This window comes from Podarcis gaigeae, assembly GCF_964106915.1.
Source record: "Podarcis gaigeae genome assembly, chromosome: 18".
In the NCBI taxonomy this organism is placed as follows: domain Eukaryota; kingdom Metazoa; phylum Chordata; class Lepidosauria; order Squamata; family Lacertidae; genus Podarcis; species Podarcis gaigeae.
The window spans coordinates 1874271-2016801 of NC_139696.1; the positions used below are offsets into that span (position 1 = coordinate 1874271).

General features: G+C 48.7%; 3 protein-coding genes across 6 annotated transcripts in view; 1 reads left to right on the forward strand and 2 right to left on the reverse strand.

The window, feature by feature from the left end:
* Positions 1-1956: 1956 nt before the first annotated feature.
* Positions 1957-62335, forward strand: ONECUT3 (one cut homeobox 3). Its single transcript, XM_083720560.1, has 2 exons — positions 1957-3103; positions 60880-62335. The coding sequence occupies exons 1-2, from the start codon at positions 2020-2022 to the stop codon at positions 61170-61172; spliced, it is 1377 nt and encodes a 458-aa protein (XP_083576686.1). The 5' UTR covers positions 1957-2019; the 3' UTR covers positions 61173-62335.
* A 15586-nt stretch (positions 62336-77921) lies between these two features.
* On the reverse strand, positions 77922-134941 carry ATP8B3 (ATPase phospholipid transporting 8B3). 4 transcript variants are annotated; one of them, XM_083720207.1, is made up of 28 exons: positions 134854-134941; positions 121739-121780; positions 120900-120991; positions 117641-117754; positions 116354-116452; positions 114929-114990; positions 114574-114646; positions 113832-113902; positions 113183-113265; positions 111440-111598; positions 107653-107741; positions 106810-107003; positions 105499-105707; positions 104986-105017; positions 103454-103610; positions 100321-100509; positions 99265-99377; positions 96910-97074; positions 94164-94275; positions 92690-92765; positions 91278-91419; positions 88743-89013; positions 87084-87307; positions 85870-85953; positions 84923-85162; positions 83384-83522; positions 81389-81519; positions 77922-80071 (listed from the first exon to the last, which is right to left on the reverse strand). In XM_083720207.1, the coding sequence occupies exons 1-28, from the start codon at positions 134909-134911 to the stop codon at positions 79814-79816; spliced, it is 3678 nt and encodes a 1225-aa protein (XP_083576333.1). In that variant the 5' UTR covers positions 134912-134941; the 3' UTR covers positions 77922-79813. The 4 variants fall into 4 exon arrangements, with proteins under 4 accessions (XP_083576333.1, XP_083576334.1, XP_083576332.1 ...); XM_083720208.1 differs by lacking the exon at positions 134854-134941 and adding an exon at positions 130718-130943; XM_083720206.1 differs by lacking the exon at positions 134854-134941 and adding an exon at positions 125948-126101.
* A 2526-nt stretch (positions 134942-137467) lies between these two features.
* LOC310835472 (uncharacterized protein) overlaps positions 137468-142531 on the reverse strand; it is a gene marked incomplete at both ends in the record, with an annotated part of 7775 nt that continues 2711 nt past the window's right edge. Inside the window, 3 exons of the mRNA XM_083720100.1 lie at positions 137468-137845; positions 139969-140144; positions 142000-142187. Of these exons, the coding sequence (XP_083576226.1) occupies positions 137468-137845; positions 139969-140144; positions 142000-142187 (742 nt within the window). The remainder of the gene's footprint in view (positions 137846-139968; positions 140145-141999; positions 142188-142531) is intronic.

Sequence of the window (142531 nt, forward strand, 5' to 3'; positions counted from 1 at the left end):
GCAGTAGGGGGGTGGGCAAGGCTGGCCTCCGTTGTGGACCCCCCCCCCCGCCACACGCGCGCCCGCGCACACACACGCCAGAGCGCGCTCAGAGCCTTTCCCCTGCGAGGATAGATAGACCAATAGAGCAGAAAACCCCGTGATAGATGGAGGCAGAGATTAGGCGCGATGGAGTGTCGTGATGTATGGCTCGCTGATACAGTCGGGGGCGGAGGCGGACGGGGCGCTTGCTCAAGAGCTCAGCTAACCGGTTCCAAAAGACATAGCCTCAGTACTCCTTCCTTCCTTCTTTCCTTCTTTCCTTCTTTCCTTCTTTCCTTCTTTCCTTCCTTCCTTCCTTCCTCCTTCGTTCCTTCCTGTTTCTTTCCTCCCTCTTTCCACTGCTCCCCTCTTTCTTTCTTTCTTTCTTTCTTTCTTTCTTTCTTTTCTTTCTTTCTTTCTTTTTCTTTCCTTCCTTCCTTCCTTCATCTCATTGCTTCTTATTTCATTCATTTTCTTTTTTCCCCTGCTCCTTCCTTCCTTCCTTCCATTTCCTTCCTTCCCTTTCCTCCAACCCTTCCCTGCTCTTTCCTTCCTTCCTTCCTTCCTTCCTTCCTTCCTTCCTTCCCCCTCTCTCTTTCCTTCCTTTGTTCCTTTTCCACCCCGTCCCTCAATCTCACCCTTCCTTCCTTCCTTCCTTCCTTCCTTCCTTCCTTCCTTCCTTCCTTTCTTTCCTCCAACCCTTTCCTTCCTTCCTGCTTCTCATTGCTTCCTGTTTCATTCATTCCTTTCCTTTCCTCGAACCCTTCCCTGCTCCTTCCTTCCTTCCCTCACTCTCCCTCCCTCCCTCCCTCCTTGCTTTTCCACCCCTCCCTCAATCTCACCCCTAACTCTTCCTTCCTTCCTTCCTTCCTTCCTTCCTTCCTTCCTTCCTTCCTTCCTTCCTTTTTCCTTCCTTTCCTCCAACCCTTTCCTTCCTTCCTTCTTCTCGTTGCTTCCTGTTGCATTCAATTCTTTCCTTTCCTCCAACCCTTCCTTCCTTCCTTCCTTCCTTCCTTCCTTCCTTCCTTCCTTCCTTCCTTCCTTCCTTCCTTCCTTCCTTCCTCCACCCCTCCTCCCTCCCCCTCTCTCAATCTCACCCCTATCCCTCCCTCCCTCCTTCCTTCTCGCCTTCCCCTTCCCCACAGATTCACACTCTCCCCCTCGCCGCCCGCCCTGCAACCCAGCTGAAACTCTCGCTCACCCTCCAGCCGCAATTGATTTTATATCGCTATTCTCCCTTACTCCCCGCTGCTGCTGCCTCTCCCCTCCCCGCCCCCCGCTTTCCCTTCTCCCCCCCCCCCCGCCGCCCACCTCTCAGCACTCCCCTTTCCCTGTCGTGTGTGAGAGAGAGAAAGGAAGGGGGGAGAGGGGGAGAGAAAGGGGGGGCCCACATCCTTGTCGCTGGTCGATGCCTTCTACAGAGAGGCAGAAATCACATTCATAATAGGCACCAGAGAAGCCACAGTGAGGCTGGGAGGTGGGCGCTCGTTAAGAGCACGCTGGGCAGGTTGTGTGTGTGTGTGTGTGCTTGGGGGTGGTGTCGGTGGACGGGGGGGGGGGCGGACAGACCGTAGCTGGGCGCCGTGACGTCAAGGCGAGAGGGAGGCTGAGCCGAGGAGCAGAGCCGCGCGATTCGCAGCCACAGCGGACACGAGAGGAGGAGAAAAGCCAGCGAGCGAGAGAGACCAGCCACAGCCGAGAGCCGAGAGGAAAGGAGCGCCCATCCCCGCAGCTTTGGGCAGGAGGGGGGGTGGGGACCCGCCGCCGCCGCCGCCGCGGCCCCTGAGCACCATCCGCTCCTCCGCCTGCGCGCGCGCCCAGAAGAGATCCGGATGGAGATCTCCTGAGATGGATCGGGATTAAGGCGGCGGGGGACACAGGAGGAGGGAGGAGGAGGAGGAGGAGGAGGGAGGAGGAGGCGGAGATCCAGGAGGAGGAGGGGGAGGGGGAGGAGGAGGAGGAGGAGGGATCGCCTGGCCGGGGGAGAGCGAGCGAGCGATGGAGTTGAGCCTCGACGGGCTCGGCAGCCTCCACCAGGCCGGGGAGCTCTTGAGCCCCGCCGGGGCGCACGCCAGGCAGCCTCCGCCTCCTCCGCCGCCGCCTCCCCCTCCGCCTCCTCCCCCGTCGGCGCACCGCAACCTCGTCTCCTCGCACGGCCGGCCGGCCATGGTCTCCAGCATGGCGTCCATCCTCGACGGGGCGGGAGACTACCGGCCGGAGCACACCTTAAGCGGCCCTCTCCACCCCGCCATGAGCATGGCTTGCGAGTCGCCCTCGGGGATGAGCACCTACACGACTCTGACGCCTCTGCAACACCTGCCGCCCATCTCCACCGTCTCCGAGAAGTTCCACCACCACCACCACCCTCATCACCACCCGCACCACCACCCCCACCACCCGCCGCACCACCAGCGGCTCTCCGGGAGCGTCAGCGGCAGCTTCACCCTCATGCGCGAGGAGCGCAGCTTGGCCGCCTCCATGGGGAACTTGTACGGCCACTACCCGAAGGACATGCCGTCTATGGGGCAGGCCCTGTCGCCCCTCTCCAACGGCTTGAGCCTACACAACGGGCAGCAGTCGCTGGCCCCCTACGGGCCCGGCGCCCACCTGGCCGGAGACAAGTTACTTTCGCCCAACGGCTTCGACCCTCACATGCTCTCCAGGAGCGAGGAACACCTGGCGCGGGGTCTGGGGGCTCCGGGCTCCGGCATGATGCCCTCCCTCAACGGCATGCACCCCCACGGTGGCCACCCCCACGGGCAAGCCAACGGCGCCCTGCTGGGCGAGCGGGAGAGGCAAGGCTCGTCCGCTTCGGGCTCGCAAGGCGGCGGCTCCGGGCAGGTGGAGGAAATCAACACCAAGGAAGTGGCGCAGCGGATCACGGCCGAGCTGAAGCGCTACAGCATCCCGCAGGCCATCTTCGCCCAGCGGATCCTGTGTCGCTCTCAGGGCACCCTCTCCGACCTCTTGAGGAACCCCAAGCCGTGGAGTAAGCTGAAGTCCGGGCGGGAGACCTTCCGACGGATGTGGAAATGGTTGCAAGAACCCGAGTTCCAGAGGATGTCTGCCTTGAGGCTGGCGGGTAGGTGGCTTCGCGTTAGGGACTAAAAACTTGGGGGGCTGCCTGGTGGGGTCCGGAGAGGGGTGCGGGGCGGGAGCCAAACAGCTGTAAATTGCACAGGCGCGCACACATGCACACACATACTTGGCAGCCTGGACTCTCCACTTTGACGCGCGCCTCTCTGGGAGAGGGAACACGGTCGTCTGAACGCCCGCGGGGAATGTCAAAGGCGGGTGGGGGTGAGAGAGAAAGAATGGAAAGGGGGGTGTCTATGGGAAGAAGCGGAGAAATCATTGGGGAGCGGGAGGGGTGTGCTTGTGAAAGGAATGAGACAGGAACTCCCGCCCCTACAAGAAAAGTGTGATTTACAGGTGTGTGGGTCAGGATGCGTGTACGCTGCTTCGCGGCCCCGAGCCTCAGGGAAAGTGGCTGGCGTGTGTGAGGATCAGCTCCGGCGGAGATGACACCCCCTCCTCATCCCCTCTTGACGGCATAACTTTTTTTATCGCCTCAATTTGCTAGGGTATTGGGAGGGAAGGTCTGTTCACACGTTCCATCCCTTCCCGTTGCCGCGTGTCGAGAAAGGGAGCGGCGGCGTTCCAGGGAAAAGGTGGGGGGAGATCCGCAAGGCCAACACGCACGGTCGATGTTTATTCACTCTTGCGCTCCCCGCCCCCGGTTTTCTGCACAATATACATTGGGGCCTATTCGTCTCTCCTTTCTGTCTATGAATCTTCCTGATCGCTGGCTGCAGGGAGTATCTGGGGACAATTGCAGCGCCCTAGGGTCTCTGCCTACTCAGGAGTAAGCCCGCTTGGGTTGAATGGGCCTTACTCCCGGGGCAAGAGAGCGAGGGAGCTTCTTTTGTTCACCCCTGCTCAGAACAGACCCGCTGAATTTAAAAGGGCACGGCCAACTTGGGCGCGCTCATTTAAACGTCCCTTCTCTGATTCAGCTACAACCCTGAATATTTAATCCCAGAATTGGTGGTGAATATAATGCCTGGTGTGAGCCACGTGTTTAACACAAAGGCACAGCGTTCCGACGTGCGCAAGAGCAGAATCCGGGTGCTAGCTAAGGCAAGAGCGAAGCATTATCCGTTTTCTAATTCGGTTAGACACACACACACAGAGGGAGACACGCGTCGGCCCATCCATTTATCCAAACGTTTTAGGACACTGGGCCGCCTCTGTCCTACCTCATGGGGTTGTCGTTGAGGATTAAATGCGGCGGGAGAGAGAACCACGTAGGCCACTTTGAGAGCAAAATCCTGCTCAGAAGGATACTCATTGAAACGAACCAAGGCCTAAACTAGGCACGTCTATCCGTGTCCATTAGTCTACACTGAGCAGTGCGTAACTGTTGAAGGCAAAACCCATTGAAACGCATGGGGTCCACTGGTCTCAGTGAGTCTCTGAGCAGGAACGAGCGCTTTATGGCGCACCAGACACGCGCGCGATCCGCTGTGCGACGAGGAGCTCATCCTGCGATGCCCACAGACGGATGGGGGAATAGGCAGTTTCAGAATCCAGAAGGTTCAAGGAGGAAAAAGAGAGAGGGCGGGGGCGAGAGAGGACGCGCGGGTCTCTGACTGCAAGGAACTTGCAAAGTCTAAAATCCGCAGTTGCCTCAGGGATCGAATACAGTTAAATGCGCTTATTTGCACTGTGATTCGCTATATATGTATATGAATGGGGCAAATAATAATAATAATAATAATAATAATAATAATAATACATATGAAGGCAGCCCCGTATATCGGAAAGCTTTTAATGCTTGATATTTTACTATATTTTTATAGATGCTGTAAGCCGCCTAGAGTGGCTGGGTATAATAATCCTGTAATAATAATAATAATAATAATAATAATAATAATAATACCCATCTGACTAATTGCCCCAGACACTCTGGTCTGCTTCCAATAGAATAGTAAAAAACCATAATTAATATTAATAATGGTCAAATGAATGAACATGCTTAACCTACAGAGAAGGAATTCTCCCCCGCCTTACTCATTCTCTCATTCTCTCCTTCCCCTTATCCATCTGAACGTTTATTCTATCTGTCCATCCCTCGCCGGCCGAAAGGTCGCTTTGAAACAGATGGATTCTTTAACTGGCCCTATTAATTAATAAATGAATCCCGAAACGGAATCCCCCTTGCTCACCCTGTCTGGTGGCACACTTGTCAATCTGCGCGCGCGCGCAGACAGATTATACGCGGTTTTGACAACTTGGCATCTGCGTCTCGTTCACAGCCGATTTTCGCTGATCAGTGGGTGTAAAGGAAAACGTGGGCGCGTGTGGTGTCTTTAAAATGCCGTTTCGTTTTAAACGATTTTAATATTATATATATATATATATATATATATATATATATATATATACACACACACACACTTCCACAGGGTCTACTCTGAGCAGGGCACACTAGATATTATTATTTGCATTCCTTACGGCTCCTTCACCATTATATATAGTAAGGAACACATATAATAATATCTGGTGTTGCGCCCTGCTCAGAGTAGACCCTAAGAGACACGAATAACGAATGTCAACTCCAACTAAATTACACTAAAAGTAGGAACTCTTGAAATCGATAGGCCTAAAATCTTTTCGCCCGTGCATTTCAGTCTAAGCCAACCCATAAGGCATTTTTTCTTGATGGGAGTTTGCAGAAATCGTGAAACTTACTGGAAGAAATAAGAAACCAAGAAGAGAGACTTTTCAATATCAGAATGGGGGGAAATTTACTAGCTAGCTGAAGATGCATTGTAGACAACTTAGAACATTAGAAGGATCGACATAAACATGTCCAGTAATAAATAATGAAAAGGGAATAGGAAGGGGAAATTAGGAAACCGGCTTGAACTGGATTAAATAATAATAATAATAATAATAATAATAATAATAATAATAATATATTTGTATGCCACCCATCTGATATAAACCAAGTAACCGCAAAAAGGAGGGGAGCAAAGTCGAGGGAAATGCAGATTGATTATGTAAAGATTTGGGGGGTGTTTTAAAAAATGAGAAAATGAAAAATTAAATTTAAAAAAAAGACAATTTTGACACCCCTTCCCTTTGATAACTGCGGCCTGGGGCAGAGCAAACCCATTGAAACGGAGGGAGAAGAGGAAGTCAGTTAAATCAATGGGTCTACCGGCTACTCTGAGCAGAATTCTGCCAAATCATTTGAGCCAATAGTAGCCGCTCCTCCTTTGAGGGTCTCTGGAGCTGCAAGGATAATAATGTGGCTTTCTAATGAAAAGCGAGGGTTTTAAAAATAAATGCATGGACTGATTAAATGCTGAACACTTTGCGGATTCTGGAATCATCATTTTTTAAAACAAACAAGGAACCAAACATTGAGGAATAGGTGGATAGCTTCGAAGATGGAGATGGCGGAATCTGGATCTTAAGATCTGTGGTTAGAGGGGCGAGCCGAATAGGTGCCCTAAGGAACACTTAGCAATAGGCGTGGAAGGGCGAGGGAGAATTTAAGGGCCTTGAAAAGTTGAGGGATACCCCTGCCTAGAGGGCTACCTCTGTACCCCACCCCCGTGTGGAATTTCCACCCGTGACTTCAGAGGAAATAAATGGCTGGTTTGGGCGCACAGTCAGCCCCCAAAACCGATTATTTCCTCCAGTTTCCTGTTTCAAACGCTGGTCAGTGCATTCTTCCGACCAGGGAAGGTCTAGGGGGACAGCCAGAGTTTGATTGATTGATTGATTGATTGATTGATTGATGGTACTCCTCAAAACCTACCATGGCATCGCCAGTGAACACTGTCCGTGTGCGCCAGTTTGGACACGGTGGCCCCTTCCACTGACAGGCCTGAAGAAGACAATAAGGGTTCTGCCGGATCAGGCCAATGGCGAGCCCAGATTGTTGTTGAGTCGTTTCGTCGTGTCCGCCTCTTGGTGACCCCCTGGACCAGAGCACGCCAGGCCCTCCTGTCTTCCACTGCCTCCCGCAGTTTGGTCAGACTCATGCTGGTAGCTTCAAGAACACTGTCCCACCTTCTCGTCTCTGTCGTCCCCTTCTCCTTGCGCCCTCCATCTTTCCCAACATCAGGGTCTTTTCCAGGGAGTCTTCTCTTCTCCTGAGGTGGCCAAAGTCTTGGAGCCTCAGCTTCAGGATCTGTCCTTCCAGTGAGCACTCAGGGCTGATTTCCTTCCGAATGGAGAGGTTTGATCTTCTTGCAGTCCATGGGACTCTCAAGAGTCTCCTCCAGCACCAGAATTCAAAAGCATAAATTCTTCGGTGATCAGCCTTCTTTATGGTCCAGTTCTCACTTCCATACATCACTACTGGGAAAACCAGAGCTTTAACTATACGGACCATTGTTGGCAAGGTGATGTCTTTGCTTTCTAAACGCTGCTGCTTCCTTAACCCCTCGAGTCTGCCTAGCCCCCTTTTTCCAGTGCTCCGCAGAATCTTGTGGCCGCGAGTCCCGCGGGCTCAGCCTCTTCCCCGGGTGAAGGGCGCTCTCCTCGGGCCTGAGCCGGAGGGAGATGTCGGTCGCAAGGGGAGCATTCAAAGCACTTGGGACCCGACCACCCGCCCTCCCTGCCCGCCCCCTTTCTCTTACCCATATTTCTGCTGCTTTTAATCCTCCTTTTCCCAGTCCATATTTCATTATTTCCTTCCATCCAACCCTCGATTTCTCTTCTCCTCCCTCCCTACTTTCTCAGTCTCTCCTTCCTCGACCTCCCTCCAGCCGTCTCTTCCTAAACTCATATGCATCTAAGATGGAGCCATTTTTATTATCCCCCCCCCCTTCCCAAGGCTTGGATGTTGCTGAATAGGTCAAAATCAGCTGATCTCAGTGACCTCTCCCACCCCCCCATCGCGCTCGACCCCCTCCTTTCCTCCCCCCCTCTCCCTCGCAGGCGGATCGATAGTATAGCTCCTTCATTTTTACAAATGGCGGCGAGGATCAATTATCTATAACCGAGGCAACGCGGCTGAGATAGGGGGAGACCCTAGTAAACAGACCCTTTTGTGGGCGAAGGGTTCTGTTTCCTGTCCCATCCGGCTTAATTCGGATTCGGAGAGGGCTCTGTGTGAATGGAATCGCGCGCAAAAACGCACACACACAAACAAACAACACAACCCTTCAAGGCTTTCTGATGAGGACTGTACGAAAATATTGTCAGCCAGACCTTACTAACGCGCTGCTTTCGGGAAAGCTCGGCACACCGGAGCGACTCCGTTTACACGGAGCTTGATCCTACTAGGCGCAATCCGGTGTTTGTTTTAATTTAAAATAGCGTGGGTAGAAGGGAGATTACTTCATTTGCTACCTGTTATTTACCCAGACCGAAGTCCAACCTCCCCCCCCGCTCCGCCCGTTGCCAATCTGGAAAGCACACGAAACGAATAGCCCCCAGTCTCTCTTTTTTATTATCCTTGGAATCTAGTGTTCAAAGATAGACTGCCGTGGACGGGGGAGGTTCAATCTTTTTCGCCTTTGCTTACTCCTCCGTGACTTTGCTTTCTCTCTTTTTTCCAATTTTTAAAATTATTTTTCACAAAATTATAAACGAACAAAACACACACACAAAGAAACATATATCATAACCTTATTAAAATTACACTTATTAACATTGTTAAGTGACTTCCTCGCTTCCCCTTGGTTGAATTTCCATAATTTCCTTATAACGGCTTTCCGAATCCTAATTCTTATATACTTAACTTAGTCCATTAACATATATCTTTTCAATTTAAAATTGTACATATTAAACATCACTTAACGTATATAAATCCCTAAGCCAATCTGTTGCCTGCAAGCTATTTCCAATTAGTTCAACTTAACAAATTTAGCTAAATAATCGTTGAATTTTGTCCATTCTTCCTGATACTCCTCCTCCTTCTGGTCGCGGACTCTTCCGGTCAGGTCGGCCAGCTCCGAAAATTCCATCATCTTCATCTGCCATTCTTCCACCGTTGGTAATTCTTGGGTTTTCCACTTTTTAGCTAATAAAATTCGAGCAGCAGTTGTGGCATACAAAAATAATTTAACATCTTTTCTTGGGCAATTCCAAACCTGTTATTCCAAGAAGAAAGGCCTCTGGTTTCTTTATAAATGTATATTTCAACATTTTTTTCAGTTCATTATAAATCTTTTCCCAGAAGTCTTTCACCTTGGGGCAGGTCCAGTGACTTTGCTTTCCCTCTCTCCCAGTTGTCCAACATCACATGGCAGTGAGTTCCGCAGATAATGAGTGTGTGTGTTGCGGTTTAATGAGTCGAGGAGTGTTTAATGAGTGTTGCGGTTTAATGAGCCTGGTTCCCTGTAGCTTTGCTTCTCGCACAGAGGGAACCGCCAGAAGGCCCTCGGCGCTGGACCTCAGTGTCCGGGCAGAACGATGGGGGTGGAGACGCTCCTTCAGATATACTGGGCCGAGGCCGCTTAGGGCTTTAAAGGTCAACACCAACACTTTGAATTGTGCTCAGAAACGTACTGGGAGCCAATGTAGGTCTTTCAGGACCGGTGTTATGTGGTCTCGGCGGCCACTCCCAGTCCCCAGTCTGGCTGCTGCATTCTGGATTAGTTGTAGTTTCCGGATCACCTTCAAAGGTAGCCCCACGTAGAGTGCATTGCAGCAGTCCAAGCGGGAGATAACTAGAGCATGCACCACTCTGGCGAGACAATCCGCGGGCAGGTAGGGTCTCATCCTGTGTACCAGGTGGAGTTGGTAGACAGCTGCCCTGGATACAGAACTGACCTGCGCCTCCATGGACAGCTGTGAGTCCAGAATGACTCCCAGGCTGCGCACCTGGTCCTTCAGGGGCACAGTGACCCTATTCAGGACCAGGGAGTCCTCCACACCAGCCTGCCCCCTGTCCCCCCAAAACAGTACTTCTGTCTTGTCAGAATTCAACCTCAGTCCAAAGACTGTGCCACTCCAGAAGTTGCGGAGGTGCTACAACTCCAACTTCTGGTCTCACTCACTGAGTCTGTTGGGAGTTGGATAATGCGTCATCTCCTGTCAGCGATTATCACAGAATCACAGGGTGGCAAGAGTTGGAAGGCACTGCACCCTCTGAAGGGCATCTAGTCTGACCCCCTTGCAAATGCAGGAATATTTCGCCCAATCGGGACTCGAACCCAGAGCCCTGAAATGACGAGGGGGATTGGAGAATGCTGATGGGTTCTCCTGTCACCTAGACATTAATTTCCTGACAGGATTTGAGATATAAGCAGTGGATTAGTGAAAGAATTAAACGACACTGGAGTTAAGATAGCGAAAACGTATTTTTATTATTATGATGTATTTTGTGGTTTTATATATCTTGGTTTTATTCTGTGACCGCCCTGAGACCCCACCAGGTGTTTAATATATATATTTTTAAGATTATGATTTAGTTGGGAACACAATCATAATAATGCATTTAGCATATATACTTTTTAAGAGTATGATTTAGTTGGGAACACAATCATAATAATGCATTTAGCATATTGCCTTTGAGCTGACAATGTTGTTGGGTTTTTTTTTAAGCCATAGGATATTGAAATATAAACCAGAACGCCATTAAAACAACAAGAGGTAGTTGTTAAAACGTTATAAACTCAGGAAGATAAAAACAGATCATAACCTCAGCAAAAATGCCACCTATGTAAAAAATTCAGCAGAGCTAAAATCTATAGAGACTACTGCTAATGCATTGCAATGCTAATGTAGTCAGTTGCTTTTTCCAAAAGGTTTGTGTTCATGGGAGAGGGTTCAAGTATGATTCAGCTCAAGCAAACCACTTTGGAATCCCATAGAGTTTAAAGGAAGTCTTCTGGGATATAATGGGCCTGTTCCCAGGTAAGCAAGCATGTAGGACAAAGAGTTATTATGGGCCAGTAACTCTCGCATGGCGCTGTGGGTTAAACCACAGAGCCTAGGACTTGCTGATCAGAAGGTCGGTGGTTCGAATCCCCGCAATGACGGGGTGAGCTCCCGTTGCTTGGTCCCTTCTCCTGCCAACCTAGCAGTTCGAAAGCACATCAAAGTGCAAGTAGATAAATAGGTACCGCTCCGACGGGAAGGTAAACGGCGTTTCCGTGCGCTGCTCTGATTCGCCAGAAGCGGCTTAGTCCTGCTGGCCACATGACCCGGAAGCTGTACGCCGGCTCCCTCGGCCAATAAAGTGAGATGAGCGCCGCAACCCCAGAGTCGGCCACGACTGGACCTAATGGTCAGGGGTCCCTTTACCTTTGTTGTTGTTGTTTAGTCGTTTAGTCGTGTCCGACTCTTCGTGACCCCATGGACCAGAGAACGCCAGGCACCTCTGTCCTCCACTGCCTCCCGCAGTTTGGTCAAACTCATGCTGGTAACCTCGAAAACACTCTCCAACCATCTCGTCCTCTGTCGTCCCCTTCTCCTTGCGCCCTCCATCTTTCCCAACATTAGGGTCTTTCCCAGGGAGTCTTCTCTTCTCCTGAGGTGGACAAAGTCTTGGAGCCTCAACTTCAGGATCTGTCCTTCCAGTGAGCACTCAGGGCTGATTTCCTTCAGAATGGAGAGGTTGGATCTTCTTGCAGTCCATGGGACTCTCCAGAGTCTCCTCCAGCACCAGAATTCAAAAGCATCAATTCTTCGGCGATCAGCCTTCTTTATGGTCCAGCTCTCACTTCCATACATCACTACTGGGAAAACCATAGCTTTAACTATACGAACCTTTGTTGGCAAGGAGACATCACCCTTTACCTTTACCTCCACTCAAAGTGGACCCATTGAAATGAGTGGACCAGGTACCTAACTTGACTAAAGACCCATTGGAATGAATTGGCAGCACTAATTGAGCTCCATTGATTTCAAAGGAGGGAAACAGGAAGCAGCCTGGGAGTCATTTTGGACTCACAGCTGTCCAGGGAGGCGCAGGTCAATTCTGTGTCCAGGGCAGCTCCATCTGGGATGCAGGATGAGACCCTCCCTACCTGCAGACTGTCTCTCCAGAGTGGCGCATGCTCTGGTTATCTCCTGCTTGGACTACTGCCATGCGCTCTCCATGGGGCTGCCTTTGAAGGTGACCAGGAAACTACAACTAATCCAGAATGCGGCAGCCAGACTGGGGACTGGGAGTGAAGACCACATAACCCCGGTCTTGAAGGACCTACATTGGCTCCCAGGACGTTTCTGAGCACAATTCAAAGGGTTGGTACTGACCTTGAAAGCCCTAAACGGCCTCAGCCCAGTATCCCTGAAGGAGCGTCTCCACCCTCATCATCCAGCCTGGACACCGGGGTCCATCTCCCAAGGGCCTTCTGCCAGTTCCCTCCCTGTGAGAAGTGAGGTTACAGGGAACCAGGAAGAGGGCCTTCTCAGTGGTGGCGCCCGCCCTGTGGAACGCCCTCCGCTCAGATGTCAAGGAAATAAACAACTATCTGACTTTTAGAAGATATCTGAAGGCAGTGGGACGGGGGAAAGCAAATATTTATTAAACACGAACAAGAATAAAGAATTGGACTCGCCTTTTACATCTGAGTTTGGGCTTAATTGGGGGCTCTAGTAATTTAATTCAGAAGGGGCCAGGGAGCCTTTGTGTGTTGTTGTTGTTTTATCCTTGCAGATGTACTGAACCATAGTTCCAGAACTGCTTTCTGCCAATCCCTGTATATCCCGCAAGACTTATGTCAAAATATTTGCGTGTGTTGTGTGTTTATGTGAACTTGGCAGGTTCCCCTCACTCTCCCATTGTGTTCAGATGGGGTGGAACCTAATATGTATTAGATGATTATTATGATGAGGGATGCAGGTGGCACTGTGGGTTAAACCACAGAGCCTAGGGCTTGCTGATCATAAGGTCGGCGGTTCGAATCCCCGCGACGGGGTGAGCTCCCGTTGCTCTGTCCCAGCTCCTGCCAACCTAGCAGTTCGAAAGCATGTCAAAGTGCAAGTAGATAAATAGGTACTGCTCTGGTGGGAAGGTAAACAGCGTTTCCGTGCGCTGCTCTGGTTCGCCAGAAGTGGCTTAGTCCTGCTGGCCACATGACCCAGAAGCTGTACGCTGGCTCCCTCGGCCAATAAAGCGAGATGAGCGCCACAACCCCAGAGTCGGCCACGACTGGACCTAATGGTCAGGGGTCCCTTTACCTTTACCTAGGAGGTGGCGATATATATTTACACATCTTCAAGAAGTATCACAAGGAAAAGGGGGTTAAATAATAAATCTCTGACCGCTAGAAGCTTGCAATTTAATTTATGTGATGGTACTGCACTGTTTCCCAAACCTGGGTCTCTGGCTGTTTTTAGACTACAATTCCCATCATCCCTGACTGCTGGTCTTGCTATCTGGGGATGATGGGAGTTGTAGTCCCAGAAAAAAAACAGCCAGGGACGCAAGTTTGGGAATCACTGCTCCACTGGTTAAAAGGTGTTTGAAATGCCACAGGTAGGATGCAATATTTATAGAGGCCTTCTTCCTCTTTCTGTTTCTAGAATCCACTGGTTCCCCTTTCAAAGAATAGTAAGTTGGAAGTACCGTATTTTTCGCTCTATAAGACGCACCAGACCACAAGACGCACCTAGTTTTTGGAGGAGGAAAACAAGAAAAAAAATATTCTGAATCTCAGAAGCCAGAACAGCAAGAGGGATCTCTGTGCAGTGAAAGCAGCGATCCCTCTTGCTGTTCTGGCTTCTGGGATAGCTGCGCAGCCTGCATTGGCTCCGTAAGACGCACACACATTTCCCCTTACTTTTTGGGAGGGAAAAAGTGAGTCTTATAGAGCAAAAAATACGGTATGTGGACGGGTTGGGAGATAGAGGTGTCTTTTGAGGATAACAGTTGCCTCATTCAGATGGCAGCCCTGTGGACAGGATCATTAGAAAGCCTTGTTATCAGAGGAAGGTCATGTGGCTAGTCTTCAAGCGTGTTGGGTGCAAAACTGCAGGCTTCCTTCGTATGGGCAGGATAAAAGTAGAGAGCAAGGACTCCTTCTGAGACACAAGAGGTATCCTCACTTGTGGATCCTCTTCATCCTCTCAGGATGAAGCCATCCTGCTGCCGTTCTCCATGAATCTGAACGATCCAGTCACACAGGTTCCCTCGTTCCAGAAAATATTCAGCTTGAGGGATGCATTTATTGCGATTTTAATATTCGGTTGGGGGCCACCCTGAGCAGGGTATAAATATTATTATTATTATTGTTGTTGTTGATGATGATGATTAATATTATTATTGGCTGGGACACGGATGGCGCTGTGGGTTAAACCACAGAGCCTAGGGCTTGCCGATCAGAGGGTCGGCGGTTCGAATCCCCGCAATGACGGGGTGAGCTCCCGTTGCTCGGTCCCTGCTTCTGCCAACCTGGCAGTTCGAAAGCACGTCAAAGTGCAAGTAGATAAATACGTACCACTCCGGCGGGAAGGTAAACGGCGTTTCCGTGCGCTGCTCTGGTTCACCAGAAGCGGCTTAGTCATGCTGGCCATATGACCCGGAAGCTGTACGCCGGCTCCCTTGGCCAGTAAAGCGAGATGAGCACCGCAACCCCAGAGTCGGCCACGACTGGACCTAATGGCCAGGGGTCCCTTTACCTTTACCTAATATTATTATTGCAAGAGGAAGCGGCTTACATCAGAGAAGGGGTGTTATTAGACAATTTTAGAGGGTCAGGTGGATATCAGCACCATGTTCGCAGACAGTTTTCTTCCAAATAACAATTGCTGAGAACAGCGATGAAGAAATCTGATTGCTAGACGTGAGGAAAACAGGCTTTTCATCTGGTCCAGCAAAGTTGCAGGTCCTTAAAGAATTTCAGAGGAGTTCTTCTCCCAGCAAAACGTCACACCTACGGAAACCTGAATCTTGACGCATGTGTGTATGTCCCTTTCTAGGACTTTGGAGACCAACCTTTTGAGATGCGTTGCTTTCTGACAGGAGAACTGTGATTTGTGTGGTTTCGGTCAGAAGGTGGATTGCAGACAGGAACATTTAATGGCAATGCCATTATTCCAATCTCTTATTTGCACCAAGCGTATCTCCTTACACCTAGTGCGGAGACCCCTAGACGCACTGGAGCCCACAGTCTCTCCAGCCAATGTGTCTACAAGATGGTTATGTCTGTGTAGATTTTCAAAGTAGGACATATACAGGCCCAATCCAGACCGTCCAAGTGTCCCCATTTCCCGGGAACTGTCCCAAATTTACAGAAGACATCCTGGCATCTCATTCCCGGGATGTCCCACTTTCCCTTAGGACGTCCCTATTTTCAACGGAGACATGTTGGAGGGTATAGAGTTATGCAACCCTGGAGCCAAGGAGATAAGTAATTAGACCATGGGTAGGGAAACTAAGGCCCGGGGGCCGGATCCGACCCAATCGCCTTCTCAATCCGGCCCGTGGACAGTTCAGGAATCAGCGTGTTTTTACACGAGTAGAAAGTGTGCTTTTATTTAAAATGCATCTCTGGGTTATTTGTGGGGCCTGCCTGGTGTTTGTAAATGAGTAGAATGTGTCCTTTTATTTATTTGTGGGGCATAGGAATTTGTTCCTTTTTTTTCTTCCAAAATATAGTCGTCGTCCCCACAAGGTCTGAGGGACAGTGGGCTGGACCCCTGCTGAAAAAGTTTGCTGACCCCTGATTACTAGACCTTTAGAAGACATCTGAACGCAGCCCTGGATAGGGAAGTTTTTTTTATGTTTTGTTACGTTTTTATATATGTTGGAAGCTGCCCAGAGTGGCTGGGGCAACCCTGTCAGATGGGCCGGGTATTATTATTATTATTATTATTATTATTATTATTATTATTATTATTATTATTATTAGTAAAAATAAAATAAAATAAAATAAAATAAAATAAAATAAAATAAAATAAAATAAAATAATAAAATAAAATAAAATAAAATAAAAACAGTTCTGGAATAGGATGTCCCTATTTTCGTCGGAGAAATGTCGGAGGCTGTGTTCTGATCTTTCAGATTTTACTTGTGCAGCAGGGATGAAGGAAACCAGTGACGCCCCCCCACCCACCCAGCCGAAACCCCCAACCCTGTCATCCTGAACCTTCAGCGTGGGGCCGTTGGGAATCCTGAGAAATCCCAAAGGCCATCTGGGTCCTCCATAGGTGTAAAGCCTAAGATGATATTGAGGTGCCACCAGTCTGGAGTTCTAATGGGGAAAGGAGACCCAGGCAGAACAGGGAGTCATTCAGAGATGTTCAGGAGTTGGGCAACCTCTCTTTGAGGGCTGCGGTGCAACATGGAGGCGGGGCTGAGGGATCGGGTCCCCACCCCTCCCGGGGCAAAGGCACGTGGCGCTGCTTCTGGTTCAACCTCCAGGGGAGAAGCTTGGAGAACAGGGACTCTTGCAGGGGTCCTTCATCGCAGGAGACTCAGAAGGACCAAGTCTGAGCTCCAAGGGAGGCAGCGGAGACAGTTTCCGTCGGAACCCCCCCCGCCCCTCTCCCCGCAAACCGGTTCCAAACCGGTTTCTGTCGCCCTCAGCGCTTGGAGCCGAAGAACACACACTCTCCTTTTAAAAAAATAAAAAAATAAAATAAAGTCCAAAGGGATTTGCCAAAAGCCATTTACACCTCGTGACTAATGAGCGCGTTGGGCAGAGTCCACTTCCCACCGTGTGCCAATGGCAGCGGTCCAACGAGGTGGCTCTTCCAATCCACGAGGCTGCTTGCCTGGCATGGATCTCCAGAGGCGCCTCTCTCAGCAGCCCTGGCGGGGTTCAGAAGGACATGTTTCGCACGTGGCGGCTTACACGTATCGCCCTTGCGCGAAAGTCATCTCCCGTCAAGGGGTGGGTGGGGAGGTTATCCTCAGCGAGCCAGCCGTCCTCACTGATAATTCCACATAATTTTAAAGATTTACAAAACAATGGAAAGTGTGTGTGTGTGTGTGTGTTAGAGAGAGAGAGAGAGAGAGAGAGAGGGAGGGAGGGAGCGAGCGAGCGAGCGAGCGCTGGGAAACCCAGCCAGTTGGGCGGGGTATAAATTATTATTATTATTATTATTATTATTATTATTATTATTATTATTATTAAAAACAGATCCAGTTGGTTTCAAGTTGTCTGCCACGGATCCGAGCAGGAGAGAAACAGAAATTATTCTTTTGAATACTCTCTCACAAACACCGTATGCCGATATTTATATGCATTTTAAATATGGACAAACCAGGCATCAACCAGAAAAAAGGGGTATTTTTAAACTGCCATCTACTGGGGGCGGGGCGTGGATTTAGCCAAACCCTTCAGAATTGTGAAACGAATTAGGAATTAAAGGCTTAATTTTGGCTAAATTAATAAAGGTTTAACGTTACCTCGCGTACCCACCCTATTCACCATAATGCAGGATCTGTTTTATTAACGTCGTTTATAAAATTGTAATGCACATTTCGCTGCACACTAGGATAGTCACAAATATATTTTATTTATGATTATTCCCAACCCCCTAAAAAAATGTTTAGGGGTACTCTCATTTTGGCTCAAGAAAATCACCATTTTATAGTTCAATTCGGGGGAAACCAATACAATAAATGGACAAAAGTACAGTGATTCACAACATGTTTAGGAGCACGCGTACCCCTGCGTATCCCCCAGAAAAAAACAAGGGTAATAGGGGGGCGGAGCCACACTCGTTGTAGACGAGGGTCTACTTGTCAGAGACTGGCCAGATGAGGAGTGGTTGAGACCTTCACCCCAGGACGCTTCAGGGCAGGAGAGAGATGGAGATAGGATGGACCTAGGATGCTGGTGGTTTGAGACAAGGAGACCCCAGAAGAGGAAGCAAAAAGCTGGAAAATAATGGAAGAAAGAAGCTAACAGATGCCTTGTTTCTGACCAGAGAGAGGAGACAGAGTGATAGAAACAGGAGGTCCCATGTAGCTTGAAACCCGTCCTGCTCCTCCATTGAGGCGCTGCCTTCTTGTCTCAGAGCAGAAAGCCAGAGGCAGGAATATTCATTCCCTTGGCAGCAGGAGGGGTCTTGCATGTGGGAAGTCATTGACACGGGAGAGGGGTGCCCACCCCGGGGCAACAGCTCACGCTTCAAGGAACACAGCCTCCGTGTATTCTGTTTGATCTTCTTCTTCTTCTTCTTCTTCTTCTTCTTCTTCTTCTTCTTCGATCCCTCGTAGCCGAGTAAGATTGTCTCCCATAAACACGGTTTTAACAGGGAGTCCGTAAGTGACTGTGGAGGCCAATTCTGGATCCACACGTCTTTCCACAATGGGGACATAGGTTTCCACGCAGGAGTTGATCATGGCAAGGGTTTGCCAAGCCTGCCTTCCTCTTGGCACGTTTCTCCCTCGCGTCCTGAGTTCGAGTGTCTCCAAAGCCCAGGACACCTTTGGTCAAGGCTGTTCTCCACTTGGAGTGCTCGCAGGCCAGTGTTTCCCAGTTGTTGGTGTTTATACTACATTTTTAAAGATTTGACGAGAGAGTCTTTGAACCTCTTTTGTTGACCACCAGCATTACGCTTTCCATTTTAAAGTTTGGAATAGAGCAGTTGTTTTGGAAGGCGATATTCAGGCATCCGCACAACATGACCAGTCCAACGAAGTTGAAGAATCATCATTTAGACACGGGCGATCTTTGCTTCTTCCAGTACACTGGCATTTGTCCGCCTGTCTTCCCAAGTGATGTGTTTGATGCCTTTAAAAGGACTGAACAGCCGCTCTCTCTGCGCGTCTGGGTTTACGCAGCAGTTAGCTCCGTGAGCTGTGTGCCGGCTCCCTCTATTATTATGGCTGGATACAACTTTTAAAATTATACAACTTTTAAAATTACTGTTCCGTATACCAGGATGTATCCAGCATTTGTCCCAGCGTAACCCAATGAAAGTAAACCCATTAATTTCAGCGGACCTACCCTGAGCTGTTTTTGGTAGGGTACAACCTATGCTATTAACAAATAGTTGCATTGCTATCCAATTAATTTGCAAATAGTTATTTTTGTGTGCATGTGATATATTGTGTGTGTTTTACATATTTGACACCCCCCCAATTATTTTTATTAGTTTTCCAAATTATTACAAATCATACCGAATCACTTTAATTCAATACGATTTCTTAAAATCGGGTTTCCTGTTGCAAACATATTTGACCTGCGTTATGTGTCTCTGTGTGTGACACCTCTACACATAATGCACGTTTGTACAAACAATACGAGTGTATTTTCCCCTCAAAGGTTATATTCCATACGATATGGAATAAGCGGATTGATTAAGCTTCTATCTTGGCTGCTTTTGGATCAGCGTCACAAGCCTGTTCTGAGTAGTCCTATTTGAATCGGGCAATAGCAGGGGAGCGAAAGGAGTCAACGAGAGAGATGGAGGAAGGGAGGAAGAAGAAGGAAGAGAGACAATGGATGGATGGAAGGAAGGAAGGAAGGAAGGAGAGAGAGAGAGAGAGAGAGAGAGAGAGAGAGAGAGAGAGAGAGCTGAATCTATGGGCCCCAGTCCATCCATGATTTAGAAGCGATCCATATTGGTCTGAAGGGGGAATGGTTGACTTCAACAATGGTAGGATACTGTCCGCGTGCCTCTGCAGGCGGGCGTCGTGGGGGAAGGCCGTGGGGGGGGCGAAGGTCGCGTGGGGTGTGTGCCTGCAAGACGCAGAAAGCCCTTTTTTATTTTATAGAGCGTATAGATGCGAGTATATGTTTGTCACTCTCTGCGCGCAAGGGCGAAGATGGGAAAGGAATGTAGCAGGCTTGCTGTGGAATGAGGGAGGGGAAGGAAGGAAAGAGAAAGCGGGAGGAAAGAGAGAGAGAGAGAGAGAGAGAGAGAGAGAGAAATAGGAAGGAAGGAAGGAAGGAGAGAGAGAGAGAGAGAGAGAGAGAGAGAGAAAGAAAGCGGAAGCAAAGAAAGAAAGCGGAAGCAAAGAAAGAAAGAAAACAGGAGGGAGAAAAGGAGCGAGAGAAAGAGAGAGAAAGGAAGGAAGAAGGGGAAATTAAAAAGAATAAAGGAAAAGCGGAAGAAAACTCTAAAAAGCGTGACAGGAGGAGGGGAGGGAAGGAGAGGGAAGGAAGCGTGAAGTAGCAAGAAAAAAGGAAGAGAAAGAAACAGAAGCGAGGGAAAGAGAGAATGAGGGACGAAAGGGAAACGAAAAAGAATAAAAGGGCAAGAGAACGAAGAGGGAGGAGAAAACGAAAAAGGAAGGAAGGGAGAAAGAGAAAGGAAGGAAGAAAAGGGGAACAGAAAGAGAGAGAAGGGGAAATAAAAAGAAGGGGAGGTTTATAATCAGGGGACGCGTGTGTGTGTGTGTGTCTTCACGCGGGTCCTTGGTTTCACGCGGAGCCCTGTTCTCTTCTCGCCCTCCGCCCGGGCCTTGGTCTCCGCGGGGTCCCGAGCCTCTCCGCCGTAGCCGGGCTCCTTCTCCGCCCCGGGGGACGCGCGGAGGCAGAATCGGCGCTGTGCGCCCCTCCCGGATCCTGGCCTTTCTCTCCCCCCTTCCCGCCGCCTCCCTCTTTCCCAAAGTGTCTGAGCGGATTATTTATGGGGGGCCAAGCGGTATTCATACGTATTTAGAGTAATTCCGCCAGTGTTTAATTAGGAAGGGCGAGTGGCGTCCTTTAGTTCCAGTCAATGCCCTATTGAAAAGCCGTTAATAGCGATGCAAATTGTGCCTCTGTCTTTACAAGGCTCTGGTAAATAAAGATTTAAACACTGGTCACAATTGGCTCCTTAAGTACCCCTGTTGTTCGCACTAATTGAGCCGTCGGTGTTTTATTTCCCCATCCCAACAAATAAATAATAATTTAAAAGGAGGAGGAGATAGAGCGGCGGACGACGCCAAGTCCTACTCCGAGGAGGAGGAAAGGCCCGTGGAGGTCAATGCTGGTGATCTCCCCGCTTGGACTACTGCAATGCGCTCTCCCTGGGGCTCCCTTTGAAAGTGACTCGGAAGCTACCACTAATCCAGATTGTGGGGACTGGGGCCATATATAAAACCGGTCCTGAAAGACCTTCACTGGCTCCCAGGACGTTTCCGAGCACAATTCAAAGTGTTGGTGCTGACCTTGAAAGTCCTAAACGGCCCAGTATCCCTGAAGGAGCGTCTCCACCCTGGACACTGAGGTCCATCTCCAAGGGCCTTCTGGTGGTTCCTACCCTGCGAGAAGTGAGATTACAGGGAACCAGGCAGAGGGCCTTCTCGGTGGTGGCACCCGCCCTGTAGAACACCCTCCCATCAGATGTCAAGCAGAGAAGGAACTACCTGACTTTTAGAAGACATCTGAAGGCAGCCCTGTTTAGGGAAGTTTTTAATGTCTGATGTTTTATTGTGTTTTTAATATCCATATGGTACGCAGGATGAGACCTTCCCTGCCCGTGGACTGTCTGGCCAGAGTGGTGCATGCTCTGGTTATCTCCCTCATGGACTACTGCAATGCGCTCTCCGTGAGGCTCCCTTGGAAGGTGACCCGGAAACTGCAACTAATCCAGAATGCGGCAGCTAGACTGGGGACAGGGGGCGGCCGTGGACACCACATAACACGGGTTCTGAAAGACCTACATTGCCTCCTGGGACGTTTCCGAGCACAATTCAAAGTGTTGGTGCTGACCTTTCAAGCCCTAAACGGCCCAGTATCCCTGAAGGAGCATCTCCACGCCCATCATTCTGCCCGGACACCGAGGTCCAGCTCCGAGGGCCTTCTGGCAGTTCTCTCATTGCGAGAAGTGAGGTTACAGGGAACCAGGCAGAGGGCCTTCTCGGTGGTGGCGCCCGCCCTGTGGAACGCCCTCCCATCAGATGTCAAGGAAATAAACAACTGTCTGATTTTAGAAGACATCTGAAGGCAGCCCTGTTTAGGGAAGTTATTAATGACTGACGTTTTATTCTGTCTTTATATGTACTGGAAGTCGCCCAGATGGGAAAGTCAGAGAGCCACCTTGGAGAGCTTGCCAGCAAGCCAGCAGTCCTACTGGTTGGAGCCAACTCTAGAGTAATCCCGTTGAAAAATCGACAGGCCTAAATCAGGCTCGCCCCATTTCATGTCAACCAGTCTACTCCGTGTAGGGCTTAAGGTTGGGCTCCTCGCTGCTGCGCCTTGAAGGAAGAACCTTTGGTTTTCCGATTCTTGAGCTGAATATTTTATCATTCCTTAAAGTGGAAAAGCAAAACAGACTAAGCGCGTGTCGGGAATGACTCCTGCCTGGGTGGGACCACGTCGCTGCCCTCATGAAGCCCTCCTGCTCCGTCCCAGCTGAGGGTGTGTGTGTGATAAATGCGCTCTGCACAGGCTCATGGGCACCGCTGCCCAGTAGGCGCCAGGAAATGCTCTCCGGTTTTTAAAGAGCCGGATGTCTAAGCAGAAATAGACAGGAAAAGGACGGTGGCGGTCGACCCCTCCTCACAATAACTATGGTTGTGCCCGGTGTTAGTCATGCTCAGAGAAATGTAATAATATTTAAAGCATACACACACGCCTCTCCCAGAATCCTGGGAACTGTAGCGGACTCTTCAGAGTGCTACAATTCCCAGCACCATTCACAAACTGCAGTTTCCAGGATTTAAATATATGGTGTGTGCACAGCCTAATTTAGGTCCCTTGCTCTGAGATTAATAATAATAATAATAATAATAATAATAATAATAATAATAATAATAATAATAAATAGCTTCAGTGTCCCCAGTGCTCTACAGAGCGCAGTGTTCTCGCAAGTAAGCACGGCGTGCAATGCTTCTTAATCCCATAAAAGTCTGTTAAGCGTTGGGGTCTTTCAGTGGGGAAACGAAGGACCCGATCCAAGCAAAATAAAGCCCTTTCGAAACCCAATGGCCTTGATTTGATTTTTTTTTAAGGGGGGCAGCTTAACAGACCGATCACAACGCTTTGCTTACTCGCAAGTAAGCCTTACCGAGCGCAACGAGGCTTACGCCTAAGTAAGAAAGTGCTGGAACGCGAGGTCTTAGCCTCTTCGACGCAACTGAGTATTTCATTGTCGTCGTATTTCGCTGTTGACTCTCGAAAACGTAAACCGAGGGAGACACAAAAACTGGCGACGATCGCGGGCCAGCAATATTATATTTGGGTGTTTTTAATCCGGGACGGGAGGGAAAGGAATAATCGTTTGAAGCTTGTGGCGCGCTCTAAGCGGAGTGAAACTGAACCTCCGCGTTTGGTAGGCACGGTCTTAGATGTTTTAAATAAATTGAATTGCATCCGTTTGGATGTCGCCGTCTTGGAATTCGAACAAGCAAAAAACAACAACAATGAATTATTGTTATTATTTATTATTTATTTATAGGGTTATACACAGCTAGCTTGCCTTGAATATTGGTGACCTGGGGTTGCGTCTAAGTCCTGATTAGAGCCAGGTAAATTGAAATTAAAGGGCAGGTCCATTAATTTCAATAGGCCTGCTCTGAATTTGGTCAATGTTAATGGTATCATAGAACTGTAGAATTGGAAGGGAATCTTTATTGCATGCAGCAAGCTAACAGCACCAAGAATATAGTGTTTTTAGATGATAGATAGATAGATAGATAGATAGATAGATAGATAGAGATAGATAGATAGATAGATAGATAGATAGATAGATAGATAGATAGAGATAGATAGATAGATAGATAGATAGATAGATAGATAGATAGATAGATAGATAGATAGTTTGGTAATCAATACATATATGTCGCCTAACAGCCCTTTCTATGCATATTTACTTGGGAGTAAGTGTGTTCTACCGAGCTTAACCCCAGAGGAAGTAGTAGTCCACCTGACTAATAATAATAATAATAATAATAATAATAATAATAATAATAATTTATACCCCGCCCATCTGGCTGGGCTTCCCCAACTCTGGGCTTCCAAAAAATATTAAAATACTGTAATACATCAAACATTAAAAACTTCCCTAAACAGGGCTGCCTTCAGATGTCTTCTAAAAGTCTGGTAGTTGTTGTTCTCTTTGACATCTGGTGGGAGGGCGTTCCACAGGGCGGGCGCCACCACCGAGAAGGCCCTTACATACATTTAAAGCGCACACCTCAAATATTGGGAACTGTAGTTCTTTAATTTTGGGGTGTGTGTGTTAAATTACAGCTCACAGGATTCTGGGGAGGGATGTGTTTTTTCGAACAGTCCGATGTGCACACAGAAATCAGGGAACAGGTTGTTTGGTGAGACAAGGAGAATAGCATCCGAGTCGTGTTTGTGTGGGAAGGAAGGTTGGGAATAAATATAATCTGGTGAGGAAGACAGGGGCGCTGGAAGAAAATGATAATATTTGAAATTAGTAGATTCCAGAGTCATTTATCTTGGAGACGACTGAATTTGAGAATGGGGTCGGTGGGTTCTTTCAGTTTCTAGGGAATCCGTGTTGATTCATCCTAGCTGCGTTTTATTTCATGCCACCCTCTGGAAAAACCCAGTGGAATCCTGGCCTGCCCTGAGATTCTTAACAGGCGGTTTCCGACGCGTTTACTCGGAAGCAAAGGCCCGTCGTTATCAAGCCAATCGCTTGCCAAAGGCGTCAGGACACCCGCTTCGGCATTTGCGGAAGGCAGAGCTTCCATCTCGAATAAAAACAATTTTCATTTCGGATGAAATAATTTTCTTGGGTGTGCCGGGGCCGGGCGGTATTCGTAAATTACCAGACACGTTAATTACCCAGACACGTTTCCTCCCCCACAACTGAAACAAAACGTAAAATGCCCACCCCAACCCAAGTAAAATCAATTATTAAATCTACCGAGGCTGTTCATTGATTTGAGGCTAGGTGTTGCCAGAAACCTTAAAAAATTTAGCAGCCTAAGACCCAACTCGAATATCGCAGCTAAAATGACCGAGAAACGTATGGATCGGGACCAACTCAATTTTACTCAGACCCAGTGAAAACAGCAGTTTATCAAGTTTATCGCGTTGATTGGTTTCAGCGGGTCTACTCGGCGTAGGTTTTACTTGGACACAGCTTATTTACGGGGGTTGGGGTGGGGGAATCGATATAACGTCCTATTTTAAGAGAAGGGGGGAAAGCAAGATTGTAAACATTAAAACCAAAAGTTAAAACAGCCACAATTAATAATGGGTGCTTCGCTTCGCTTCTGTTTATTTAAGATACGATTAAATTAAGAGAGACTTTGGCGTTTGCTCGCACTATTCTCCTCCTAGGGCCGGCGGGTAGATATAAATAAGATTTTTTTTTATGTGCTTGTTCATTTTGACCACAAACACCACTACTAGAGACCGGAAAGGCTATTGGTTTAAAAATGCCTTTTAGGAATGAGACAGTGGTATTTTTTCTGGGCAAAACCGGATTTAACAAACCGGCTCGGCCGGAATTCGTGGAGTACGAGCCTCGGCGCGTTTACTTGGGAGTAAGTCTCAGTGAACTCGTTGGTTTTGGGTAGAAACGCGCCAGGATTTAGGGACGCACACAAGGAGAGGTTTTCGGGAGCCAAACGGGAACCTCGCCCACGAAGTCAAATAATTCTGACGACTCTTAGATGTTCATTTGCAGGTTTAAGACAGGGAAAGGAAGGTGAAAGGGAAAGAGATGGGGAGGTTAGAGAGGGAAAGTTGCTGGCAAAAGAAGGGGCAAAATGTGTGTGTGAGAGAGAGAAAGGGAGAGAGAGAATGGGAGAGAGAATGGAGAGAGAGAATGAAAAAGAGAATAAGAGAGAGAACGAGAGACAGAATGTAGAGAATGAGAGAGAGAGAATGGAGAGAGGAAATGAGAGAATGAAGAGGGAAAATGAAAGAGGGAATGAAAGAGGGAATGGAGAGAGAAAGAATGAAAGAGGGGAGAGAATGAAAGAGAAAAGAAAGAGAGAGTGAAAGAGAGGAGAGAGAATGAAAGAGGAGAGAATGAGAGAGAATGAGAATGAAAGAGAGAAGGAGAGAATGAGAGAAAAGAGAGAGAGAGAATGAAAGAAAAAGAATGGAGAGAGAGAGAGAGAGAGAGAGAGAGAGAGAGAGAAGGAGAGAATGAAATAGAAAAGAGAGAGAATGAAAGAGAGAGGAGAGAGAGAATGAAAGAGGAAAGAATGAAAGAGAAAAGAGAGAGAGAATGAGAGAGAGAATGAAAGAAAGAGAATGGAGAGAGAGAGAATGAAAGAGAATAGAGAGAGAGAATGAGAGAATGAAAGAGAAAAGAGGAAAGAATGAAAGAGAAAAGAGAGAGAGAATGAGAGAGAGAATGAAAGAAAGAGAATATAGAGAGATAGAGAATGAAAGAGAATAGAGAGAATGAGAGAATGAAAGAGAGAGAATGGAGAGAGAGAGATTGGGGGCAGTGCTGGCAAAGGAAAAGAGCGAAATGAGGGCGCTGTATGGGGGGGACACAGAGAGGGGGGAAACAGTAGCAGGAAAAACGGGGTGGGTGGGGAAAGAAATTACAAAGAAATTCGCGGGGGGGAGAGATGGGAAATGAGACAGGAGAAGAGCATTCGAACCGAGGGGAAACGGCAGGAGGGGATTAAAAGGAACGGGGCGCGGGGGGGGGGCGTGGAGAAGGGGGGAAAAGGAAGGAAGGAGAGAGGAACGGAGGGAAGTTAAGAAACAAAAGAGAAAGGAAGAGAGGAGAGGAAGAGGAGAGAGAAAAGAGAAAGAAGAAGTAAAATAAAGAAAATAAATGATGGTAAAAGAGAGAGGAAGAAGCGGGGAGCAAATATGCGCCCCCCCCCAATCCACTCTGGTTTTTTTGCTGGCGCCCAGCCCTCTCGGCGAGGGGCCGGCCAACCTCTTCTCTCGGCCGGCTCCTATTTCCCTGATTGCATTTAAACGCGTCATTATCCAGAGCGAGGACTCTCGGAGGTGGGGGGCGTCCCTGGCCGCTCCGATCCTCATCGATTCCTATCCCTAATTCATCACCGTCTCTCCCCGATCGATCCGTCCGCCCCTGCCTGCCTGCCGTAGATACAGCTTCGACCCCAACCACCAACTCCCCGTCTCCTCCTCCCCCAGTTTCTCCGCGCGCAGGGCTTCCCAACGTGGCGCCGGGGGCCAATCCGGAGTGAGACCCGTTTGGCAAAAGGAGCTGCTGTGTTTTACTGCTCCTCCTCAGGGCTGCAAGCTTCCTTAAACAGGGCTGCCTTCAGATGTCTTCTAAAAGTCAGGTAGTTGTTTATCTCCTTGACATCTGATGGGAGGGCGTTCCACAGGGAGGGCGCCACCACCGAGAAGGCCCTCTGCCTGATTCCCTGTAACCTCGCTTCTCGCATTGAGGAAACCACCAGAAGGCCCTTGGAGATGGATCTTGGTGTCCGGGCAGAATGATGGGAGTGGAGACGCTCCTTCAGGTCTACTGGGCCGAGACCATTTAGGGCTTGAAAGGTCAGCACCAACACTTTGAATTGTGCTCGGAAACATACAGGTCTTTCAGTCTGCCCCACTCTGAGCATCTAGTCGTCCTAAATATCAGCTGGCTCAGTTGCTAGAGCACAAGATTCTTAATCTCAGGGTTGCAGGTTCAAAGCCCAGGTTGGGCAAAAGATTCTTGCTTGGCTGGGGGTTGGACTGAATGAGCCATAGTTCCAGGGCCGGATTTAGGTCTGATGCGGCCCTCAGCTCCTGAAGGCAATGGAGCCCTTTATAAATAGGTACCGCTCCGGCGGGAAGGCAAACAGCGTTTCCGTGTGCTGCTCTGGTTCGCCAGAAGCGGCTTAGTCCTGCTGGCCACATGACCCAGAAGCTGTACGCCGGCTCCCTCGGCCAGTAAAGCGAGATGAGCGCTGCAACCCCAGAGTCGGCCACGACTGGACCTAATGGTCAGGGGTCCCTTTACCTTTAATAGGTATCTAAAGCCATTTGCACATAACAAAATATGTATTTTATCAAAGTAATTTGTTTTTTATCTTATTTTTTAGAAATGTACATCCAGTGGTTTTTTTCCCTTTAATTTTTTTGCGGAGGCCTAAGACAGTGAGGCCCTAAGGTATAGCATGTTTAGCTTATACGTAAATCCTGCACTGGCTTTGCTCACTATTCCTACGTCATGAATGGTCAACCTTAGAGCCATCTTGCCCCAAAATGGCAACTGGACATTCCATTTGTGGGAATCTTGTGGATAGTAGGAGGTAAGGGTAAAGGGACCCCTGACCATTAGGTCCAGTCGTGGCCGACTCTGGGGTTGCGGCGCTCATCTCGCTTTATTGGCTGAGGGAGCCGGCGTACAGCCTCCGGGTCATGTGGCCAGCAGGACTAAGCCACCTCTGGCGAACCAGAGCAGCGCACGGAAACGCCGTTTACCTTTCCTCCAGAGCGGTACCTATTTATCTACTTGCACTTTGACGTGCTTTCGAACTGCTAGGTGGGCAGCAGCAGGGACTGAGCAACGGGAGCTCACCCCACCCCATCACAGGGATTTGAACCGCCGACCTTCAGATCGGCAAGTCCTAGGCTCTGTGGTTTAGACCGCAGCGCCACCCGCGTCTTTGACATTCCCCTGTATATTGCAGGAAGCTAGTTGTTACATTCGTTTCAATCTCTTGAGTTAAGCAGCCCAGTTTTGCTTGTCCAGATTGGATTGTTCCTGGTAAATTCCCCTTTAATCCCTCTTAAAAAGAATAAAGGCACAACAGCCTTCTCTTAAAAGTAATAAGAGGTTTACTTACATTCAGTTCACAGTTTGATCCTGAAGGCAGGCTTTAGCTTGTAGTTACAGAAGAGAGTGTGGATTCATCCCATATGGGGACTGAGCCCATGTGCTGTTGGTTGAGAGCCAGCAGGCAGCAAAAGAACATCAAAATGGAACAAGGCGAAACAGAAAAAGGAGAAGGGTCAAGAGAGGAAGACTGCTGTGTGACCAGCCCTTTTACGGGGTCTCGCTTTGGGATGTGATAACATAAGTAGCAGTCAAGTACAACATTCCTTGTTTTCCTAGAGTGGCCATGCTGGAGAATGTTTGGTCCAGCCAGTCAAAAACTTCCTGTTTCCTCCTGGCTGGAGCATCTTTCCTTTTGCATGTGACTAGAGGTGGGCGTCCCCTTACCTGTCTAGGTAACAAAAGGACAAGGCACACAGCCATCTCTCTCTCTGTGACTTCCTCTGTCGTTGCAGCAGCTTTTAGCTAGAAATGCTCTTTCAACCAACAGAAGACACTGGGATTCTCCCCATATGGGATAGATCTACATGTACAGTGGTACCTCAGGTTACATACGCTTCAGGTTACAGACGCTTCAGGTCACAGACTCCGCTAACCCAGAAATAGTACCTCGGGTTAAGAACTTTGCTTCAGGATGAGAACACAAATCGTGCTCCGGCGGCGCCGTGGCAGTGGGAGGCCCCATTAGCTAAAGTGGTGCTTCAGGTTAAGAACAGTTTCAGGTTAAGAACAGACCTCCGGAATGAATTAAGTACTTAACCTGAGGTACCACTGTATATACTTTGTAACTAAGTCTGCCTGCAGGGATCCAACTGTGAATTGATGATGTGAGTAAACTTCTTTTATATACTTCACACAAGATTGTGGCATGTTTATTCTTTTAAGAGGGATATGAGGGAACTTAAAATAAGTTTATTCTTTTAAGAGGGATATCAGGGAACTTAGGGACGGGGGTGGTGCTGTGGGTTTGCTGATCAGAAGGTCGGCGGTTCGAATCCCCGCGAGGACGGTGTGAGCTCCCGTTGCTCGGTCCCTGCTCCTGCCAACATAGCAGTTCGAAAGCACGTCAAAATGCAAGTAGATAAATAGGTACCGCTCTGGCGGGAAGGTAAACAGTGTTTCCGTGCACTGCTCTGGTTCGCCAGCCACTAAGTGGCTTAGTCCTGCTGGTCACATGACCCGGAAGCTGGGCGCCGGCTCCCTCGGCCAGTAAAGCGAGATGAGCGCCGCAACCTCAGAGTCGGCCACTACTGGACCTAATGGTCAGGGGTCCCTATACCTTTACTCTAAGGGAACTTACCAGGAACCTAATAGCAAGAGGCTCGCACGAGCCTGCAACCAGTTATTCGCTGTGCGTTTAAAAGGGGAATGTAACTCTGCTAAGTAAAGGAACTTGCTAGCGCAAGTTTGGAAGGATATTAATAAACAACATATCCTCTCCTGCCACCCTGAACATTCCCACACTCACAGGCTCTCGGCCATCTACCTGGTAACACGCAAAGAGAGGATGCTACAGACCAGGTGTGACAGGAAGTCCACTCTAGGCAAACAGGAAGTGTTGTACTTGACTGCTTTCTGTGATGTTACATCCCACGCCTTTGGGCACCTTAACGCGGACGATAGCCAGGTGAAAACGAGCCTGGCGCCTGGCTAATTCCAAACACCAGTTGGAGACCCCAGTTTGGGAAACAGCTCTGTTTGAAAGGGATGGAGCAATAGCTCAATAGGGAAAATGCAGTTTCCTGCATTCTACTATAGTGCGAAAGAATATTTTGTGACTATAACTAGGACTGGTTCCATCCAGTTGTTTTTCCCTCGTCCCTCAATACCTCTCAACATGGCTCTTCAGATCTCCCTCAATGTCGCAATTTTAACTGCAGGATACCAGCTTTCTGTTCCATTCGCCTCTTCTGTTAGGTTATTTTCCCACCAACGGAGATTATTTTATTTTAAAGGTGCATTCTTTTTTCTTTTCTTTTATTTGGGGGGCCCTGTTATTTGTGGATCTGCAACTTCTTTACAGCGGCGGAGCCAAGGGGTGTGGGGGAGAGAAAAAACGAAATCAAGGAAAAGGGGGAAGAAAGAGAGAGGGGGATTTTCAACCCTGTATGCTGCTAGATGAAATGAATAGGCCAGAAATCTTTTTTAAAAAAAAAAAAAATCAGCGAAGCTCAATCGATATCAGGCACAAAACAGCAAGAAGGGATATTGGCAAACACATCTCCTAGACCCCCAATCTGGGAGGGAAGAAAATGGGGGGGGGGTTGAGAGAGAAGGGAGGGAGAGGGAGAAAAGTGTTGGAAGGAAGGACAAAGGGAAGGAAAAATAATGCAGGGAAAGAAATAGAGGTCTGAACTGGGAGGGTTTTCATGCAAACAAATCTATGTGGGTTTTTTTGTGTGTGTAGCCTTTGTTTGTGTATGTATAGCTGAACAGAGTAGAAATCTGAGCCATGAATGGAAAAGATATACACACAAGGACTCGCTGGAAGGGCTTTATCCAGAATTAATCCTGAGCAGACCAGCTGAAATTGGCTGGCGTGGCTAAACCAAGCCCATTGAGGTCAATGGTTCTAGAATGGTGATGGCTCCAACCCATAATATCCTCTCTCTCCCTGGGCGTCTGTGAATGTCTGTGCACCACACACAGAATCTCACGAGGAAGAGAGGGGGGTGTTTAGGATGTATACAAGGGGAGGGAGTTTAAATGGCTTGCCTCGGGATTCACTGCAAAAATCTGTGCAAGGTACACACAGAAGGGCCTGCGGGTGGCTGAAGTAAAGGGAGAATGTAAAAAAGAAAAGAAACAGCTGCTTAGAGATAAGTCTTCAAGACCTATCTGGGTCTTTTCAGACCCAAATATACATTCGGGAACACATTTCTTCATTTTTCTTTCTTTTGAAAAAACCCCAGTTACGGGTCCCAACTCGGCAGCTGTGTATGTGGCCCAACGGTCTGTCTGAAGGGGCCTGCTCTGAATTAAATGAGCGAGTTCCTCACCATGCAGGTACAATAGGTAAAGGGTAAAGGGACCCCTGACCGTTGGGTCCAGTCGCAGACAACTCTGGGGTTGCGGCACTCATCTCGCTTTACTGGCCAAGGGAGCCGGCGTACAGCTTCCGGGTCATGTGGCCAGCAGGACTAAGCCGCTTCTGGCGAACCAGAGCAATGCACGGAAACGCCGTTTACCTTCCCGCCGGAGCGGTACCTATTGATCTACTTGCACTTTGACGTGCTTTTGAACTGCTAGGTTGGCAGGAGCAGGGACCGAGCAACGGGAGCTCACCCCGTCACGGGGATTCAAACCACCGACCTTTTGATCGGCAAGCCCTAGGCTCTATGGTTTAACCCACAGCGCCACCCGCGTCCCATTATATATATAATAAATGTTCATAAATGTACCAGATATGTGGACCACATGTCTGGAGCAGCACGGGAAGACCGCCCTGAAACCGTTTTGACTCCCAAACTGACCAGATGTTTTCTTCAAGGAGGGAGGGGGTGAGGGAACCTTCCCATTGTCTCAGGAATTGGGTGATGACCATCTCAAAGGAATGGGTAGACTACGAGGAAAGGCCATCAGATAAGGCCTTATCAGATAACCTGCCAGACAGGAGATAAACAACAGCACTCAAATTTCTGTTGTAGACCGCCTTTTCCATGATGTAGGTATGATGTTTGTAGAAGGAAGAAAACCAAGTGAGGCTTGGACAAAGGGGTCAGCCTCTTTTCTTTGGCCTTAGCCACACCCCAGGCCGTCCGTTCACTGGCCGAGGGTGGGTCAAAGGCCGGCCCAAGCAGGTGGGAGGCACCTGCCCAGGTGAGCCCCCCCCTCGGTGCCACAAACCCCACCCACTTGTAGGGAAGGGAGGGCGGAAATTGGGGGTTGTGGTCTTAGGTTACACCCCTTCTGTGATATATGTATGATGTATGGAGGGGGGGTCTTGAGCTACAGGGGAGGCAATTTAAAAAGTCTATATAAGAGCTTGTACATCTATGTTCTCGGTTCCTCCCATCCCTCCCTGCTTGGGGTGATCAGGGGACCCTGTTGCAACAGTTTAATAAAGATCAGGCTTACTAGCTGCTTTGCTTCTCAATATTCTCTGGTTGGCCTCTTATTTTCTCCTGTTGTTGTCGTTTAGTCGCTTAGTCGTGTCCGCCTCTTGGTGACCCCCTGGACCAGAGCACGCCAGGCACTCCTGTCTTCCACTGCCTCCCGCAGTTTGGTCAAACTCATATTCGTAGCTTTGAGAACACTGCCCCACCATCTCGTCCTCCGTCGTCCTCTTCTCCTTGTGCCCTCCATCTTTCCCAACATCAGGGTCTTTTCCAGGGAGTCTTCTCTTCTCATGAGGTGGCCAAAGTCTTGGAGCCTCAGCTTCAGGATCTGTCCTTCCAGTGAGCACTCAGGGCTGATTTCCTTCCGAAGGGAGAGGTTTGATCTTCTTGCAGTCCATGGGACTCTCAAGAGTCTCCTCCAGCACTATAATTCAAAAGCATCCATTCTTCGGCGATTTGCCTTCTTGATGGTCCAGCTCTCACTTCCATACATCACTATATTTTCTCCTATGGATAGAAAACGTACTTAAGGACTCTATACGGCTCTTGGATACCCCATAAGGGCAGATTTTGTTTACAACAGAGGGTAGGACTCGAACCCATGACAGGCCATTGTTGTTAAGCTTTTTTGGTGTGTGTGTGGGGGGTGGAATTCGTCCATAAAAGGCAAACAGTGATACTCAAACACACAGTTCCTGCTTCTGTTGCCAACAACCCGGACGTTTTGACGGTTTCCCGGAAGCTAAATTCACCGTTTGAATTCCAGACACGGCAACCCTAACCTGGAGAAATTGTGGACTCTCCTTCCTTTTTTAATCAGAGGTTGGATACTTTAGCTGTGATTCCTGGATTGCAAAGCGGGCTGAGATGTATGACCCCTGGGGTCATTTTATGACTGAGCATCGGAGAACCTCCTTTGCACGCAGAAGGTTTCAGGTGCGATTTTGCAGGAAGGGCTGGGAAAATACTGCACCCTGAGGTCTTCCATTGTCAAGCTAGATGAAACAGCAGTTTGCTTTGGTATGAGAAAGCCTGTTAGCTTCCTATTAAATCAGCCATTCCTTCATGAGGACTGGTTTATTGCTTAATTTTTTTTTAAGGAGAGCATCTATAGCTCAATGGTAGATCATCTCTTTTGCATGCAAAATGTCACAGGTTCTATGCTTGGGGGTCTTCAGGGAGTGCCAGAAGCCCCCCCAACCTGGGCCTTTGGATAATAATAATAATAATAATAATAATAATAATAATAATAATAATTTATTTATATCCCGCCCTCTCCAGCTGAAGCTGGGCTCAGAGTGGCTAACAAGAGTAAAATATACAACATTCTAAAATCATTTCATTCTAAAATCAGTTCAAATCAATATATAATCCAAATTAAAACAATAACCCCCAGTAACCCAATACATTTGAAGCAAGCGGCTTCCTGCGAAGGATCCTGGGAACTATGGCATTGTTAAGGGTGTTGGGAATTGTAGTTCTTTGAGGGGGAACCCACAGATCTCAGACTTCTTTGAGGGGTAGTCATATACTTTAAAGATATGGGGTTTGTGGAGGGTGGCTAGCGCTGGTGAGATCTCTGCCTAAAAGGGGCGCGGAGTTGTGCTGCACGGGAGAACGGGCCCCCATTCGCCCAGCCTGCTTTCACACGTGCGGCTAAACACGCGTGTTGGCCGGGCTGTGAACGTTCTAACACAGGGCGGAGATTTGAAAGCCGATGGGAAACCGGCGTTGTTAACCTTCCCAGCCTCTTGCGCACGAACGCGCAAGCCCCACCCCGTGAGAAAATGACCTGGCTCCGCGTCGCCTCTGCCCTTAAATCGAATTGACGCCCAATTACTCAATCCTGCCAAGCCAAGCGAGGTATTAAACGCAGCATTCGATGTCAGGCGAGGAATTTACGAGGCGGTCGATCTTCTTTTCGCAACCTTCTCCCACACAGGGATTCTTTCTTGGAACGCCTATCCAATCAACTGCACCATCCGCTTAATATTCATTCCTTTGGGAGTCGCGGGTTCGAGTCCCGCGTCGGGCAAAAAGATTCCCGCATTGCCCCTGGACATTTACCCAGGAGTCAGCTCCACCGGACACAGTGAGTTTTACTTCTGAGTAAATATCTATAGTCTCCCTCTGCCATTTGAGGAGACTTTTGCCACTACAATAATTGGGATCCCATTTCCTTGTTCCAATCCAGCTGTGAATTTTTTGATATATGGTTCTAATAATTTTTTCGCTCCCACCCCGCTTTTCCTTCTGAAAGACAAAACACGCATAGTAACACACACCCTGTAAAAAATAAATAAATCTATTTTAACTGGGCTGGGGCAAAATGATTTCAATAAAGATGGCGGCGCTGCAACAATCCCTTTCTAAACTGAATTCACACCATAAGGGTTCAACAGAAATTAATATTATTAATTTTAGTAAATTAATATTATTAATTTTAGTAAATTAATATTATTAATTTTAGTAAATTAATATTATTAATTTTAGTAAATTAATATTATTAATTTTAATAAATTAATATTATTAGTATAAACTTAAGATTATTAAACTTAGTATTATTAATATTAATTTTAATGAAGAGGGGGTTTGGGCTGGCTCTCTCTTCCTTATCTATCAGCTCGCAGATCCAGACGGGCCTTTTTGAAAAACTAAGGCGCAGGCGGTAAAAGAAACGGAGAATAGGCAGGGATTTCCAAAGGTCCTGTAGTCTGACCCCTTGCAATGCAGAGGCTGGTCACTGGGCTGCTGTCAGGGCAAAACTGCCTTTAATGGCTGGGTTTTAGATACCTCGCGATGTGCTTTTACTTTTTCTTTTCCAGCTAGATTTCCCCACTGCCCTGCGTTTTATAACCGACGCTTTTGTGCGCCGCCTGGAGCCCCAGTTTGGGAGAAAGGCGGGGTGCAAAGAGATTGAATAAGCAAACAAATGAAATGAGTGTGTAATAATAATAATAATAATAATAATAATAATAATAATAATAATAATAATAATAATAATAATAATTATTTTATTTATACCCCACCCATCTGGCTGGGCTTCCTCAGCCACTCTGGGCGGCTTCCAAAAAAATATTAAAATACTGTAATACACCAAACATACTGTAATATAGCTGTGTCCAGCTAAATCCTACTCAGAGTAGACCGGCTGAAACGGGTAGGCCTGGCGAACGTGCAGAAGAACCATTCATTCCAGCGGCGTCTACTCTTGAGTAAAATTCGGGTCCTGTTATTTGGCAAGGTGGCAATCCGTTTTCTCGTGAGTCAAATCTACCTGCCTCTGGCATGCGTAAAAGAACCACAGAATTCTCGTGAATTAAGTTTAATAATAGCGAAAAAATTATTAGAACCCTAAAAATATATATATAAACAAAAAATTCACAGCTGGATTGGAGCAAGGAAATAGGATCTCAATTATTGTAGTGGCAAAAGTCTCCTCAAATGACAAAGCGAGACTATAGATATTTACTCAGAAGTAAATTTCACTGTGTCCGGTGGAGCGGACTCCTGGGTAAATGTCCCACACTCAGTGGACCTTACTCCTGTGTGCACGTTTATAACTTTGTGCTGCGAACCGGATTGGAACCACTTTGTTTAATCCAGATTTACCGTTTCCCTTGAAAGTCTGGGGTTTTCTTTCCCTTTCAAAAATACATTTATATATATATATATTAAAACCCCCCACAAAAAACCGCAGAAACGGTAAATCCGTTTCTGGGCGCGTTTGGGTTTTTTTTACTGAGAAAGGTTGAGAATTTTCTGTGTCTGTGTGTTGCAAAAAAATAAAAATAAAAAATCCTGTTATTTTGTAATTGTGTAACTATTCATTTTAGCTTTTAAAAATTTATATTTTGTACCTCGCTGTGGAACATATCTTGAAGGCGAATAATAATAATAATAATAATAATAATAATAATAATAATAATAATAATAATAATAAATAATAATAATAATAATTTCAGCTTAATCTTTCGGAACTGCTTTTAACGAGTCCCACTCCCCCAGCCGTGACTGAACACCGTTCCGATTCTCTCAAACGTCCCCCCCACACCACCCACCTCGCTCCAGATGCAAATCTAGGAGCCACTCCGGATTCGTTTTCCGTTCACACGGAAACAGGTCCAGGCGTCGGATCCGCTCGGAGGTTCCAAATTAACCGAGCGAGAAGCTCTTTCGGGCGAAATCTTCTTTGGGAACCATATTTTTCCCCCTCTCCCCACCCCTGTTCAAGAAATATAAATAAATATCTCAAAATCTTGACTTGACAGCGTTTGGGGCGGGCGGGGGAGAGGATAATCTTAAGGCTCGGCTAATTTGCTCTCCCGCGAATTCATTATAAATAGAAATATCCCCCAGAACCTCAGCTTTCCCAATCTATTAGCGGGACTTAATTATGATAAATAATTAACGGATAAATCTTTGCTTGCTGTTCCACAGGGCTTGTCAAATTCATATCAGGATTTCCATTTAATTCCCTCGCAGCTAAGTAAGAGGCCGTTTCGCTCGTCTGTTTGAGCCACTTAAGTTTCAAGAAAGATTTCTCTCTCTTGCTCTGCTACTCCCCCTTCCTTCCTTCCTTCCTTCCTTCCTTCCTTCCTTCCTTCCTTCCTTCCTTCCTTCCTTCCTTCCTTCCTTTTCCTTCCTTCCCTTTCCTTTCCTTCCCTTTTCCTTCCTTCCTTCCTTCCTTCCTTCCTTCCTTCCTTCCTTCCTTCCTTCCTTCCTTCCTTCCTTCTTCCTTTATTTCTTCCTTTCTTCCTTTCCCTCCCTCCCTCCCTCCCTCCCTCCCTCCCTCCCTCCCTCCCTCCCTTCCTTCCTCCCTTCCTCCCTTCCTTCCTTCCTTCCTTCCTTCCTTCCTTCCTTTCCCTCCCTCCCTCCCTCCCTCCCTCCCTCCCTCCCTCCCTTCCTTCCTTCCTTCCTTTCTTCCTTTTCCTTCCTTCCTTCCTTCCTTCCTTCCTTCCTTCCTTCCTTCCTTCCATCCATCCATCTATCTCACATTTCTTTACATTTTACTAAATAAATAAACAAACTCGATCTATGTCATAGAGGAAACCCTTTGAAACCAATGGACTGAAGTTAGCCAGAATTCGTTTATTTCAGTGGGTCTACTCTAGAGTATGACTTAGATAAACCCCAATAATAATAATAATAAGAGGGGATAGCCAACTAACTGCACAATCTCAACCATGCCTACTCAGAAGTTAAGTGCTGTGGAATCCAGTGGAATCCGAATTTATAGTAATTGCAGGCCAAGTCTTACTCAAGAGTAGACCCCCTTGATTTCATGGCTGCTCCATGACTCGTATTGGGATTCGGATGCTGATAAGAAATACACAATCTTTCCCTCGTGTGTATGGATATCTAGACCAGAAAGAACAAAGCTGTAACTTCCTTTTTTGTATAAATATGCATTTTTAAAAATAATAATTAATCAACAGGACATTCCCAGGTGATAAGAAGCAAAGACCAGACTAGTAAAGGACTGAAAATAAACACACACACATACTTAAATGATGTTCACGTCAATAATTCCTTTTCAAAAAGAAATAAAAATTCATAGACACTCCCAAACACATGATTCTGGGTGATATAAGAAGGCAACAAAACTCAGCCCATTTCATAGGCTTCCAAACTGGAAAGCTTCCCTTCCAGATTGTTATCCCCTCCTCTAATTTCTTTGCCTTTCTTCTCAATGCATTTATTTTTTCTTTCCACTTACATATCCCTTTTGCTTTCTCACATTTCTCTTCTCCCTCCCTCCTAATTTCCTGCATTGCCGGGGGCTGGACTAGATGACTCGAGGTGTCCCTTCCAACTCTACAATTTTATGATTCCTTCCTTCCTTCCTTCCTTCCTTCCTTCCTTCCTTCCTTCCTTCCTTCCTTTTATTTCATCTCCTTTTATTTCCCCTCCTTCCTTCCTTTATTCCCCTCTCTCCCTTCCAGGGTTGGCAACTCAAATCAAATATTGGGGCCCCCCAGGCAAGCCCCTCCCTTCATCAACAACAAGACGTAGCTCAGGTACATCATTTGAATGGCAGTGCCCATCAACTTTGGGGCAGTGGCTCCCTCAAATATTTTATTGGGGGGGGGAGGGACCTCGGCCCCGGGGAATTGGCACCTATGCTTCTTCCTCCCTCCCTCCCTACTTCCTTCCTTCCCCCCTTCTTCCCTCCCTCCCTCCCTCCCTCTCTCCCTTCCCCCTCCATTCCTTCTCCCCTTCCTTCCTTCCTTCCTTCCTTCCTTTCTTCCTTCCTTTCCCCTTCCTTCCTTTTCCCCTCCCTCCCTCCCTTCGTTTCCTCCTTCCTTCCTTCCTTCCTTCCTTCCTTCCTTCCTTCCTTCCTTCCATCCTTCCTTCCCCTTTCCTTCCTTTTCCCCTCCCTCCCTCCCTCCCTCCCTCCCTCCCTCCCTCCCTCCCTCCTTTCTTTCTTTCTTTCTTTCTTTCTTTCTTTCTTTCTTTCTTTCTTTCTTTCTTTCTTTCTTTCTTTCTTTCTTTTCCTCCCTCCCTCCCTCCCACCACCAGCCACCCCTTCCACTCCCCCACCACCACCCAACCTCTTCCCTCCGACTTCCTTCTTCTCCCCGTTGCCCCTGGAACCTTCTGGGGGAGAGATAACACAGCCTGAAAACTTCTCTGGGTGACCTCTGAATCAATTTGAAAAAGCTCATTTAACTGATAAGTCCTGAAAGCCCCAGAACTAATTTGAAAATACACCTATTAAAATCCCATTGATGGTGCCAGAGCGAGGCTGGGAGAGACCTGAGAGGGCCAAGGCCCAGCCGCCCTGTCTGCCTGGACCGAATGGGCAGAAACGGTCAACAAAGAAATTATACCTTTGCTTTGGAGCGTTGGGGAAAGAAAGGAAAAAAGAAGAATTATGAGGGTTGAAGGATACAGAGGCCTTCCTAATGGAATAGGCTGGGCCAAGAGCTATTCATTCCCCCCAGGAACCAGGGAGACAGAATATTGAATTTTAAGTAAATCCAATATGTTATAATTTGGCGCAGTTTTAACGGTTAGGCTGGTAGGCGGTGATTCAAGGGTCATAAGCAACATAGCAAGTTGGTGTGTAGGGAGTCAGGCCAGCGGTCCACCAACCTCAATACTGTCCGCACTGATCGACAGCAGTTTTCCAGGGTCTCAGACAGGGGTTCTCTCCCACCACTACTGGGATATGTTGCTGGGAACTGAGCCCGGGGTCGTTTGCATGCAGAGCGAGTGCTATACAACTCTGCGATTCCCTTGAATATATTGCAAGACCCTACTCCTCATGGTCCGTATAGTAAAAGCCATGGTTTCGCCAGTAGTGATGTATGGAAGTGAGAGCTGGACCATCAAGAAGGCTGATCGCCGAAGAACGGATGCTTTTGAATTCTGGTGCTGGAGGAGACTCTTGAGAGTCCCATGGACTGCAAGAAGATCCAACCTCTCCATTTGGAAGGAAATCAGGCCTGAGTGCTCACTGGAAGGACAGATCCTGAAGTGGAGGCTGCAAGACTTTGGCCACCTCAGGAGAAGAGAAGACTCCCTGGAAAAGACCCTGATGCTGGGAAAGATGGAGGGCACAAGGAGAAGGGGACGACAGAGGACGAGATGGTGGGACAGTGTTCTCGAAGCTACCAGCATTTGACCCAACTGCGGGAGGCAGTGGAAGACAGGAGGGCCTGGCATGCTCTGGTCCAGGGGGTCACGAAGAGGCGGACACGACTAAAAGACTCAACAACAACAACAACAACAGTCCTCATGGTCCTGAATTAAACAGTCTGTGAGCGCTTCGAAAAGGACGCTGTGATTACGCAGACCCAGCACGGGTTTCTCAATAGAGTTTCCAGATTGGTGGATAAGGGGAATGTGGCAGATGTAGTGTGTCTTCTACCTGGACACTGAGGTCCAGCGCTGAGGGCCTTCTGGTAGTTCCCTCACTGAGAGAAGCCAAGCAACAGGGAACCAGGCAGAGGCACTTCTCGGTGGTGGCACCCGCCCTGTGGAACGCCCTCCCACCAGATGTCAAGGAAACAAACAACTGTCTGACTTTTAGAAGACATCTGAATGCAGCCCTGTTTAGGGAAGTTTTTAATGTTTTATGTTTTATTGTGTTTTTAATATTCTGCTGGGAGCCACACAGAGTGGCTGGGGAAACCCAGCCAGATGGGCGGGGTATAAATAGTTAAATTATTATTATTATTATTATTATTATTATTATTACTACTACTACTACTAGCACCAGAATTCAAAAGCATCCATGGACAAAGACAACAAGCATATAAAAGATTTCTCCTTTGGTCCCTCACGCCGCAGTCTTCTATAAACACAACGCAGTCTTCTATAAAAGTATAAAAAGAGTTTACTCATGCATTCTGTTCACAAATGGATCCCAGAAGGCAGACTTAAGTTACAAAAGTAATATACACCTGGAAACTATCCCATAAGGAGATAGTTCCTTTGTCCTCTCTTGGCTGGAAGAAGCGAGGTTACAGGGAAGCAGGCAGAAAGCCTTCTCGGTGGTGGCGCCCGCCCTGTGGAACGCCCTCCTACCAGATGTCAAAGAGAACAACAACTACCTGACATTTAGAAGACATCTGAAGGCAGCCCTGTTTAGGGAAGCTGTTAAAGTTTGATGCATTACTGTGTTTTAATGCTTTGTTGGAAGCCACCCAGAGTGGCTGGGGAAGCCCAGCCAGATGGGCGTGGTACTAATAATAAATTATTATATTATTATTATCATCTTGATTTCAGCAAGGCTTTTGACAAAGTCCCCCCCCCCCCCCTGCCATGACATCCTTGTGGAAAAGCTGGTAAAATGTAGTCTGGATGAAATAACTGTTGGATGGATTTAGAGCTGGTTGACAGATCAAACCCAAAATGTGCTCACTACTGGTTCCTTGTCATCCTGCAAAAAGGTGACAGAGCCACAGACTTGCCCTGCTCTCTAAGCCAGGCATAGGCAACTTTGGCCCTCTAGATGTTTTGGGACTACAACTCCCATGTTCCCTAGCCAACAGGACCAGTGGTCAGGGATGATGGGAATTGTAGTCCCCAAAACATCTGGAGGGCCGAGGTTGCCTATGCCTGCTCTAAGCCATGTTACCTCTTCAGCTCCTGACAGCTCATCCTCCCCGTCTTCTCCCTCTGACCCCTCCTAAAAGACCTACATTGGCTCCCAGGACATTTCCGAGCACAATTCCAAGGGTTGGTGCTGACCTTGAAAGCCCTAAACGGCCCAGCAGACCTGAAGGAGCGTCTCCACTCCCATCGTCCACCCCGGACACCTGGGTCCATCTCCCGAGGGTCTTCTCGCGGTTCCCTCCCTGTGAGATGTGAGGTTACAGGGAACCAGGCAGAGGGCCTTCTCGGTGGTGGCGCCCTCCCATCAGATGTCAAGGAAATAAGCAACTATCTGACTTTCAGAAGACATCTGAAGGCAGCCCTGTTTAGGGAAGTTTTTAATGTTTGAAGTTTTATTCTGTTTTATATGTACTGGAAGCAGCCCAAAGTGGCTGACGGGAAAGTCAGAAAGCCAGTATCGTGTAGGGGTTAGAGAGCGACCTACTGGGAACTAAGAGACCCGAGTTCAAATCTCCACTTGGCCCTGAAGCTCAATGGGTGTGACTTTAGGCCAGTCACTGCCTCTCCGCCTGACCTAGTGAGGTTATAGGGAACCTGGCAGAGGGCCTTCTCGGTGGTGGCACCCTCCCGCCAGATGTCAAGGAAATAAACAACTATCTGGTTTTTAGAAGACATCTTAAAGAAGCCCTGTACAGGGAAGTTTTTAATGTTTGGTGTACTATCATGTTTTTAATATTCTGTTAGGAGTGGGGGGCAGGGAGGGTCTCATCCAGCGTACCAGATGGAGCTGGCAGACAGCTGCCCTGGAACACAGAATTGACCTGTGCCTCCATGGACAGCTGTGAGTCCAAAATGACTCCCAGGCTGCGCACCTGGTCCTGTATGGGGAAATTGCATCGTAAAGACGACGGGATATATATATGCAAGTGTGCTAGCAGTGTGCTTTGCCGTGGCTACTGATTTCCACCGCAGTTATTAATGACCCAACCTGGGCCTGTGTGCCAGGAGACAGGCAAGTTCTGCTGATTGAATGAAAATTGGAAAACTCGTTAATACCTCAAGCGATATAGATCATCTGGAAGAAGATTTAAGCTCAGCCCGGGAGTGACTGATGGGTTTTAACACCTCTCGGATCTTTAAATTATATCTATCATAAAGCCCAAAACGCGACGTGTCTCGCCTAGGATGATGTTAGAGGTTGGGCGCGTGACGATGTGCTTGAGACCTTCAGATGGTGCCAGCTCTCTAACTCTGGATCCAGACCTAATGGGGATGAGCTGCCTGGGCCTTTCCCAACCCGGTTTTGGACTACAACTCCCATCATCCAAGACCACTGGGTGTGAAGAGCCAGGGGTTGATGGGAATCAGAGTCACGCAGCTCTCTTGAGCCATGGGTTCTCATTGCTGGGTGAGAACTGAAGTCCAAAATTCTTAGAGGCACCAGGCAAATTTGAACAATTTTTAACCTGTTGTTGGACAACATCACCCTAGACCAGCCTTTCTCAACCTGTGGGTCCCCAGATGTTGTTGAACTACAACTCCTGTCACCCCTAGCTAGCAAGGCCAGAGCTCAGGGATGATGGGAGTTGTAGGCCGGAAGAACACAATAAGGGTTCTGCCAGATCAGGCCCGTGGCATCCAGATTGTTGTTGTTTAGTCGATTAGTTGTGTCCGACTCTTTGTGACCCCCTGGTCCAGAGCACGCCAGGCCCTCCTGTCTTCCACTGCCTCCCACACTTTGGTCAAACTCATGTTGGCCGCTTTGAGAACACCATCCCACCATCTCGTCCTCCGTCGTCCCCTTCTCCTTGGGCCCTCCATCTTTCCCAACATCAGGTTCTTTTCCAGGGAGTCTTCTCTTCTCCTGAGGTGGCCAAAGTCTTGGAGCCTCAGCTTCAGGATCTGTCCTTCCAGTGAGCACTCAGGGCTGATTTCCTTCCGAATGGAGAGGTTGGATCTTCTTGCAGTCCATGGGACTCTCAAGAGTCTCCTCCAGCACCACAATTCAAAAGCATCCATTCTTCGGCCATCAGCCTTCTTTATGGTCCAGCTCTCACTTCCATACATCACTACTGGGAAAACTATAGTTTTATGTAATAGGACGTCCCTGTTTTCATAGGAAAAATATCAGCAGGTATGTGAGGTTGCCACCCTGAGCTAGAAAAGAGGGCGATTGCAGCTGTCAGTGTCAGCCCGCAGTCCAGGAACAATAAACCTGACACAGGATTGGCAAAGCCATCCCCATCGCTTGCCTTTCACGCCTCTTAACAAGCGTATCTGATGCGTTACAACAAGCTCCTGGCCAGCCAGGCGAAATTCTGGGGTTTTTGGCTCCCAACTCTGATGGCGAGATTGATGGGGAAACATTTCCTGCTGGCTTCTCCATAAACCTGTGCCTGGCCTGGCTCTCTTGCTAGAAACACCGTAAGCCAAAGCCATTCATTAGAGGCGTCAATCGATGTGGTGGGTTTTTTTTTTTTACGATTATTCCCGTGCTCCCCACACCAAGTGCATTCCAAGGCCGGGGCTTGGAAATATGTCAGCGTAATTGGAGGCAAGGAGACGCACTCTGCACCCGGGTAGATTTGATTCTGCATGTTGGTGTCTGCTTGATCGTTAAGAAGCAGAATCATGGAACTGTAGACTTTGGAGGGACCCTCAGAGGTCCTCTAGCCCAACCCGCTGCCATGCAGGAACCGCAGATTAAGCGTCCATGACAGTTGTAGACTTAGGAGGGACCCTCAAAGGTCCTCTAGCCCAACCTGCTGCCATGCAGGAATCGCAGATTAAGCGTCCATGAAAGTTGTAGACTTCGGAGGGACCCTCAGAGGTCCTCTAGCCCAACCTGCTGCCATGCAGGAATCGCAGATAACAACAACAACAACAACAATTTATTATTTATAGCCCGCCCATCTGGCTGGGCCTCCCCATCCACTCTGGGCGGCTTCCATAAAAACCACAAATACAGTAAATATCACACGTTAAAAGCTTCCCTGAACAGGGCTGTCTTAAGATGTCTTCTGAATGTCAGGTAGTTGTTTATCGCTTTGACATCTGCTGGAAGGGCGTTCCACAGGGCGGGCGCCACTACCGAGAAGGCCCTCTGCCTGGTTCCCTGTAGCTTTGCTTCTCGCAATGAGGGAACCGCCAGAAGGCCCTCGGCGCTGGACCTAATACAGATTAAGCATCCATGACAGTTGTAGACTTAGGAGGGACCCTCAGAGGTCCTCTAGCCCAACCCGCTGCAATGCAGGAATCGCAGATGAAGCGTCCATGACAGTTGTAGACTTAGGAGGGACCCTCAGAGGTCCTCTAGCCCAACCCGCTGCAATGCAGGAATCGCAGATGAAGCGTCCATGACAGTTGTAGATTTTGGAGGGACCCTCAGAGGTCCTCTAGCCCAACCCGCTGCCATGCAGGAATCGCAGATGAAGCGTCCATGACAGTTGTAGACTTTGGAGGGACCCTCAGAGGTCCTCTAGCCCAACCCACTGAAATGCAGGAATCTCAGATTAAGCGTCCATGACAGTCGAAGGCTTTTCCTTTCCTGGTTTCACCGTAGAACTAATCCTTTGAACTAATGTTTGTGGCAGCTGAACTCATCTTGGATTTGCCTAGGTAATTACAGTATAATCTTTCTTGCGGGTGGGTTATTCTTCATCATGCAGTACATCATTAATCTGCAGAACCCACTCCCACAGGGGGCAGAGATAAGCCCCTCCACCAAATAATAATAATAATAATAATAATAATAATAATAATAATAATAATAATAATAATAATATATTATTTATACGCCGCCCATCTGGCTGGGCTTCTCCAGCCACTCTGGGCAGCTTCCAACAAAATATCAAAATGCAGTAAAGCATCAAACATTAAAAGCTTCCCTGAACAGGGCTGCCTTCAGGTGTCTTCTAAAAATCTGGTAGTTGTTGTTCTCTTTGACATCTGGTGGGAGGGCGTTCCTCCTGCACGAAAATAGCTGTTTCCATTCAGTGGAGCAGGGTCAAGAGATTAACTGATATGCATGGAATTTCAGATACAGCTATATAATCCCTAGTTTAGTAAGAAAAGACCTTTGGAGCAGGCTTTTTAAAAATAAATAAATAAATTTATGAACTGCCCTACCGTCCGCTGGAGTTCCCGGGTCCTGGAAAGTCGGCCTGTGTGAAGAAAATGAGACTAGGCTGAGTAGATTAGGCCTTGCCTTGCATTCGCCCTGCCCCCTGCACACAGCCGATTTTTCTTGATTTTACTGCTATGGTGTTTTTTTCATAGAATCATAGAATCCTAGAGTTGGAAGAGACCACAAGGGCCACCGAGTCCAACCCCCTGCCAAGCAGGAAACACCATCAGAGCACTCCTGACATATGGTTGTCAAGCCTCTGCTTAAAGACCTCCAAAGAAGGAGACTCCACCACACTCCTTGGCAGCAAATTCCACTGTCGAACAGCTCTTACTGTCAGGAAGTTCTTCCTAATGTTTAGGTGGAATCTTCTTTCTTGTAGTTTGGAACCATTGCTCCGTGTCCGCTTCTCTGGAGCAGCAGAAAACAACCTTTCTCCCTCCTCTATGGGACATCATTTTATATATTTGAACATGGCTATCATATCACCCCTTAACCTCCTCTTCTCCAGGCTAAACATGCCCAGCTCCCTTAGCCGTTCCTCATAAGGCATCGTTTCCAGGCCTTTGACCATTTGGGTTGCCCTCCTCTGGACACGTTCCAGTTTGTCAATGTCCTTCTTGAACTGTGGTGCCCAGAACTGGACACAGTCCTCCAGGTGAGGTCTGTTTGTTTGTTTGTTTTGGCAAACCGCTTTGCAGGTTTTTTAAAAAATAATTTTTATTAAATAAATAAACAGCAAATGTAGATAAAACAACACAAGCCAAAACACAACCCACCCTGTAGATTTAAGTACACTGGACGCTCGGGTTGCAGACGTGATCCCTGCAGGAAGCACATTCGCAACCCGCCGCGGCGCATCTGCGCACGCGCGGGTTGCGTTTCGGTACTTCTACGCATGCGCAAAGCGCGATTTTGCGCTTCTGCGCATGCACGGCCACTGTCACCCGTTCCGGTACTTCCTGGTTTCGGCGCATCCATAACCCAAAAAAACCACAACCTGAAGCATCTGAAACCGTAGCTATGGCTGTATCTGTCCATAGTCTCCTACATGTTATGAGAGGCCCAGAATCCACATTCCTTTGTAAGAAAATACGAAATAATGTAAAACCATTTTTGCAGGCAATAATAATAATAATAATAAATGTGGGGTGTGTTGACAAGAAATTATCCGCACCGGGTACCACCTGACCTTCCTACGCCTCTGTGAACATCCATTCATCACCCTTAAAGGTAAAGGGACCCCTGACCATTAGGTCCAGTCGTGGCCGACTCTGGGGTTGCAGCGCTCATCTCGCTTTACTGGCCGAGGGAGCCGGCGTATAGCTTCCGGGTCATGTGGCCAGCAGGACTAAGCCGCTTCTGGCGAACCAGAGCAGCGCACGGAAACGCCGTTGACCTTCCCGCCACAGTGGTACCTATTTATCTACTTGCACTGGTGTGCTTTCGAACTGCTAGGTTGGCAGGAGCAGGGACCGAGCAACGGGAGCTCACCCCGTCATTGCGGGGATTCGAACCGCCGACCTTCCGATCGGCAAGTCCTAGGCTCTGTGCTTTAACCCACAGCCCCACCCGCATCACCCTTACTGTGATGTTAAGAACCCACGAAGGTTGGCTCCTTTCCTGGCGGGAGACGGGAGAGGAGAGAGAAATCCCAGGGAAATCTGTTTCGAATCTCCTGCGTGGGCACGACACTTGGAACAGCATCCCAGAGAGAGATTCTTCCGATCTGCCCGTCTCAGGTGCCGCTGGCAAGCAGCCCAGTGGCGCTGCTGACATCTCTCCAGGCCCATCAAAAAACCCCATCTTGGAGTAACAAGCAATCAATTCCCCTGTTAAGCTGTCGAAATATTTAACAGATATTATGGCTAATGGGCTCAGGGAGGGGGAGAGAGAGGGAGGAACCTCAAGCAAAGGGAGAGGAATGATGCAAAGAGGTCTTCGCAGTGGAAAGACTGAAGAAGAAGGCTCTCCTTTAGAAGGGTGAACATGGCCTGCCCCACTGCCCCGAGGTGCCCTTCAGGCGTATCTCTGTGGTGTTTGGGGAGCACTCCTTCCTTGTGACCATCTCTGGTCAGAGGCTGTTTGTGGTGAAGAGGCAGAACAGCGTCCGGAAGCCTGTGATTGTCTGGATTTGACCTTCCTGCTTCTGTTACTCTGTGACTTTGGGAGTGGGGGACTCAAGGATAGTTGAGGTGCAGGAACAAAGCACCTTTTATGTACACATGTGTTGATACTGGGTCACAAGAAGGCTGGAGGCTCCTTGGATGTCTTGTAAGGTAAAGGTAAAGAGACCCCTGACCATTAGGTCCAGTCGTGGCCAACTCTGGGGTTGCAGTGCTCATCTCGCTTTATTGGCTGAGGGAGCCGGCGTACAGCTTCCGGGTCATGTGGCCAGCAGGACTGAGCCGCTTCTGGCGAACCAGAGCACCGCACGGAAATGCTGTTTACCTTCTCGCCGGAGTGGTACCTATTTATCTACCATATTTTTCGCTCTATAAGACGCACCAGACCACAAGACGCACCCAGTTTTTGGAGGAGGAAAACAAGAAAAAAAACCTTCTGAATCCCAGAAGCCAGAACAGCAAGAGGGATCGCTGCGCAGTGAAAGCAGCAATCCCTCTTGCTGTTCTGACTTCTGGGATAGCTGCGCAGCCTGCACTCATTCCATAGGACGCACGCACATTGCCCCTTACTTTTTAGGAGGGGAAAAGTGAGTCTTATAGAGCAAAAAATACGGTACTTGCACTTTGACGTGCTTTCGAATTGCTAGGTTGGCAGGAGCAGGGACCGAGCAACGGGAGCTCACCCCGTCGCGGGGATTCGAACTGCCGACCTTCTGATTGGCAAGTCCTAGGCTCTGTGGTTTAACCCACAGCGCCACCCACGTAGTACCGTACATTCTGCTTAAAGGCTTCGTGCCATATAGCTCCATACAGCTGTGGGCGTGGTGGCGGTATGTGAAATAAATTTCTTTGAAAAGAGAAAAAAAAGAAAAAGAAGGGAGAGCGCTTGGGTCAAGGCCTTGGTAAGGCAGGGCCTGGCTGGAGGGATGGGTTGGCATGGGGGAGTTGGCGCCAAGGGGGGCAAAGAGCTTGTCTAAAAGGCTCTGTCGCCCACAGGAAGAACAGGCATATGTGTGTGTGAGAGCGGCGCCCAATTATTCTCTCTCCTCTCTCCTTCCTTGGAGGTTTCTAAGCAGAGGTTTGATGGACACCTGTCAGGGATGCTTCAGCTGAGATGCCTTGCCTCGGCCCAGTATACCTGAAAGAGCGTCTCCACCCCCATCGTTCTGCCTGGACACTGAGGTCCAGCGCCAAGGGCCTTCTGGTGGTTCCCTCATTGCGAGAAGCAAAGCTACTGGGAACCAGGCAGAGGGCCTTCTTGGTGGTGGCGCCCTCCCTGTGGAACGCCCTCCCACCAGATGTCAAAGCGATAAACAACTACCTGACATTCAGAAGACATCTTAAGGCAGCCCTGTTTAGGGAAGTTTTCAATGTGTGACATTTTAGTGTATTTTTGGTCTCTGTGGAAGCCGCCCAGAGTGGCTGGGGAAACCCAGCCAGATGGGTGGGGTATAAATAAGAAATTATTATTATTATTATTATTATTATTGCATTGCAAGGGGGGTTGGGCTAGGGGGGGTCCCTTCCAACTCTACGATTCTATGGTAGGGAACTTAAGGCCCGGGGGCTGGATCCAGCCCAATCGCCTTCTCAATCCGGCCCGCGGATGGTCCAGGAATCAGCGTGTTTTTACATGAGTAGAATGTGTCCTTTTATTTAAAATGCATCTCTGGGTTATTTGTGGGGCATAGGAATTCAGTCATTTCCCCCCCCCCCCCAAAAAAAAATAGTCCGGCCCCCCACAAGGTCTGAGGGACAGTGGACTGGCCCCCTGCCGAAAAAGTTTGCTGACCCCTGTTCTAGAACCTCTCGGATGCGGACGGTCCAGGAACCAGTGTGTTTTTACATGAGTAGAATGTGTGCTTTTATTTCAAAGGCATCTCTGGGTTATTTGTGGGGCCTGCCTGGTGTTTTTAAATGAGTTGAATGAGTGGGCGCCACCACCAAGAAGGCCCTCTGCCTGGTTCCCTGTAACCTCGCTCCTCGCAGGGAGGGAACCGCCAGAAGGTCCTCAGGAGATGGTCCCCGGTGTCCAGGGTAGAGACGCTCCTTCAGGGATACTGGGCCTTTGAGGCCGTTTAGGGCTTTCAAGGTCAGCACCAACCCTTTGAATTGTGTTCGGAAACACCCCGGGAGCCAACCTAGGTCTTTAAGGGTTCGTGGTGAGTTCTGGCACCTCTTTTTTCAGCAAAAAACACAACCATACAAACAATAACAAAGGCATTGCAAGGAGCATGTTCGGCACACACACCCACACCCAAATGGCAGGGGTGCAAATTGACCAAGATTTTAAGGGGAGTTTGCACAGCTCAACGAGAACGAAGAACGATTCATGTCGTCATCAAGCCATTCTGGCCCCAACCTCTTTTGTTCTTAAAGCTACTTCTGGGGGTTTCAATAAAATCGACAGGTTCGGGGGAATCAATGGCCGATCCTGGGTTCTCCATCGTCCCATCCCCCCTTTCTCCGCCCACCAGAGTGTCCAGAGAAGTTGGGATGGCAGCAGTTGGTGGGCGGGGGTGGGGTGCAGAAACGATGTTTGGAGAGGGAGCAGGAGGAGTCCTGCAGCTGCAGCGAGGCTGCTTGTGGGAAGAGAAATTTGATTGGAAATCTATCAGGTCCTTCCTGTGATTTATAGGTTCTTTGCCAGCAGAAACAGCTCCAGATGGGGGTCATTTTTTAAAGGGCGATGCCAGGAAGTTTCCCAGTTCCCAAGCGCGGCACGATCCGTCCATTTGATACAAGAAAGAAGGGTTCTTTCTTTCTCTCTCTCTCTCTCTCTCTCTCTCTCCCTTTCTCCGCACCCCACGACAATCAAATCCTGGTATGCTCTTGACTGCTGTAATGTGCTTTTCGTGGGGCTGCCCTTTGCAGCTGGTCCGGAAGTTGCGATTAGATTGAGGTTGAATCCTGACAAGACAGAAGTACTGTTTTTGGAGGACAGGGGGTGGAGGGGTGTGGGGGACTCCCTGGTCCTGAATGGGGTGAATGTGCCCCCGAAGGACCAGGTGCGCAGCCTGGGTGTCATCTTGGACTCACAGATGTCCATGGAGGCGCAGGTCAACTCTGTGTCCAGGGCGGCTGTCTCCCAGCTCCATCTGGTATGCAGGATGAGACCCCACCTGCCCACAGACTGTGTCACCGGAGTGGTGCATGCTCTGGTTATCTCCCGCTTGGACTACTGCCATGCACTCTCTGTGGGACTACCTTGGAAGGTGACCTAGAAACTGCAACTAATTCAGAATGAGGCAGCCAAACTGGGGACTGGGAATGGCCGCTGAAACCACATAACACTGGTCCTGAAAGACCTACATTGGCTCCCAGGACGTTTCTGGGCACAATTCAAAGTGTTGGTGCTGACCTTGAAAGCCCTAAACGACCTCAGCCCAGTATACCTGAAGGAGCGTCTCCACCCCGGACACCAGGGTCCATCTCCCAAGGGTCTTCTGGCAGTTCCCTGCAAGAAGCGAGGTTACAGGGAACCAGGCAGAGGGCCTTCTCGGTGGTGGCGCCCTCCCTGTGGAACACCCTCCCATCAAATGTCAAGGAAATAAACAACTAGCTGACTTTTAGAAGACATCTGAAGGCAGCCCTGTTTAGGGAAGTTTTTTTTAATGTTTGATGTTTTATCGTGTCTTTAATATTCTGTTGGGAGCCGCCCAGAGTGGCTGGGGAAACCCAGTCAGATGGGCGGGGTATAAATAATAAATTATTATTATTATAGCTGTGCAATTTTATGATTCTGTGAGTAAAACCTAGTTGATTACCTGTACTATGTTTTTTTAAATAGTAGGAGGGTGTGTGATCTGTCCCTGAAAACTGGGGACTGTTATTCCTGGTGGTTCTTTCCATTTAGAGAGCCTCTTCTGTGTCTCCATCTATCCTTCTCCTTGCGTCTCTCCTCCTCCTCCTCCTCCTCCTCACACCAGGTACAAATTGAGCTGTCACTCGGTTTCTCCAGGTACCCTCTGGCACCGTCACTGAGTCTCCCCTGCCAGGTTGTGTTACTGTGGCAGTTTATTAGGAGCAATTGGCTCCCCTCGCATTAGCTGGGGCTGGTTCAGAAGAAGAGATTGAGAGTGAAAGGAGGCGAGGGAGGGAAAGGAGAACGACGAGAGTGAAGAAAAGAACGAGACACTGCAGAGAGCTGTCAGGAGTAAGCATGGACCAATGGTACTCAATGGTACCGGGAAAATTAACCAATAAACTGAAACTGACACAGGGACAAATAGAATCATCATCATCATCATCATTATTTATTTATTTATACCCCTCCCATCTGGCTGGGCTTCCCCAGCCACTTTGGGCGGCTTCCAACAAAATATTAAAAACACGATAAAACATCAAACATTAAAAACTTCCCTAAACAGGGCTGCCCTCAGATGTCCTCTAAAAGTCAGGTAGTTGTTTCTTTCCTTGACATCTGATAGGAGGGCGCCACCACCAAGAAGGCCCTCTGCCTGGTTCCCTGTAAGCTCACTTCTTGCAGTGCACACAACAAATAGGATCCTACAAAACACTATCGCTATATGTAGGTTTTATTTTATTTTTTTGTTATCTTATGTTTTGGAAATGTACATCCAGGTTATTTTCCTTTATTTTGGGGGAGCCCCCCAAAGAGAGTGGGGCCCTAAGCTATGGCTTGTTTAGCTTATTGTAAATCTGGCACTGGGTATCATACAAAATGCATCGTGCGGAATGATACTCAGCCATGTGAATATTGTGCCAAACTTGTCTACAGAAGTCCTTCCTTCCTTCCTTCCTTCCTTCCTTCCTTCCTTCCTTCCTTCCTTCCTTCCTTCCTTCCTTCCTTCCTTCCTTCCTTTTTCTTCCTGCCTTCTTCCTTCCTTCCTTCCTTCCTTCCTTCCTTCCTTCCTTCCTTCCTTCCTTCCTTCCTCCCTCCTTCCCTCCCTCCCTCCCCTTTCCTTAGATGACTAAGTTATCCCACCCCAGCCCACCTCAAAGAGAGAGAGGCGAAAATAGATTCCGCAGCAAAGCTCAGGAGCCTTTTGTATTGTCTTACATCCTAATTTGCAGAGTTCAGAGGAAGATTTAATTTGCGTTGCTGCAGACAGTCTGCTTGGGAGAGCGCGGGAGCTCAGGGCATGCTGGCTGCATACCAATCACAAACTGCTCCCACTGCTCTAAGGGAACCAATCCTGAGACCCTGGCTAGCAGGTCTCTCTAACCCAGTACCCTGTCTCCGACAGAGGGTGGTAAAAGGAAGTAGAGTCAGTGGCGTAGCGTGGAGGGTGCAGGGGGGGCTGGCCGCACCGGGCGCAACATCTGGGGGTTAGGGTTAGGGGACGCAAATCCACGGGTTAGGGGGCGCAAATCCACGGGTTAGGGGGCGCAAATTACTTGCCTTGCCCCGGGTGCTGACAACCCACGCTACGCCACTAAGTAGAGTTGCTGGAACAGAACCCAGATATTCTACCACCTATCTATCCTGCAGTAGCGTACCTGCCAACATTTCTCTGATGAAAATAGGGACGTCCTATTTAATAATAATAATAATAATAATAATAATAATAATAATAATAATTTTTAATATTATTTATACCCCGTCCATCTGACTGGGTTGCCCCAGCCATTCTGTGTGGCTTCCAAAATATATAAAAATGTAATAAAACATCAAACATTTTAATACTTCCCTCTATAGGGCTGCTTTCAGATGCCTCGTAAACAGTCGCATAACTCCATCCCCTCCAATGTTTCTCCCCTGAAAATAGGGAAGTCCTATTCCATCCTCTCCAACGTTTCTCCCACGAAAATAGGGACGTCCTATTCCATCCCCTCCAACGTTTCTCCCCTGAAAATAGGGACGTCCTATTCCATCCCCTCCAACGTTTCTCCCCTGAAAATAGGGCCATCCTATTCCATCCCCTCCAACGTTTCTCCCCTGAAAACAGGGACGTCCTATTCCATCCCCTCCAACGTTTCTCCCCTGAAAATAGGGACGTCCTATTCCATCCCCTCCAACGTTTCTCCCCTGAAAATAGGGACGTCCTATTCCATCCCCTCCAACGCTTCTCCCCTGAAAAGAGGGACGTCCTATTCCATCCCCTCCAACGTTTCTCCCCTGAAAATAGGGACGTCCTATTCCATCCCCTCCAACGTTTCTCCCGTGATGCAATCATCTAGCAAAAAATAAGAATTCTTAGGGTGGGAAGATAAAATAATCTGTGCATTTCCCGCACTCCCGATGGTGAGCCCTGGCTCTGAGAAACTGTCTGAGAATTTCTCCTCAATCCTGGAGAAATTGGGTGAAATTGTTACTCACACCTCCTCTGTTTTCCCAGTTTTTTCTGGCTGGTGGATTTTGAGAGGTCAGTTTGTGAATGGCTGTAAGCAAAAGAGCCTAGCTTGCAGATGAAGCCATAGTCCCACCTGGTGGCCAGCAGAATACATCGCAACAGGATTGTGGTGGCTCAGAATGCTTTCAACTGAGATGGGCTTACAGGAATCCCTTCTTGAGCTTGCTGATCGGCAGGTCTGCGGTTCGAATCCCTGCGATGGGCTGAGCTCCCGTTGCTCTGCCCCAGCTCCAGCCAACCTAGCAGTTCGAAAGCAGGCCAGTGCAAGTAGATAAATAGGTACCACTGCAGCGGGAAGGTAAATGGCGTTTCTGTGTGCTCTGGTTTTCGCCATGCACCAGAAGCGGTTTAGTCCTGCTGGCCACACAACCTGGAAAGCTGTCTGTGGACAAACGCCGGCTCCCTCGGCCTGAAAGCGAGATGAGCGCAGCAACCCCATAGTCGCCTTTGACTGGACTTAACCGTCCAGGGTCCTTTTTACGCCAGAGCATTTTCTAGTTGTGATTCCTGTATTGCAGGGTCTAAATGACCCTGGGGTGTGGGTGTGTGTGTCTCTTCCAAGTCTACAGCTCCACGGTTCTATGACCGGGCCTCGGTCTCACGGTCATTGATCCGCCACGCACTCCCATTGCTTGCAGGAGTCTTCGCCCTTGTGCAAAAACCGCTGTGTTGTTGCTGTCAACACACGGAACAAAAAACACCCCCTCTTGTTAACGAACAACCAGAGCCAGCCCACCTCGTATTGCCAACCTTTTGTCGTTTGCCTAAATTGCCAGCGCTTGAGTAATAGCCATGCAATTGCATGCATGTGTGTGTCTGTGTGCAGGGCAGAAAATTGCAGGTTGCGTTGCAAAGGGGGCTGAGGATAAGCAGATGCATTTAGGGCTACAATGGGGAAACTGGTGCTGGGTCTCTCAGCACCTTCACCCTGCAGGGAGGCATCAGGTATATTTAGTCGCCGAAATGCTGAGAGGAGCTCCCGCAGGGAGAGACAACCGCCGCCTATCAATGGCAGCCCCCCTCCATTCCCCCATTACATATCCCCTTCTTTTTAGAAACAATTCTCTTCCTCTCCACTCCCCCTTTACTTTTCTTCTTTCTCTTCTTTGCCCGGACACTTGCAGAAGAAAGAACCGAGGGAGATGGAGGACAACAGACCGTTGTTTTGTGCAAGGCAGGTTTGTGAAGAGTAGAGAGAGGTTGGCTTCGCGGTGGAGCCTGCATGCTGCACGCAGATGGCGTCAGAGTCAGTCCCCGGCATCTCTGACCCTGAGACTCTGGAGAGTCACAGCCAGTTTTGGGAATGTTCAGGGTGGAAGGAGAGGATATATTGTTTATTAATATCATTCCTAACTTGCGCTATCAAGTTCCTTTATGGAGCAGAGGTACATTCCCCTTTTTACAGGCACAGCAGAGAACTGGCTGCAGGCTCGTGTGAGCCTCTCACTATGATACAATTCAATCTGTCTCAGATTGAATTGTATGTTCCTGGTAAAAAGGGTAAAGGGACCCCTGACCATTAGGTCCAGTCGTGGCTGACTCTGGGATTTTGGTACTCATCTCGCTTTCTTGGCCGAGGGAGCCGGCGTACAGTTTCCGGGTCATGTGGCCAGCAGGACTAAGCTGCTTCTGGCAAACCAGAGCAGCGCACGGAAACGCCGTTTACCTTCCCACCAGAGCGGTACCTATTTATCTACTTGCACTTTGAAGTGCTTTCGAACTGCTAGATTGGCAAGAGCAGAGAGCGAGAGAGCGGATAGATAGATAGATAGATAGATAGATAGATAGATAGATAGATAGATAGATATAGATAGATAGATAGATAGATAGATAGATGATAGATAGATATAGATAGATGATAGATAGATAGATGATAGATAGATAGATAGATAGATAGATGATAGATGATAGATGATAGATGATAGATAGATGATAGATAGATAGATAGATAGATGATAGATAGATAGATGATAGATGATAGACAGACAAACAGATAGAGATGATAGATGAGAGAGAGAGATTAGGCTTTAGATAGATAGATAGATGATAGATAGATATTAGGCTGTAGCCAACTAAGTCCCACTTGCAGCAGCAGACCCACTGAATTGACTTGGCCCTGGTCACCATTGTTTTCAATCAGTCTACTTTAAGTAGAATCACCTGCAGCTGGAGCTGTAAGCGAAGCTTCACCGTGTTATTTAATCCTACCTTTTTGCCAAAGAGGGAAGACCCCGGCGAGTCTGTGAAGCAGAGGAACATAGTGGCCTTCAACACAAATGCCCCCTGGAGCCTGTGAACAGCCAGACCAAGGCTGCCTAGACCGTCATACACAAAGAATGAGAAATATGAAGAGAGGCTTTGGTGGTGCTCTTGTGTATAGATCCGACTACAGCAGCTATTGATTCCTGCTCTGCTGAGCTGTAATTATATTGAATTGCAAAGGGACATGTTAAGTGTTAAGCCTCTTCTTGGAGGGAGGGAGGGAGGGAGGGAGGGAGAGAGGGAGAGATCCCGTCCCAGCCCCCCTCCAAAAGGAAGGGAAGAATATATTTGAGATTTACTGGTATCTGTGCTTCAGATGAGAGATGTTGGGATTCACTCTGTCCAGAGAGTAACCCCGTGAAGAAGGGTGGTGGTTTCGTCAGCTGTAACAGGGGACACACTCTGCACATGTTCAGAAGGTTCGCCTGGTGCCTTCATTACATACCGTATTTTTTGCTCTATAAGACGCACCAGGCCACCAGACGCACCTAGTTTTTGGAGGAGGAAAACAAGAAAAAAAATATTCTGAATCACAGAAGCCAGAACAGCAAGAGGGATCGCTGCGCAGTGAAAGCAGGAATCCCTCTTGCTGTTCTGGCTTCTGGGATAGCTGCGCAGCCTGCATTCGCTCCATAAGACGCACACACATTTCCCCTTACTTTTTAGGAGGGGAAAAGTGAGTCTTACAGAGCAAAAAATACAGTAATTATTGTGTGTAGATTAGTCGTCAACGTGTTACATGAGTTGGACTACTTCCATCAGCAACAGGGGTTGCATTTTTCTAGAATCTCCCTTTCCTGGGCAAGGTTCTGGTATATTTTAGGTGCCGGGCAAAAATGTTGCTCTTCATCCAGCTAATCAATATTCCCACAGCCTTTTAAAGATGTCTGTGGGAAGGGGGTGGGTTAGTTATCTTACTTGTCCTTTAGCATGTATTTTATTCTGTGAACTGCCCTGAGATCTTTCAACGAAGGATGGTATATTAATTCAGTAAATACTAAAATGAAAAGGCTGAAATGGTTTGCCTGGGCTAGGACTGTATTCTGGCATCTAGGCATGGCTAAAGCATGAAAAGGGCTCTTGAGCACAGGCAGTGGCAAAAATTTAAAGTGCAGGGCCTCCTCACGACAGGCCACCGGATCCACGCCCCCATAGCCACATACCCCTTGTTCCCCAGGAGCACCCATAGCTCAGTGGCAGAATACAAGCTTTGCATGCAGAATGTTCTAAGTCTGATCTTTGGCATGATCAGTAAGAAACATCTCAGGAAGCATACATCTTGGAGGCCTGGCATCTCCTGTTCTGGTCCCACGGAGAAGCTCATGCAGCAAGACAAGTTGGGCGTTTCAGGACCACGGAGAGCTCCACGTGAGCCGCTTGCTCCTGAGGCAGCACCATGGAGAGCCCCAAGGCAGGTCTGGTGTTTCAGGACCACGGAGAGCTCCAAGTGAGCCGCTTGCTCCTGAGGCGACATCATGGACAGCTCCAAGGCAACAAGGAGTGCAGTGGTACCTCAGGTTAAGTACTTAATTCATTCCGGAGTTCTGTCCTTAACTTGAAACTGTTCTTAACCTGAAGCACCCCATTAGCTAATGGGGCCTCCCGCTGCTGCTGCTGTGCCGCCGGAGCATGATTTTTGTTCTTATCCTGAAGCAAAGTTCTTAACCTGAAGCACTATTTCTGGGTTAGCGGAGTCTGTAACCTGAAGCGTATGTAACCTGAAGCGTATGTAACCTGAGGCACCACTGTATTTGTTTTTGCTGGTTCGGTGGGCAGCCTGCCCAGTCTCTGACAGCAGACAACCCCACTGGGAGGGGCACTGGGGTGGGTTTCACCCTGTGCCTCGTAGAGCTGGGCTGACGCTGCCGGCGGGCCCTGTGCCCCTTGGCACCATCCGAAGGCCGTGATCCAGTAGGCGCTGGGGTGGATTGCAGAGTCAGGCCTAGGCTGCCCCCGGGCCCAGTACTGACAGCAGCAACAAGCAGTTATGGCTCACCCAGCCTTCCCCATTGCCAACCAATCGCACTTACCTGAACTGGTGGTTCTGGATCGTGGGGTCTACTGGTCAAAATGGGAGCCTCAGCGATCGCCCTCTCTTGCCAGCGACAAACCAGGACTGCTCCAAGGATCTGCAAGGAAGTATCCCCTTACCCGCTTATGACTGGCCAAGGGGATAACCAGCCAATGAGGATTTTTTTTAAAAAAATGCTTCCCCCCTGCACTTCTCACTTCCTTCTGCGGCCCCCTAGCATGCTGTGGTCCCCCCCCATTACACATTTTCACCTGTGGCCCCCTTGGAATATCCTGGGGGCACCCAGCCCCAGGTTGGGGAACACTGGTGACACCAATGCATACATGGAAAACCAATGACCAAATCGATTTTGTCTGTTGGGAGTTGATGGGAAGCTGCTGGAGGGGGGGAGGTTGTGGGCTGGGGAGAAGGGATGAAGGATTTGGTGGTGGGTGGTTTGCCTGTCGCAAATGCTTTGACCCAACTTCTAATTTTGAGAATCTTGTGTGTTTTTTCCCTCCCCCTTTCCTTTTTAAGCTTTCTGAAATTTTCGTCTCTGTGTGTGTGGTTTTTTTTTTAAATAAAAAAATGACTTTTAAAAAGATGACTTTTAAATAATAAGTAAATATTACCTGTTGATGTGCCAAAAAGGTTTATATCTTGTATTTGTTTTCCTTGCAAGCATCTGATGGTCATAGGGTAGGTTTTTTAATTCCTCTGCTGGGGGTTTTTGGATTGAGAAACACCCAAAGCTTCGCCCAATCTTTAAAAAATAAAAAAAGGAAGAGAGAGAGAGGAGTCGCCCAACCTTAAAAAAAAAAAAAAAGGGAGAGAGAGAGAGAGAGAAAATACTAATAATTAAAATCCATACTAATACTAATAATTAATGATGTTTGGAGACAGAGGACGCATCAGCACTACACACCAGAAAGTTCTGGAAACCAAGTCATAGGGAACGGTTGAGGGAGGTGGGTACGTTTAGCCTGGCGAAGAGAAGACTGATTTGATAGCCGTCTTCCAATACAGTGGTACCTCTGGTTATGTACTTAATTCGTTCCGGAGGTCCATTCTTAACCTGAAACTGTTCTTGACCTGAAGCACCACTTCAGCTAATGGGGCCTCCTGCTGCCTCCGCACCGCGAGAGCACGATTTCTGTTCTCATCCTGAAGCAAAGTTCTTAACCTGAGGTACTATTTCTGGGTTAGCGGAGTCTGTAACCTGAAGCGTATGTAACCCGATGTACCACTGTATCTGAAGGGGAAGACTTGGAAGACGGAGCAAGCTCGTTTTCTGCTGCCCCAGAGGGTAGGACCCCAACCAGTGGGTTCAAATGATGAGCAAGGATATTCCAGCTAAACATTAGGAATGGACTCTCTAGGAAGATGGACTCTCCATCCTTGGAGGTCTTAAGACAGAGGTTGGTTGGCCACCTGTCAGGGAATGTTTAGATGTGGTTCCTGCATTGCACGGGGGTTGGAATCGATAACCCTTGAAGGTTGTTTAAAGTACTGTATAATATCACTTTAGCAGCCATGGCCTCCTCCTTCTCCAACGAATCCTGGGACCTGCAGTTTGTTTAAGGGTGCTGAGAGTTTATCAAGAACCGCCTCCTATTCTCCTCACAGAACTACAATTCCCAGAGATCTCTGATAAGAGGGATGGATTGTTAAACCGTATGGGCTGCTGAGCAAGGGGTTTGATAACTATTCAGAGGTTGGTACCTAGTCCTCCATTTGCAAAAGAAGCAGGAGGTTATGTCCAAATGTAAGATTTGCACCATCTGTAGGCAAGGGTGCAGAAATGGGGGAAACTGGGCGAATCTTTTATTCTAAAAAAAAAGAATACAGAACACAGATACATTGGAACCTCGGTTTTCGGACGTAACCCGTACCAACTGACCGTCCGACTTCCGAAACGTTCAACAACCGAAGCAGTCGATTCCGGAAGCGTTTGCTGACGGAAAACTCAAAACGGGAGCCGCGTGTCACGTTCGGCTTCGGAAAAGCGTTTGGAAACCGCAGTCGCTTCCGGGTTTTCGGCGTCCAAAAGCCGAAGTGTTTGACTTCCGAGACGTTCGGAAACCGAGGTTCTGCTGTAGCCTTAATGAAGGACCACAGAAGTACCAATGTATGGGGTGGGGTCTCTTGCCAGGGGAAAGGTCAGAGCAGATTTTTTTGTCCTCTGTATGGGGGAGGGCGCCCCGAAAAGTTGGAAGAAGCATTGTTCTGCATCTTGTTTGATGGTTGTGTTCTTTTGTTTCCTCTTCCTCCTCCTCTTCCTCCTCCTCCTCCCCCTCCCTCCTTCCCGGCCCCTTCCTCCTCCGACGTCGACATATAGCATGCAAACGTAAAGAGCAGGAGCAGCAGAAGGACAGGAACTTACAGCCGAAGAAGCAGCGCCTCGTCTTCACGGACCTCCAGCGCCGCACCCTGATTGCCATCTTCAAGGAGAACAAGCGGCCTTCTAAGGAGATGCAGATGACCATCTCGCAGCAGCTGGGCCTGGAACTCAACACCGTTAGCAACTTCTTCATGAACGCTCGCCGGAGGTGCATGAACCGTTGGCAGGAAGACCCGGGCGCCAACCCCGGGGTTCCTTCTTCATCTACAAGCACTTTTTCCAAAGCATGATCTCCTCCTCCTTCTTCTCACCCTCTCCCTACATCTCCCCCCTCTTGTCCAACACCACACAGCAGCCAAAAAACTCATTGCCTTCACCATGCTGGCTTTCCTTCTCCTCACCGCCATGCGCACGCCTTGAGCAACCAGCCACTCAAGCACAGCCATCCGCACCAGGTGCAACTGGGATGCTGCTAGAGCTCTGGGAGCATCCATGGGTCTTAGATGCACAACTGCCATGCGTCTGAGATGCACAGGAGCCCTTGCCTCCGGCCGCCATCTAAAAGCTGGTGCCTGATTTGCAGAGTGTCACTTGCTTGGCACCATCTCACAAGTAGCCCCCAAAATCTTTGGCTTAGGTGAGAGACGCCACTTGGCCCATAAACAAACAAACAAACAAACACCCAGCCCAGAGGGTGTTGTGCCATTCTGATGGCTGGGCAAGGGGATTAAGGGGCTGGTTTAATTGCAGACGTTTTCAAGGAAGTCTGTTTTGAAGTCCCCGTTATGCGGGAGGCGAAAGCCATATCATTGAGGGTCGGTGGGTGCCTTGGCCAACTGAGTGTGTGCTGGATGCCTTAAACACAGGCCAGCACTGGGCAATTGTTGGGAGGGCAAGTAACCATGTCAAACTGGTACACCTTCCTTCTGCCCTTTCCCTGTCCCTGGGTTTCAACCCCTAGACCATTCACCTTTCAATAGTAAAGCATCAGCTTTGCATGCAAAAAATAAATAAATACCAGGCATCTGCAGGCATGGCTGGGGGAAATTCCCAGCCTGAAATCCCCAGAGAGCTGTTGCCAGTCAGTGTATACAGTGCTGAGTGAAATGGACCTATGGTCTGTCTCAGTATTAGGTAGCTGTCTATTTTCCTGTCATGGCTACCTTGGCACCAGCAATGGTCTTGCATTCTAGGACACAGCTGAGCCCCCAAGTTTCCAGACCCCTGCCCCCACAGCTCCATTTCAAACGAGGGTCACTGTTGCGAAGCTGATAACAGCCCTTTTGGATGTGGGATGGGGAAAAGGCAAACGACCGTGTCGCGTGGGAACGGTTTGCAATTCGTTTGGGGACAAGCTGTTGCATCCTAGGCAAGGGCGAGTGGAATCAATGGCGGCCTGCATGAATGGCGTTTATGGGGTGTTCCTCAGATTGCAAACCAAAAATGCTTAAGGGGGCTGAGAAAGTTTTTAATAATAATAATAATAATAATAATAATAATAATAATAATAATAAAACCAGTAATGAGTATGGCATTCGTAGGACCAACAAGGGGAAAGCATGGAGAACCATTTTTGCAAGCGTCACCAAAACATTACCATGCTGTCCTCACGCACATTTGTTACCCACTCACCTGCTCAACACCCTTCCTTGCATCCCATCGTCTACGCAGCTCATGAACAGAAGGCGTTACTCTCCAAACCAACCCCTCCATGAATATACACCCTAAAACTAATGGTCAACTGCACAACAACATGATTCACGTCTACCAAAAGAAAAAAAATAGAGCAACCAAAAAGTGTAGGAGAATCAGCCGAAGAGAAGACGTCTTGTTCTTGTTCTATCAATGGTTCCTCTCAAAGGAATTCGAAGCCAAAGTGTGGAAAGGAAGAGGGAGAGTAGCAACTCACACAAAAAAATACCCCCTTCCTCCCCCCCCTGGAATCAGTCGTGCGGGGGGGTCTAAAGCTAAGTTGCACTGTGTCACCTCGAGAGAGAGAAAATATAAGCGGGTCACGAAGCACATTTTAGGTACATAATTCGGGTATTTTAAAAAAGAGAGAGAGAGAAACGAAAAGCTTTAACGAAACCAAAGGAAAGGAGATGACAGGATTTCCGTTCTTTTTTCCGGACGCTGGACCGCCGTCTCGCCTTCTGTCTTGACCTTGGTTTCATTCCAGAAGAGAGCCCCAGAATGGACCGATTCTGTCCATCTCCTTGCAGCGTACCCACAAGGCCACCACCTCCTGTATCCTGCTATCAACACAGAGAGGTGGGGAAATGACCGATATGATAAGAACTGGATTGGTGGACGGAGGCCCCAATTGCGAATCTGCTTGCAGAACAGAGATAGAGATATATTTAAGTACAGATCGACATTGTGGGTGGCGAGAAATGCAAACCTCCTTCTCAACCACCCCCTGTCCCCATTCCACCCCTCTGCTCCTGGAAAAAGAAAAACTCTACAACAAGCTCAAAAAAATTAAAAATGGATCTCTGGCAACGTATGAAAGATAACTGACTATTTGAGTGTGTGCATGAGTGAATGTGTGCCAATTAACAGCCTGCCTTAAAAAAATAATAATTACAAGATAGATACACCACGATTCTCTTCTTCATTTCTGGAAGGAGCGTTGTCCTCAACAGGGGCCGGCACCACGAATCACGAGTGACTTGCAAAGGCGAAATAAAACGAGACAATGGCGGGGTCAAAAGAGGATGGGGGACGCTTTCGCGAGCCAAGCCTCCCCAACGTTTGAACCCAAAGGGCCAAAGAGGAGACGACGTCGAGAAAGCCCAGGGGGCAAGAGAATCTCACCCTCGCCACCTCCCCAGTAAACGTGGGGTTTCTTTGTGTGTCTGTGCGTCCGTGTGTCTGTGTGTCTTCTTGTTTTTGGTTTTTAATGGGACAATACCAAATTGATGCGGGTACAAATAGCACGGTCTGTGTGGAGGTCTTTTCCCCCCTGTTCACTTTACGTTGAAGGCGAAGTGTTGAATCCACGGTTAGGCGACTTCTGGAACGATGAGGAGGAGGAGGAAAGCCACGCCATCGGATAATATTATTTGATTCGAAAGGAGGATGAACTTTGAAAAGAAAAGAGAAGAAACTTTAACCAGAAACCCCCCCACCCCACCCCCCAAAAAAATTATGCCCCAATCTATTGAGTGGGTGTGACCATGAGGGTGTGAGAAGGGGAGAGATGGTTGAACCAACCTAAACAGATGACGGAAGGAGGGGAATGTAGCAAATGCAGAGCTGTGTTTTGCCAAAGGAGGAAGATAGGGTGCGAAAGGATAAGGGAAGCAAATATATATACATTTCCCTCTCCGCCCAGTGTCCACCCCCCTCTCCAAGCGCCCCCTATTCCCCCCCAATCCTGTCTTGTCTTTGTCGTGACGTGTCGACGCTAACGGACGATGGAAGGCGAAGACAGTGGATTTCCGTACCTGATTTTGTGGAGTATTTAAAGGGCTGAGAAGCCACGCCAGAAAATAAAAGAAGAAAGGTAATAAACGGGGGGCCTGACCTTGGCTAAAAAAAATAAAGAGAGCACCCCAAGGACAAGGAAGCTGTCAACGAGCGACTGGCCCCCAAGCGTGAAAAAAAAAGAGACGTTTGTAGTGAGACCCAAAAAAATATAGGCTACCTCACTTGAGTTTTCGAGTTTTTCGTGATTTGAGAATCACACCTGATACCAAAGATTTGTTCCCCTTGCCTGGTTTGTGGTGGAATCTAAACACACCCACCCCCAAACACCCCCAACCTTCCTTATCCTTGTTCCCATGCTACCGCCATAACCATTCCTAGATGGTTATGTCCCACCCCTATGACCCATAGATGCTGTAGCCAACCTTCTTCCTTCCTAAGACCCCCATACCTTGCTTTTTCCATTGCTCCCCCCAGAGAGACAGACAGACAGACAGAGACAAAGAGAGAGAGGAGAGAGAGAAAGAGAACATGATCTTTAGAGTGATAGAGTGCCTTTTCTTGTACCAAAGGTGGTAGACCACGTTTCTTTGTCCTATAAACTCACCCAGTAACTTACCTCAGTTCTCTTAATGGGATGGATCCCGGCTACTCTCGTTTGCTTTTGGGTGATGGGGCACAAGCCCAGTCTACTCCTTGCTCCCGCCTTGTCCCTCCCTTCTCGCCCAACCGCCCAAGAGACTAATTCTTCCTCCCCAACTTGAGTGCCTGCGAATGCGCACAAGAACCAAAATGTGCTTAGTGGGCTCTTAACGTTCATGGATATTAATGTTCTGGAACTTTGTCTGTACCAATGAATCGGGTGAGAAGAGACTCCATAGCTCAGTGGCAGAGAACATGATCAGCTTGTATGTCCGGTCTCAAACATCTCTGGTTTGAAGCGGATCTCACACAGCCAGTGAGGAGGAAATCATCTCTCTGTCACGTTCTGTGGGACCCCGGAGAGCCTTGTGGGGTCTCCCTCCTGCCTGGTTCAAGGTGCTTTGAAGCTCCAAAGTTTGGGTCTTCAAAGCACCTTGGAAGTCAACGGATGAGCAGGAGCTGAAACCTGTTCGCCGTTGCCAGTGCGCAATTGTTGTCCAGGGCTCTCCAGATGTTCTTATGAATGAGAGAGAGAGAAAGAGACAGAGAACAGCTGTTTCCTGTATGTCCTGCACATGCACTTCCTGAAGGAATCTTAATTGGTTACCAAGAGAAAAGGTGACTGGACTTGATGGGAATTTGGCTTCACCCAGCAGGTCTCATTTGAGGTTCTCCAGAACCTATCTCCACCTGAGAAGGAAATTGACGTTTCTTCTCACATTATCATCACCTTCCATGGGTTGTAGGTGTCAGACCCTCCAGAACACAAGCGACTGACCCACCTTCTCTCCCAAGGCCCCTCTTTCCCAAGCTAAATCACACACCCTCCATCTTTTGACCCAACACCCAAATAGCCTTGTTGATACCAAAGAAATTCTCCGCTCAGGAGGAAAAAATAACAACCCTTTGCATAAACCCAGCCCATCAACCCGACCCACCGCCTCTCTCTCCATCACAAACCCGGCAAGACTTTTGACAATGTTCTCTGAAATACCTCAAAAAAAAATAAAATAAATATTTAATGTATAGTTTATGTGACAAAAAAATAATAATGATGATAATAATAATAATAATTACTTAGCTAGTTTTTGGAATTTGCAACTTGAAGCTTTATACTGTTAAATTATAATTTTTTTGCAGAGGGCGGCATGTTGTAATTATGTTAAGATCCTCATTGGGAGACGTATTGAATGTTAAGAAAAGGAAAAGGGAAAACTGGTTTGTTTCATGATTTTTTAAAGAGGGAGAGAGACGAAGAGAGGGAAACGAAGGTTCCTTGGCGTTTACAGATTTCATATTTAAACGAGTCCTTTAAAAGAAAAAAAAATCACAAATAATACTAATACCTGTTGCTTTTGGGGATGTTATTCTTTTCTTCTCCTCTCCTGCTGAGTCATGTCTTACAAGAGTATTTATTATATGTGTTTATGTGTTAAATTGTAATTTAAGAAGAAGAAGAAGAAGAAGAAGAAAAAGACAAAAAAAAGAAAAAAGAGATGAAATGGAAATTTGATTTATGCATGGAAAAAAAATATACTCTTTCTTGAAGTAACGTAATAATTATTGAGGGGGTGGGAGGGTGGGCGGGGCGGGCGGGGAAGAAGGGACTTGATGTGTTGTTTGTCTGACAAAAGATTTCATTTCGACTTGACGGAAGGTCTGTGCATGGGCCGGATCCGTTTCATGTGACCGTTGACCCTCTTCCTTTCCCCCCTCCTTTCTTGTTTCCATCTCTTCTTCCGTATTGTCTGTCTGCGCGTTGTCAAACGACAACGAGGACGGTGCTTATCCGAGGCGAGGGAAAAAGGCTGGAGCTCCTCGTGTGTAGGAGACCCCTGGCAGGGCTGGGGATCTCTCCCCACGTCCAAAATCTGGGAAAGCAGCACTCAGCTAGACGGAACCAATGGCCCAACTCTACAAGGCAGCTTCCTAGGTCCCTGTTGAAATCCAGCTCTTCATTCGAGATCATGAGGACCAGAATCCTTATGCAATCGTCAACTTAGTGGTGGAACACCAGCTTCGCATGTAGAAGCCCCCCTGGTTTGATCCAGGTCCAGCTGGGGTTAGACACCATTTCTGAAACCCTGGAGGTCCGCTGACAGTCGGTGTCAGGGCTACTGGGCTAGCTGGACCAACTGGCCCCAACAGCTTGGGAGCAGAGTCAGGACAAGAGTTGGCTTCAATGAAGGAATTGTGCCTCAGCCAATGCCAACCCAACACGGTCCCTGCCTTTCCAGCAAGCCAACATCAGCTCCTCCACCCTGCTCTGCCCGTGCCCCTTTTAGCATCCAATCACAAGTGTCTTTATAAAGAGAAAGAGACAATCATCTGCCCCAAATAAACAAGCCACTGAACCCGTAACCGCATTGATACCGGTTGCTGGAAACGGCAGGGAGCGAAGGTTGCTGTTGAGCTGAGGTCCCAATTGAGAGCTTCCCATTGGGACATCTGGTTGGCTTCTGTGACCACATGGGCCTCCTTGATCCAGCAGAGCTCAGCTCACCCTCTAAGGAACAGAACGAGAGACGAATTCTTCCCAGAATCTGTCAACTTCCCTGAGGAATCTGGTTGGTCACTGTGAGAACAGGACTCTGGACTTGATGGGTCTTTGGCCTGATCTTCCGGGGCGCTTCCAATATCAAGTTTTTAGGATAGACCTCTCCCACTGTGAATTTTGGGTCAAGGGGAACCACGCATCATTGGACGTGCTTGTCCTCTGACCACGGCGCATTGGGCTCTTGGACCAAAATCAAGCTCAGATCAGGGCAGAAATATCTCCAGGAATCGATGCTTCTAGGTTCTCTTTCTGTAGTTTAGAAAGTTGCAACCAGAGCATGGGGAAAAGAGGGTGTCTGTAAAATTTTTGTTCTTCTAAAGGATGAGTGTCCACACCTCTTCCATGTCTGAGGAACAAAGTGTCTTACAGGTCTCTGCGGCCTTCCAATCCAACAGGGCCTTTAGCTCAGTGGAAGGTCATTTGCTTTCCATGCAGAAGGTCACAGGTTCAATCCCTGTTATCTCCTGCTACAAGTGGCAACGAATCATCTCCAAAACCCTGGATAGTCAGTCAATGTAGACCGGTGATGACAAAGACCTGAAGTCCTCCAGATGTTGTTGAGTCAGGTCCCAGCAGTTCCCCAGGGTTTGGGAGAGGATTTCTCCCTTCTGGGGATGATGGGAGCTGTCATCCAGTAACATCTGCAAGGCTGCAAGTTTCATGCCAACCAGGGTTCTTCAGCCTCAGGTCCCTAGGTGTTGTTGGGGCATCATCTCCAGGGATGATGGGAGTTGTGGAGTCCAGCATCATCTAGAGACCCAAGGTGGAAGAACACTCTGGTGTGGACAGTGCTGACCCAGATGGACCAATGGTCTGGTGTGACGTAGAACACCTTCTGCATTTCCATGCTTCTATGTGTAAAGGACCCACCACCAGAAATATCAAATCGTACCTTCCAGGAGGGTCATAACAAGTTCTAAAAAAAATTAATGGTGGTCTCGAACAAAGAGAATTTGAATGTAATTGAGAGGGTGCTTAATGCTTGCCAGAAAAGTAGTCCATATGCACGTTCAGAATGAAAACAAACCCATAGATCTGCAAGCAAGCTGTTAGTCTGTCTCCAGATGGGGTTAGTATCCAGACAGGGTTATATCCAATTCACATATGCTCAGAGCAGACCCACTAAAATTAATGGACCTGACCAAGTCACACCCATTAATTTCAATAGGTCTTCTCTGAGTAGGGCTAACACCAACTGCAACCCTATGGGCTGTAGCCAACATTAGTCATACTCAAAGTAGACCCTTTGAAATCAATGGGGCAGCTGAAGCACATCCTTGAGAAGAATTTTGTTGGATATAGCCAATGAACCCAGCTATTTATGTCTGTAATAAGCGCTAGGAGCCAAATTATTTCTTAATTTCTGTCCTCGGATGATGACCACATTTAGATTGGCCCTTGTACGATTTCCACAGTTTCAGTAGTACCTGTGTGCCAAATAGGGCTGCCCAGTCACAGACCATCCCAAATTGGCTTTCAGCCTTGAGACAAAGAGGCCCTCTTCTGAGGCATCTCGTGGACCTCAGAAGCCCAAAGGGTCACGAGATAACATAGGTTGCTCTACACGTGAGCAATAAGTGGTCCAAGCGCCCAGCCAAGTTTTTTAAAGTTTACCATGAAAAACGTGGGGACAGGAGTGTCTCTGACTAAGCCGTGCTCAGAATGAACCAGTCGAGTTTATGGCCAGCTAAGTTCTCTGTGCAGGGCAAACCCATTGAAATGAATGGGCCTGAGTTACTTGCGTCCATTACTTTCAATGGGGCTGCTCTGAACGGGACCATTAAAGGACATGACATATGTGAGGCCATTGATTTCAGTTGGTTTGGGTAGATTTTACTTTTAGCTCACAGGGGGTTAGATACATTTCCCCCAAAGCCTGGTCAACTTCTAGATGTTCTGACTTTGACCTTTTATCGCTGAAATGAAGCAGATGGAAGACTTGTAAGACCCGACACCAAAACCAACATCCTTTCGTCTCTCCTCCTTTCTGCCATTCTGCCTATCAACACTTGCTCCACCGTTCACGCAGTTCTCAAATCATTTCAGGAACAATCTTTCCAGGATACCAAAGATCTTCATTCCCTTCCTTCCTTCCTTCCTTCCTTCCTTCCTTCCTTCCTTCCTTATAGAGGTATCGACAATCCAAACTTGTCCTAAAGACAATTCTCTCTACCACAAGAAGGGTGGTGGTGGGGTTCCTCAGGTATAAATTTTGGGAACTGTGAGGAGGAAGAGGGAATCGTCCCCCCTTTTTTTATTAGAAATGGTTTTGTCCACAGCCATCAAGGAGAGCAGGATGGAATATGCCACCACCTGACAGGAGGCAGCAGCATATCAATGGTTTAGAAGTCAGACTTTCAAGGCAATAGCAGACTTCCACCCTTTCTTTCATTACTTTTTGTTGTTGTTAATGAAAGGCTAATACAGTATGTTTCTCCATACCTACCCAACCTTGTCTCACCTAATGATTGCATTATGACATTGCAGACTATCAATTAACAGTAGGTGGGATCTTTTGTGCATGTGCTCTGAACCAATGCTGGTTTCACCGGGCACAGTCAATGTGGACGGGGATATGTTTGTTCAAGGTTCTTCATCAGGGCCTTTTGGAATTGGCTGGATGTGTGTTTTGATCCAGAGCATCCTGTTCTGATGTGGCGGGAGAGCCATTGGAGTGGGGTGAGGCAGCACCACAGACAGCTCCCAGTGAGAAAGGTGCCCCTAGCCAGACCATGGACAGCGCCCAGTGAGAAATGTGCACCAGGTCAGACAGCTCCCAGTTAGGAGTGTTCTCCTAGTCAGCACCATGGACAGCTCTGAGCGAGCAAGTTGCTCCAAGGCAGCTCAAAGTGGGCATCTAGGCAGCACCGTGGACAGCTCCCAGTAAGACATGTGCTCCAGGTCAGCACTAAGGACAGCGCCCAGTTTGCTCTCAGAGGTAGACTCAGGCCTTTGAACATCTGCCTCCAGTCCACCTCACCTGGCCTTCATCCCTCTTGAGAATTTCAGTCTTTTAAGGCCCCCGTCTCCCACTGGCCTGCAAACAGGCACTTCTTCTGTCCTATCCCTGAACCCTTGGGCCAGCTAGTTAGCTTGGGAGGCAGAGGGAAAGGTTTTTGGACCTTGGTGCTGTGGGTTCTAGCTCAGCTCCTTCCTGAAACCCCAGAGAGCCTCTGGCAGTCAGTGTAGGCAGCACTGAACTAAATGGACCAAGGATCTGAGCTGGTATGAATGAATGCGTAAGTGGACTCTATCAAGCAAGCATTGCATCTGAGGGAAGGCGAAGGCTCTGCCTCTGATCTTTGACCCAGGTTGGCTTCTCCACCCCTGCAAAATTGCTCCTTCTGTGAAGCGGTCGTCGGGTGTGGATTGTCCCCAGGTAGTTCAGACCCCATAAGCGTCTCACGTGCAACTCCTAGGAGTGCAACTGATTTTCATATTGTTGTCAAAGCAATATTTTGGATGCAAATCTGGTCTACACACACCACGAGGAACTGCAAGAGAGGTAAGAATAAAAGAAGCAAAGTTCCTCAGGAGTTGTGACCATTTCCACACGCCTTGCTACCTGAGATCCACAGGCTAGGTGATGGAGTTTCCTGAAGATATTACTGGTCTGCAAAAGTGTTGGTCAAACTTGAGTCCCCGAATCCTGCTGGACTACAAATCCAATCAACCCTGAGCTGGCTGAGGGTGATGGGAGTTGTAGTCCAAATATTATCCAGGATTCTCTGAAATTTGTATTAGACTTAAAAAAACAAAAACAAACCAAAGAGATGAGGAAACAGGCAGAGGAGAGGAAAACAGATGGAGGAAAGCTCTCTCCTCTCTCTCTCTCTCTCTCTCTCTCTCTCTCTCTCTCTCTCTACGCTATAACCTCTGGCTATCAAATGATGCTGAATGTTAGAAGGTTCGGGAGAGAGAAAGTAAAGGACTTACTCACACAGAATCTAGAGTTCACTTTTATAGGAGAGAGTGATGCCAACAAGCTTGGATGGTTTTGAAAGAGGATGGGGTAAATTCCAGCAGGAAAAGGCTCTCAATGGCAACTAGCTGTTTCCACTTTTAAAGTAGAGGTAAAGGGACCCCTGACCGTTAAGTCCAGTCGTGGCCGACTCTGGGGTTGCGGCGCTCATCTCGCTTTACTGGCCGAGGGAGCCGGCGTACAGCTTCCGGGTATGTGGCCAGCAGGACTAAGCCGCTTCTGGCGAACCAGAGCAGCACACGGAAATGCCGTTTACCTTCCCGCCGGAGTGGTACCTATTTATCTACTTGCACTTTGACGTGCTTTCGAACTGCTAGGTTGGCAGGAGCAGGGGCCGAGCAATGGGAGCTCACCCCATTGCGGGGATTCGAACTGTCGACCTTCTGATCGGCAAGTCCTAGGCTCTGTGGTTTAACCCACAGCGCCACCTGCGTCCTGTTTCCACTGTTGGGGGGCAGTAAAAGCCTCTGAATGCCAGTTGCTCGAAATTACGTGTGGGGAGGTAAGACGCATCTGATGAGCTGCTGTGAGAACAGGCGTGATAGGTCTTTGGAGTTACTCAAGCAAACCCCTGTGTTGCAAAATATGAGTCAGCAATACCAAAAGCAATACGATGGCCATAAACAATAACAATGTGAAAAACTTTATGTTATTGTTTAGTCATTTAGTCGTGTCCGCCTCTTCGTGACCCCCTGGACCAGAGCACTCCAGGCCCTCCTGTCTTCCACTGCCTCCCGCAGTTTGGTCAAACTCATGCTGGTAGCTTCAAGAACACTGTCCCACCATCTCGTCCTCTGTCGTCCCCTTCTCCTTGTGCCCTCCATCTTTCCCAACATCAGGGTCTTTCCCAGGGAGTCTTCTCCTGAGGTGGCCAAAGTCTTGGAGCCTCAGCTTCAGGATCTGTCCTTCCAGTGAGCACTCAGGGCTGATTTCCTTCTGAATGGAGAGGTTGGATCTTCTTGCAGTCCATGGGACTCTCAAGTCTCCTCCAGCACCAGAATTCAGAAGCATCCATTCTTTGGCGATCAGCCTTCTTGATGGTCCAGCTCTCACTTCCATACATCACTACTGGGGAAACCATAGCTTGAACTGTACGGACCTTTGTTGGCAAGGTGACGTCTCTGCTTTTTAAGATGCTGTCTAGGTTTGCCATCGCCTTTCTCCCAAGGAGCAGGCGTCTTTTAATTTCGTGACTGCTGTCACCATCTGCAGTGATCATGGAGCCCATGATCTTTATGGAATAATTCAAAACATCAGAACTAACAAACCGAAGTCTCTGAACGTCCTTAAATGAATCACGGTTCCAGACTTTATCCGGCATAGAGCAAGCTGTGAAGCTTTCTATGATCAGCAAACGTCCAATTCTGATGTCCAGCTCTGAACTCTTCTGAACAGTGTTTCCAGATAACAACTCCTGTTTTGCTGAATTCTTCATCAACCAATTAGTCCCATGCTTGTAAGTAGAAAGATACATAATTTCTTCATTAACTGAAAATAAAATATTCAAACGATGACCTACACATAACAACAACTTCAAATAGCGTAGAAATTATCAGCTGTAACAGAATTGGACATTTGCTGATCAGACAAAGCTTCACAGCTTGCTCTTTGCCGCGTACAGTCTAGCACTGTGATTCATTTAAGGACTTCTTTCAGAGACTTCGGTTTGTTAGTTTTGATGTTTTGAATTATTCCATAATGTTTTTCACATTGTTATTGTTTTTGGCTATTGTGTTGCTTTTGATATTGCTGACTTTGGAGTTACCCCACAGGCTCTGATGGGCCATGGTCGGAAGCAAGATGGCGGACTTTATGGGCGACTGGCTTGAGTCATCAAGGCTCTTCACAGGCTCTTATGCAGCAAAGAAGAAGAAGAAGAAACTAATGTTCTTCTAGGCTGTATCAAAAGAAGTCTAGTGTCCATATCAAGGGAAGTCGTAGTACCACTCTATCCTACCACTCACTTAGAATACTGTGTCCAGTTCTGGGCACCACAGAGTTTAAGAAGGATATTGACAAGCCGAGGAGGGCGACCAAGATGATCAAGGGTCTGGAAACCAAGCCTGATGAGGAACGGTCGAAGGAGCCTGGTGTGTTTAGCCTGGAAAGATGGAGAAAGCTTGTTTTCTCCTGCTCCGGAGGACAGGACTCAAACCAATGGCTTCAAGTTACAAGGAAGGCGATTGCGACTTAACATATACAGGAAAACGTTCCGATGGTAAGAGCTGTTTGACAGTGGAACGGTCTCCCTTGGGAGGTTGTGACCTCTCCTTCCTTGGAGCTTTTTAAGCAGAGGTTGGGTGGGCATCTGTCATGGACGCTTTAGCTGAGATTCTTGCAAAGCAGCAGGCTGATGACCTCTGGGCTCCCTTCGCACTCTATGATTGTATCATAATACTGACAGTCTGCTTGAATGGCGGAATGGGTCAGGAAACAAGGTGAATTGGTGGACGTCAAATGTCATAGGTGGGGCATTCATCTCTCAAATGCAATCTTTTTGAACGGGTGACACTTGACACATTGAGTTAGCCATGAGGGGCAACCAATTCTTGGCTGAATGGGTCATTTGCCTTAATGGAAAACCATAGAGCAGGTCAAGAGACATTGGAGATATAGAAGGTTGTCCTAGCATGGAAGCCACACACGAACCAGCCAGGCTCTCCTGTTAATTTAGCCAGAGAAGTAGTTAATATAATCACCATGACTTATCAGCATCCAATGGTTTAGCTTAATGGCATGGTTTTCTCGCTGATTGTTCTAATTTGACCCAAAGGAAGGTGTCTGGCATCTCCTCAATGGCAGGTAAGGGTGATATTCAATGTTAGACCCATTGAAAGGAGCGTACCTAAGTAACTCATGACTACTGATTTGAATGGGCCTCCTCCGGGTACGAACAGGTCACCCAAACGATGTATATTTTTAACAGCATGAGCTTTTGTGGGCTGGATCCTGCCTCACCAGACCTTAGCAGGCTGGTGAAGATATGAAGGATAAAAGTGTAAGCTGCGAGTTGAACTGAGGGCAAGTGAAGAGTTGGCGATAGCCAGGACATAAAGGCATAGAGTAAGGATACATCTTGGAGTAGGAGATTGGCGATGATTTACTCCACGTGGCTGAGATGACCTGTGGCAGGGCAGGGGTTTTGATGTCGGCCTAAACAAATGGTAATGTTGCCATAGGTAAAGGTAAAGGGAACCCTGACCATTCGGTCCAGTCGTGGCCGACTCTGGGGTTGCAGCGCTCATCTCGCTTTATTGGCCGAGGGAGCCGGCGTACAGCTTCCGGGTCATGTGGCCAGCAGGACTAAGCCACTTCTGGCAAACCAGAGCAGCGCACAGAAATGCCATTTACCTTCCCACTGGAGTGGTACCTATTTATCTACTTGCACTTTGACATGCTTTTGAACTGCTAGGTGGCCAGGAGCAGGGACCGAGCAACGGGAGCTCACCCCGTCATTGTGGGGATTTGAACCGCCAACCTTCCGATCGGCAAGTCCTAGGCTCTGTGGTTTAACCCACAGCGCCACCCGTGTCCCTGTCCCTGAATGTTGCCATATTCCATTGTTATTCAGCACACACTTCAAATGCCTGCCATTTGAGATTTCACTTTCTACATCTGACAAGGTGGGTTTGAAACTCCACAAAAGCTTACCACACAAGAAATTTAAGGCACTGCAGTTTCACTGCAAGAAACTAACAAGGCTGCCATCCCAGGAATTTCGACAAAATGAAACATAACAATACAGTGGTACCTTGGTACTCGAACAGCTTGGCTCCCGAAGAAGTCAGCTCCCAAATGCCAAAATCCAGGAAGTAAGTGTTCCAGTTTTCGAATGTTTTTTGGAAGCCGGACATCTGACATGGCTTCAGCTTGAGCGCCTTGGTTTTCGAACGGTTTTGGGAGTCGAACGGACTCCTGGAACGGAACGAATTAAGTTCGAGAACCAAGGTTCCACTGTGCTCACAAATCAATCAGGGGGTGGCCACATTTCTCACTGGCTCTGCCTCCATCCCATCATTGGCTGTAGCGCCACCTACTGTTGGCCTCCTTGCCTTTTGCCCAATCAGAACACGTCACCATTGCCTTCCAATCTAATAAATCTGTCTTTTTTAATTTTATCCATTCTCGAATCCAGCAAATGCAAGAGGCTTCGTAATATAATTTCAAATCGGGCAGGGAGAACGTCATGATGTAGCTCTGTTCACCAACATTGGGGGGGCTCCACAAGAACCCATTGGCATGACCTGGAACTTTGGCACGGGTACCATGCATCGCCCACCAAATCTACCAAGCATTTGGGGTTTTGTTACCAAGCGGGCGAGGAAGGCTGTTTTGTAGCAACCTAAATGGCCCTGTTTCAAAATTCCAGAGCCGGTTTAAGCTCCTGTGTTTTATTCCTGCTTCTCTTTACCCAGGTGGCTTAGGAAACTCGTTTTTTTTGTTTTTAACGTTATGGTTAACATGTACTTATTCGCTCTTCCTTCTGTGTCTTTGCCATTCAATACTTCGGTTCTTTTCAAGATGTCAGTTTAATCTTTAGCTCTCTTTTTTTTTAAAAAAAAGTCTTATTTGTTGGCACTTTATCCAAAAGAAACCCAGAACCAAAACACCACCATGATGAGGGGTGGGGGTGGGGAAAATAACAATGTTGCTTGGAGCTGGTTTTCAGCATTCGAGAACCCTGCTTGAAACTTCTCGACCGATTTTTGAAAGGAAACCAAAAAAGAAAAAAAAAACTAAGAGAGAGAGAAAATAATTCTATTTGTTTTGTTTTTTTATTGCTATCTGCTGTTCCATGTGTGTTTGTATGTTCCTACAGCTTTTGGGTTCCTTCAATAAATTATTTTTTGGTCATTCAACTAAGCTCCTGCAGTTCACCTGTGTCGTTGACTTTTGCCACTGATGCTACGATAATAATAATTTATTCCCTGCAGGCTTATTGGCTGAGCACGTAGGCGAAAAGAGTCTGGGATTTCCCCATTCACAACCTGCATATAATAATAATAATAATAATAATAATAATAATAATAATAATAATAATTTATTTATACCCCGCCCATCTGGCTGGGCTTCCCCAGCCACTCTGGGCAGCTTCCAGCAAAATATTAAAATACAATAATTCATCAAATATTAAAAGCTTCCCTAAACAGGGCGGCCTTCAGGTGGCTTCTAAAAGTCAGGTAGTTGTTTATTTCCTTGACATCTGAAGGGAGGGCGCCACCACCGAGAAGGCCCTCTGCCTGGTTCCCTGTAACTTCGCTTCTCACAGGGAGGGAACCGCCAGAAGGCCCTCAGGAGATGGACCCCGGTGTCTGGGGTGGAGACGCTCCTTCAGGGATACTGGGCCGTTTAGGGCTTTCAAGGTCAGCACCAATACTTTGAATTGTGCCTGGAAACGTACTGGGAGCCAATGTAGATTAGAAAACTTCCCCCAAAGTTTCAAACTTTGGAACAAGGAGAGCCGTCCGTCTTTAGACCCAGAAGATTGGGGCTGCAGGCAGAAACTCTATTTCTCTACCTCATTTCCCTTTAAATGAGAAACCGTCCTGTTCACCCTTCGCAAACCGAAACACGGTAGCCGCCTTTGAAATTTGCACTGCTCTGAATTTTGCAATGCAATGTGTAGAAAGACGAATTAATTTGGTGAAAATTGCTGGCACATCTTATTTGTTGGTTTGCTAATTTATTGCTGGCACATATTATTTGTTTATTCGTGTGTGGGGGGTTACTACAGTGGCACCTTGGTTCTCAAACTTAATCCATTCCAGAAATTCCGTTCCAAAACCAAAGCGTTCCAAAACCAAGGCACGCTGCTTTTCCATAGAAAGGGGATTAATCCGTTCCAGACTTTTAAAAACAACCCCTAAAACAGCGGTTTGAGGGACACGGGTGGCGCTGTGGGTTTGAGCAGTTTGAGATGAATTTTGCTATCTATCGAGACCAGTGATCCATTTAATGAAAGCAGCAAACAATGGGCAATTAATCTATGAGGGCAAACTGGACCCTGCCCCAGCAACCTTTGCCCGACAGCTGCTGCCTGCCTTCTTTCCTACTGGCAATAAGTCCAGGGTCGGCCCTGACACACCCTTCCTCCTTAGTCTAAGTTTTGCCTTCGCAGACCTCAACAGGAGGAAGGAAGAGGATGGGGACAAAGTCAGCACTCTGTGGCTCCAATTTTCATTGCTCTAGCGCCACCTGCTGTCCAGCTCCCTGCCTCCCAGCCCATCAAGGACCAATGAGCACTATCCACCAATGGCAGCTGCCCCACTCTCCCCTATTTGTAGATTCGTGATGTGAGCCTTATATCTAATACATTGGCAGTGTCTGGTGTGCCCTTTCAAACAATGCCAGAGGAGGAATTCCGCTCGCTGCCCAGGAACCCCCCAGAACACACTTCCTGCGGACGAAAGATCTGTGGCGCGCAGCCCCAAGAACCAGCCAGAATTGTTTTGTTTTCCTTTCCCAAAATCAGTTTTATTTCAAAGTGCTGGAGAGTGCAAAAAGGGGGGGGGGAGAGATTAAGGATGCCTTTGGACAGAACCTCTGTCTGGAGTTGAAGCCCTTGTGCATCAGAGATTCTGCTATGAAGTTTCTCCCCTCCATCCCATAACCAGTCAGCCAAACTGCTACAGTCTTGGGAGATTTCGCTCTGTGTCAGTACTGCATCCGTCCAGCAGAGGGCAGTCTTGTGTGCAACAGCCAACACCGGCCGCGTCGCTTGGGCGCCCTCTACGGGCTCTTGCCGGTAATGCAGCGGCAATGCACCCTGATTTCGTTTAAGAGAATAATAATAGGAATTTAAAAAAAAAACCACCTTTATGGAACTTTGTCAAGTGGGTTACTGCTGGAGCCGGCTTTCCTTCACTAAATAAACTGTTCTTTTTTAAAAAAAGAGAGAGAAATGTTCTTTATTTATTTTAAAAAGGCACCTCCTGTTTTTCTTGCAGCCAGAAAACAATGGTTGAAAACAACTAATGTTGCAGAGGAAAAGAGCCCCCGGGAAATTATGATGCGGTGCTTAAAAATACCTTCAAGGACAGCCAGGCACCTATTGAAAGCTACAAGACATAGAACGGCCAGATATAGGGGCAGTCTACCTCCCAGCAGTAGGTGATGAGGTCCAGCAACTTGGGAGGCTGATGGCCTTCACGGTCCATTTGAGAGCTTCTCTCAGACACCCGACAGTTTGTAGCTAAACGCTGGATTAGACAGAACTCGGGTCGGATCCGTCAGGGCTCTTGTTGGGTTAGGAATGACAGCTGGGCTGATCCTCCAAATTCAGAGGCAGTCTACCTGTCAGCGACAGTGGCTGTGTGTCAGCTTTGGAGCCCTGGCTGTGCGATTCCCAGAAAAACACTAGGAGTTGGTCACTGTCGAAACAGGGTGCCGGGTTCGAGAAGACCCCGGGAAGTCCACGCTCGTGTTCTTAAGAGGTGTTTTTGGCACAAACATAATCCCTGCATTTGCAAGGGGTTGGCCTATATGCCCTTTGGGGTGTCCCTTCCAACTGTACAATACTTTGATTCTTTGGCTAGAGGATAGAGAGGGGTGTGTGAGCGCTTGCAGAAACTGGCCTACGGGACAAAGGTTAAAGTTTACATTTGAGGCTCTGTCCATTTGCCTCTAGTTCCAGCTACTGCTGGTATGTACCCCCTGGAAGGACGCTCAGAAACAGGGGTACCAACTTGAATAAAATATTGGGGGGGGCAGGCAAGCCCCTCCCTGAATAATCAATCACCTGATGAGGTCCACACACACCATTTGAATAGCAAGGCACATCACTTTGCAGGGCCCAGCCTCCTCGGACATTGTTTTTTTTGAGGGGTGCAAATATCCATTGGCCCCTAGAAGTTGACCCCCTGTGCTCAGAAGTGAATGGAGAACATCTCACCCTTGAGGACTCTTCTTTCTGCCGGCGCCTCTGAATTCGGAGCCTCTGAATTAACAAAACAACCCTAAGAATCAGGCATTGGTGGTTGTCAATTGGAATGCTTTCTGAATAAAGTTTCAGAGGGTATTTGCAACATCGATGTCTTCTTTCGCACCACAGTTACGGTGCGAGAGCACAGCAGAGTCACCGCTCAATGTGTACCGGCGCCCGTGCGAGAACAGCGGCGGTTTCCGCGCAAGGAAACGTCCGGTGTGCCGGGATTCGAACTCAGAGCTGCAATCTCCTGCGGGCTGTGCTTCGGGTCTCGGGAGCTCTCTTTGGACGCCAAGGTGATGGAGATTATCTGACGCTGGTCCCTATGGGTACTGGTACACACACACACACACACACACACACACACACACACACCAAGGCCTTGCTCTTCTCCTGGTCAACAGAGATTGAACTTCTTTTCTTCAGAGGCACCATCGGCAGAGGGGGTGTATTTGGGGCTGCCGCCAAAGCCGTTCAGCTGGCTGCGGACTCGAGGGCCCTTGCTTCGTAGACTAGCTCCTCTGGAGATGAGGTCTGCGTAACCTTCCTTATGGGAGAAAGCATAGCTGGAACGTCTCAGGTGCGAGTTCCTTCGGATGTGAGAGGTCAGTTCCACTGCCTTTTGCTTCTCCTGCATGTCCCGGGCTTGCAGCACCTGAAAAGAAAGCAGAAAGTGTTATCTTTTTGGCATAAACTTTTTATTACATTTTCACATTTTGCAAACTCCTTTCGGCGACCGTCAGAGCAAATCTCCCATATCTGTTGACTCCTCGAGCATCCTCCCATCGTGTTCTTTTCTTAATATGTACAGTGGTAGCTCTAGATACGAACGGGATCCGTTCCGGAGCCCCGTTCGCATCTAGAAGCAAACGTAACCAGCGATGGCACGTCTGCGCACGCACACGTCACTTTTTACCACTTCTGCACATGCGCGTGACGTCATTTTGAGCGTCTGCGCATGCGCAAGTGGCGAAACCCAGAAGTAAAGCGCTCCATTACTTCCGGGTTGCCGCAGAGCGCTACTCAAATGCGCTCAACTCAAAGCGTATTCAACCCGAGGTATGACTGTATTACTTATATTTCTCCCATGATATAACTTGGAAGTCAAACGGAATCCATTCCGGAAGTCCGTTCGACTTCCAAAACATTCAGAAACCAAAGCACGGCTTCTGATTGGCTGCAGGAAGCTCCTGCAGCCAATCAGAAGCTCCATTCGGCTTCCAAAAATAGTTTGCAAACCAGAACAGTCACTTCCGGGTTTGTGGCATTCGGGAACCAAAACGTTCGAGAACTAAGCTGTTCGAAGACCAAGGTACGGTTGTAATTCTAACTTCTCAATACTGATATTTTCCTCAATCCTCAAACCCACGTATCACAAGTTTGTTTTCTTTTCCACACAAAAAGTCTATAAGGAGTTTCCAATCCTTAGTAAATATCGACAATGATTTTTCTCTGATTAAACATGTCAGTTTTGCCATCTCCGCTAAGTCCAATAATTTTAACAACCATCGTAGTTCATAAATAATCGTTCCATCTTTTTGCAGAGGAAAGTCTCGCCGCTGTGGTCGTGTCTTGAAATAATATTCCACAGTCTTTTTCTAATTGTGTATCCGTTATTCCTAGGCAGGAAAAGGTCTGGTTTCAAATGAATGTTAGGCTTTAAAATCTTCTGCATTCTGATATTTCTTGGCTTTTTTTTAAAAAAGTCCACCAAACACGATAAAATGTCCCTTCATATTTTTCACACTTCCAGCAAGTGTTCACCTTTACAGCTGGAACACTTTGACACGTTCTAAAGAATTATGCTGAACTTAGATGCCATTGGAACATGTTGATTTTGTGTTGATTTCCTTGAAGGCCATTGAACCCGTCTTCCCAACAGATTGCGCCAAAGAATTCCCTCTAAGGGCTCAACGCTTTGGTGCTGTCCTTCAGCACCCAAACTCTGGGGAGACTGCCAAACAACACTCACCTCCGACATGGTTGTGGGTCCCGCGAAACTCCGCACAAAACGGAAGGTGAGGGAGGGGATCGTGTTCACCACAACACAGAGCAGGACCACAAAGAGCGACAGTGGGTCTGTCAGCGCGTTCTTGGTGGCAGCTGGAGGAGAAAAGAGTGACCCAGTCAGCTCGGGAACATCTGAGAGGTCTTCATATGTTGGGTGGCAAAGCAGCTGAGGAGAATGTGTCTACCCAGCACACACAAAATGCCAATTGCAAAGGAAACTCAAATGGGCCTTTAAAAATATCTCCTAGAAATTGAATGTATACATATATGCAAGCTAGAATCCTCCCTGCCATTCATACTTAGGGGTACACGTGAAAAGGATCGCGGGGTTGTAGTAAACCACAAGCTTAACAGTGTGATGCAGCAGCAAAAAATAGGTAATACTATTCTAGGTTGCATCAACAGATCAAGGAAAGTCATAGTCCCGCTCTAATCTGCCTTGGTCAGACCACATCTGAAAACCATGTCCAGTTCTGCATACCACAATTTAAAAAAGCTTTTGATAAGGTAGAATGTGCGCAGAGGAATCATGAGGTCATAGGACTGTAGAGTTGGGAGGGACCATGAGGACCATGTAGCCAAATTCCTTGCAATGCAAGAACCTTTCGCCAAAGAGGGCAACCAAAATGGAAACCAAGCCTGATGAGGTACGGTCGAAGGAGCTGGGTATGTTTAGCCTTGGAAAGCAGAGACTGTGAGGAGATAAGACAACCATCTTCAAATATCTCAAGGGCTGCCACATGGAGGATGGAGCAAGGTTGTTTTCTCCTGCTCTGGAGGGTAGCACTCGAACCCATGGCTTCAAGTGATAAGAAAGGAGATTACAGCTCAATGCCAGGAAGAACTTTATGGTGGCAAAAGCTGTTTGACAGTGGAACAGACTCCCTTGGAACTGTTCAACAGTTCCTCATCAGGCTTGGTTTCTAGACCAGGGGTCAGTAAACTTTTTCAGCAGGGGGTTGGTCCACTGTCCCTCAGACCTTGTGGGGGGCCAGACTATATTGGGGGGGGGGAATGAATGAATTCCTATGCCCCACAAATAACCCAGAGATGCATTTTAAATAAAAGCACACATTCTACTCATGTAAAAACTCGCTGATTCCCGGACCGTCCGTGGGCCGGATTGAGAAGGCGATTGGGCCAGATCCAGCCCCTGGGCCTGAGTTTGCCTACCTACCCATGTTCTAGACCCTTAATCATCTTGGCTGCCCTCCTCTGCACACGCTCTAGCTTGTCAACACCCTTCCAAAATTGTGGTGCCACAAATTGGACACTGTATTCCAAATGGGGTAAAAGGGTAAAGGGACCCCTGACCGTTAGGTCCAGTCACGGATGACTCTGGGGTTGTGGCGCTCATCTCGCTTTACTGGCCGAGGGAGCCGGTGTACAGCTTCCGGGTCATGTGGCCAGCAGGACTAAGTCGCTTCTGGCGAACCAGAGCAGCGCACGGAAACACCGTTTACCTTCCCGCCGGAGCGGTACCTATTTATCTACTTGCACTTTGACGTGCTTTCAAACTGCTAGGTTGGCAGGAGCAGGGACCGAGCAACGGGAGCTCACCCCGTCATTGCGGGGATTCGAACCGCCAACCTTCTGATCGGCAAGCCCTAGGCTCTGTGATTTAGACCACAGCGCCACCCTCCAAGTGGGGTATTTCAGTCAATTCATAAAATATAATAATACAACTAGTGGAGCTGGAAGGAACATCTGGTCCAACCCTCTGCAATGCACGATCATTTGCCCAACGTGGGGCTCTGATTGGCCCTGACCCCACCTACTGTTTGGGCTCCCTGGTTCCTGCCCCACCAGTCCCAACGGGCGCTGACCCTCCCTGTAGGGCAGGCAGCATGGCCCACAAAGATCTGCCCCACCAATACCTCCCTGCTTCCTCCCATCCCACAACGCATCGGCCGTTTGAGTGTTGTGGAAGATACGGGAGAGTTCTGGCAGTTCTTACCTGGAAACTGGAAAGCTACAGGGGATGTCTTGAAGGCTTGAAAGCTTTGAGTTATATAGGAGAAAAGGCAGTAGAAACCGATGCTGACGACAATAGCCAGTACGGACAAGACGGTCCAGAATTTGACTTCCATCATGCTCTGCCAGGGGAGATACAGAATTATTATTATTATTATTATTATTTTACCAACAACCAAAACACAAACAGTGAAAACAAACAGTGAAACTGCCCCAGGCAGCTGATACATTGGGTATACATAATCAATAATAACATATTCAAATCAAACATATGTACGATTCTATATACCTTAACACTCCTCCCTCCACAAGGTTTTAGGTTTTAACATTCTCCCAGATTGTTCAAACCTCCCCAAATAATTCCATATCTTCTCAAACCAATCCCCCTCCTTCTCATTGACCTTAAACCCTTTCGTTTTATGTATCTTCACAGTTAGATATTCTAAGATTATAATATTTTTCCATTTTTCCCTCCACTGGTTCACCCCAGCTCTTCTGGATTTTTCCAATTACTCACTATAACCAATCTGGCCGCAATTACCATCAATTTTACCCATTTAAATTCCTCTTTTGTTTCTAACTCAGTCATAGCTGTTACCGTTTCCCTTTTTTAAAGGGAAATTCCCTTATTCTGAATAGGATTCCTCACAAGAAAAGGGAAAAGTTGACAGCTATGATCCGTGCTGCTCAGGGTAATAAGAACCATTAATTTAGCTATTTCCACCTTCCTACCCACAGTTCCCAATATTTCTATACCAATCTGTTTCCAGAATTTGTTAACTAACGGACAATCCCACCACATATGACTGTAAGTTCCCATCACTCCACATTTCCAAGGGGAGATACAGAAAGGAAGGTCAGTGAAGCAAACTGCTTTGGCAAATCTGCAGCCACAGGGATGTTGCTCAGCACCAGGGCGGATTCGATTTACCGTATTTTTCGCTCTATAGGACGCACTTTCCCCCCTCCAAAAATTAAGGGGAAATGTGTGTGCATCCTATGAAGCGAACGCAGGCTCCTTGGCTTCAGCGATAGCAATGCGAAGCCTCCGAAGCGCAGAGGGAGCGCTCCCTCCGCACTCTGGAGGCTTCGTGTTGCTTTCGCTGAAGCCTGGAGAACGAGAGGGGTCGGTGCGCACCGACCCCTCTCGCTCACCAGGCTCAAGGATAGCCGCCTGAAGCCTTTGGAGCACTGCCGGAACTCGCGCTGCGCTCCGAAGGCTTTGGGTTCCTTTTGCTGGCTCTCCTGGCTTCAGCAGAGAGGGAGAGCTGCGCAGCGCCCCTTCAGCGAAGCGGGAGGAGAAATGGAAGGGGCCCCATTTCTCCTGTCGTTTCGCTGAAGGGGCGCTGAGCAGAGAGGGGGAGAATTTTCTTTCTTGTTCTCCCCCTCTAAAACAAGGTGCGTCCTATGGTCGGGTGCGTCCTATAGAGCGAAAAATACGGTAAATCACGATTTAAATCACCGATCACATCCAACACACACAAACACACACACGGGCACCACCCACCCACGCCAAACTCACCTCGGCAATGACGGTGAATATTGCAGCGGTTGCTATTACCATGGCAAAGGACTGGTAGTCGCCGACGACGTGGGTGCCAGAATGGTCTCCCATGGCCCAGAGAGTGATGAAGAAGTTAGCCAAGGAGACGAAGGAGCCATGAACGAAGCAGAGGCAGAAGATTCGGAAATTGAAAAAGCGGTCTTTCTGACCTGCCTTGTAGAGCTCGGGGAATTGCAAACTTTTCTTAGCACTCACGTCCTGAATGGAAGGAGGAGGGAAAGAGAGAGGGGTCGGTTATTTTTATTGTTGGTATTATTAAGAGTTTTTTTGGGTGGGCAACCCTAAACCCTAGAAGACATCTGTTTGATATTGTACAGTGGTACCTCGGGTTAAGTACTTAATTCGATCCGGAGGTGTGTTCTTAACCTGAAACTGTGCTTAACCTGAAGCACCACTTTAGCTAATGGGGCCTCCTGCTGCCGCCGCGCCGCCGGAGCACAATTTCTGTTCTCATCCTGAAGCAAAGTACTTAACCCGAGGTAATATTTCTGGGATAGCGGAGTCTGTAACCTGAAGCGTATGTAACCTGAGGTACCACTGTATTGTGATTTTAATATTCTGTTGGGAGCTGCCCAAGTGGCTGGGGAAACCCAGCCAGATGGGTGGGGTATAAATAATAAATTATTATTGTTATTGTTATTACATTGCACTGGTCTCTGAACATTCCCTGTGGGATCAGCGGATTGATCTCTCTGAACGGCAATTGCTGGGGGGTCACTGCTTGAGATAGGGCTGGTGGTTTCGTGCCACAGGCATCCAGTTGGTCGCTATGGCAACAGGGTGCAGAATTGGATGGACCACCCCCCTTTGGACTTGTCCAAGGGCAGAGCTTTCCTTGTGTAATGGGGGAGAATGGGATGAGTGGGTGTGGGTAGCAAACACATCTACGGAAACGGCAGACTTACCTGTTCAAACAAGCCCATGCACAACACCGGGTACGAAGTGTAGAAGACATTGTAGAGGGCAAGGAACCAGCCCTCCAGAAGAGGCTGAGATGGAAGAGCAAAACCAGAGAGGATTAGATGGGTTTCCTTCACATAACTTGCAACCGGTGTTAGGAACCTATGACTCTATGTCGTTGGACTACAACTCCTATCATCCAGCCCATGCCAGCTGCTGGGACCTATGGTCCAGTGACACTTGGAGGTTCACCGATGTTCACCATCCCTGAACCAAGAAGAGGTATCCCCTTTGCTCATGAGTGAATGCCTCTTCTGAACTGAGGCCGTCTTTCACCTCTTGAATGCAGTAGGGAATGAGACCTTCTCATAGCAAGAATGAGGGACATCGGTGACCCTCCAGGTGTTGTCAGACTACAACTCCCATCATTCCTGACCACTGCCCATTTCTGGCTTAAAAGGTATATGCGTTTTATGGAGAACACACTACCTTATCAATTTACCTTTTCTCTCTCCTCATCTCTGTTTCTCTCTCATTCCCTCCCTCCCCTCTTTCACACACATAAGTACACAGCTAGAAAAAGAGAGCATCACCTTGCACCACCATTTATGAATCAGGCACCATTTCCCTCCCATGATGCCCTCGAATAGTGGTTGACTTGTGCAGTTGGGCAGGGGGGAATGGTTATTAATCATCATTCTTATTATTATTTATACCCCATAGTTGCTGCTGGTTTTGCCATGAGCAGGGGCAACAACAGTTAAAGAATAAAACAAAATGAAAACACAGGACTCGAACCCAGGATCTCACAGGTTGTCATGCACAGTACCATATCACCTCAGAAGCGAACAAAATGGCAGAATGAAAGGGTACAAGCTACAGGGAGAGGGCAGAGGGGAACCCCTTAAAATTCACATGGAGTGCATTGTTTAAACTATGGAACTCACCGCCACAAGAGGCAGCGACAACTGCCAACTTAGATAGCTTAAAAAGAGGATTAAACAAATTTGCGGAGGTGGAGAAGTCTATCAATGGTTATTCATCAAGTTGGCTATGCTCTGCCTCTGCAGTCAGAGGCAATAACACAACACTTGCTGGAAGCTGGAAGTGTGCACAGGAGATAACTCTTGTGTTCAGAGCCTGAGGTCATCCTACAGGTATCTGATTGGCCAGTGTGACATGATGCTAAATGAGCCCCTTAGTCCCTATCCCTTCTTACCTGCGCTGTGAAGCCAGTGTAGAAAGCAAACCAGATCTGCACCATCATGCCGGCGAAGGTCTTGTAGAAGAAGTAGCGGAGGAACTTGCAGATCCGGAGGTAGGACCACCGGCCGTGGACAAAGAGGAGCCGCTCCAGGTAGCGGAACTGAGCCAGGGCATAATCACTGCACTGAACAGCCTGCATCCCTTCCTGTCCGCTGATCCCAACCCCAATGTCGGCAGCTGGAGAGAAAAAAGGCAATCGATAAGGTAAGTGGTTTTCGACTCGTGTGCCATGGTTTGTCATGGCTGCTTTAGCGGAGATTCCTGCATTGCAGCTAAAGACCTAGAACAGGCACCCCCAAACTCAGCCCTCCAGATGTTTGGGGACCACAATTCCCATCATCCCGGACCACTGGTCCTGTTAGCTAGGGATGATGGGAGTTACGTGACGAGTTCCCGCCTCCCCTCAATGGAAATAAAGACACGTGACAACATTGTATTAGCTTAATGGGCTAAAATTGGCCACAACTTTATTGGTTACAGGTAACAGCGGTATTGGCTTAGGCATTGGTCCTATCAGACTATCCGGCTTCAGCCTGCTTGCATGAAGACCAGGAAGGGTTAACACCAGCAGGGGGAGCCCTGCTGATGCACATCAACTATGGTAGGTACTCCCCCGGGGTCACCGCTCTGGGGCGCGCTTTAGGTCCTGACCTCCATAGGCTTCAGACGCCTCAACGCCCCCCGGAATCCTTTACCGGATTACCCTTTGATATTTGGGGGAGGTGATAGCTCTCCTCCCCCCAACACATCTACATAACAATACCCCTACCAATGCCTAACCGCCAAAACCAAAGGAGTTGTGACGATTTGCTACGAGGTAGGGACGCGGGTGGCGCTGTGGCTTAAACCACAGAGCCTAGGACTTGCCGATCAGAAGGTCGGCGGTTCGAATCCCCGCAATGACGGGGTGAGCTCCCATTGCTGGGTCCCTGCTCCTGCCAACCTAGCAGTTTGAAAGCACCTCAAAGTGCAAGTAGATCAATAGGTACTGCTCTGGTGGGAAGGTAAACGGCGTTTCCGTGCGCTGCTCTGGTTCACCAGGAGTGGCTTAGTCCTGCTGGCCACATGACCCGGAAGCTGTACACCGGCTCCCTCGACCAATAAAGCGAGATGAGCCCCGCAACCCCAGAGTCAGCCATGACTGGACCTAACGGTCAGGGGTCCCTTGACCTTTACCTAGGCGAAAAACCAAATGGCCGGTGCCAATTTGCCAAGTGGAAAAAATTCCTATCAGGCCCCTTGACAGCAACCAACCGAGGTCCATAGCAAGGTCAGAAGGGGAACCTTAGAGGGCGGGTGGGTGGGAAACAACATCAGCTGTGCAGGCAAAACAGGGAGATCCCAGGGTCGCGCTTGCCTTAAGTGAGGCAAGCCACACACCCTGAGCCAGCCGATTGGCTGGCTCAAGGGATGACACGGCCTGAGGATTCCCCGGATCGTGCGGGGGCTGGAAACCAGCCTCCGCGCGCGTGTTGGGGGTGTGAAGCCCACCACCGCACCTCCTCCTGATGTCGGAAGTGGCTTTGTAGTCCCAAAACATCTGGAGGGCCAAGTTTGGGGATGCCTGACCTAGAAGCTCAAGTCTTCTCGGGCCCCTGGGAAAAGGCCTCACTTTTAATCATGTTGACGTCGTTGGCCCCATCTCCAATGGCCAAGGAGATGGCTTTCTTGTGTCGCCTGACCATCTGAACGATGAGGGCTTTCTGCTTGGGAGTCACCCTGCAGCAGATGACGGCCTGGCAGGTGGTGGCCAGTTCCACAAAGGCTTTTTCCATCGTGTTCTCCTGGTCCTTCTTGGTTCTGTCGCGGCAGCAGCCTAAGCGCTGGCGCCAGCTCAGGTTCTGCTCCTCCGTGGTCGATCCCTCCGTGTGGAAGATTTTATCCTGGGAAGAAAATGAGGAGACACCCAATCGGATGTTCTTTACAGTGGTACCTCAGGTTACATACGCTTCAAGTTACATATGCTTCAGGTTACAGACTCCGCTAACCCAGAAATAGTGCTTCAGGTTAAGAACTCTGCTTCAGGATGAAAACAGAAATCGTGCTCTGGCGGTGTGGCGGGAGCAGGAGGCCCCATTAGCTAAAGTGGTGCTTCAGGTTAAGAACAGTTTCAGGTTAAGAATGGACCTCCAGAATGAATTAAGTACTTAACCTGAGATACCACTGTATTTGTTAATAGACCACCCCAAATTCTCGGTTCCTGTCACGGATGAATTGCCACCTGGGATAGGAACAATGCATCATATGTGGTGGGAGTGTGTGCATATCAAACAATTTTGGAGGGCCATTCAAGAGGAACTTTTAAAAATGCTTAATAATAATAATATATAATAATAGTAATTTATTATTTATACCCCGCCCATCTGGCTGAGTTTCCCCAGCCACTCTGGGTGGCTCCGAATCAAATGTTAAAAACAATACAGCATTAAATATTAAAAACTTCCCTGAACAGGGCTGCCTTCAGATGTCTTTTAAAGATAGGATAGCTGCTTATTTCCTTCACATCTGAAGGGAGGATGTTCCACAGGGTGGGTGCCACCACCGAGAAGGCCCTCTGTCTGGTTCCCTGTAACCTCACTTCTCACAATGAGGGAACCGCCAGAAGGCCCTCGGAGCTGGACCTCAGTGTCCGGGCAGAACGATGGGGGTGGAGACGCTCCTTCAGGTATACAGGACCGAGGCTGTTTAGGGCTTTCAAGGTCAGCACCAACACTTTGAATTGTGCTCGGAAACATACTGGGAGCCAATGCAGATCTCTCAGGACCGGTGTTATGTGGTCCCGGCAGCCACTCACAGTCACCCGTCTAGCTGCCGCATTGTGGATTAATTGCAGTTTCCAGGTCACCTTCAAAGGTAGCCCCACGTAGAGCGCATTGCAGTAGTCCAAGCGGGAGATAACTCTGGCAAGACAGTCTACAGGCAGGTAGGGTCTCAGCCTACCATGCTTCCACGGATAGGAACCATGTATCATATGTGGTGGGAGTGTGTGCATATCAAACAATTTTGGAAGAACATTCAAGAGGAACTTTAAAAAATTGCTTTAAATATCATGTAATAAAAAACCAGGTGTCAAAACTACACTGGCTAGAAAGAAGCACTGGTTCAGTGTGTCTGCTTTGAAAGAGGCTAAACTGCCAGGCTGTATATTGTCTCCCTGCTTATTTAACTTATATGCAGAATTCAACATGCGAAAGGCTGGGCTGGATGAATCCCAAGCCATAATTAAGATCACCGGAAGAAATATCAACAACCTCAGATATGCAGATGACACAACCTTGATGGCAGAAAGTGAGGAGGAATTAAAGAACCTTTTAATGAGGGTGAAAGAGGAGAGCGCAAAATATGGTCTGAAGCTCAACATCAATAAAACGAAGATCATGGCCACTGGTCCCATCACCTCCTGGCAAATAGAAGGGGAAGAAATGGAGGCAGTGAGAGATTTTACTTTCTTGGGCGCCATAATCACTGCAGCAGTCACGAAATTAAAAGACGCCTGCTTCTTGGGAGAAAAGCGATGGCAAACCTAGACAGCATCTTAAAAAGCAGAGACATCACCTTGCCAACAAAGGTCTGTATAGTTCAAGCTCTGGTTTTCCCAGCAGTGATGTATGGAAGTGAGAGCTGGACCATCAAGAAGGCTGATCGCCGAAGAATGGATGCTTTTGAATTCTGGCGCTGGAGGAGACTCTTGAGAGTCCCATGGCCTGCAAGAAGATCCAACCTCTCCAATCTGAAGGAAATCAGCCCTGAGTGCTCCCTGGAAGGACAGATCCTGAAGCTGAGGCTCCAGTACTTTGGCCACCTCATGAGAAGAGAAGACTCCCTGGAAAAGACCCTGATGTTGGGAAAGATGGAGGGCACAAGGAGAAGGGGACGACAGAGGACGAGATGGTGGGACAGTGTTCTCGAAGCTTCCAGCATGAGTTTGACCAAACTGCGGGAGGCAGTGGAAGACAGGAGTGCCTGGCGTGCTCTGGTCCAGGGGGTCACGAAGGACACGACTAAACGACTAAACAGCAACAACAACAACAAACTGCCTGGAGGATATTTGGGGGGGTGGTGGAATGGGCTGCAAAAATACTTTCCATTTCTAGAATTTAAGTCTGGGAGGGAAGGAAGAGGGGTCCAGCAAAAATATATATCTCACCAGGAAGTCTCCAGTGACCACCAATGCTTTTTTGCCATGTGGCAGGGAGGCCGGGAAAGATAGGAATGACTTTTCTTTGCAGATGCCTTCTCCACTGCTAGCTAAGCTGCTATTGCTGTACCAGCCTGGCTCCAGGATCTCGCTGCAAAACAAGGCAGGTGGTTGAAGGGCCAAAACAGAAACACTGACACACTTCTTCATATAACCAACATACTTAAGTCTGATTAGTAATAATAATAATAATAATTTATTATTTATACCCCACCCATTTGGCTGGGTTTCCCCAGCCACTCTGGGCGACTTCCAGCAAAACACTAAAATACAACAACCTATTAAACATTAAAAGCTTCCCTGAACAGGGCTGCCTTCAGATGTCCTCTAAAAGCTTGGTAGTTGTTGTTCTCTTTGACATCTGGTGGGAGGGTGTTCCATAGGGCAGGTGCCACCACCGAGAAGGCCCTCTGTCTGGTTCCCTGTAACTTGGCTTCTCGCAGGGAAGGAACTGCCAGAAGGCCCTCAGAGCTGGACCTCAGTTTCCGGGTAGAATGATGGGGGTGGAGACGCTCCTTCAGGGATACTGGACCAAGGCCGTTTAGGGCTTTCAAGGTCAGCACCAACACTTTGAATTGTGCTCGGAAACGTACTGGGAGCCAGTGTAGGTCTTTCAAGACTGGTGTTAATGCATGAAGGGGTTAATACCATAAAGTAAGCTGGCCTGCCAGGCTTAGCTCACTTGGGGAGGGACTAGGTAACCAAGCCTTTGATCCCTCTGTCTACCTGAGAAGTTCAACATGTGAGGTGGCTAAGCTGGTTGCTCCAGCTTAGCCGCATGGCTTTAACAAGCCTTCCTTGCGTTCCTATACAGTGGTACATCCGTTCTCAAACGAAATCCATTCCAGAAGCCCGTTCGGCTTCCGAAACATTCGAAAACCGAGGCGAGGCTTCCCATTGGTTGCAAGAGCTTCTTGCACTCAGCGGAAGCCGTGTAGCACATTTAGATTCCGAAAAACATTTGAAAACAGAAGGATTTACTTCCAGGTTTTTGGCGTTTGGGAGTTGAAACGTACGATATTCGAAGCGTCCAGGAACTGAATAATTTCATCCCTTTGCAACTAAGCCAAGTTCTACTGCCTGTGCAATTTTTTCCAAAGCTGCGTGGAACAGCACATGACTCGGACCTTTGAAGCGCTTGTAAGTAAACCATGTGTTCAGGTTACAAGACTCAACATGAGGAAGAACTTTCTGATATATATATATGCTAGGAGAAGTGGGAACCTTTGGAAGAGAGGGCATATTTCGAAGGTCTAACAGCCTGCATTTCCACTGCATGTTTTGTGATTTTAAATCTCTGCTGGGGGTTCTCTCACCAGAGAGTACTTGCCCCAAACCTAGAGCTCAGCAGACACCCATACCTGATTTCACTCTCCTCTAGAATACTCATGTCGTCCGAGAGAAGTCGACAGGCAAAGCCAATATTGACAGCAGTCTCTGTAAGCACAAAATGAGATGAGGGTGCCCTGATGAGATGCGCCAACAACTACGGCCACGTTTATATACAGTGGTACCTCGGGTTACAAACACTTTAGGTTACAGACTCCACTAACCCGGAAGTAGTACCTCGGATTAAGAACTTTGCTTCAGGATGAGAACAGAAATTGCGCAGCAGCGGGAGGCCCCATTAGCTAAAGTGGTACCTCATGTTAAGAACGGTTTCAGGTTAAGAACGGACCTCCAGAACGAATTAAGTTCATAGCCAGAGGTACCACTGTAATAATAATAATAATAATAATAATAATAATAATAATAATAATAATAATAATAATTTATTATTTATAGCCTGCTAAAAGCCGCTAATCCGCTAATAGCGCTAATCTGCTAAGGTGTCAATGGACTTGCTTCGGAAGACGAAAAAACCGCTATACGAAGAGCCTCACGGAACGGATTAATTTCGTCTTGCGAGGCACCACTGTATTTTAAACATAATACACCATTAAACATTAAAAACTTCCTTCAGATGTCTTCTAAACATCATACAGTTGTTTATCTCCTTAACATCTGACGGGAGGGCGTTCCACAGGGCGGGTGCCACCACCAAGAAGGCCCTCTGCCTGGTTTCCTGTAACCTCGCTTCTCGCAGGGAGGGAACTGCCAGAAGGCCCTCGGCGCTGGACCTCGGTTTTCTGGGGTGGAGGCGCTCCTTCAGGTCTACTGGGCCATTTAGGGCTTTCAAGGTCAGCACCAACCCTTTGAATTGTGCCTGGAAACGTCCTGGGAGCCAGTGTAGGTCTTTCAGGACCGGTGTTATGTCAGTCACCAGTCTGGCTGCCGCATTCTGGATTAGTTGCAGTTTCCGGGTCACCTTCCAAGGTAGCCCCACGGAGTGCACATGGCAGTAGTCCAAGTGGGAGATAACCAGAGCATGCACCACTCTGGTGAGACAGTCTACAGGCAGGGAGGGTCTCATCCTGCATACCAGATGGAGCTGGCAGACAGCTGCCCTGGGCGCAGAATTAAAAAAATGTAGTATAAACACTGACAACTGGGAAACACTGGCCTGCGAGTGCTCCAGTTGGAGAACAGCCTTTCCCAAAGGTGTCATGGGCTTTGAAGACACTCGAACTCAGGACGTAAGGGAGAAACGTGCTAAGAGGAAGGCACGCTTGGCAAACCCTCACTGGATCAACTCCCACCCAAAAACCAATGTCCCCACTGTGGAAGGACGTGGGGATCCAGAATTGGCCTCCACAGTCACTTACGGACTCACTTTTGAAAACCGTGTTTATGGGAGACAATCGGCTACGAGGGATCGTCAAAGAAGGGGGGGTAAAGGCAGCCAGGTGGGGGCTGGCTGAGGGCAGGTAGGGGTTGGTGGGACAGATGCCTTACCTTGCTTGTCTCCCGTCAGCACCCACACTTTGATGTCTCCCCTTTTGAGAAGCTGGATGGTTTCGGGAACCCCATCTTGCAGTTTGTCCTCGATAGCCGTGGCCCCCAAGAGCTGAGAGAGGAAGACCAAGATGAGGCAATGATGGAACTCTAGCTCATAGCTGTCCACTTACAGATTTGAAAATAAGGGACCAGCAGCCTCGGAAATAAGGGATCAGCAGCCAGAATAAGGGATTTTCCGGGCACAGGTATGTTCGACTTCTGAGCCAAAGGCAGAAAGCCAAGCCAGCAGCCAAATGAAGCCTCAAGCGGTGGTTCCCACAGCGCAGCAACCCGGCAAAGGGGATGCAGCAAGGGAAACCACCGTCACCTCTCTGCTGGGAAGCGCTGAGCAAAGGCGAGTCCCCAGGCAACGCGGTCGATTTGATTGGCACAAGGCATGCAAGCTCCACCCCCCAGTTGTTCTTAGACTCCTTATTGGGTGAGCAACGCAGCCAAACAACCCAGTTGGAGCCTCCCTCCTCCCTGGCCGACAGGGAGGGAGGGAGAGGAGCTGCTTCCTTTGAAACCCAGGAAATTTAAGGGACATCATCAATAAGGGACAGCAGCGGGACACAGCGCTGGGATAAGGGACTGTCCCGCCAAATAAGGGACGGTTGACAGCTATGCTCTAGCTAACCCAAAAACCTTTTGCCCCCAGCTCCTGCCTCACTCGTAATACCAGACTCCAACAGGGGTGCTTAGGATGGAATGGAATGTGGGACGTTTCAGGAGGGGGGAAGTAGCCGGGTCAACCGCAAAGCAGTTGGCTGCCATCATCCGTCTTCGCTTTGCTCCTCCTTCCCTCCTGACTTGACCCCCAACAACTGATCTGCAATAGCTAGCCTTGAGACCAGATTTCTGGGTGGGGTGGGGAGGTTGAAAGGGGGAAATTGTGGGCTTGATGTGAATGATTTTTGAACAGGGGGAGGTTGAGGTTTCCTTTATTTGTTAAATAGTGGCTCTGAGTATCGCTTTGTCTATTTTTCTGAATACAGCGGTACCTTGGTTCTCAAATGCCTTGGTACTCAAACGCCTTGGTTCTCTCATTTGAGAGAGGTAATTACTAGATCGTTCTTGTTGTTACTGATATTATATGGGCTGCTATATGTCTGGAATTTCCCAGACGCATCCGGGATTCATCGGTTGAATATTGCGTCCGGGCTGAATTTTTGAAAATTGGTTCAACTGTCTGGGGGAAACCCAGGCAGCCCATACTGGAAGTGTTGCGGTTTTCTACAGCCTAGGACCCTCGTACCGACGGGACCGCCTCTCCTGGTATCCCCCACAGAGGAACTTACAGTCTTCAAACAAAAACATCTTGAAGGTCCCAGGCCACAGAGAGGTTAGGCTGGCCTCAACCAGAGCCAGGGCTTTTTCGGCTGTGGCTCCAATCCGGTGGAACGTTCTGCCACAAGAGACTAGGACTCTGCGGGACTTAACATCTTTCCGCAGGGCCTGCAAGACAGAGCTGTTCCACCAGGCCTTTGGCCAGGGCACAGCCTGACTCCCTCCTTTGGCAATCTTCCCAGAACTTCACAGTGGATAGCCCAATGGTTGCCATCAATTTGATTTGGAGTAATTTTATAATGAAATTATTTTAGAATGTTGTATTAATTTATTGTTGTTAGCCGCCTTGAGCCCGGCTTCGGCTGGGGAGGGTGGGATATAAACAAATACTATTATTATTATTATTATTATTACTACTATTATTTTGTTTGTTTGTTTTGCAAATTTCCTAAAAAATAGCTCCCAAACCAGGTGTGTTGTTTTTTTTGGGGGGGGGGCAGATTTTGCAAAAAGGGCAAGAAAAGAAAAAAAAAAAAAGCTCAGCAACTTTGGCCAAAAGGAAAGCTCAACAACTTTTGTGCCTGGATTTTCACTTTCGGAAATATGGCAACCCTATTATATTATGTATTTTGGGGTTTTTATATTGTGGTTTTATGCTGCGGACCACCCTGAGACCTGTGGGGGTACAGCGGTACACAAATTTTTAATAGTAGTGACAGTAATGGTGATAATAATAATAAATAATAATAAACAATAATAATGACATTTGACACCCTGTTCCTAGTGATACGGAAAGGGGGGGCATGTCTTCTTTACCTTCTTCTTCGCTACAATATATCCATTTATTCCCAATTGTCAATGTCAAAAGGGACTAAAATCTATAATCCCTCAAGCAAGGTGTCAAGACCCTAATCCTGTCAAATCGCTCTGATCAGCCTTTCCTCCAGGCAATGTCAGGTGGCAGACTGGACCATTGTCTTCTCATCCCCAATACTCAGGAAGTGTTTATCTGCGCATATCTCCGGCTCTGCATATTCCCCCCTCCCTCCTCCATATGTTAATCTGTGTAACCCAACCTCCCTTTAATATATTCATGATGTAATCTGTGTAACCAAACCTCTCTTTAATGTATTCATGACGTGTTTTGCACTGTATTCTGGGACATGGAGGGAGTTTCAAAAACTCATGTCACCCCTTTCTCACTGTTCAATCTCGCCTTGAACCTGTTGCGCAATAAACTTGGATCTTCTGCAGTTTGCTCCTGTCTCCAGCTGAGCTCATTTTCCTCCGCAGGGACCCACGGACTTAGTCCGATGAGCTGGGTGGCAGAGCAGCCTCGCACCCAGATTTTGCCGTAACACTAGAAAGGGAAGTCCGGCTGCGGGAGAAGGCTTTTGCTGACCAAAGGAGCTCTTACCCTTAGATCCTTCTCAATCTCCTCATAAACCTTGTCCAGTTCTTGGGCTCGATTCTGCAGCAAGACGCTGGCAGCGTGATGTTTCTTACTCCACAGGGAAAACTCGCTCTCGTCCACATCTCTCGTTGCCAAGCACAGAGTCCTCAGCGTCTCGGCCGCAAAAGTCTAGGAGAGGCGAAAGCAGAGACTGCTGGGAATATGGATTTCTGCAATAGGGGGCAGCGTGGTATAGCTGGGAGTCATTTTGGAGGGGCAGGTCCATTCTGTGTCCAGGGTGGCTGTCTCCCAGCTCCATCTGGTACGCAGGATGAGACCCTCCCTGCCCACGGACTGTCTGGCCAGAGTGGTGCATGCTCTAGTTATCTCCTGCTTGGACTACTGCAATGCGCTCTACGTGGGGCTACCTTTGAAGGTGACCTGGAAACTGCAACTAATCCAGAATGCAGCAGCTAGACTTGTGACTGGGAGCGGCCGGCAAGACCATATAACCCCGGTCCTGAAAGACCTACATTGGCTCCCAGGATGTTTCCAAGCACAATTCAAAGGGTTGGTGCTGACCTTGAAAGCCCTAAATGGCCCACTAGATCTGAAGGGGCGTCTCCACCCCCATCGTTCTGCCCGGACACTGAGGTCCAGCCCTGAGGGACTTCTGGTGGTTCCCTCCCTGAGAGAAGCGAGGTTATAAGGAACCAGGCAGAGGGCCTTCTCGGTGGTGGCACCCTCCCTGTGGAACGTCCTCCCATCAGATGTCAAGGAGATAAACAACTACCAAACTTTTAGAAGACATCTGAAGGCAGCCCTGTTTAGGGAAGTTTTTAATGTTTGACGTTTTAATGTATTTTTAATCTTTTCCTGGAAGTTGCTAGGACTGGGAAATACCCCTGTCTAAAATCCTGAAGAGCAGCTTCTGCCAGCCAGTGTCAACAACATTGAACTAGCTAGACCAGTGGTCTGATTCTGTCAAAGGCAACTTCCTATGTTCCCTTTAGTCACCACCATGAGGTCTAGAATCTTACTTTAGCTTTGCTGAAAGGACCTAAGCTCACTTCAATGTTTCGATTTAGGGCAGGTGGAATTCTGGTGGCAATGTTTCGTTTCCCTCTCAAATAAACAGCCTCGTTCATCAGCTACAAGTCTGTGGGCGGATTCATTTTTACATTTACATTATTTTGAGGAGCTCAAGGCAGCGTACGGAGATCTCCTCCCCCCTGTTTTATCCTCACAAATTTGTGAGGGAGAGGGAGTTGACTTGAGAGCCAGTGTGGTGTAGTGGTTAAGAGCGGTAGACTCGTAATCTGGTGAACCAGGTTCGCGTCTCCGCTCCTCCACATGCAGCTGCTGGGTGACCTTGGGCCAGTCCCACTTCTCTGAAGTCTCTCAGCCCCACTCACCTCACAGAGTGTTTGTTGTGGGGGAGGAAGGGAAAGGAGATTGTTAGCCGCTTTGACACTCCTTAAAGGTAAAGGGACCCCTGACCATTTGGTCCATTCGTGACCGACTCGGGGGTTGCGGCGCTCATCTCGCTTTATTGGCTGAGGGAGCCAGCGTACAGCTTCCAGGTCATGTGGCCAGCAGGACTAAGCCACTTCTGGCGAACCGGAGCAGTGCACGGAAATGCCGTTTACCTTCCCACCAGAGTGGTGCCTATTTATCTACTTGCACTGGTGTGCTTCCGAACTGCTAGGAGGGCAGGAGCAGGGACCGAGCAACGGGAGCTCACCCTGTCATTGTGGGGATTCGAACCGCCGACCTTCTGATCAGCAAGTCCTAGGCTCTGTGGTTTAACCCACAGCACCACCCGCGTCCCTACCTCGTAGCAAATCGTCACAACTCCTTTGGTTTTGGCGATTAGGCATTGGTAGGGGTATTGTTATGTAGATGTGTTGGGGGGAGCGCAATCACCTCCCCCATATACTGAAGGGTAGTCCGGTAAAGGATTCCGGGGGGCGTTGCCTCGTCCGAAGCCTATGGAGGTCAGGGCCTAAAGCGCACCCCTGAGCGGTGGCATCAACCTAGTTGATGTACCTACTTATCTACTTGCACTTTGAGGTGCTTTCAAACTGCTAGGTTGGCAGGAGCAGGGACCGAGCAACAGGAGCTCAATGGGATTTGAACCGCCGACCTTCTGATCGGCAAGTCCTAGGCTCTGTGGTTTAACCCACAGAGCCACCTGCTGAGACTCCTTCGGGTAGTGATAAAGTGGGATATCAAATCCAAACTCCTCCTCTTCTTCTTCTTGAGGTCAGTCAGCGAGCTTCGTGGCCGAGCAGAAATTCGAACCCTGGCCGTCCAGATCTCAGTCCAACTCTCTGACCACTAAGTCACACCAGCTTCCACCCACTTGTGAAGACTTACGTCCAGAGCCTTGACGGTGCATCCTTCGTTCGCACGGTCTCTGTGGAGTCTCTCCAGGATCACAGTGTCTGCTCCTTTGGTGTAAAGCTTGATATGGCCTTCGGGGTCCCGCACTATGGGGTGGAGAAACAAAAAACCCTTAAGTTGAGAGAGAGGGGGGGGCATCATCTGTTTACCAAAGGTGGGAAACCTCTGACCATCCCAGATGTTCCTGGACTCCAACTCCCATCATCCCTGACTGTTGGGGCTGATGGGAGTTGTAGTCTGGCAACATCCAGAAGGATGAAGTTTCCCATCCGTGAAAAATGCGCTTGGACTACTGCCATGCGCTCTATGTGAGGCTACCTTTGAATGTGACCCGGAAACTACAATTAATCCAGAATGCGGCAGCCAGACTGGCGACTGGGAGTGGCCGCCGAGACCACATAACACCAGTCCTGAAAGGCCTACCGTATTTTTTGCTCTATAAGACTCATTTTTTCCCTCCTAAAAACTAAGGGGAAATGTGTGTGCGTCTTATGGAGCGAATGCAGGCTGCGCAGCTATCCCAGAAGCCAGAACAGCAAGAGGGATTGCTGCTTTCACTGCGCAGCGATCCCTCTTGCTGTTCTGGCTTCTGAGATTCAGAATATTTTTTTTTCTTGTTTTCCTCCTCCAAAAACTAGGTGAGTCTTGTGGTCTGGTGCGTCTTATAGAGCGAAAATATGGTACACTGGCTCCCAGGATGTTTCCGAGCACAATTCAAAGTGTTGGTGCTGACCTTGAAAGCCCTAAACAGCCCAGTATCCCTGAAGGAGTGTCTCCACCCCCATCGTTCAGCCCAGACACCAGGGTCCATCTCCCAAGGCCCTTCTGGTGGTTCCCTCCCTGGGAAAAGTGAGGTTACAGAGAACCAGGCAAAGGGCCTTCTTGGTGGTGGTGCCTGCCCTGTGGAACGCCCTCCCACCAGATGTCAAGGACCCTTATGGATTTCTGTATGGGACAGTGGCAGATGATTTTCAGGGTCCCCTTTTCCAACTCTACGATTCTGTGATTACAGACCCACAAAACACTGACCCACAATGGACATCCGTTTGCGGACGCTGTTGAAGTCCAGAAGGGCCAGCACCTTGTAGGTTCTCTCCACCCCGAGCTCGCTGATGGTGACCGTGTCCTGCGTTCGAGACAGGAAGACGTAGCCCAGGTTCCTGGCCGCGGTCACCAGGGCTTCCTCGTCCGGCGAAGCTGCTTGGTAGACCAGCTGATCTATGAGAAATTGGGGAGGGAGGAGAGCGGATGGGCATCGCCAGAATCACCCCCAGCCCCTTTTGCCCAGATGGATCGCAAATCCATGAGGCTGGATGACGTCTTTGTTCTTCTTTTTTACAACCCCCCCCCCCCAATTTATTTATTGGGTTTTTCAGACTGGAATTTTACAACATAGAAACTACCATAGAGCCATTCATTCCAATGGATCTGTTTTTTGTTTTGTTTTTACGTATATTTGTGACTTTTGTGATTTGTCCCCACAGAACACTTCATCGCAGTTTTTTCCTATCTATTCAAAGGGCCTTTGCTGCACGATACCAAATGTAATAATTCACTGATCAATGTACTGGCTCACTGGGAAAACTTCAGAAATTCCTATAGACCTGTGAGCTCAGCTACTCAGCAGCCCCTCTGCCTGAGTGACAATCCCTGGCCTCCTGATACCTGAGTGCCAGACAGGTAGCCATTCCAGAAATAACAAACCCAGATGAAGACAAAAGGGTGGGATGAACTTGGCTGGGAAACAGGGAAATGTAAATATCTCTTTTGTTACACTTGATGATCTCTTTCAGCTTCTGCCTTCTGGAAGAAAGTACAGGGTTATAAAGACTAGGAGTAGCCGCCTAAGAAACAGTTTTTATCCAAATGCGATTTTGGTTTTAAACGCAGTGTAAGGTAGTCTCTGTTGGAGTATATCATATTTAATTACGGGGTATCAGAATTTTTAGGGGGTTAACCAGGCTGGGATAGCAGGCTTGTTGGTTTCTGAATGTCTGGTGTAGATTTTTTTCAATTTCGTTGTTCTGTATGGGACAATGACAATAAAGATTATTGTATCGTTTCATATTGATGGGTGTTTGGTGGAGGGCAAGGGGAACCATGGGGCAGGGTCCAGGATGCTCAGATTACGGCCACCAGACCTCCCCTTTCATGATGTAACCATGATGTATGAGTGATGTAGTTTGGAGGGAGATGTAACATGGGGATTAGCAGCTAATAAAAGTTTGGGTTCTCTTTTGTTCGGGGCTTCCATCTTGTTCCACCTGGTGGCAGTTGGGAGTCCTGTCGCGACCGTCTTTAATAAAGACCAAGCCGACTGGCTGCTGTTTTGCTCTGGTATTCCTGGCTGGTGTCCTTGTTTTTTGGTCCAGGGGAGCTCTCAGATTTCTCCGTTAACAGCACCCACAAACTTCGGCTCCAGGGCCTAGGAAACCCATGGTTGTGGGGCCAAGCCAAACCCCTGGTTCGACGTTTCTGCTGAACTTTGCAATACAAAAGCAACGGAATTGCCATTCAAAACAGAAACAAAAGGCACAGTGTCCGTAAAATGCGCTGCAAACATTTCTTCTTCTGGCTGCAAAACAGGTGTATTTCTCCACCAAATCCCACCTCGTTACCAGGAAGAGGTGCTGCCCTGCATTTTTCCCGTTAACGACTTAACGGGTCACGCCATGGAATTAGCTCAACAAGGAAAGGATCTGCTTACATTGGGCTGAGTACAATAATTAAAAAGCCTTTTTAAAAACACAAACAAATAAATCCTTAGTATCTACTATCAAGCTGTAGTTTCTGGCTTCCATCCAGAACCCTGTGGGTATTGTCATGGGAAAGTAAGAATAACAGCACCGCTCAGGTGTCAGAGAAGCTGAAACAACAGCTAGCGGGAGCCAGAAATTTTTCAGAGACATGCACTTCCTCAAAGAGGATTCTAGTCCTCATTATTCTATGACTTTGTTTACTTCCTGCTAGGGTATGGAACAAGCTGCGCATTATATCCCATTTCAACCTTCCTGACCCTCATTCATAGACCTAGAGTTTATTTCACACTAGGGTTTATCTGAGTAGGGAATTGCACCCCAGTTCAGCCTTGCTGGGGGATGCGGGTGATGCTGTGGGTTAAACCACAGAGCCTAGGACTTGCCGATCAGAAGGTGGCGGTTCGAAACCACCCGACACGGTTTGAGCTCCCGTTGCTCGGTCCCTGCTCCTGCCAACCTAGCAGTTCGAAAGCACATCAAAGTGCAAGTAGATAAATAGGTACCACTCCAGCGGGAAGGTAAACAGCATTTCCTGGTTCGCCAGAAGCAGCTTAGTCCTGCTGGCCACATGACCCGGAAGCTGTACGCCGGCTCCCTCGGCCAGTAAAGCGAGATGAGCGCCGCAACCCCCGAGTCGGTCACGAATGGACCAAATGGTCAGGGGTCCCTTTACCTTTACCTTACTCAGCCTTGCTGGCATTCAGGCAATTTTTTAAAAAATGCAGTATAAACACCGAGAACTGGGAAACACTGGCCTGCGAGCACTCCAGTTGGAGAACAGCCTTGACCAAAGGTGTCCTGGGCTTTGAAGACACTCGAACTCAGGACGCAAGGGAGAAACGTGCTAAGAGGAAGGCACACTTGGCAAACCCTCACCGGGGTCAACTGCTGCCTGGAAACCAATGTCCCCACTATGGAAGGACGTGTGGGTCCAAAACTGGCCTCTACAGTCACTTACTAAAACCGTGTTTATGGAAGATCTTACTCGGCTACGAGGGATCGGCAAAGAAATTCTTTGCACGCTTGGGTGAAACATTCTCCTTCTCATGAAACATTCTCATGGAGTCTCCTTCTTTGGAGGTCTTTAAGCAGAGGCTTTACAACCATATGTCAGGAGTGCTCTGATGGTGTTTCCTGCTTGGCAGGGGGTTGGACTCGATGGCCCTTGTGGTCTCTTCCAACTCTATGATTCTATGATTCTCACGAAAACACACACGCCTTTTGAGCTTTTCAGGGCCTTCTCAGTGGTGGCACCCTCCCTGTGGAACGCCTTCCCGTCAGATGTCGAGGAGATAAACAATTATCTGACTTTTAGAAGACACCTGAAGGCAGCCCTGCTCAGGAAAGTTTTAAACGCTTGCTGTTTTATTACACTTTTATATTAGTTAAAAGCAGCCGCTCACTCTCTTTCTCCTCAACCATGACGGTGTGGCAGATTGCCAGGAGACGCATGAATTCCTTCACCATGGGGTCATCGTTTCGTCGGATGTTTGCCAGGAGCTGCTGGTCGTAAAATTCCAGCTTACTATCCAAGTACTTATTCCACTTCAAATCAGTCTCCTGGAGAGGGGAAGAAATGAAGTTAAGAGGTTAATGATGAGGAAGAACCCTGGGAAAGCTGCAAACCATCAGATTCCGTCTTCACACACACTCAGATCAGAAACAACAACAATTTATTATTTATACCCCACCCATCTGGCTGGGTTTCCCCAGCCACTCTGGGCGGCTTCCAACAGAATATATTAAAAACACAATAAAACATTAAAAGCTTCCCTAAACAGGGCTGCCTTCAGATGTCTTCTAAAAGTCAGATAGTTGTTTATTTCTTTGACATCAGATGGGAGGGCGTTCCACAGGGTGGGCGCCACCACCGAGAAGGCCCTCTGCCAGCTTCCCTGTAATCTCATTTCTCACAGGGAGGGAACCGCCAGAAGGCCCTCGGGAGATGGACCCAGGTGTCTGGGGTGGAGACGCTCCTTCAGGACTACTGGGCCGTTTAGGGCTTTCAAGGTCACCACCAACACTTTGAACTGTGCTTGGAAACGTCATGGGAGCCAATGTAGGTCTTTCAGGACCAGTGTTATGTGGTCTTGGCGGCCGCTCCCAGTCCCCAGTCTGGCTGCCGCATTCTGGATTAGTTGCAGTTTCCAGGTCACCTTCAAAGGCAGCCCAACGGAGAGCACATTGCAGTAGTCCAAGCAAGAGATAACCAGAGCATGCACCACTCTGGCCAGACAGTCTGCGGGCAGGGAGGGTCTCATCCTGTGTACCAGATGGAGCTGCCCTGGACACAGAACTGACCTGCGCCTCCCTGGACAGCGCTGAGTCCAAAATGACTCCCAGGCTGTGCACCTGGTCCTTCAGGGGCACAGTGACCCCATTCAGGACCAGGGAGTCCCCCACACCTGCCTGCCCCCTGTCCCCCCAAAACAGTCCTTCTGTCTTGTCAGGATTCAACCTCAATCTGTTGGCTGCCATCCATCCTCCAACCGCCTCCAGACACTCACACAGAAATACAGCTCCTTGTAAGCTTTCCACACTGTGGGCCTTGTGGTAAGAGAAGATCCCCACACTCCAGCTTCATAGAAGTCCAATATGTCAATAGCTCCCATGTGCACAGACCTCTCTCATGTGGCAACAATGGCTCAGTTAGCACATAATGCTAAGCCATGGTTTGCTTAGCAAACAGCAGGTTAACAATGGTTTGCTTCCCAGGCAGTCTTGCTTCCTGTTTTGTCGTTTGGGACACGGCGTTCAAACAAAACTTGGCAAACTGTTGACAGCAAACCATGGTTAAGCTGCTGGGCTCACATGCCATGAGAAACCATGGTTTTAATAAACCATGGAATGAGAAACCATGGTTTGGGGTGCAATCATAAAGCAAACCAATCTCTTGAGGAACTCATGTAATTTACAGCAAGAATATGCAGCCTACCATGGACTTGTCGTGGGCGCTGTTCTGCGAACCTGCAAATATTTCCAAAAGGAAGAATCAGAAATCAGGAAGACCAAAATATTAAGAAGGAATGGGGGGTGGGATTATAACTAATCTTAAAAACCATTGTAAAAGGGTTAAAATGGTTAGCAGGACTGTAAATATCACTTGTAGTTTAATGGCGAATTTTGGACACAACGGAGAGGTGAAAAGATTCTGGATCATCGTAAAAAATGCAGGAGGAAATGATTCGCAACAGGACCCACAAAGGGGAGGAGGAGGGAAGTCTGGGAGATTCCTCGGGATCTTGTTTTGAAGTTGTAAGTTGGACTTTAAAATTTTAATTTGAAAAACCAAATAAACGATTTTTTAAAAAAGAGTGTGCAAAAGCTACCCTGGCACACAAAAGGTTAAAAAAAATTGCATTTGTTGCCCTGCCCATTCTGAAGCTTGCCTAGAAAGAAATGTAGGACTTTTTCCTAAATCCCAGTGAGATCCCAAGTAGGACTTTACCATATATCACCCCATTGATACAACATTTCTTGAAGGTCATGATGTTCTGGGTCAATGTCCCCGTCTTATCCGAGAAGACGTATTCTATCTGCCCCAGCTGGTCGTTCAGACTGGTGCTCCGAGCTTTCGCTGGCATGTCCTTCGGAGCGTAGTACATTTCCCTGTCCCAGTTGATGAAACAACTGTTGACCAGGTATATGAATTCGAACCTGTGCCAGGGAGAAAAAAATCCACAATCACTGAACAGGCAAAGAAGACTTTTGTGGCTTGTGGAGCAATGCTGGAACAACCTACTGAACATCAGAATGGTCCTCCTAGCTTGTGGACTCCCCTTCCCTTTCCTTGGAGGTTTCAGAGCAGAGGTCCTGACCTGGATGCTTTGGTGGGGTTCGACTAGATGACCCTTGGGGTCCCTTCCAATTATACAATTCTGCAAACAGGGCCTTTCTAAATCCAGCATCCTGTTGTCACTGTTGCCACTCTCCCACGGTTTTCTGGCAGTTCCCTCCCTGCGAGAAGCGAGGGTACAGGGAACCAGGCAGAGGGCCTTCTTGGTGGTGGCACCCTCCCTTCAGATGTCAAGGAAATAAACAATTGTCTGACTTTCAGAAGACATCTGAAGGCAGCCCTGTTTAGGGACGTTTTTAACGTTTGATGTTTTATCATGTTATTAATATTCTGTTGGGAGCTGCCCACCGTGGCTGGGCGATGGCCCAATTTTCACAGGAGAAATGTTAGAGGGGATGGAATAGGACATCCCTATTTTCATGGGAGAAATGTTGGTGGGGGTGGAATAGGACGTCCCTATTTTCAGGGGAGAAATGTTGGAGGGGATGGAATAGGACGTCCCTATTTTCAAGGGAGAAATATTGGAGGGGATGGAATAGGACATCCCTATTTTCATGGGAGAAATGTTGGTGGGGGTGGAATAGGACGTCCCTATTTTCAGGGGAGAAACGTTGGAGGGGATGGAATAGGACGTCCCTATTTTCAAGGGAGAAATATTGGAGGGGTGGAATAGGACGTCCCTATTTTCAGGGGAGAAACGTTGGAGGGGATGGAATAGGACTACAAGAAAGAAGATTCCACCTAAACATTAGGAAGAACTTCCTGACAGTAAGAGCTGTTTGACAGTGGAATTTGCTGCCCAGGAGTGTGGTGGAGTCTCCTTCTTTGGAGGTCTTGAAGCAGAGGTTTGACAACCATATGTCAGGAGTGCTCTGATGGTGTTTCCTGCTTGGCAGGGGGTTGGACTCGATGGCCCTTGGGGTCTCTTCCAACTCTATGATTCTATGATTTTCTATGACTTACGTGATGAGCATAGACATGGGGATGACCAGGCTGAGGAGAATGAGGAATCCCCAGAAGGCAAAGAACGCGTATTGGATGGAGCTTGTGGTGCTGTAAAAAGCAAAGAGGTAGGCGTGCTGTTCCCGGAACCTCTCGGCCGAGACTCCGGAGCCGACCGCCAGGGCGAAGGAGATGAGGAAGAGTGAGGTGGTGATCTGCAGAGAGAAGCGAAGAAGGGTCAGCCCTTCGTGGGGAGAAGACTCTGGGCCAGTCACTCCCAACTCCAGACCCACCAAGCGTCCCAGTTTTCCAAGGAGAGTCCCAGATTTACAGAAGCTGTCCTGGTTTCTGATTTTATCCTGGAATGTCCCGCTTTCCCTTAGTAAAGGTAAAGGGACCCCTGACCATTAGGTCCAGTCGTGGCCGACTCTGGAGTTGCGGCGCTCATCTCGCTTTACTGGCCAAGGGAGCCAGCGTACAGCTTCCGGGTCATGTGGCCAGCAGGACTGAGCCGCTTCTGGCGAACCAGAGCAGCGCATGGAAACGCCATTTACCTTCCCGCCAGAGTGGTACCTATTTATCTACTTGCACTTTGACGTGCTTTCGAGCTGCTAGGTTGGCAGGAGCAGGGACCGAGCAACGGGAGCTCACCCTGTCATTGCGGGGATTCGAACCGCCGACCTTCTGATCGGCAAATCCTAGGCTCTGTGGTTTAACCCACAGCGGCAGCCGCGTCCGTTATTTATGGTTATTACTTTGTAAAAAGACAAAGAAAGAAAAGAAAGAAAAGAAAAGAAAACTTCTAGCTCCCATGGGTGAGGAGATACACACAAATATCGGGGAGGGACAGCCAAATATTTTTACCAGTAGCACCAAGCGATCCATCAGATGGCTGAGTTTGGTCTTTTTCAGCTTGATTTTCCCACAGTTTTTCATGATTTTGGAATCGAAGCCTGTGGAGGAGAGATGTTTGAATACAATTCTCTGAAAAAAATAGGGACGTCCTATCCCCTCCCCTCCAACGTTTCTCCCCTGAAAATAGGGACGTCCTATTCCATCCCCTCCAATGTTTCTCCCCTGAAAATAGGGACGTCCTATTCCATCCCCTCCAACGTATTTCCCCTGAAAATAGGGACGTCCTATTCCATGCCCTCCAATGTTTCTCCCCTGAAAACAGGGACGTCCTATTCCATCCCTTCCAACGTTTCCCCCGTGAAAATAGGGACGTCCTCTTCCATCCCCTGCAACGTTTCTCCCCTGAAAATAGGGACGTCCTATTCCATCCCTTCCAACATTTATCCTGTGAAAATTGATTGCAAAACTAATGAAATGTATAAACTTGAAAAGTAAAAATGAAAACTTAAAAAACAAAGAGAGGATGCAGAAGGCTGGCGAGGACGGAGGCCAAGAGGCAGAGATGAGTTTGGCTGGCGAAGAGGCACAAGAGTCTCCCTTCTTTCTGTGACAACCTAGAACCAGGAGAGGCATGAAAAGGGCGGAGGAGACGTTGGCTGCATCCAGGCACAGTCTCCGATTGCTTGGGAAAAGCCCTGGGGAGGAGGCAGGGACTTTTGATCTCTGCAACTGATGTTCATGGAGGAAAGAGGTGCTCCGCTCATTAGGCCTGACATTCAGCCAAGTCTGTGGAGGTTGTGTTTTTGTGAACTCCGTCTTTGCACTGTGCAACTCCAACTCTAAGAGTGCTTGTGACTTTTGGAGCGCTCTAGCACACTCAGTCAGGGACGCAGGTGGCGCTGTGGGTTAAAGCCTCAGCGCCTAGGACTTGCCGATCGAAAGGTCGGCGGTTCGAATCCCTGCAGCGGGGTGCGCTCCCGCTGCTCGGTCCCAGCGCCTGCCAACCTAGCAGTTCGAAAGCACCTCCGGGTGCAAGTAGATAAATAGGGACCGCTTACTAGCGGGAAGGTAAACGGCGTTTCCGTGTGCGGCTCTGGCTCGCCAGAGCAGCGATGTCACGCTGGCCACGTGACCCGGAAGTGTCTCCGGACAGCGCTGGCCCCTGGCCTCTTAAGTGAGATGGGCGCACAACCCCAGAGTCTGTCAAGACTGGCCCGTACGGGCAGGGGTACCTTTACCTTTACCTTTAGCACACTCAGTCGGGACGCGGGTGGTGCTGTGGGTTAAACCAGAGCCTAGGACTTGCCGATCAGAAGGTCGGTGGTTCGAATCCCCGCAATGACAGGGTGAGCTCCCGTTGCTCGGTCCCAGCTCCTGCCCACCTAGCAGTTCGAAACCATGTCAAAGTGCAAGTAGATAAATAGGTACCACTCCAGGGGGAAGGTAAACGGCGTTTCCGTGCGCTGCTCTGGTTCGCCAGAAGCGGCTTAGTCCCGCTGGCCACATGACCTGGAAGCTGTACGCCGGCTCCCTCGGCCAGTAAAGCGAGATGAGCGCCGCAACCCCAGAGTTGGTCACGACTGGACCTAATGGTCAGGGGTCCCTTTACCTTTTAGCACGTTCAGTGGAAGAGTGGAAATGGACGATGGGAGTTGTAGTCCCACAAAGATAATTATAATAATTACTAATAATTTGCAGGGCGGGACTTTGGCTACCCCGGACCAACACATCTACGTCTCTCTCCCGTGTGTGTCAAGAAACCGTGTCAAACCGGCTTGTAATCTTTCCTAAACTGCCTCTGCATTGCTGCTGCTGTTACCCGGCGCGGCCAGAGATCTGTCATGAGATTAGGCGTCACTAAAGGCCTTGGGGAAACTGGTACGGCGAGTTTCTTAATGCTTTCTGCTTTCAGAAGTCAGCCCAGGGCACAGGGTTGAGAGGGGAAAAGGAGGAGGAAGAATAGTGCCTTTATGTTGCGGAATTCCGGCACAGGAAAAGGCGTTTTGGCAACGTCTGTTGCAATGATGAGCTCAGGATAGGCACACCAACATTGTAGCATCGCCAGGGGCCTAACTTTATATATGTTGTTGTTGTTTAGTCGTTTAGTGGTGTCCGCCTCTTTGTGACCCCCTGGACCAGAGCACGCCAGGCCCTTCTGTCTTCCACTGCCTCCCGCAGTTTGGTCAAACTCATGCTGGTCTCTTCGAGAACACTGTCCCACCATCTCGTCCTCTGTCGTCCCCTTCTCCTTGTGCCCTCCATCTTTTCCAACATCAGGGTCTTTTCCAGGGAGTCTTCTCTTCTCCTGAGGTGGCCAAAGTCTTGGAGCCTCAGCTTCAGGATCCGTCCTTCCAGTGAGCACTCAGGGCTGATTTCCTTCAGAATGGAGAGGTTGGATCTTCTTGCAGTCCATGGGACTCTCCAGAGTCTCCTCCAGCACCAGAATTCAAAAGCATCCATTCTTTGGTGATCAGCCTTCTTGATGGTCCAGTTCTCACTTCCATACATCACTACTGGGAAAACCATGGCTTTAACTATACGGACCTTTGTTGGCAAGGTGATGTCTCTGCTTTTTAAGATGTATATAAAGTATTTCTGTACTTTCACAAAATATCAGGGCTGTGCATAGATTGTAGCCAACTACGCTCGACTCACAGTGAACCCTTTGAAATAAACGGACCTAAGTCAGCCGTGTCCATTCATTCCAATGGGTCTACTCTGTGTAGGGATGAGGGGGAGAATCTGGATGGGGGCAAATCTAGCAAATTTGCCCTTTCTGAAACAGCGTGAAATCTGCCCCCTCCTTCGAAATTTGCGCCGATCCGAATTTTGCGATGCACCTCTCCAAACCACCGACGTTTACAAAATGTGTGTTGTTAAGTAAAAGCACGCATAAAAAGGAATATACCAGCATTAGCAGCATGCAGGAATGCCTTCGATTTGCAGGAATCCCTTGCAATAAAAACTAAAAAAATCTGTACGTTGCCTAACGCTCTGGTGAAGTCAGTGAGCGTCACTGCTCCCTGTGGAACTGAGTTCCACAGGTTAACTTGCACGAAGGGGTTTCTCTTCGCTGCCGTGAACCTTCCAAGGGAAGATGGGTTTTTAAGGTGGGCGTTTTCACTGGAGAAACGTTGGAGGGGATGGAATAGAACGTCCCTATTTTCATTGGAGAAACGTTGGAGGGGATGGAATAGGACGTCCCTATTTTCAGGGGAGAAACGTTGGAGGGGATGGAATAGGACGTCCCTATTTTCATAGGAGAAACGTTGGAGGGGATGGAAGAGGACGTCCCCATTTTCAGGGGAGAAACGTTGAAAGGGATGGAATAGGACATCCCTATTTTCAGGGGAGAAATGTTGGAGGGGATGGAATAGGACGTCCCTCTTTTCAGGGAAGAAACGTTGGAGGGGATGGAATAGGACGTCCCTATTTTCATGGGAGAAACGTTGGAGGGGATGGAATAGGACGTCCCTATTTTCAGGGGAGAAACGTTGGAGGGGATGGAATAGGACGTCCCTATTTTCAGGGGAGAAACGTTGGAGGGGATGGAATAGGACGTCCCTATTTTCAGGGGAGAAACGTTGGAGGGGATGGAATAGGACGTCCCTTTTTTCACAGGAGAAACGTTGGAGGGGATGGAATAGGACGTCCCTTTTTTCACAGGAGAAACGTTGGAGGGTTGTGTCAGTTGCTTTGAATATTTTGGGGACCCTCTGTGAGAAAAGCGCCGAACAAATTGAAACCAATGAAGTAGGTAGATAAGGCTGTGCTGCAAGGGCAGGGCTCAGCTCACCTGCGTAGATGACGAGGCCGTAGCAGGCCTCTGTGTTGCGCACCTTGCAGCCCCGCAGCAAGACTTTCTCACTGTCGAGGGAATATTTCTCTCCGCGCCAATCCAAGGTCCCCACAAAACTGTGCATCCGGCTGTTGGGCTCCTCGCAAGTGATTACCCCTGCGGAGTTTAGAAGAAGGAGAGGCGAAAAAGTAAGTTTTGTCTTTCTGCTGTCCAGAGACGCCCTCCTTCACTCTGCGGCTAATAATAATAATAATAATAATAATAATAATAATTTATACCCCGCCCACCTGGCTGGGTTTCCCCAGCCACTCTGGGTGGCTCCCAACAGATCATCTTCCAAGGCCCTCCTACTCAAGAGGTGTGGAGGGTGGCAACATGAGAGCAGGGCCTTCTCTGCAGTGGCTCCCCAGGGAAGTTCGCCTGGTGCCTTCATTATACACCTTTCGGCACCAGGCAGAAACATTCCAGGCCTTTGCTTGATCTTATTGACATCCAGCAACCTTTTAGAATGTGGCTCTTTTGCGGGGGTTTTTAATCGGGTTATTGTTTTTGCTTTGATTTTATATATTATGATTTTGTTTGTGAACCGCCCTGAGATCTCTGGGTAGAAGGCAGTGTATATATTATTATAATTACCCGGACACTTAGGTTCAGTGCCGAGGGCCTTTTGGCAGTTCCCTCACTATGAGAAGCCAAGTTACAGGGAACCAGGCAGGGGGCCTTCTCGGTGGTGGCGCCCGCCCTGCGAAATGCCCTCCCACCAGATGTCAAGGAGATAAAGAACTACCAGACTTTTAGAAGACACCTGAAGGCAGCCCTGTTTAGGGAAGCTTTTAATGTTTGATGTATTACTGTAGCTGGGGAAGCCCAGCCAGATGGGCGTGGTATAAATAAATAAATTATTATTATTATTATTATTACTCGGCTACGAGTGATTGCCAAAGATGATGATGATGATAATGATTAGACTTAGTTGGACTAAATATCGAGTTTAAGAAAACCACAAAGCAGAAAACACACGCAGACACATTTCAAGGAATCGACGATATAAAGCGCTAAACACCAGTGGAAAACTTTTGAGAACGAAAAGTTGTTGTTGTTTAGTCGTGTCCGCCTCCTCGTGACCCCCTGGACCAGAGCACACCAGGCCCTCCTGTCTTCCACTGCCTCCCGCAGTTTGGTCAAACTCATGCTGGTAGCTTTGAGAACACTGTCCCACCATCTCGTCCTCCGTCGTCCCCTTCTCCTTGCGCCCTCCATCTTTCCCAACATCAGGGTCTTTTCCAGGGAGTCTTCTCTTCTCCTGAGGTGGCCAAAGTCTTGGAGCCTCAGCTTCAGGATCTGTCCTTCCAGTGAGCACTCAGGGCTGATTTCCTTCCGAATGGAGAGGTTGGATCTTCTTGCAGTCCATGGGACTCTCAAGAGTCTCCTCCAGCACCACAATTCAAAAGCATCCATTCTTCGGCCATCAGCCTTCTTGATGGTCCAGCTCTCACTTCCATACATCACTACTGGGAAAATCATTGCTTGAACTATACAGACCTTTGTTGGCAAGGTGATGTCTCTGCTTTTTAAGATGCTGTCTAGGTTTGTCATTGCTTTTCTCCCAAGAAGCAGGAGTCTTTTAATTTCGTGGCTGCTGTCACCATCTGCAGTGATCATGGAGCCCAAGAAAGTAAAATCTCTCACTGCCTCCATTTCTTCCCCTTCTATCTGGAGGTCCTGGTGATTGACACTCACCGTCAAAGTCAGCCATGCTCCTATCGTTGGTCAACTGCTCATGTGTCACCAAGAGAGCTTGCCGGTACTTCAAGTTGGTTTCTCTGCGAAAGAAGGATGGGGGGGGGGGAATTTATCAGTGGGGGAAAACCACAGGCCGTTTTTGAACGATGAGCCTATTCATTTATAAAGGTAAAGGGACCCCTGACCATTAGGTCCAGTCGTGGCCGACTCTGGGGTTGTGGCGTTCATCTCGCTTTACTGGCCGAGGGAGCCGGCATACAGCTTCCGGGTCATGTGGCCAGCAGGACTAAGCCGCTTCTGGCGAACCAGAGCAGCGCACGGAAACGCCGTTTACCTTCCCGCCGGAGCGGTACCTATTTATCTACTTGCACTTTGAGGTGCTTTGAAACCGCTAGGTTGGCAGGAGCCTGGACTGAGCAATGGGAGCTCACCCCGTTGCGGGGATTCGAACCGCTGACCTTCCGATCTGCAAGTCCTAGGCTCTGTGGTTTAACCCACAGTGCCACCCACATCATTCATTTATAGGGATTTGTTTATAGGGGTAATTCGCTCGGGTAGAGGGAGGTGCGCAGAGGAGCGCTCAACCCCAGCCCTGAATGGCAGCGATGGCTTGAAAAGAAGAAAACGACGTAAGACGCAGCCTTACCCATCAATGTCCATCGTCTCCACGTAGCAGAGGCTGTTTGGCTCTGTGCTGGAGAGCAAGAGGAGGTCTGCCTGTGGAAATCGAGAGCAGAACACCTAAGACAGGCTCCCTGGTGGGATAAGCAGTTGCACATAGCGCAGGGGGGTTGGGAACTATCTGCCCACAGACTGGCCAACTGGGCCAAGTCAGCCGTGGACCTCTTTCCCAGAGTAAATTGAGGCATCTTTTCAGCCATCCACCAAGAAAGGGAGGGAGGGAGGGAGGGAGGGAGGGAGGGAAGGAAGGAAGGAAGGAAGGGGAGAGAGGAGAGAGAGAAGGAAAGAAGGAAGGGAGGGAGGGAGGGAGGGAGGGAGGGAGGGAGGGAGGGAAGGAAGGAAGGAAGGAAGGAAGGAAGGAAGGAAGGAAGGAAGGAAGGAAGGAGAAAGGAAGGGGAGGGAGGGAGGAAGGGGAGGGAGGGAGGGAAGGAGGGATGGAGGGAGGGAGGGAGGGAGAGAAGGAAGGAAGGAGTAAGAGGGAAGGAAGGAAGGAAGGAAGGAAGGAAGGAAGGAAGGAAGGAAGGAAGGAAGGAAGGAAGGAGAAAGGAAGGGGAGGGAGGGAGGAAGGGGAGGGAGGGAGGGAAGGAGGGATGGAGGGAGGGAGGGAGAGAAGGAAGGAAGGAGTAAGAGGGAAGGAAGGAAGGAAGGAAGGAAGGAAGGAAGGAAGGAAGGAAGGAAGGAAGGAAGGAAGGAAGGAAGGAACTTACAGGCACAATGCTGTCCTTCCGGAGGCAGACGATATCACCCACGCAGATATCCCGCCATTTCTTCTGGATGAAACTGGGTTGGGGGGAACAAGGAGAGAGAATCAGCCGTGTTCAGGAGCCAACCGTGCACACGAAAGGAGAGAGGCTCTTGCTGTGGCTTGACACCCTCCACCCCACCCCCCACTCTTGCCGCAGAGGACCTCTGTGGGGCTGAGCAGCTGTAAAGGAGAGCGAGGGTGAAGGGCAGGGGCTGGACTCCTCTCAGAGGCAGTCAATGCCCCCTGAAATGCCAGCCACTGGGGGGCTTCCCCTGACGGGCACCTGGCAACACAGAAGACCCCTCCCCTTCTCTCACCTTTTCCCCGTCAAAATCTCGCAGGGGCGGCTGTTGATTTCCCAGTCGCTATGATGACGGCCCTGCGGAGCGAAAGGAGGAGAGAAAAATGGTTATTTCCATTGCCAGTACTATATAAACAAGGGACGCGGGTGGCACTGTTGGTTAAACCACAGAGCCTAGGACTTGCCGATCAGAAGGTCGGCAGTTCGAATCCCCGCAATGACGGGGTGAGCTCCCGTTGCTCGGCCCACCTAGCAGTTCGAAAGCACGTCAAAGTGCAAGTAGATAAATAGGTACCACTCCAGCGGGAAGGTAAACGGCGTTTCTGTGCTCTGCTCTGGTTCGCCACAAGCAGCTTAGTCCTGCTGGCCACATGACCCGGAAGCTGTACACCGGCTCCCTCGGCCAGTAAAGCGAGATGAGCGCCGCAACCCCAGAGTTGGCCACGACTGGACCTAATGGTCAGGGTCCCTTTACCTTACTATATAGACATACAGGCCAGGTTTATCTTGCCTGTCCTACATAAATTCCCAGGACGTGCAGACTAACAACAACAACAACCACAAATTATTATTTATACCCCGTCCATCTGGCTGGGTTTCCCCAGCCACTCTGGGTGGCTTCCAACAAAATATTAAAATACAATAGTCTATTAATCATTAAAAGATTCCCTAAACAGGGCTGCCTTCAGATGTCTTCTATAAGTCTGGTAGTTGTTTATTTCCTTGACATCTGACGGGAGAGTGCCACCACCGAGAAGGCCCTCTGCCTGGTTCCCTCTAAAATCGCTTCTCGCAGGCAGGGAACCGCCAGAAGGCCCTCGGCGCTGGACCTCGGTGTCCAGGCAGAACGATAGGGGTGGAGATGCTCCTTCAGGTCTACTTGGCCGTTTAAGGCTTTCAAGGTCAGCACCAACACTTTGAATTGTGCTCAGAAACGTCCTGGGAGCCAATGTAGGTCTTTCAGGACCAGTGTTATATGGTTTCGGCAGCTGCTCCCAGTCCCCAGTCTGGGTGCCACATTCCGCAGTAGTCCAAGCGGGAGATAACCAGAGCATGCACCACTCTGGGGAGACATGTCCGTGGGCAGGTGGGGTCTCATCCTGCGTACCAGATGGAGCTGTCCTGGACACAGAACTGACCTGCGCCTCCATGGACAGCTGTGAGTCCAAAATGACCCCCAGGCTGCGCATCTGGTCCTTCAGGGGCACAGTCACCCCATTCAGAACCAGGGAGTCCTCCACACCTGCCCGTACCCTGTCCCCCCAAAAACAGGACTTCTGTCTTGCCAGGATTCAACCTCAATCTGTTAACCACCATCCATCCTCCAACTAAAAGCACTAAAAGCCCTGTTCCTATATTGTCTAAAAAGGGAACCCTGATAAGATTAAATTTGTAGGGGAGAGATCTATGAGGGGTCCTCAACGTGCCAACCTATACTTACAATGTCATCAATCAGGTCTCGGACTCCTCTGATGGAAAGCAGGAGTGTGAGGGGGAAGAGGAGAGCGAACCATGGAAGCGTGGAGATCTGGGGGACAGTCTGAAACAGAAGACAGGCCAGGAACAATGAATATTCAGAGATTTCTCACAATGGTGTGGAACACAGTTCAGCTACTGATTGATTGACTGAGTGACTGCAGAAATGGATAAAAGCCCCCCAAACAAACAATGACCGTCATCGGTCAAGGTAAGGGGGGAAAATTAGTTTTAATTTTTATCATCCACAATACTGTGTTATTTAAACCACAGAGCCTAGGACTTGCCGATCAGAAGGTCGGCAGTTTGAATCCCTGCAATGATGGGGTGAGCTCCCGTTGCTCGGTCCCTGCTCCTGCCAACCGTGCGCTGCTCTGGTTCGCCAGAAGCGGCTTAGTCCTGCTGGCCACGTGACCCAGAAGCTGTACGCCGGCTCCCTCGGCCAGTAAAGTCGGCCATGACTGGACCTAACGGTTAGGGGTCCCTTTATCTTTACCTTTACAGCACATTGACTATTGCTTTCATTCTATGGATCAATGGTCTTGTTAGATAGTAAGGTAAAGGTAAAGGTACCCCTGCCCATACGGGCCAGTCTTGACAGACTCTGGGGTTGTGCGCCCATCTCACTCAAGAGGCCAGCGTGACAAAGCTGCATCTGGCGAGCCAGAGCCGCACACGGAAACACCGTTTACCTTCCCGCTGGTAAGCGGTCCCTATTTATCTACTTGCACCCGGAGGTGCTTTCGAACTGCTAGGTTGGCAGGCGCTGGGACCGAGCAGCGGGAGCGCACCCCGCCTCAGGGATTCGAACCGCCGACCTTTCGATCGGCAAATCCTAGGCGCTGAGGCTTTAACCCACAGTGCCACTTGTGTCCCGTTAGATAGTAAAGAGCACGTTAAATGGCTGTTTTTAAAAGTTTGGAATGGATGAATCCATTTAGCTCTACTTCCTATGGGAAAGCATGCCTCGGTTTTGGAACGCTTTGGTTTTGGAATGGGCTCCGAGATTAAGTTTGAGAACCAAGGTACCACTGTCCTTGCGTGTTTACGGCATTCGTAAACCGAAATGTTCATCAACGGAGACATTCGAAAACCAAAGTACTGCTGTATTTTATATCTGTGTTTTTTTAAGATCTCCCAGTCTTGATGCTTAGAGCAATAGGTCTTAGGGGGTCACTGACACACCCAATGGGTTGCTCCAGATTTCCTCTCTGGGACACCCCCGTTCCCAAATACATAAGAAGCCCCTTACCTGCAGGAGGATGATGAAGATGAAGTATAAATTAACCAGCCGATGAAGCTGTTCGTACAAGTTGAGCGGGAGAAAGGTGAGGACGTTATACTTCGCCGTCTTAATGCCGTTGCCCTGAAAACGAAGGTGGAAGGACAAAAAAATAAAAATAAAGGTGTGTGTTCTGAGACTTATTCGAGTTAATAATAATAATAATAATAATAATAATAATAATAATAATAATAATAATTTATTATTTATACCCCGCCCATCTGGCTGGGCTTCCCCAGCCACTCTGGGCGGCTTCCAAAAAAATATTAAAATACTGTCATACATCAAACGTTAAAAGCTTCCCTAAACAAGCCTGCCTACAGATGTCTTCTAAAAGTCCGGTAGTTGTTGTTCTCTTTGACATCTGGTGGGAGGGCGTTCCACAGGGAGGGCGCCACTACCGAGAAGGCCCTCTGCCTGGTTCCCTGTAACTTGGCTTCTCACAATGAGGGATCCACCAGAAGACCCTCGGGAGATGGACCCCGGTGTCCAGGGTGGAGATGCTCCTTCAGGTATAGAGGGCAGAGGTTTGAAGGTCAGCCCCAACACTTTGAATTGTGCTCAGAAACGTCCTGGGAGCCAATGTAGGTCTTTCAGGACCAGTGTTATGTGGTCTCGGCGGCCGCTCCCAGTCCCCAGTCTGGCTGCCACATTCTGGATTAGTTGTAGTTTCCGGGTCACCTTCCAAGGGAGCCCCACGTAGAGCGCATGGCAGCAGTCCAAGCGGGAGATAACCAGAGCATGCACCACTCTGGCCAGACAGTCTACGGGCAGGGAGAGTCTCAGCCTATGTACCAGATGGAGCTGGTAAACAGCTGCCCTGGACACAGTTATCAAATCAGTTGGGGGAACTGAGGAAAAACTGTGCGCTCCCAAAATCCACCAGAAGGAAGCAGGAACGGGATCAGCAAGTCGTGTCTTTTCTCTCTTCAAAATTGACGGTTGCAATCGAAATTATTCAACACCCCCATGGCAAATCGAAATTTGCAGACTTTCGGCTGTTCATCATCATAATTTATTATGGCCAAAGACCAGCTCGAAAAACACAACTGCGACAGCTTTCACAGGAATAAAATAGACATTTAAAGCAGTGTACAACAGCTGAAAGATTAAAATCTAGGATAAGCGCATAAACACATAAAGACCTAAAAATTTTGGCTACCGTACAAATTGGCCCTGGAGGCCAACTTTGACTGTTTTCCTTGTGAACTAATTTATTTTGGGGGGTGGTCTGCGCCTGCAAATCTGCACGCAGAATCTGGCGACCAACCAGGTCATCTTATGGTCTTTGCCTAAGAGGAGAAAATTGTGTACCCAGTCATAAAAGAGACGATCCAAGTTGCGTTTTCTGCTGAATTTGGGGGGAAACGGCTCAAAGCGTTCCATTGCGTCCAACTGTTTCAATGGCTTCTGTTCGACTTACTTGTTGCAAACAGCCGAGTCTGTAAATTTAGATAATTAACCTGATTTGCAATGGGGTTTTTTAAAATCATTTCGATTGCGACTGTACATATCAGCACCTTGCAGCTCTAAAATGAGAGAAGGCAACTAATATTAGAAGTTAGTGGAATTCTCTAGCCAGGCAGGTTCACCTGACGTCATCATTATATATTTTTAGACGCCAGGTGAAAAACGTTCATCTTCAACCAGGCCTTGGTCTGATTAATATTCAACAGACTTTTAAATGTGTCTCTGGGAAGAGGGAAGGTATTGTTTTGCTGTTTCGTTTTGACTTATTTACTTGTTTTTATCCTGTATTTCATTCTGCAAACTGCCCTAAGAACTTTGGATGAAGGGAGATAAGATGCAGTGCTTTTTTCTAAAAATAAAAATTAGGGGTAGTCTCATTTTGACTTAAGAAAACCACCGTTTTATAGTTCAAATGGGGAAAAATAAATATAGCAAAATATAGCCATCAGGCGTAGCAACGGAACTGGTGATTCACTGTGCTAGAGAAGATACTAAAAATTGAATTTTGTTTACTTTCTTCTCCCGTTAGATTCGCAAAATGTTTAGGGGCATGCGTACCCTTGCATCCCCCAGAAGAAAAGCACTGGGTATATGAATCTAATAAATCAATAAATCAATATTGGGGAGGACAGGGGGTGGGCGGGGGTGGGGGATTCCCTGGTCCTGAATGGGGTAACTGAGCCCCTGAAGGAGCAGGTGTGCAACCTGGGAGTCATTCTGGACTCACAGCTGTCCATGGAGGTGCAAATTAATTCTGTGTCCAGGGCAGCTCCATCTGGTACGCAGGATGAGACCCTCCCTGCCCGCAGACTGTCTTGCCAGAGTGGTGCATGCTCTGGTTATCTCCCGCTTGGACTACTGCAATGCGCTCTACATGGGGCTACCTTTGAAGGTGACCTAGAAACTGCAACTAATCCAGAATGCGGCAGCTAGACTGGGGACTGGGAGCAGCTGCCGAGACCACATAACACTGGTTCTGAGAGATCTGCATTGGCTCCCAGTACGTTTCCGAACACAATTCAAAGGGTTGGTGCTGACCATGAAAGCCCTAAATGGCCCACTAGATCTGAAGGGGTGTCTCCACCCCCATCATTCAGCCTGGACACTGGGGTCCAGCTCCGAGGGCCTTCTGGCGGTTCCCTCATTGCGAGAAGTGAGGTTACAGGGAACCAGGCAGAGGGCCTTCTTGGTGGTGGCGCCCACCCTGTGGAACACCCTCCCAGCAGATGTGAAGGAAATAAGCAGCTATCCTATCTTTAAAAGACATCTGAAGGCAGCCCTGTCAGTGGCGTAGCGTGGGGGGTACAGGGGGGGCCAGCCGCACCGGGCGCAACATCTGGGGGTTAGGGTTAGGGGGCGCAAATCCACAAGTTAGGGGGCGCAAATTACTTGCCTTGCCCCGGGTGCTGACAACCCACGCTACGCCACTGAGCCTTGTTTAGGGAAGTTTTTAATATTTAACACTGGACTGTTTTTAACACTTGATTGGGAGCCGCCCAGAGTGGCTGGGGAAACTCAGCCAGATGGGCGGGCTATAAATCTATTATTATTATTATTAAGGATTTTGTTATTGCAGGTTGCCTAACGCTTAGGCTGGCCCCTTCTTGAACCGAGTCATGTTTTGTCCAAGCTGCAGTGACTCTGCAGCTTAAGAAAAGGAAATATAATTTGCAGTAAGCACCGAGGCTTTGGGGAAGGGGACGGAACTGGACTTGCCATAAGCTACAAGATCAATGAAACAGAGGTTCCATTTCCTTACAGCATATTTTTTCTTCTTCAGACACCAGGCATAGGTCGTGTGGAACTGCTCATGGTATGCCCGGTCGTTCGCCTTCACAATCCAGGTGAAATCTGGACAAAGAGAGGTAGGGAAGAAGACCTCAGAGGTAGCACTGTTTGCAGAGAGCAGTCTAGAACCCCATGATAGAAAAGAGATGCCGGGAACACAGCTGGAGAGATCTAGAACCCAAGAGGCACCTAGAACTGTAAAGGGGAAAATGGATGTCCAGAGCATAAATGAGCCTAGTACCGAGAAATAGCAAGTGAGGTCTATAAACCAAAGCAGACAGGAGTCTAGAACCCTGGGATATCGCGAGAGCTCCAGAACCCCCACCCCTCCAATTAATCTGGAGCGCTTAGTTTGAGGTTCACAGAGACCATTTGCTAGGTCTCTGTCTCACTCTTAATATACGTGATTTAAAGACTGGTTCTTATTATTCTTTTTGTTTTTTAAAAATCCCACTCTTCAGTCACAGATGGCTTTCAGAGTGGCTTACAAATCGTGAAAGAGAGAAAGAGAGGAAGGAAGGAAGGAAGGAAGGAAGGAAGGAAGGAAGGAAGGAAGGAAGGAAGGAAGGAAAAAGAGCAAAAGAAGGAAAGAAAGAAAGAAAGAAAGAAAGAAAGAAAGAAAGAAAGAAAGAAAGAGAGAGAGAGAGAGAGAGGGAGGAAGGGAGGAAGGAAGGAAGGAAGGAAGGAAGGAAGGAAGGAAGGAAGGAAGGAAGGAAGGAATCCTCAGGCTTACAATGTAAAAAACCATGACATAAATGGAAAGCGGTTTGGGAGGGAAGAGGAAAGAAGCAAGCTCAAGTTCTCAGCTACCTTGTTGGGATTTGGAGTCATCCTGGCTGGCCATTTTGGTCCCTAGAAATCAAAGAGATGGACAGAGAGGTAGATTAGACAGACTGCACCAGTCGTGTATTTGGGTCAGATTCGCCACCCCTTAGCAGCAGCGACGAAAAGAACCATAAACGCATTCTACACAATATTCCGCTTATCTTTCGCGAATACCGAAAGCTCGTTTCAGCATTTCGCTTTGTATCCTTTGAACAATTTTGTGCGCTTGACTCGTTCTTTCTCGTTTTTTATTATTTATCATTTTTCTTTCCTTTTCCTTTTTCCTTTCCTTTTTATATTTTTCTTTTTCCGTATATTTTTCTTTTTCTTTTTGAATATTTGGATGTCATGCTTAATTCATGCTTTCTCTGTAATTTTTTTAAAAATGCAATAAAGATAATAAAAATAATAGAGAGAAAAGTTGGTCCATTAAGTTAACTTATTCCAGAAAGGATGCTGAACGTATAAACTAGCCTAACAGGTTTATGGGAAAATGGGCATTTTAAACAATGTCAAAAACTGGGTCCCATCTTATGCTGCTTTCAAGCTGCTGTAACAGCATTTCGTAGAATCCTAGAATTGCGGAATTGAATGGGTTCCTCCAGAGGTCATTCAGTCTGACCCCTGCAATGGAGGAATCCCAGCAAAAGAATTCTGGAGATCTTTGAACTGAAAAGTTCACACACAACACACACACACGGACCTGGAAGATTCTGGTAAACAGAGAAGGCATTTGGCCCGATTCCGAAAGATAATTTTTCTTTGATGTTTAGCCAGTCCTTTGAATAGGCAAATTTCAATCTGTCCCCGTCATGCCTCATAAAACAAGGGGGAAATGGACGGACTCAGTGTCTCAGCTGGAGGTGGGCTGTTGGGGTGTATGTTTCCTCTAGAAGACTCTGTACGTTGCATTTTTTAAAAAAATACAGAGGTCCCTTGGTTCTCAAACTTTATCTGTTCCGGAAATTCCGTTCCCAAACCAAAAGCTGGCATTTGTCCACACACAGCTTCTGGGTCATGTGGCCAGCAGGACTAAGCCGCTTCTGGCGAACCAGAGCAGTACACGGAAACGCCGTTTACCTTCCCGCCGGAGCGGTATCTATTTATCTACTTGCATTTTGACGTGCTTCCGAACTGCTAGGTTGGCAGGAGCAGGGACCAAGCAACGGGAGCTCACCCCGTCACGGGGATTCGAACCGCCGACCTACTGATCGGCAAGCCCAAGAGGCTCAGTGGTTTAGACCACAGCGCCACCCACTTCCCTTAGCCCTGTATAGGGAGGGTTTATAGTGGTACCTCGGGTTACATACACTTCAGGTTACAGACTCCGCTAACCCAGAAATAGTGCTTCAGGTTAAGAACTTTGCTTCAGGATGAGAACAGAAATTGTGCGGCGGTGGCAGCGCGGCGGCAGCGGGAGGTTCAGGTTAAGAACAGTTTCAGGTTAAGTACGGACCTCCGGAACGAATTAAGTACTTAACCCGAGGTACCACTGTAGTTTCATTGGAGAAACGTTGGAGAGTATGGTGTCGCAGAAAAAGGCCGTCTACAACGGAAATTTGAGAGTGTGGCTTCTCTCCTGCCTGACAAGAGATCTGTAAATGTTTGCTGATTGCCCTGACTTGACCATTCTGGGTCATCCTTTCGAATCCTGCTCATAAATTTACACCGATTGATGGACAGAAGATGCTCTGCGGTCTGTCTGCTCTGCTTAAAATACTTGCTGGACCGGTTTTGCAGTTCATTCCAAGCAGCTGATAGCAGTTTATTTATTTACCAAGACTGACATATTGAAAACAAAACCTATTTGGGAAGACATTCTTCCCCAGGTAATTCCTTCTACTGCGGGGTCATTTAGGTAAAGGTACCCCTGCCCGTACGGGCCAGTCATGTCCGACTCTAGGGTTGTGCGCCCATCTCACTTAAGAGGCCAGGGGCCAGCGCTGTCCGGAGACACTTCCGGGTCACGTGGCCAGCGTGACAAAGCTGCTCTGGCGAGCCAGCACCAGAGCAGCACACAGAAACGCCGTTTACCTTCCCGCCGGAGCGGTACCTACTTATCTACTTGCACTTAAGGGTGCTTTCGAACTGCTAGGTGGGCAGGAGCTGGGACCGAAAGACGGGAGCTCACCCCGCTGCGGGGATTCGAACCACCGATCATACGATCGGCAAGTCCTAGGCACTGAGGTTTTACCCACAGCGCCACCCTCGTCCCTATAGCCCTGTATAGGGAGGGTTTATTTTTCATTGGAGAAATGTTGGAGAGTATGGTGTCGCAGAAAAAGGCCATCTACAACAGAAATTTGAGCGTCTGGCTTCTCTCCTGCCTGCCAAGAGATCTGTAAATGTTTGCTGATTGCCCTGACTTGACCGTTCTGGGCCATCCTTTTGAATCCCGCTCACAAATTTACACCGATTGATGGACAGAAGATGCTCTGCGGTCTGTCTGCTCTGCTTAAAAGATACTTGCCGGACCGGTTTTGCAGTTCATCCCAAGCAGCTGATAGCAGTTTATTTATTTAACACGACTGACATATTGAAAACAAAAACAAAACCTATTCTTCCCCAGATAATTCCTTCTACTGCGGGGTCATTTAAGATAGTCGAAAATGGATTCAGGGTTGCATTTCGGAATACCCCGTGTGTTTATGAACATTTATTTTATCGTTTTGACACCTTAGGATTCCTGCAACGGCCCCAAAACACAGAGAGACAAACACTGTCTCCAGCCCAATAATATCCAGTTCCTTTTGCCAGTCCTAAGCGTCGCCTTGCATTACTTGGGCACCATGTCAACATCAGCCTACTTGAATCCTCAATTCCCTTCCTTCGCAATTGCAGAATTCTGTAATTGCAGAATCACTCCAACCTGCTCTGATGAGTCATCTATTTCCCACAATCCCTGACAAACCCACATGGATTGCACCGGGGTTATTATTTTTGGAGCAGGAACTCAGGGTGAATTGAGTTCCCTTAACTTTCTAAAAACCAAATAATTCTTCCTCCTCCTCCTTCTTTTAATACACCTAATGTCCCACCTATATCTGTAAACGGTAAAGTTGAGGCCGTGTCCAATGCTGATCATTGTCTCCTAGAGTTTATTACCGTATTTTTCGCTCTATAAGATGCACTGGACCACAAGACGCACCTAGTTTTTGGAGGAGGAGAAAAAAAATATTCTGAATCTCAGAAGCCAGAACAGCAAGAGGGATCGCTGCGCAGCGAAAGCAGCAATCCCTCTTGCTGTTCTGGCTTCTGGGATAGCTGCGCAGCCTGCATTCGCTCCATAAGACGCACACACATTTCCCCTTACTTTTTAGGAGGGAAAAAGCGAGTCTTATAGAGCAAAAAACACAGCAACCGCATCTTAGATTTCTCCACTGCCTGGATGGCACTGAGATGGGGCCCTCAATAAACAAACAAAGTTTGTGGTGCGTTCCCCCAAATTTTTCCCTAGGAAAAAAAGAGCTTTGCACCATTTGTGGGCACAAAGGGGTAAATCACTGCTGCAATCCGATTCTGCTTGCGGGCTTTATTTTTAGACACAATTTTTATTTATTTTCCATCTAATTATATACATTCACAACATCGTTATCTTCAGAGCCTAGCGACTTCCTTCCCTCCCGCCTCGCGGCTATCAAAATCACCCTCCGTATCCTTGCATTTTGCATGGTTCAACCGTTCTGATTGTACCCAAACGGCTCAAAAAACCTGAATAAAGGTAGAAAATTTCTCACTGCTTGTGGGGCTCCCCGTCGAGACATCCGCTCGGCCGCCAAGAGGCACGATCCTGGACTTAGATAGGTCCCGATCCAGCAGCCAGCCAGCCACTTCTTAAGGTCTTAGGGCAGTGGGGAAGAAATTATCTCCATTTTCCTCGTTTATTTTCCCCTCCCGACTGCCCCAGGGTCCTCATTAAGGGCGCAGCTGAAAACCCGGCAGCTCCTAAGCAACCAGGAGTTGGCACACCTTACCTGCTTCCCTCCCCAGGGCCAGGTGAGATATACCCTCTGCCAGGGATGCCTCTGAGGCCCTTGAGCGATTTGCTAGACACCTGGGCGGCTCTGGAAATCTGCATTGACTGACAAGGGAGCGCCACTCTCGCCAGTCTTCCTGTCTCTTCTCTCTCTCTCTCCCTCCAAGCCCCCACCTGCCAGCGCCTTTCCCATGACGATACCTGCAAGACTCGCTCACCTGTTCCTCGGACGAGAAATCCTTTCCAGCCAGGTGTAAGGTATCTCCTTTCACCTCTCCTGCGCCCGGCTGGCATGCTGCCGGAGGTTGTGCCCACACAAAACGCCTACACTCAAAATCGAACCGGCTTTCACACACGTGGAGGCTGTTCCTCTGCGCTTCGCATCCGTAAATGGAGCCTCTGCGAACCGGGATAGTCTACCTGTGCCAAGCTATTCATCAGCACGGCTCCAGTTTCCACCTCTCTTTCTCTCAGACGCACACACACAACATAACCAACCAACATTTCAGCGGTGAAAACAGAGATGTCCTGTTCCATAACAATAATAATCTGATTATTTATACCCCACCCATCAGATTGGGTTGTCCCAGACACTTTGGGAGGCTTCCAACAGACATAAAAATATAGTCAAACATTAAATATTTTTTTTAAAAAGCCTCTCTACAGGGCTGCCTTCACATGTTTTCTAAAAGTTGTGTGTTTACTTAATCTGCTTGGATCAGGAGTCGCATACTCCTTATTTTCATGGGAGTAATGTTGGTGGGGGTGGAATAGGACGTCCCTATTTTCAGGGGAGAAATGTTGGAGGGGATGGAATAGGACGTCCCTATTTTCAGGGGAGAAATGTTGGTGGGGGTGGAATAGGACGTCCCTATTTTCAGGGGAGAAACGTTGGAGGGGATGGAATAGGACGTCCCTATTTTCACGGGAGAAACGTTGGAGGGGATGGAATAGGACGTCCCTATTTTCAGGGGAGAAACGTTGGAGGGGATGGAATAGGACGTCCCTATTTTCATGGGAGAAACGTTGGAGGGGATGGAATAGGACGTCCCTATTTTCAGGGGAGAAACGTTGGAGGGGATGGAATAGGACGTCCCTATTTTCAGGGGAGAAACGTTGGAGGGGATGGAATAGGACGTCCCTATTTTCATGGGAGAAATGTTGGTGGGGGTGGAATAGGACGTCCCTATTTTCAGGGGAGAAACGTTGGAGGGGATGGAATAGGACGTCCCTATTTTCATGGGAGAAACGTTGGAGGGGATGGAATAGGACGTCCCTATTTTCAGGGGAGAAACGTTGGAGGGGATGGAATAGGACGTCCCTATTTTCAGGGGAGAAACGTTGGAGGGGATGGAATAGGACGTCCCTCTTTTCAAGGGAGAAACATTAGACGGGATGGAATAGGACGTCCCTATTTTCACAGGAGTAACGTTGCAGTGGATGTTTGCCTAATCTTCTCTTACAGCCATTAACGTTGCTGGCTCTCACTGCCTCCCGTGGGAGTGAATTTGCCTATGTGCCAATGCATGACGAAGCTCAATTTGTCACCAACCACAGGTGCCCAGTGCTTTGAGGAACACCCAGACCTATATTTTAAAAGGGTGGTTCGAATCCCCGCAATGATGGAGTGAGCTCCCGTTGCTCGGTCCCTGCTCCTGCCCACCTAGCAGTTTGAAAGCACGTCAAAGTGCAAGTAGATAAATAGGTACCGCTCTGGCGGGAAGGTAAACGGTGTTTCCGTGCGCTGCTCTGGTTCGCCAGAAGCAGCTTAGTGCTGCTGGCCACATGACCCGGAAGCTGTACGCCGGCTCCCTCGGCCAATAAAGCGAGATGAGCGCTGCAACCCCAGAGTCGGCCATGACTGGACCTAATAGTCAGGGGTCCCTTTACCTTTACCTTACAGAAATCCAGTGGGGTTTGATGCACACCCAAAAATGGACTAACCCCTTTCGGGTGCAAAACTGGAGTTGCATGGCATGTCCTCAGTTTCAATCCAAAAAACCAGACGGAGTCTACTTGCTTCAGAGAGTTGGCAGGTGGTGGACTGGGCAGTTGACCCGACAAGGAACTGTTCTGCTTTTCCTCTACAATTTCTTTGGAAACCACCCTACATGCCAGCCAAAACCCTCCATGGACTGGAAAGGCAGAACAAAGTGCTTTTGCTCTGACGTGGTGCCTCTGCCTCTTCTCTCTGCACAAGCCTTGCATGATCATATTTCACTCTGTTTTTCTCAGCGGTCTGATTCTGACCGCAGACCCAGCTAACTCCTTGCTGCCCACTGCGGTGAAGCCGTTTCTGTCCAGCTTTGCAGGTGCAGCAATAAGCAACTGAACAAACCCCTGTGTTGCAAAGAGAATGTCTAGTCAACACGATGATCATGTACATACGCAATAGACTCCTTCGGGACGCGGGTGGCGCTGTGGGTTAAACCACAGAGCCTAGGACTTGCCGATCAGAAGGTCGGCGGTTCGAATCCCCACAATGACGGGGTGAGCTCCTGTTGCTCGGTCCCTGCTCCTGCCAACCTAGCAGTTCGAAAGCACCTCAAAGTGCAAGTAGATCAATAGGTACCACTCTGGCGGGAAGGTAAGAAGTGGCTTAGTCCTGCTGGCCACATGACCCAGAAGCTGTACGCCGGCTCCCTCGGCCAATAAAGCGAGATGAGCGCCGCAACCCCAGAGTCGGCCGCGACTGGACCTAATGGTCAGGGGTCCCTTTACCTTTACCTATAGAATTCCTCCAAACCATAACAAGTACAAAATGAAATCTTTAGTCTCTAAGTCTCTAAGAATCTTTAAATGAAGCGAGGGACCAGACTTTGTACGCTGAAAGACAAGCTGTGAAGCATTGTGTATTCAGCAAATATGATGTCCAGCACTGAACAGTGATTCCGAATTAAGTACTTAACCCAAGATACCACTGTAAATACAAAATGAACTCCTGATCTGAACAGCCCGAAACACAACTGGTGTGAAAATAGGTCTGGCACAACATTAATACAAGAGGACAACCTAAGTCTTACTCAGAGGAATTAGGGATTAGGGAGAATGGGCAGTGTGGTTTGGGATACAGTGGTACCTCAAGTTAAGAACTTATTTCGCTCCAGAGGTCCGTTCTTAACCTGAAACTGTTCTTAACCTGAAGCACCACTTTAGCTCATGGGGCCTCCTGCTGCCAGTGTGCCGCCGGAGCACGATTTCTGTTCTCATCCTGAAGCAAAGTTCTTAACCTGAAGCACTATTTCTGGGTTAGCGGAGTCTGTAACCTGAAGCGTCTGTAACCTGAGGTACCACTGTAGTTGGAAAATAGGGATATGGGGTCAGGAGATCTTTCAGGGTCTGGACAGGAGATCCAAGATTAAGAGGCAACAAGGGAGTCATTTAAGGGAGCTGGAAACCTGGGAGGGTCACTTAAGGGATCTGGGAGAGAGTTTGAGGAATAAGGGGCAAAGAAATGATGCTTTTGAATTCTGGTGCTGGAGGAGACTCTTGAGAGTCCCATGGACTGCAAGAAGATCCAACCTCTCCATTCAGAAATCAGCCCTGAGTGTTCACTGGAAGGACAGATCCTGAAGCTGAGGCTCCAAGACTTTGGCCGCCTCAGGAGAAGAGAAGACTCCCTGGAAAAGACCCTGGTGTTGGGAAAGATGGAGGGCGCAAGGAGAAGGGGACGACGGAGGACGAGATGGTGGGACAGTGTTCTTGAAGCCACAAACATGAGTCTGACCAAACTGTGGGAGGCAGTGGAAGACAGGAGGGCCTGGCGTGCTCTGGTCCAGGGGGTCACGAAGAGTCGGACACGACTAAATGACTCAACAACAACAAAAGGACCTGGAGTTCTGGACGGCTCTGGGAGGCAGTTTCAGGAATAATACAGATCCTCAGAGTATCCCTATTTTCCAGGGACAGTCCCAGATTTATAGAAGCCATCCCGGTTTCTGATTTGACCCCAGAATGTCCCACATTTCCTTAGGTCGTCCCTATTTTCATCGGAGGAATGTTGGAAGGGATGGAGTTATGTAACCCTCCGAGCTAAGGAGAGATAAGTATCTCTTCAACATTTAGAAGACATCAGAAGGCAGCTCTGGATACGGAATTTTAAAAAAAAATTCTTCATGTTTAATTGTGTTTTTGTTTATGTTGGAAGCCGCCCAGATTCTTGGGCTGCTGTTTCTGCGTGTGTGCTCTAGATGGAGCAATTGTCTGGTCCAGAATGTTGCATCCGCCAGAGATTAGATGCTTAAGCAAAAGGATGAATGATTGTCACATTTGCCTTGCAGATCATAGAATCACAGAATCCTCCAGAAGCCCAGTAGACCTGAAGGAGTGTCTCCACCCCCATCATTCTGCCCAGACACTAAGGTCCACCTCCAAGAGCCTTCTGGCGGTTCCCTCCCTGCCAGAAGCGAGGTTACGGGGAACCAGGCAGAGGGCCTTCTCGGTGGTGGTGCCCGCCCTGTGGAACACCCTCCCGTCAGATGTCAAGGAGATAAACACCTACCAGACTTTTAGAATACATCTGAAGGCAGCCCTGTTTGGGAAGCTTTTAATGTTTAATGCTGTAAAAGGTAAAAGTAAAGGGACCCCTGACCATTAGGTCCAGTCGTGGCCGACTCTGGGGTTGCAGCGCTCATCTCACTTTATTGGCCGAGGGAGCCGGCGTACAGCTTCTGGGTCATGTGGCCAGCAGGACTAAGCCACTTCTTACCTTCCCGCCAGAGTGGTACCTATTGATCTACTTGCACTTTGAGGTGCTTTCGAACTGCTAGGTTGGCAGGAGCAGGGACCGAGCAACAGGAGCTCACCCCGTCACGGGGATTCGAACCACCGACCTTCTGATCGGCGCCACCCGCGTCCCTGTTTAATGCTGTATTGTGTTTTTAATATTGGGTTGGGAGCTGCCCAGATGGGCAGAGTATAAATACATTATTATTATTATTATTATTATTATTATTATTATTATTATTATTATATTGAGAAAGACTTACGTGGCAGCTTCATTGCACATTTCGATCAGATTCTCCGATCTACTGGATTGGGAAACCCAAGTGGCAGGGAGTCGTTTTTAAACAGGCCCATGCGAAACTGTGGGAGGGTGGCTCCTGTTCCGTCTTGCCTTTAAGGGCAACTAAATCTCGCTTCTCGCTTCTGGGGAAAAGCCATCGCTCCGTGACAGAGCAACAGTCGATCTGTTTGGAAACCCGGCAAGGAAACGATGAACTGGTTTCTGCGCTCACGGGTTTAATTGAGCTGCTCACCTGGACCACACCTCAACCGCCTGCAAACCAGGTTTGCATCTGGTGCCGATCTCATTCCTCAGAAGACGATCAGAGGAGCCTGCCTGCTGAGTCAACCCTGCATCCTGTTCTTTTGTCTGCCCTGCATCTCTCAACATTCAGCTTAATTCAGGGTGTCAGCAACCTTTTCGAGCTGTGGGGCGGTCCACCGTCCCTCAGACCACGTGGTGGGCCGGAGTATATTTTGGGGGAAAATATGAACAAATTCCTATGCCCCACAAACAACCCAGAGATGTACGTTTTCATCCCCAAAAAGTTTTTGATTTGAGTTTCTACTGAAATGAGGCTGCATTTTAACGTTGTATTTTAATCTGGTTTTTAAGTTGTATTTTAATCAAGTGTTTTTATACCTGGTGTTAGCTGCCCTGAGCCCAGTCTTGGCTGGGGAGGGCTGGGGATAAATTATTATTATTATTATTATTATTATTATTATTATTATTATTATTAGCACACATTCTACTCATGTAAAAACATCAGGCAGGCCCCACAAATAACCCAGACATGCATTTTAAATAAAAAGACACATTCATCTAAAAACACGCTGATTCCTGGACCATCCGCAGGTCGGATTGAGAAGGCGATTGGGCCACATCCAGCCCCTGGGCCTTAGGTTGCCTAAAAGTAAAGGGACCCCTGACCATTAGGTCCAGTCGTGGCCGACTCTGAGGTCGCGGCGCTCATCTCGCTTTACTGGCCGAGGGAGCCAGCATACAGCTTCTGGGTCATGTGGCCAGCAGGACTAAGCCGCTTCTGGCGAACCAGAGCAGTGCACGGAAACGCTGTTTACCTTCCCACCGGAGTGGTACCTATTTATCTACTTGCACTTTTGACATGCCTTCGAACTGCTAGGTATGCAGGAGCAGGGACCGAGCAACGGGAGCTCACCCCGTCATTGCAGGGATTTGAACCGCCGACCTTCTGACTTCCGGGTCGGCGCCATCGCCGAATGGCGGGCTCCCTCCGAGCTCCGGAGGGAGCCGGCTTGGCAGGGGCTGGGTCCTACCGCACCGGCGATGCGGGGACCCTTAAAAACCACGGCCAGATTGAGGCCGTGGACATGGAGACTCGGCTGGCACCGTTAGCGCTCTCCCGACTCGTGAAGGAGCCTTTTTAAAGGCTACGGATCGGGTGCCGGGGAGAAGCGTGGTGCTTTGAGTTCTCTGCTATCCCTGCCGAGCGCAGCCGCATGCCATCCGGCGGAGAGCGCTGACTTCTTCTATTGAAAATTCGGCTCTAAAGAAGAACCCGTGAGTAATTGGAATATGGACTAAAAAAAGGGGGATAAACTTTTAAAATTCGGAGCGAACGGGGGAGGTGGAAAAAAGGAAGTCAACCCACCCCTAAATTGTAGAAGAGCCAAAACAAAGGACTGGACAACTAAGATCGAGTGTAACCTTATCTTGCCGAATCAGCAACTTCGCGAGGGAAAATTATAAGATTGAGCTGGAGGAGAAAAGTGGAATTGTTTTTAAAAAAGCAACCCCCCCGGAATCCCTGGAGCGATTCGTGAAACTGCCTGGAGAAAAGTGATGGAGGTTTTGACAGCTGTCAAAGAGCTGTCAAAAAGGAAGATTAAAATAGAGACTTTGTTATGAGGACTTTGCCGGTTATATTTGTTACAAATTGAATACAAACTGTTTTAAATATCGGTCAACAAGCTACTTGGTCTGGTGGATGTGATTCTGGAAGGGAACTTTGTTACTGCAATCCACCTAGAGGAGCCGAGGGATATTGCATGTGTTTTTCACAGGAAATCTGAACAGTTGAATGGAACTTTTAATCTCCTGGGAAACTGCAGGAATGGAACATTATTTTGTCTACAGAGGTCTACATACTACAGGAAACAATGGAACTATTTGTTGGAAAATGAAAGGAACATGATGTAATGCTTTGCTTCAAGAATAACAAACCTCTGCAGAGACACTAGAAACTTTTGGAAAAAGAACATTTCTGTGGGAGAACAGAGAAATAAAAAGGAGGAGAATGATTGATAAGAACAAGGAAATAACAATAACTGGACAGAACTGGGGGAACATTTGGGATATTCAGGATATTCAGAGACCAGCATGAGTTTGCCCAAACTGCGGGAGGCAGTGGAAGACAGGAGGGCCTGGCGTGCTCTGGTCCAGGGGGTCACGAAGAGGCGGACGCGACTAAACGACTCAACAACATGTTTCTATATATGTTGGAAGCTGCCTAGAGCGGCTGGGGCAACACAGCCAGATGGGCAGGGGTATAAATAATAAAATTATCATTACGGAATGTGACACAACCTAAAGAAAAGGCCCATTTTCCCATTCCTTTTTGCAATTTCTCCCTCTCCTCCACATTCCTCTCCTTCTTAATTAGGTTTTGACCTAGATTAATTCCCTGAATCAGAGCAGCCCCAGACTGCCCCGGCTTTCATTTACATCTCTCCGCCCCTCCTCGCACGTAAAGTAACGCACTGTCACGAAGCAATCTTGAGACGATGGCATGTGTGCCGATAGCACCAAGATTCCCCTTTCCCCCCAGTGTTTCACTGGTTCCCACGGTTATTGCTAAAACCCTGGGCATTAGAATAAAGAAATGAGATTTTCATGTGAGGCTGTCCCTCAGCGGTTGCTGGTCACTAGTCTAGGGCAAACGGGACGACAAACTTAGCCCCTCTGCCTGCTTTCCTACTTACGGCCAGTCCAGAAGGTGTTTCGTTCCTCCTTGCGGAACTCAGCAGGGAGGAGGAGGAGGAGGAAGGGGCCAAAGCTGAAATGAATTTGCTCTGGCTTCTCATTCCCCAATGGCGCCACCTGCTGATGGACTCCCAGCCTTCCGCCCTACCAGCATCAAAACAAAACAAAACCCTGCTGGAACTTGCCAGTGGCTAGAAATGCCGTTTGGACATCGCCGGGATTCGGCACTGGTAGACAACATCCGGGTGGAAACCGTCTGGGGAAATATCCGGACAACTCAACAACGGGAGACGCGGGTGGTGCTGTGGGTTAAACCACAGAGCCTAAGACTTGCCGATCAGAAGGTCGGCGGTTCGAATCCCCGCAATGACGGGGTGAGCTCCCGTTGCTCGGTCCCTGCTCCTGCCAACCTAGCAGTTCGAAAGCACGTCAAAGTGCAAGTAGATAAATAGGTACCGCTCCGGCAGGAAGGTAAACGGCGTTTCCGTGCGCTGCTCTGATTCGCCAGAAGCGGCTCAGTCCTGCTGGCCACACGACCCGGAAGCTTTACGCCGGCTCCCTCGGCCAGTAAAGCGAGATGAGCGCCGCAACCCCAGAGTCATCCATGAATGGACTTAACGGTCAGGGGTCCCTTTACCTGATAGATTTCACTCTTGCTCTAAAGGCAAGTCTTGTCAGGATAGAAGGGAATTCTCATGGCCTCGGCCCTCTCCTCTCATTAAGAGCAGTAAACTGCGGGTGGTGCTGTGGTCTAAACCGGAGGTTCACGCAAACCTATAAAGGTACTGATATTGATTATGGTTTATAGTATACAAGTGTGTGTGTGTGTGTGTGTGTGTGTGTGTTAAAAAAAGTTTTTCTTTTTGAAACTCTGAAAACTAAAATTAAAAGAAAGAAGAGAAAGCCCAGAGTCCTTTGAGGGCCGCATAGAGAGGTCCCGAGGGCCGCATTCGGAACTCCCCGTCCCTGCCAAAACGTGAGCCAAAACGAAAGCAGGAGATCAATTCTGGGCATAGGTGTCAATGTTTCCCATTTTTTCATTCCCTTATTCTGAATATTCGCAAGAAAAGGGAAAAGTTGACAGCTATGGTTCTGGGGTGTGTGTGTGTGTGTGTGTGTGTGTGTGTGTGAAGCGATGCTGTAGGGACTGGGCTTTACCTGGTTTTTCTTGCTTCTCGCCGGAAGCCTCGACTCCGGTCCCCGATCTGGCCCTCATCGCTCAGCTTCAGCAGCAAACGTAAAACACCCCCCCCCCCAAAAAAAAGCACACCAAGGTGTTCTTGAACAGGGAAAATTGTTCCCACGCTGATCCTTTGCTGGGTAGCAGAAACCCTTTCCTGCTGCGAGGCTCTGTTTAAGGTCTCATCTTTCCTTTGAGAGCAGTCCTGGGCTGCTGGCTGCTGGCGGCACACAGGGCAAATTATATATATAGGGACCTGCCCCCTGTTGCGGTTCAGAATCCCGGAGGATAACTGGACAATGAGGAAGTACATCCTGCTGGCCAAGCCCAGGTGAGGACACCTCTGCCTCCTCTGCAAACTCAGGAATTTGCATGGGCCAATTTGCAACTCACCGCCTGCAGCAGCAGCAGCAAACCTTTCCCACATGCCTGCCGTTGACTCATCACCAGGAAGGCTTTCCAAATTCTCCCCGAATTAGCAGCTCTTGCAATCTCCTCTTTTTTTGCGGCTGCGGCCCCACTCATTTCATAACGCATAGTACCATCCCCTCCAGAAGGCTGATGGCCGAAGAATGGATGCTTTTGAATTCTGGTGCTGGAGGAGACTCTGGAGAGTCCCATGGACTGCAAGAAGATCCAACCTCTCCATTCGGAAATCAGCCCTGAGTACTCACTGGAAGGACAGATCCTGAAGCTGAGGCTCCAAGACTTTGGCCGCCTCATGAGAAAAGAAGACTCCCTAGAAAGGACCCTGATGTTGGGAAAGATGGAAGAGCACAAGGAGAAGGGGACGACGGAGGACGAGATGGTGGGACAGTGTTCTTGAAGCTACAAGCATGAGTTTGACCAAAGTGCGGGAGACAATGGAAGACAGGAGGGCCTGGCGCGCTCTGGTCCAGGGGGTCACGAAGAGGCGGACACGACTAAACGACTCAACAACAACAACCATCCCCTCCGAGTGTGTCCTGGTTTTCCAGGAACAGTCACTGCATCATAGAAGCTGTTTTCCTATTTCCTCTCCTCCACTTATTGGAGAAACAATTAAATGTGATGCGCACGTGTGGGTGGGGGGAAAATAAGAGAGACTCCTTTATATATTGAAAGTAAAAATCCCTGCACCAAATGAAGGAAATGGTTTAGCTGGTGTAGACAGCCCTTCCTATAATTTTGGAGGAATCTACATTCTTCAATTAGGGACGCGGGTGGCGCTGTGGGTTAAACCACAGAGCCTAGGACTTGCCAATCAGAAGGTCCATGGTTTGAGCGCCCATTGCTTGGTCCCTGCTCTTGCCCACCTAGAAAGTAATGCAAAATGGATTGATCTGTCCCAGACTTTTAAAAACATCCCCTAAAACAGCACTTTAATATGAATTTTACTATCTAACGTGACCATTGATCCATGAAATGAAAGCAATCAACAATGTACTGCAGTCACACGACCCATCAGTAGCTGAACAGTCACAAAAACATAACAAAAAAGAGCCACAAAAACGCAAAATAAATAGCAAAAACAGACAGACTTCAGCATAACACTCAAATCGGAATAGTGGCACTCAAACTGGAGCATGTCCGGCTTCCGAAAAAAGTTCACAAACCGGAACGCTTACTTCCGGGCTTGCAGTGTTTGGGTTCCAAGTCGTTTGAGGACCAAGGCGTTTGAGGACCAAGGTACCACTGTAAGATATAAAATAAACTGGGGACTTCTGCATGCATGGCAGCTGCTGCACCCACAGGGCTATGGCTTTGCAACTTTGGAGAGCAAAATCCGCCCTGCGTCCTGAATGGGGTAACTGTGCCCCTGAAGGACCAGGTGCGCAGCCTGGGAGTCATTTTGGACTGTCCATGGAGGCGCAGGTCAATTCTGTGTCCAGGACAGCTGTCTACCAACTCCACCTGGTACGCAGGCTGAGAACCTACCTGCCTGCGGACTGTCTCTCCAGAGTGGTGCATGCTCTGGTTATCTCCTGCTTGGACTACTGCAATGCGCTCTCCGTGGGGCTACCTTTGAAGGTGACCCGGAAACTACAACTAATCCAGAATGTGGCAGCCGGACTGGGGACTGGGAGCGGCCACCGAGACCATATAACTCCGGTCCTGAAGAACCTACATTGGCTCCCAGTATGTTTCTGAGCACAATTGGTGTTGACCTTGAAAGCCCTAAACGGCCTCGGTCCAGTATACCTGAAGGAGCATCTCCATCCCCATCATTCTACCCAGACATGGAGGTCCAGCTCCGAGGGCCTTCTGGCGGTTCCCTCCCTGCGAGAAGTAAGGTTACAGGGAACCAGGCAGAGGACCTTCTTGGTAGTGGCGCCCTTCCTGTGGAATGCCCTCCCACCAGATGTCAAAGAGAACAACAACTACCAGACTTTTAGAAGACATCTGAAGGCAGCCCTGTTTAGGGAAGCTATTAATGTTTGATGTATTACAATATTTTAATATTTTTTGGAAGTTGCCCAGAGTGGCTGGGGAAGCCCTGCCAGATGGGCGGGGTATAAATAATAAATTATTATTATTATTATTATTATTATTATTATTATTATTATTATTATTATTCAGGTTGTGAATGGGGAAATCCCAGACTCTTTTCGCCTACGTTCTCAGCCAAAAAGCCTGCAAGGGCAATGCAGACCCACACCACAGTCCCAAATCCTGCCTCCTCCTGGTCTCTCTTTGCAGGGGTGTGGGGTCCAGGGGGGCAGTGCCAGAAACTGCTTGGGCACCCCCCAGGAGAGGCCTCGGAGCGGCGTCCATGTGGTCCTCTGCTACGGCGGCGACAAGCTGTTTCTTCCCTGGCACAGCGCTCTGTGACGTGGTCCACATCCGAGGTGCTTCCAAATGGTGCCGGTCCATCGCGGTCGCTCCTCTTCCTCCCGCAAGGATGCCAGGGGGGTCATCGGTCCGGGGGGGCTTCTTCTTTGGTTCATGCTGGCTCTTGCGGAATTTGGCCCGTCGGTTTTTGAACCACACCTGGGTGGAAGAATGAGTGTTACATTGGCCTACTGGGGGACGGGCAGGTGTGACGGACTCGCTGGTCCTGAATGGGGCAACTGTGGCCCTGAAGAACCAGATGTGCAGCCTGGGATTCATTTTGGACTCACAGGTGTCCATGGAGGCGCAGGTCAGTTCTGTGTCCAGGGCAGCTCCATCTGGGATGTAGGATGAAACCCTCCCTGTCCACAGACTGTCTGACCAGAGTGGTGCATGCTCTGGTTATCTCCCACTTGGACTACTGCCATGCGCTCTCCGTGGGGCTACCTTTGAAGGTGACCCAGAAACTGCAATTAATCCAGAATGCGGCAGCCAGACTGGGGACTGGGAGCGGCTGCTGAGACCACATAACACCAGTCCTGAAATACCTACATTGGCTCCCAGGATGTTTCCAAGCACAATTCAAAGTGTTGGTGCTGACCTTTAAAGCCCTAAACAGCCTCAAAGGCCCAGTATCCCTGAAGGAGCTTCTCCACCCCCAAAGTCCAGCCCGGACACCTGGGTCCATCTTCCGAGGGCCTTCTGCCAGTTCCCTCCCTGCGAAAAGCGAGGTTACAAGGAACCAGGCAGAGGGCCTTCTCGGTGGTGGCGCCCGCCCTGTGGACCGCCCCCCCCCCACCAGATGTCAAAGAGAAAAACTTCAGAAGACATCTGAAGGCAGCCCTGTTTAGGGAAGCTTTTAATTTCTGATGTTTTGTTGTGTTTTTAATATTCTGTTGGGAGCCACCCAGAGTGGCTGGGAAACACAGATGGGTGGGGTATAAATTATTATTATTATTATTATTATTATTATTATTATTATTGATAGAGGAAGAGGAAGGAGAGGAGAGAGACAGCCCAGTCCTCTCAGTTAGTATTCATTTGCTATGAAGGATAGTTTGAATGCACAAACCCGTGGCCCTCCCCGATTTGGAGAAGTCCGTGTCCTTCCTAGCTCTGTCCCAGGAGAATACCAAAGTATAAACCAGTATGGCCAGTGGAATAATCCTCTCTTGCTGGTGGGGGGGGGGGAGTTTGGGTGTGTGGGAGGCAAATGGAAAATTGAGAGGTGGTGCTATGTTAAATGAAAGTGCCAGCCAGAACGTACAATTATCTGCAGGAATGCCCCTATCATAAACTGGGAGGTTGACTTTTGAAGGGAACGATGATAAGGTCCCAAACCTTTCATCCTGGCAAATTACAGGGATGGGGAAAGGTCAGGGTTTGACCCCTGCCGAAATATCAGGGCTCTTTTGCAAGACAGCCCTGCTCCCAAGCGAACGGGTTACACGTACCCTCCAACATTTCTGCAATGAAAATAGGGACATCCTAATTTCAATCATAATCCCAGACAGGGCCAGATTTCGGTTTGATGAGGCCCTGAGTTACTGAAGGTAAGGGGGCCCTTTATATGTCCAGCTGTCCTTTGTCAACAACAAATAGTCGCTGTTTTGTTGTTGTTGTTGTTGAATATATGCTATATGGTAATTGATGGGGACGTGGGTGGTTCTGTGGGTTAAACCACAGAGCCTAGGACTTGCCGATTAGAAGGTTGGCGGTTCAAATCCCTATGACGGGATGAGCTCCCGTTGCTGGGTCCCTGCTCCTGCCAACCTAGCAGTTCGAAAGCACGTCAAAGTGCAAGTAGATAAATAGGTACCGCTCCGGTGGGAAGGTAAACGGCGTTTCCGTGTGCTGCTCTGGTTCGCCAGAAGCGGCTTAGTCCTGCTGGCCACATGACCCGGAAGCTGTACGCCGGCTCCCTTGGCCAATAAACCGCGATGAGCGTCGCAACCCCAGAGTCGGCCACGACTGGACCTAATGGTCAGGGGTCCCTTTACCTTTACTAAAAAGGATTCTATGAAGGAGAAAAAACCGGGACATCGCAAGGTCATGTGTGCAGCGTTGGTCCCCTCCTCCATCACCCTTGCAAGTTGACGCCTCTGGCCCTAACTGTTCCCCTAATGAAATATTTCACCGCCAGCAACCCAGACAACGCGGGTCTGCCCCAGAGGCAGACTTGAGAAACGCCTGCCTTCGCTGCAGCACATCGATGGGTGCTGGGGAAAGCGAGTCAAATTTCCCCACCTCCCTCTCCGCCGAGGGTGCGCCCCTGAAATTACCTGTACGCGAGCCTCGGGCAGGTTGGCGAAGGCGGACAGCCTCTCGCGGGTGCCCATGTCTGGGTAATGGGTCCGCTCAAACGCGCTCTCCAAAGCCTCTCGCTGCTGCGCCGTAAAGACAGTCCGGCTCTGGCGGTGCCTCTGCGGCAGGCCGTAGTGCAGGTCCAGGAAGATTTCTGTGCATGTGCAAAAGGCTTTTATTATTATTATTATTATTTGGGGAGGAGGAAGTGGGACGAGAGGGAAGGAAAGGCAAGGCTGGAGCGTCGTGGGAAAACCTAGTCCGTCTAGTATTAAGCTAAGGCGTGGGTAGGCAAACGAAGGACCGGGGGCCGGATCCGGCCCAATCGCCTTCTCAATCTGGCCCGTGGATATGGGGGACTCCCTCGTCCTGAATGGGGTCGCTGTGCCCCTGAAGGAGCAGGTGTGCAGCCTGGGAGTCATTTTGGACTCACAGCTGTCCATGGAGGCGCAGGTCAATTCTGTGTCCAGGGCAGCTCCATCTGGGACACAGGATGAGACCCTCCCTGCCCGCAGACTGTCTGGCCAGAGTGGTGCATGCTCTGGTTATCTCCCACTTGGACTACCGCCATCCGCTCTCCATGGGGCTACCTTTGAAGGTGACCCGGAAACTGCAACTAATCCAGAATGCGGCAGCCAGACTGGGGACTGGGAGTGGAGACCACATAACACCAGTCCTGAAAGACCTACACTGGCTCCCAGGACGTTTCCGAGCACAATTCAAAGTATTGGTGCTGACTTTGAAAGCCCTAAATGGCCTTGGCCCAGTATACCTGAAGGAGCGTCTCCACCCCGGACACCAGGGTCCCTCTCCTGAGGGCCTTCTGGCAGTTCCCTCCCTGCGAGAAGCAAGGTTGCAGGGAACCAGGCAGAGGGCCTTCTCGGTGGTGGCGCCCTGTGGAACGCCCCCCCACCAGATGTCAAGGAAATAAACAACTACCTGACTTTTAGAAGACGTCTGAAGGCAGCCCTGTTTAGGGAAGCTTTTAATGTTTAATAGCTTATTATATTTTAGTGTTCTGTTGGAAGCCACCCAGAGTGGCTGGGGACAGTGGCGTAGCGTGGGGGGTGCAGGGGGGGCCGGCCGCACCGGGCGCAACATCTGGGGGTTAGGGTTAGGGGGCGCAAATCCACGGGTTAGGGGGTGCAAATCCACAGGTTAGGGGGTGCAAATTACTTGCTTCAAGTTTAAGTTTTATTGCGGCAGAAGCCAGTGACATTAAACACCACAAGAACAAACGAAAGGAAATCAACAACAACATCAGGGGGAAAAAAAGATTACACAAGGGAACTCCGCAGTCTGCCATTCAACAGAAGAAATTTTCCTTTAGCCCAACTCCTGTATGGCTCTCAAATTAGCCCCTCTGCCAACCTTAAGACCCTTGAAACAGTACAATCAAAATTCTTAAGATCATTATTTGCTACCCCAAAGTGTACACCTAATGCAGTCTTAAGGCAAGAGGCAGGACAGCCCAGAGTGGAATTAAAAGTCTGGGAGCAAGCAATATCCCTCTGGCTGAAAATCCATTACAATCCTAAGGGACTGTCACCTTGCTTCCTGGCCGCAGTTCCCTATCCTCCTTGGCTTATGCAAATTACTTGCTTTGCCCCGGGTGCTGACAACCCACGCTATGCCACTGGCTGGGGAAACCCAGCCAGATGGGCGGGGTATAAATAATAAATTATTATTATTATAATTATTATTATTAATACAAGGAGCGGCACAGAGACTAAGGAAGATGGCAGGCAAGCAGGGCCACTATCCGAGCTGTAAGTAAGAAGGTAGGCATGTGCGGGGGGGGGGGGCAGGCTTAAGACCCTTTCCTCCTAAGGGGCCATCTGTCTGGGACGCTTTGGCCGGCATCCCCGGGGGTTGAGCTGGATGACCCCAGGGGGTCCCTTTCCAATGCTACAATTCTACAGTGCTGTGACTGATCTCGACCGCCCGGCAGCCCCGTTTTGCAGAACCAACAGCCCACCTTGGAGGGCAGCCGGTCCAGCCCCGTTTACCTGCCAGGTGATCCATGGCGGGGACGGCGCAGAAAGGCGTGAGTTGAGTCGAGGGTGCCAGCGGAAAGGGGGAGCAGCACCCTCCCGGAGCTTGCAGAAGAGGGGGTGGCACTGCATACAGGAGCGACGGAGAGGTCATCAGCGGGAAAGCAATGCTGCCAGTTATATGGTACATGGTCCTCTTTTGTCTAGAAGAATAGAGGGAGGCAAATGTATTAGCCAAAGAACCTGGCAAAGTCTGCCAGCTTCAAAGGGAGTAAAGGTAAAGGGACCCCTGACCACTAGGTCCAGTCGTGGCCGACTCTGGGGTTGTGGCGCTCATCTCGCTTTACTGGCCGAGGGAGCCGGCATACAGCTTCCGGGTCATGTGGCCAGCAGGACTAAGCCGCTTCTGGCGAACCAGAGCAGCGCACGGAAACGCCGTTCACCTTCCTGCCAGAGCGGTACCTATTTATCTACTTGCACTTTGACGTGCTTTCGAACTGCTAGGTTGGCAGGAGCAGGGACCGAGCAACGGGAGCTCACCCCGTCA

Excerpts from the sequence above, each read along its gene's own strand:
- ONECUT3 (XM_083720560.1), top strand. The coding sequence starts at position 2,020 with ATGGAGTTGAGCCTCGACGGGCTCGGCAGCCTCCACCAGGCCGGGGAG. Across the intron at positions 3,104-60,879 it reads GTCTGCCTTGAGGCTGGCGG|CATGCAAACGTAAAGAGCAG; the intron begins GTAGGTGGCTTC and ends GTCGACATATAG.
- ATP8B3 (XM_083720206.1), bottom strand. The coding sequence starts at position 126,023 with ATGCCAGCCGGGCGCAGGAGAGGTGAAAGGAGATACCTTACACCTGGC. Across the intron at positions 114,647-114,928 it reads GAGATTTTGACGGGGAAAAG|TTTCATCCAGAAGAAATGGC; the intron begins GTGAGAGAAGGG and ends CCCCCAACCCAG. Across the intron at positions 85,954-87,083 it reads ACACTGGCTTCACAGCGCAG|CCTCTTCTGGAGGGCTGGTT; the intron begins GTAAGAAGGGAT and ends CTTCCATCTCAG.